The 143,395-nt window shown below is 32.5% G+C and overlaps 13 protein-coding genes, 1 long non-coding RNA gene and 3 other non-coding genes across 21 annotated transcripts; 15 read left to right on the forward strand and 2 right to left on the reverse strand.

Moving 5' to 3' along the window:
• Positions 1-7,969: 7,969 nt before the first annotated feature.
• On the forward strand, positions 7,970-8,850 carry LOC115714469 (uncharacterized). Of its 2 annotated transcripts, none has more exons than XM_061114569.1 (3): positions 7,970-8,216; positions 8,293-8,420; positions 8,550-8,850. In XM_061114569.1, exons 1-3 carry the CDS (start codon positions 8,008-8,010, stop codon positions 8,555-8,557), a joined length of 345 nt encoding a protein of 114 aa, XP_060970552.1. In that variant the 5' UTR covers positions 7,970-8,007; the 3' UTR covers positions 8,558-8,850. The 2 variants fall into 2 exon arrangements, with proteins under 2 accessions (XP_060970552.1, XP_030499052.2); XM_030643192.2 differs by having other exon boundaries at positions 7,973-8,216; positions 8,533-8,850.
• Positions 8,851-16,096: 7,246 nt separating this feature from the next.
• On the forward strand, positions 16,097-17,002 carry LOC133037169 (uncharacterized). The gene has a single exon (XM_061114015.1). The coding sequence runs from the start codon at positions 16,097-16,099 to the stop codon at positions 17,000-17,002; it is 906 nt and encodes a 301-aa protein (XP_060969998.1).
• A 3,789-nt stretch (positions 17,003-20,791) lies between these two features.
• Positions 20,792-23,253, forward strand: LOC115714479 (uncharacterized). 2 transcript variants are annotated; one of them, XR_004011052.2, is made up of 4 exons: positions 20,792-21,175; positions 21,297-21,401; positions 21,487-22,050; positions 22,235-23,253. It is a non-coding gene; the product is annotated as an uncharacterized LOC115714479 (long non-coding RNA). The 2 variants fall into 2 exon arrangements; XR_004011051.2 differs by having other exon boundaries at positions 20,798-21,175; positions 21,487-23,253.
• Positions 23,254-36,690: 13,437 nt separating this feature from the next.
• On the forward strand, positions 36,691-39,929 carry LOC133037170 (uncharacterized). The gene is made up of 6 exons (XM_061114017.1): positions 36,691-38,404; positions 38,564-38,915; positions 39,012-39,102; positions 39,178-39,396; positions 39,563-39,685; positions 39,765-39,929. Exons 1-6 carry the CDS (start codon positions 36,691-36,693, stop codon positions 39,927-39,929), a joined length of 2,664 nt encoding a protein of 887 aa, XP_060970000.1.
• A 152-nt stretch (positions 39,930-40,081) lies between these two features.
• LOC115714485 (uncharacterized) lies at positions 40,082-41,685 on the forward strand. The gene is made up of 5 exons (XM_061114018.1): positions 40,082-40,172; positions 40,267-40,511; positions 40,599-40,919; positions 41,026-41,124; positions 41,203-41,685. Exons 1-5 carry the CDS (start codon positions 40,082-40,084, stop codon positions 41,683-41,685), a joined length of 1,239 nt encoding a protein of 412 aa, XP_060970001.1.
• Positions 41,686-50,287: 8,602 nt separating this feature from the next.
• On the forward strand, positions 50,288-53,127 carry LOC115714446 (uncharacterized). Its single transcript, XM_030643159.2, has 6 exons — positions 50,288-50,540; positions 51,639-51,727; positions 51,815-51,991; positions 52,087-52,185; positions 52,289-52,534; positions 52,619-53,127. Exons 2-6 carry the CDS (start codon positions 51,662-51,664, stop codon positions 52,925-52,927), a joined length of 897 nt encoding a protein of 298 aa, XP_030499019.2. The 5' UTR covers positions 50,288-50,540; positions 51,639-51,661; the 3' UTR covers positions 52,928-53,127.
• Positions 53,128-53,348: 221 nt separating this feature from the next.
• LOC115714468 (protein AE7-like 1) lies at positions 53,349-55,430 on the reverse strand. The gene is made up of 5 exons (XM_061114570.1): positions 55,105-55,430; positions 54,867-54,970; positions 54,659-54,758; positions 53,767-53,812; positions 53,349-53,651 (listed from the first exon to the last, which is right to left on the reverse strand). Exons 1-5 carry the CDS (start codon positions 55,219-55,221, stop codon positions 53,551-53,553), a joined length of 468 nt encoding a protein of 155 aa, XP_060970553.1. The 5' UTR covers positions 55,222-55,430; the 3' UTR covers positions 53,349-53,550.
• A 137-nt stretch (positions 55,431-55,567) lies between these two features.
• Positions 55,568-55,641, forward strand: TRNAI-UAU (transfer RNA isoleucine (anticodon UAU)). The gene has a single exon. It is a non-coding gene; the product is annotated as a tRNA-Ile (tRNA).
• Positions 55,642-56,924: 1,283 nt separating this feature from the next.
• LOC115714395 (vacuolar sorting protein 39) lies at positions 56,925-68,960 on the forward strand. Of its 2 annotated transcripts, XM_030643082.2 has the most exons (13): positions 56,925-57,361; positions 63,363-63,862; positions 63,946-64,157; positions 64,524-64,655; positions 64,738-64,881; positions 64,970-65,082; positions 65,321-65,753; positions 66,358-66,687; positions 66,833-67,054; positions 67,165-67,407; positions 67,591-68,040; positions 68,182-68,280; positions 68,445-68,960. In XM_030643082.2, the coding sequence occupies exons 2-13, from the start codon at positions 63,421-63,423 to the stop codon at positions 68,643-68,645; spliced, it is 3,021 nt and encodes a 1,006-aa protein (XP_030498942.2). In that variant the 5' UTR covers positions 56,925-57,361; positions 63,363-63,420; the 3' UTR covers positions 68,646-68,960. The 2 variants fall into 2 exon arrangements, with proteins under 2 accessions (XP_030498942.2, XP_030498943.2); XM_030643083.2 differs by lacking the exon at positions 56,925-57,361 and having other exon boundaries at positions 63,699-63,840.
• A 301-nt stretch (positions 68,961-69,261) lies between these two features.
• LOC115714467 (AP-3 complex subunit sigma) lies at positions 69,262-73,050 on the forward strand. The gene is made up of 7 exons (XM_030643190.2): positions 69,262-69,420; positions 69,502-69,544; positions 69,619-69,680; positions 69,831-69,927; positions 70,524-70,594; positions 71,004-71,095; positions 71,173-73,050. Exons 1-7 carry the CDS (start codon positions 69,352-69,354, stop codon positions 71,237-71,239), a joined length of 501 nt encoding a protein of 166 aa, XP_030499050.1. The 5' UTR covers positions 69,262-69,351; the 3' UTR covers positions 71,240-73,050.
• Positions 71,969-73,010, reverse strand: LOC115714448 (uncharacterized). Its single transcript, XM_030643163.2, has one exon. The coding sequence runs from the start codon at positions 73,008-73,010 to the stop codon at positions 72,147-72,149; it is 864 nt and encodes a 287-aa protein (XP_030499023.2). The 3' UTR covers positions 71,969-72,146.
• Positions 73,051-77,385: 4,335 nt separating the features above from the next.
• On the forward strand, positions 77,386-77,457 carry TRNAQ-CUG (transfer RNA glutamine (anticodon CUG)). Its single transcript has one exon. It is a non-coding gene; the product is annotated as a tRNA-Gln (tRNA).
• Positions 77,458-91,908: 14,451 nt separating this feature from the next.
• On the forward strand, positions 91,909-93,085 carry LOC115714472 (protein RADIALIS-like 4). Its single transcript, XM_030643197.2, has 2 exons — positions 91,909-92,394; positions 92,800-93,085. The coding sequence occupies exons 1-2, from the start codon at positions 92,102-92,104 to the stop codon at positions 92,819-92,821; spliced, it is 315 nt and encodes a 104-aa protein (XP_030499057.2). The 5' UTR covers positions 91,909-92,101; the 3' UTR covers positions 92,822-93,085.
• Positions 93,086-94,124: 1,039 nt separating this feature from the next.
• On the forward strand, positions 94,125-100,460 carry LOC115714458 (uncharacterized). Of its 2 annotated transcripts, XM_030643178.2 has the most exons (10): positions 94,125-94,267; positions 94,403-94,474; positions 94,608-94,682; positions 94,879-94,962; positions 95,437-95,506; positions 95,587-95,678; positions 96,326-96,367; positions 96,453-96,533; positions 96,626-96,708; positions 99,982-100,460. In XM_030643178.2, exons 1-9 carry the CDS (start codon positions 94,256-94,258, stop codon positions 96,695-96,697), a joined length of 600 nt encoding a protein of 199 aa, XP_030499038.1. In that variant the 5' UTR covers positions 94,125-94,255; the 3' UTR covers positions 96,698-96,708; positions 99,982-100,460. The 2 variants fall into 2 exon arrangements, with proteins under 2 accessions (XP_030499038.1, XP_030499039.1); XM_030643179.2 differs by lacking the exon at positions 99,982-100,460 and having other exon boundaries at positions 96,608-96,885.
• An 8,452-nt stretch (positions 100,461-108,912) lies between these two features.
• LOC115714445 (GATA transcription factor 18) lies at positions 108,913-110,604 on the forward strand. The gene is made up of 2 exons (XM_030643158.2): positions 108,913-109,822; positions 109,909-110,604. The coding sequence occupies exons 1-2, from the start codon at positions 109,268-109,270 to the stop codon at positions 110,263-110,265; spliced, it is 912 nt and encodes a 303-aa protein (XP_030499018.2). The 5' UTR covers positions 108,913-109,267; the 3' UTR covers positions 110,266-110,604.
• Positions 110,605-124,229: 13,625 nt separating this feature from the next.
• LOC115711879 (small nucleolar RNA R71) lies at positions 124,230-124,336 on the forward strand. The gene has a single exon (XR_004010747.2). It is a non-coding gene; the product is annotated as a small nucleolar RNA R71 (small nucleolar RNA).
• A 7,454-nt stretch (positions 124,337-131,790) lies between these two features.
• On the forward strand, positions 131,791-135,945 carry LOC115714442 (uncharacterized). The gene is made up of 4 exons (XM_030643156.2): positions 131,791-132,542; positions 135,269-135,358; positions 135,455-135,522; positions 135,671-135,945. The coding sequence occupies exons 1-4, from the start codon at positions 131,886-131,888 to the stop codon at positions 135,804-135,806; spliced, it is 951 nt and encodes a 316-aa protein (XP_030499016.2). The 5' UTR covers positions 131,791-131,885; the 3' UTR covers positions 135,807-135,945.
• Positions 135,946-143,395: the final 7,450 nt, after the last annotated feature.

The raw sequence follows: 143,395 nt of genomic DNA on the forward strand, positions 1-143,395 counted from the left end.
ATAAATATAGAGAATGAGTAAAATAATTTAAGGGATCTCTAAAATAATTATAGAGTTTAAAAAAGCAATTAAAGGGATTAAAATGTTTGATTCTATAAAATTTAAAAGAAAATGAGTGCAAGAGCATAAAAGAAGAGAGTGCTCTTAAACCTTTGGTATCACAATTTATCATATGTAATTTTACATACCAATTTAAGAGAGTGTTTGATAGGGAGGAGAGAGATGGGTGGATAGAGAAAGGTGAAAGGAGATGTGAAGTTCATTGCTTTGGTAAGAAATGGAAAGAGAAAGAGAGAGGAGAGTTGGAAGGAGACCTTCCCTTTAAATTTCAAAAATCTAAGCTCTCCACATTCTAAAAAAATTAAGAAAAAAACTACATATATTTATACTAAGGGCTCGTTACACTAAGTTGTATTATATTATATGGAATTGTGTTGGATCGTATTATATTGTAAAATTATACTATCTATATCATAAACTGGACTCCAATCCTGACTCCGACCCTGGCCCAGGTGCCCGTTTCAGAGGCCAGGGCCAGATCTAAGTCTAGGTTCGTAACTAAGTTTGGGGGCATACTGGGGGGTCTGGGTTAAGGACAATGGTCGATCCGAGGTTTGGGTCTAGGTCTAGGTCCGTGTCCAAATTTGAGGTTTGGATTCAGGTCTGAGTCCAAGTTTGAGTTTCTGGTGTAGGTCCTAGGTTTGGGTCTTGAGTCCAGATCCCAATCTGGGTCCCGAGATTGGGTTTGAGCTCAGGTCCTAAGTCTGGGTCCAAGGTTGGGATTAGTATTGTAAGTTTGTGCGTGTTGTGATGGCCCGACCTATATTAAACTATGCTTTTCAAAAAAACGGGTCGTGTCGTGTTATACTACAGAAAAATATGAGTCATGTAATGTTGTGCCAATATTTTTAAAGGGTATGTCCAACACGGCCCGTAGGTCCGTTATTTTCGTGTTGTACTCGAATTCGTATCGTGCTTTACTTGTGCCAGCCCATATTTTTTAAATAGGCCAGCCTATTTTGATATCTAGGCTTATATTCGTGCTTTACTTTTTCATATTTTTTTTTTACAATTACTAAAGTATATTATATTTTATAGCTTTAGTTATTTTTATATAATTTTTCAATAATATTTTATAAATAATCATATAAAAAAATTATTAGCATCATTAGAACTTGAATATTTACTTATAAATTATACTCAAAATTCAAATTGTTATATCCCATCCTATAAATAAAGTAATATGTAACCTTAATATTTTTTATTTTAATACTTTTCATTATATAATTATAATATTGAGTATTATATTTAAAATTTATTATTATTTTATCTAAATTGAAAAATTTATATATTATTATTAATAATAATAATTATAAGGTTTTTTAATATGTCGTGTCGTATTTTTTGGATTTATCACGTGTCGTGCTGTTGTGGTATTTTTAACACGCAAGTATATGTATCGTTAGTAAGTTATGGACTCACAAAGAGTAAGGTCAATCCCATAAAGATTGTAGTTAAGTACTTTAAAATTAAATCTTTTCTTCTATTTGGCTATATAAAATTTAAGAAAACATTAAAATTTGAAAACAATAAAAACAGTGAAAATAAGAAGCATGTGAATTAATAAAAAAATTAACGATGAATAAAGTTAGGGATTTAGATTTCAATTGCATCTATTGATTATGGTTTAACATGATTCTATTCCTATTACCAAATTCTATGCAATAGCAGGTTTACTAAGGTAATTTATAGTCTTCTCAAATATCTAAACCTCAAATACATGTAAATTTTCTACTCTCGTGATAAATTAAACATGTAAAAGGCATTAAAAATAGAAACCCTATAAGTTATCCAAACCATGTAGGTACTCTCGTCTTATATAAAAATTTTGTTTTATTTCACTATAGCATAATCGACACTCACTTCTCAAATTTCGCATCAATATCATAAACATTTAATTGGTGATCAGGCAAGTAAAAGTAATTAAGTACGAATGAAATAGAATATATAGAAATTGAGGGAAAATTGAATCATATTAAAACCAAATATCAATTTCAAACAATATCCATCTAGACCCTAATGAATTGTTTAACTACTCATGTTCATCATAGCAAATTCACACATATTAATCTAAGAATAGAGAAGAAAAGAATGTTAAAAATCCTCTTGAAAACGCCTCTAATATTGAATTTGATTTCCAAAATTCGTACTCCCTTCAGTGCTTTTGGTTTCCTTCTAAATTGCTTGATGAAAACCAGTGAAGTCCACTTCTTTTATAGCCAATAAGGGATTAAAAAGATAGAAAAGATGTTGTGAAAATTTATATTGATTTATAATTGCGCAAGTGTACACAATCACAAACAAGTAATACAATGATAAGTAATCAAAGTTCGTCTCCACATGGACTTTTTACTAAATAATACAAAATCAACTAAGAGCAATTCCAATAATTTCAAATAAAAAATAAAACAAAGTAACAAATTAATTCAAGAGCAAAATTCTTAAACTTAATTCTAAACTTGAGAAATAATTTTTTAAACTCAATAAACTAAAAATAAGAAGCTAAAAGTGATTAAAGTGGTGATAATTTCAGATTTGGAAAATAGACTTGGGTGATTGATTTCCACTTGTATGTCCCAGTTGATACAGCAATGACCCAGCAATCCTGGCAGAGTTAACAAATTTCAAAAAAAAACCAGCAAGCTTTTTCCAAAACTTGCAATAAACCATTCATAATCTCACAATGCATTCCTACATCATTTTAGATCACAAATAGCCCAATAAAGCATCAAATCTTTAGTTATGCATGATAGCAAAATATTCATATTTCACTACTAATTAATACCTAAAAGAGAAGGTAAAAATCATGCATCAATTAGAGGGGTTCAACTAGGTCTTACTTTTCCAAGTAAGATCTAGCTTGCTAAATGTTAAAGATGGCCAAAAATTAACATTCATTCAACATTTCATCACAACTAATTGAACTAAGTCAAGATTACTTAATCATTACAAAATCAAAACACTAGTCCATACAAGGGTTCATAACCACCCAAATCTCAAAGAGTTTAGTTCATAGTTGAAATTAAAAACATCAAACCAGAAAATGAAATGTTCATGGAGTTAAAGAGAAAACTAGAGAGTAGAAAATGATACAAAATGAAGAGAAGAGCAAGATAAATGAGTTTGAAGCTCAAATCCTCTCTTTGTAGGTTGTCTTCTTCTCCTTCTTCTCAATTTTCTTCTTCTCTTCTTTGTACTCTCTTCTTTTTTCCTTTCTTTTCTTTGTACTTCTCTTTTTTCTGCTGTAATTTTCGTACCCTATATTCAAAGTGCAGCCACCATATCTATTTTATCCTCCTTCTCTCTTTGCTCCCCAATTAGGGTACTAAAGTTTACCCTAATTGGAAATCCAAGTCATGGTCCACTTGTCCTTCATTTTCCACCTATTTGTTGGGTCATTAGCCACATTTCGCCACCTCAGCTCGTTTTTCTCTTCATTAATGCCAGCTGGACGTTCTGCCAAAATACACTTACTGGGCTGACAAATTGCTACGCGATGATTATAGCAATGCTAGTCAGCAATTAGCATTTTTCTGCTCCTTTTCTTCCTTGTCCCAAACATTTCCAAATACCTATTCTTGTATTTTTTTCTGCTTAATACATTAAAAAAAAAAAAAACAACAACAACAACAACATAAGTTTATTTAACACTTACTAACACACACAGACTTCCATTTATTACAAAGACACAACAAACTAAACACAATTACATAATATAGACATTAATTGCTCCACAATTCAACTTAAAACTCAAGCTTAAAGATATAAAAATAACTCTAAATCTTAGAGTTATCAATAACCCCACGTTGAAAACTCTTATTCAGCTTCGAATTAGATGGGTGAGCTGCGGTATGCCCTTCCTATGTCGCGGCCCGTGTGTGAAATTTCTCACGTCTCCAGGCTTCCATTTGACACGTGCCGCGACATGAGGTTTCCATGCCTAGGTATGACCCCCATTTTGATACAGTTATTTTTTATGTGATCTTTTTTATCTTTTTTTTATCTTATTCCTTCGATATTTTCTAATCTTCTTCTGTTTTAAATTTGTAAAAATAAAAGATAAAAAATGTAAAATTGCTCAAAACAAGAGTAAAAGTAAATTAAAAACACATTAAAATTATCCTAAAAATAGTACTAAGAACATCCTAACACGTGCTTTTCGAGCTAGTCTATTTGTGCTTACGTGTCGTGCCTTTCGTGCTTCTTGTGTCATGTCGTGCTTAAAAATATATTTTTCGTGTCGTGTCGTGTCGTGTCGTGCTAATTTGTAGCATCGTATCGTGTTGTGTCCAAGCCTATATTTTTTCGTGCCTAGTTGTGCTCATGCCTTTTGGACTTGTGCCGGTTTCGTGTCATGTCAAAAAGCATGACCCGTATTTACAGCACTAGCTGGGGTTCACCTTGGACCCTTTGTAAATATTATAATACAAGCTAATACGGATTATTTGTTATGTATTAAATTATATGATTCACATTGTATTAAAATTTATGGCCGTAATAATTAATATAATACAATATTTTATTCAAATATAATATTACTTATTATTTAATACAATACAATTCTTATACCATCTACCAAATAAACTCTAATAATAATATTATAATAATTTTAATAATAAATTTCATCTCCATCTTTTCAATATTATTCTCCATCTTTTTTTAAACTCTCTCTTCATTCATCCTATTCTCCCTTAAATAGGACCATAATAGTATATTGCCCTAGTTGTAACAATTATATGTGAATCATCTCAATATAGTGAGCCATTGTAAACTGGTCCCTTAAGAATAGAAACTCTAATTGTGAGTCATTGCAAACTGGTCCTTTAAGAATAGTTCCAACTGAACTAGGTATATTCCTAGTCGGCCAGAAGAAGGGGCCAACCATTTTGTTGCGACTGAATCATTTTTTATAATGTCATAAGGAGCTATGGCTCTAAAAGAGATGTAGTCAGGATATTAGGTGCCTTTGATTTGAGATAATAAAATAAAAATAATTTTTATTTTATTTTTTTGTTTGACTTCATTTTTAAGTATTAAAATATCATTTTTATTCTAATTATGTTTTGATTTTTTTCAATCAAATTACATCATCTTGTTATGTGAGTTTGAGTTTAAAAAAGTTTGAAAAGAATAGACTTAGAAGGAATATAAATCTCAGTATTAGAAAAGATTAACATTCTACTATTTTAATTTAAAAAGTGGAATCTAATTAAAAATACAAATTCTTTCGTTATTAAAATTTAATTTAATTTATGGTAAATAGCGGCATAAATACTCGAAGTTTTAAGTTTGTAAGCGGCATAAGTACCCAATGTTTGTAAAACTGTAATTTTCCTCTAATTTTATTAGTACAGACTCTATTTTAAATATATTAAAGGAACATTTGGAAGTAACTGATACTACATGTTTATGTCTAGACCCAATGATCAAGAATCTGGACCTTATATGTGACCTGTTTAAGAAAATAATAGAACTTGTACTGACAAAATTAGAGAAAATTTACAGTTTTACAAATATTAGGTACTTATGCCGCTAAAAATAAACATTGGGATTATGCCACTTACAAACTTAACACTTTGGGTACTTATGTCACTATTTACCCTTTAATTTACTATTCTCATTACTCTAAATCTCATACCAAACACCTATTGGTAAGGAGTACGGGTAATACTTAATACTAATTTATTAAATGAAGGGTAAATATCGACACAAGTACCCAAAGTTTTAAGTTTGTAAGTGGCATAAATCCAATGTTTAATTTTAGCAGCATAAGTACCCAATGTTTGTAATTTTTCTCTAGTTTTGTCAGTACATACTCCGTTTTGAATTTATTAAATGAACATTTGGAAGTAGATGATAGGGGTGTTCACAAAGTATCCGATCCAATCCAATCCGCACGATCCAATCCAATCCAACCCGCAAAATGCAGATATACGCACTTGTGCGGATTGGATTGGATTGAGAAATCCAAAATCCGCACTTGTGCGGATTGGATGTTGTTTGACCTCAAAAAGTAACCGATCCAATCTAATCCGCACTTAATTATATATATTTTTAAAAAATTATAATATATAATATATATTAATCAAAACAAGACACAAACTTCTAATTTCTTAATCTTTTTTAGTAATATATTGAGTTGGTACATTTTATTTATTTTATAATAAAAAATACAAGAAAAATAATTCTTATTCACATGGACACATACACATAAATTTAAATATATGTATACTAGCTTATTATTTTAGTAAGAGATACATATATATTTTAGTGTAAATCTAAAGATAAGTACATATATATTGATATATAAATATATATATATGTATATTGATTTGATTTGTTTATAAATAGAGATAGAAATAGATTATTATTGGAGATTAAGAAACAATAGTCTTTTTTTAATTTTTTTTCTATGAAATATTAAATAATTTATTATTAAAAAAATAACCGATCCAAAATAACCGATCCAATCCGTACTGTTGCGGATTGGATTGGATTGGATTTAAACTCTTATGCGGATCGGATTGGATCCAAAATATAAAATCCGCACTTAGTGCGGATTGGATGTTGTTTGACCAAAAAAGTGCGGATTGGATCGGATGAACACTCCTAGTAGATGATACTACATATTTCTGTCTAGACCCAATGATCAAGAATCTGGACCTTATATATGTGGTCTGTTCAAGAAAATAACAGAATTTGTAATAACGAAATTAAAGAAAAATTACAGTTTTTACAAATATTGGGTACTTATGCCGCTAAATATAAACATTAGGTTTATACCGCTTATAAAACTTTAGGTACTTATGCCCCTATTTACACTTAAATGAATAACAAAGTTGTTATGGTGTTAGAGATTAACAAAGACAAAGTTGTATAAGCCTATGACTACAAGTTTTTATTTTTTATGCGAAGCCTTATGATTACGGTTGTGAATAAATTTTTCTTTTTTTTCCTTTTTTGCAAAACAAATAATTAGTAATATAAATATTGTTGAACTATTTTATTCAAACTTTTTAATTATAATTATACTAAAAAAACCTTTTGACTTATAATCAATAGGATTGACTGAGTATATAATTTTGTTGTGAAATGTGACTCAAATCATTTATTAATTTATTTATTAGTATTTGTAAAATTATAATTTTTTTAGTTAATTATTAATTGTGTGAAAAGAAATATTTTGGTAGTCAAGTTTTGAAGTCTTTTTTAGAGAAAGTTTTGGAATGTTTTGGTACCCAAATTTATTATTTTTATAAATATGTTTTTTGTGTCGGGGTGAGGTGTGTGTGAGAAAAAGAGTAAATTGTGAAAATAAAAGTGAATGTGAGAAAATGAGTAAGAAACAAAAGGTGTTTTGAGATTCGAGATAGTGAGTGTATGTAATTTTAAAATTATAAGTGAATATATTTTTCTTTGCAGGTTTAATGACTTTACCAAACCAAGTAATTTTTTCTTACTTCGTTTCTTTATTATTTTGTTGCGTTAGAAGTTTATTATTTTTCTGAATAAATGATATCAAGAGCAAAGGTTTATAGATCAACTCCAAAAATATCAAAGATAGTAATCTTCTACAAAATTTGAGAATGTATTTTTTTCGGTTAATAAAAAATTAGAATTACTCAATTTTTTTAATTTATAGTTATTGGAAGTTGTTTTTTTTTTTTTTGGTCAGGTCCGATCTTCCTTAAACTTAAATGCAATTTGATCTTGTATTTTGCTACTGCAATTCAATAAACGGTGCAAAAGTGACAAAGCATAGGGTATACGTATAATGCATGTAGAAAGTCATATAACAAAGACACGTTGCCATTTATTACTACGTGTCATCACAATAAGACCTAAGTAGAAACGGCCTCGATCGAAGAAATGCTATATTGGCCTTTTTTTTTTTTTTCAATCAATACACGTAGTAGATAATTTTATAAATACTATAACTCTAAATTGATGATTAAGATGATAAGGCAAAGGATCATGATCAACACTACACTACTAAGAAACATAACTTCAACACCACCAGTACCTATATTTGGTCAAAAATCCTCTGGGATCGGATTCACACAAGCAACTCACTCTGTTTCTACTTCTACCCAACCAAACAATAAAGATATGGACAAAGGAAAGGAAGAGATCAACACTAGTAATCAAGAAACTGGGTCAGTCTGTGTACTACTTTTTATTTAAATTAATTAGTGATCTATGTCGTTTTGATGTTTATATATATAATCTCAGAGACGTGATGTCTTCCTTTGGAGAAGGGTATTCTACAAGGTGTGATGAAGAAGGATTTGGTGGAATCTATGGGGGAAAGCAGTCTCTCAAGCCCCAAAATGATCCTGTTATTGATCCCAACCATTCTGGTATATGTATTTAGTTTTTTGTGGGTTAATCATGAATTTTTTAAATTTAATTTAATTGATTCAAATTCTAAGATTGGCATCTGATTATTGTGCTTTTTTTTTTTTATTGAAGAGTATGACAAAACGCAGGGGAGTGAAGTGAAGGAGAAAGAGAAATCACGACACCAGACTGGCCCCAATCGTCAATAGTGGATTACTCCTTAATTACACTTTAATTAATCTTGCATTATCTTTTTTTTTTTGGAAGAAATTCTGTGTTTTCAACTGGGGATTATTTTCAGTTTCAGTTTAATTATATGTTTTTAAGTTTTTATATCTATAAGGTAGATGGAGAAGAGTGTGTTATAGAATATAGATATCTTGTATGAGAGTTCATGTAAGCTAATAAATTAATAAATGTAATATGTACTTTATTTAGTATATTCCCTTACCAGCTGCCTTACTTATTATATCAACAATAAAATTGGAGTCGTTATACCATTCAAATTATGATAATTTTGCTTTCAGACTTTTTACTTGCTGCTACTTTTTTTTTTTTTTTTTGAGAGGTAAAATATAATAGTGGTCAATCATATATTCAAAAGATTTAAGGAAAATATTTATCATTGCTAACAATTTAGTATTACAATCTTAAATAATAAGGTTGAATAAAGAGAAATAATACTAAGTGCATTTTAATATGGGGTTTCATATATCTAAACAATTACATATAAATATATAATATAATTCAGCAGTTCTAATAGCTGGAAAAGAAAGTGAAGTGAGTAGTTATGGTACAAATAAACATTTTAAGTTGTAATTTGCGATCCCATATCTGCAAAATTTAAGAGTTGAAATTTGAAACCCACCTAATACTCATATTAATAATTTATACATTCAAATTGGTGAGGATTACTTTGGAGCCAACTTTTGCATAATTTCCATGTCTTGACACGTGGTAATGGAAAAAATTCGGATTTTCTGATGGCCGAGGAGGCGGGCCGAATCATGCCCCCCAAATTCCCATGAAGCTCCTCTCATGGAATTGCCGAGGGCTTGGCAACCCTCTGGCAAAGAAGGCTCTCAGGGCCTTGGTGCTAAGGGAGGATCCTAATGTTCTATTTTTAATGGAAACTAAGCTCGATTATCATAGGATGGATTTGGTTTGGCGTCGGATTGGCTTTGCCGGTGCTACTGTGGTTGGATCAACTGGTGCTGCGGGTGGTCTATGTTTATGTTGGAAAGCGGGGATTAATGTTCAAGTGATTCTAGCAACCTCGTATGTGATTACTGTGTCCTTTAGTGGCATCCTCAATGTCCCTAGGTGGACAGGTTTTTTTGTCTATGGCCCCCCTGTTCGGGCAGAGAGAAATGAGTTTTGGAATTCCTTCGCTCTTGAAGTTGCTGCGGTTAGTGAACCATGGGCGGTTATGGGGGATCTTAATCTGATTTTGGAACAAATTGAAAAATTCGGGGGAACGACCTTCGAGTATGCGGATGGCGCCTTGTTAAGAGAGTTTCTTGATGTTACTGGGGGGTGGATATCGGTAGTATGGGTAATTTTTTCACTTGGTCCAATGGGAGGCAATTCCAACACTTGGTTCGTGAAAGGCTTGATAGAGTGGTGGGGGATCCCAATTGGGTTGTATCCTTTCCAAAAGCGGGTGTTCGTGCCTTGGCGGTGAAGGATTCTGATCATGCTCCTCTTATGTTGGATCTCCTTTTTAATAGGGACCGGTTCAAAACTCCGTTCCGCTATCTGGACGCTTGGTCTAGGGACCCGAGTTGCAAAGAATTGGTGAAGGAAGCCTGGCGTATTGAAATCCAGGGTGTTAAAAGTTTTCAGCTTATGAGCAGGATTGCTCATACCAGGAAATGTCTTTCTAAGTGGAATAAACTCCACTTTGGTTATTGCTCTGATAAGTTAAACATGCTTAATCGGCTCTTGGTTGAGGTTCAAGGCCGTGAGCCCACCCAGCAGTCTCTTCAGCTCGAGGCCGATATAATTCTTGAAATAGAAGAAATCGAAGCTCGACAATGTGAGATTTGGAAACAAAAATCCAGGGAATTGTGGTATAGGGACGAAGATCGTAATACCAAGTTCTTTCATGCGGCCACTGTCATCAAACGGAGAATGAACTTTGTGAATGAGGTGTCTGATAATGGTGTTGACTGGGTTGAGGGTAGACAGGCAGTTGGGAATTACTTCTGTTCTAACTTCAAACGGTTGTTTGATTCTACTCACCCAAGGGATCCGGAACTGGAAAACATTATCCAACCTCAGATTGATACGGAAACCAATGACAGCCTGGTTAGAATACCATCTGCTTCAGAGATTAAAGAGGTGGTGTGGTCTCTACACCCTCTTAAAGCCCCTGGACCGGATGGTATGCCCGGAAAATTTTACCGAGACCATTGGGATACTGTTGGCGGTGATGTGATTGGTACAGTGACCCAGTTTTTTAAAACGGGGAAATTTGTGAGGACCCTGAACCAGACCTTTCTAGTGCTTATCCCTAAGAAAGATGGAGCTTGTAACTTTGATAGTTTCAGACCAATTAGCTTGTGCAACTTTGTATACAAAGTTATTTCTAAATTGATTGCCAATCGATTGAGGCCAATTTTGAGCAAGATCATATCTCCATTTCAATATGCTTTCATCCCGGGTAGGTGGATTGCAGAGAATAGTATTATTGCCCAGGAGATCATGCATTCTTTCAAGAATTGTAAGGGTAAAACTGGGTTTGCGGGCCTCAAACTCGATATGTCCAAAGCTTATGACCGCCTGGAATGGAGCTTCATTGAGAAAATTCTGAGAGCCTTCGAATTTGGAGAAAAGTTCATCAAGCTAATCTCGGGTTGTATATCCACAGTCTCCTTTTCAGTTTTGCTCAACGGGGGCCCTTTGAAGCAATTCAACCCGAAAAGATGAATACGCCAAGGTGATCCTTTATCACCGTACTTATTTATTTTATGTGGTGAAGTTCTATTCCGCCTTCTTGCAAGTTGCGAGGAAAGAGGTCTTATCCACGACTTCAAAGTGACCAGAAACAGCCCCTCGGTTTCTCATCTAATGTATGCTGACGATACCTTCATCTTTTGTCGAGCTGACTCTGGGGAAATTGAACATGTCCAACAATGCTTAAACAAATACTGTCAATGGTCTGGCCAAAGCATCAATGTGAACAAATCGGCTGTTACTTTCTCAAGAAATATAATCGCTGGGGTGGCTCAATCTATTCAGAATCAATTGGGTTTCCGCCTCTTGAACTCCAGTGATAAATTTCTGGGAAAATCCGATCATCTTGTCAAACAACAAATCCAAAGATTTTCACTTTATTTGTGAAAAGTTGAATGGTCGTCTGGAGGGATGGAGAAGCAAACTTTTGTCTCAAGCAGGGAGAACTACCCTCATCCGCTCGGTAGCTTCGAGTGTGCCAATTTATACTATGTCTACTTTCTTGCTCCCTACGGGTCTCTGTGAAGTTCTTGATCGGGCTGTAAGGAAATTTTGGTGGCTTGGTTCATCTGATAAGCAACATTTTTTGGCTCTCACAAATTGGGATTCTATTTGTTTGCCGAAGGACTGGGGGGGCTTGGGTTTAAAGAAATTTCAGGAGCTTAATCTGGCTTTGGTTACTAAGTTGGGCTGGCAACTTGCTGCTGGTAGTGAGTCCATCTGGGGAAGAATCTTTTTGGCCAAATATTGTCGTGGGAATCAGTCTTTTTGGTCTCTTCAGTTACCTAAGTCCGCATCTTGGGGGCTAGGAGTATTATGGCTGCTCGTGATATCCTTAGGAATGAAGCTTGTTACCTTATTGGTAACGGTAACTCAGTTGATGTTTGGAACTCCCCCTGGGTTCCGTGGATTAATTGGCAGCAATCCCGAGCTACCTTCAATCCATTGATCCAACAAAGGTCTGTCTATGCATCTAGTTTGATTCGAGATGATGGTGAATGGAACCTTGACCTCGTTCGTCGGTGGTTTGTCCCAACCCTTGCTAGCTCTATAAACTTGATCACTAGGCTTCCTGGTGGTTATGTGGATCGTTTGATTTGGAAAGATTCCACTGCTGGTCTCTTTAGCACCAAAGAGGCATATAAAGCTATTATCAGGAGAAGGTTGGGAGTTAAAGACAAGACTTGGTCTGATCTCTGGAAGTCCCCGCAACAGGAACGACTCAAACTCTTTTTATAGAGACTTGGTAGAGATATTCTCCCGTTTGGTAACCGTCTCAAGATGATATTCGACAACTCGGAAACTTGTTACATTTGCAAAGCTGATGACGATTCCTTCATCCATCTCTTTTGTAAGTGTCCCCTTGCTAAAGCCTTATGGTTTGATAGCGTTTGGTCTGTTCGTAGTGAGAATCTCTGGTTTGATACGCCTTTGGAATTGCTCAAGTGGATTCTGAATCCTGATTTTTTGAGCCAAAACCCAGTGGAAGATCAAAGGCAGTTCACTTTGTTTGCTAGCTGCCTCTGTTTTGTGTTGTGGCAGACCCGCAATTCCGCTTACCATGAGCAAACGGTGCCTACCTTTGCTGCTATACGCAGTGAAATATGGAGCAGAATTCGAGATACAAACCATGCTTTCAGTGTGGAAATCCCACAGCCTGTGGAGAGTGGAAGTGGTACGCTGCCACATGATATTTACTTGGATAGAATTATGTTCTTCACAGATGCTGCTTGTCGCGGACTAGTTGGTGCTGGGGGGTATTGTTGTTAAAAGCCCAAATGGATCGGTCTTGGAAGCTTTTACTGTCAAGCTGAAATTCTCTAACATCATTGAGGCGGAAGCTCGTACCCTTTTACATGCTTGCAATTGGTGTTCTACAAGAGGGTGGGTGAATCCTATTTTCTTCACTGATTGCAAGGTCTTGGCTGAATCGTTGTCGAGCAAGATTATCCCCTCTTGGAAGGACAACTCTTTGTTCATCCATCTCTTCGAAGCCTTCAACGTGATACCAGGTGCGCAGGTGGTTTGGATTAAGAGAGATTCTAACGAACTGGCTCATCGTCTTGCTGATTGGGCTTTCAAATATTCAGCCTTTGGTTTGGTTTGTAAGAATGTTGTGGAGTCCTTTTTGATTTCTTTGTAATCCTTTAGTTTTCTGCACTGGTTGTATGGGTTTGTGCTGGTTTTTTTTTCTGATTTTCCTTTGTTTTTTACTGGTTTACTGGTTTTTTTACTGGTTTCTCCTCTGTGGAGATTTGGGTGTTGTAGCCGCTTCCCTGTTTTTGGGGTTCTTTTCATGAAGTTTATCATAAAAAAAAAAGTTTTCCAATTATTAAAGATAGACTTTCCAACACAAGCAATTCGAAACTTGGCTAGTAAATCGTAAAATTTTATGTGGTAGGGACAATATTTTCAAGGTTTTATTTTGGGTTTGAATTTATGCCCTTTTTACATCTCTCTCTCACCATTGAGCTAACATTGGTGGTTTCTAATTTTTTTATACAATGTATATTGTTCATTAAAATTGGGTATGCTTTAATGAAAGTAGATTGCTATTTAATTACCAATCAACAATTTTTCTAATTTTGTTTGGGAAGCAAATTTTTGATTGATAAACTAAATGAATAATAAAAAAATGCAAATAAACTGAAGTTAAAGAAGAATTATATAAATGGATTAAATTTAGGACATTTAATTTTATCTACGCTTTATTATATGTTATCAACACAATTCTTACTATTCTTATCCTAAGCAAGTTTAATCCAACAATTTATATTCATATTCAAATACATTTTGCCTATGTTTGAATTTCTACCTAAATTTGGGTGTCAATTTAGTTCCAAGCTTGATCACTAAAGCTCATCCTCTGTGTTTTCCTTGAGCTTTTAGTGTTGATTGGGTTGGGTCTCTATTATGATTACTTGGCCCCAAAGCATTAAAAATAACCCTAATTAATTCTAAAGATCGTAATTAAAAGGCCTAGCCTACTTCCAGCTGCACTTGAGTGTAAAATACATGTGCATGCAGATTCACTGATGTCAGATATTTTTTTGCTTCGACATCTCTTAATAAATGTGCATAATTTTTACATATAAATTTTAAATGAGCTAATTCAAGATGCTTAAAAAAACTGAGAAAGATATATAAAACTTCTATGTTGTAACATTTTTCTAAAATCTATTCGGAAAAGGTTGAATTCATATTTAAAGTTTTAGCTTTTATTTTTCTTTGTGAAGTTTATATATATATAAAAATACCAAAATAACAAATTTAGTAGTAAAACTAAAAAAAAAATTAAACAAACAAAACATAAGAAAATAAACTTAAAATACTCTAAACTATTTGTAAAATAAAATATTATTCTATTATTATATTTTATGTGCTTATAAAATAAAGTAGGCATGCGTGCAAGAAATTATTTGAACATTATTTTCCACGTGTTAAATTTTATAAGATATCTTAAATAACTACAACATACAGAATTATGAAAATAATAGACTAAAATCTCATTTGAATGCTCATGTTACAGAGACAAAACTAATTGCATTAGCAAAAATCAAATTACAATAGCAAAAATCAAATTACAATAAAAAATTTAACCCCGACCAAGTTGCACCTATGTTTAGGAAAGGTCGACGAGTTACTAAATTATGCCTCTTAAATTTTTCTGGCTGTTAAAAATTATCACTGAACTATTGAGATTGTTAGATTTAAGAACTTTTGTACAATTTTAAGAAAAAAAATTTAGGGCCAGTATAAAAACTGTGATAAAAATATATTTGATAAGCACTTAAAAAATAAAAATTTATGAAGAAGTTAAAAGTTAAAACTTGTACAACCTAATTTTTAGAAAAATTTGTTTTAATAATATATTACAAAAAATAAAAATAAATTTTTTGAAGAAAAAATATTTAAAATAAATAATATTTAAATATCTTATTTTTTTATTTTATTTTAAAAAGTATTTCATATTTATAATTTTATTTTTATTATTAACAAATCACATCAACTTAAAGTTTCTTATAAATATATTGTTAACACTACCCAATCCGAAGCCTGCAACTCTGCCTTTGCCATCCTTGCCATCTATTGTTAACACTACCCAATCCTCTAATCACACTTCCAACAATTTTCCTCAACATCACTCACCATCTGTTTCACAAATCAACCACCCGAGCCCAATAATACACAATTCCACTACCTCTCACAACCAACACATCCTAAACAACCTTTCTCCCAATCATCCACACCACCACCTGCCACCATTTACTAATACCCAAAAAAATAAGACAATCACCAATTACTCTCCTACCGAGTCTTCACCATCTCCTACACTTTCACTTGTCAATACTTCTACTACCACTGATTTATCCCACATATATATGCCAGACTTGCAAAATGGTACCTTTGCTACTTATCCACCCGTCCTCAATCCATTATCTCCCAACACCACCCTTGCATCCTCAACCATATCTCCACCAATCACTCATCTTCCTACCTACTGCCCAGTCACCATTTCTGCTACAAAAGAGAATCTGCCACCAGGTGTGACTTTTAAAAGACAAAATGACAGCTTGTCTATGAGAAAGTTTCTGAAACGATGCCGTAATACTCAAGGTTCATCATCTTCTCCATTGTCAAGGGTGGATGATATTGAGACGTTGGTTTCCGATTTTGAGGATTCTAGCTTCTCCAATGACTCTAGTGCGGAGGTTGCTAGGCAACCCCGCAATTCATCATGAAAATCTTGAGCTGGAATGCACGGGGTTTGGGGAACCCGAGTGCGTTCAGACATCTTAGGTTGCTTGTTCAACAGCAATCTCCCCATGTTTTGTTTCTTATGGAAACAAAACTCGGTGCTAACTCCATTACGCGTCTCCGTCAATCTTTACATTATCCTAATGGCCTTGAATCTCCAAGAGTGGGGCTTAGCGGTGGACTCATGCTCTTGTGGTCTGAAGATGTTGATGTTAATTTGCTGAACTTTGGTCCTACTTTTTTTGATTGCTATATGGTGTTCAAAGGCTGTCCAAGTTTTCATTTTACGGGTTTTTACGGGGCTCCAGATGTTGCTAATCGGTCTACTTCTTGGACTCTTTTTAAAAGATTTGGAGATGTTGCTCCACTTCAACCTTGGCTTGCTATTGGCGACTTCAACGAAATTCTCTCAAACAATGACAAGTTCGGTGGTGCTCTTCGACCAGAATCTCAAATGGAAGCATTCCGAACAACTTTGGATAAATGTTCTTTGCATGAGGTTCCTTATATAGGTGATCATTACACTTGGATTAAGAACCGTAGGGCCTTAGACACAATCAAAGAGCGTTTGGACTGGTGTTTTATTAATAATCATTGGGAGTCTTTTTTCCACTCGTCTACGGTTGAACATCTCGATTATTACCACTCGGACCACCGTGCGATTGTTGCATCCTTTTCTTTTGGCCCCACTGCTGATAATACTGCTAGAAGTAAGAGCCGATTCCGCTTTGAGAAATTATGGTTAGGCGATCCCGAAAGCGCCGAAATCATTTCTCAAAACCGGTTAGATTCCCTCTCTATTGACCCGATTCCGCTTGTCATTACCAACCCGGATTCGTGTGCTAAAAACCGCAATCATGGCATATCAACAAGTATGGGAAAATGAAGAAGAACATCAAAACCATGCAAGCGCAAGTGGCTGATTTGAACAATGCCGTAGTTCGCACCAGCAGTCAGCTCACTGAATTGCAATCGGCTGAGCAAATATTGGAAGATCTATTAGAGCAAGAAGAAGTTTATTGGCAACAACGTTCTAGAGTTGATTGGCTTGCCTCCGGGGACCGAAATACGAAATTTTTTCATGCCAAAGCATCATCGAGGAAGTCCAACAATAAAATAAAATTTCTTTACAATGATATGGGTCAAAAAGTGGATTCTCCATCTGATATTGCGGCTGTTGTGCAGGATTATTTTGCTGAAATTTTTTCCACTTCACACATTGACAGTGATGCTCTTACTTCCACCTTGGACTGCATTCCTACCATGGTTACCGATGGCCATAATGACTCTTTGGTAAGACCTTTCACTAGTGTTTGAAGTTTACAACGCTTTACAAGCTATGGGGCCGGATAAAAGCCCAGGAATTGATGGCATGTCAGCCATGTTTTACCAAAAAAACTGGTCCATTGTTGGTGATCTTGTCACGAAAGCTGTCTTGAGTATTCTTAATGATGGTGCCGATTCCACAGCTTTGAATAGAACGATCAGTACACTGATTCCTAAAGTCAAAAAGCCTCAACGTGTGAAGGATTTCAGGCCAATTAGTTTATGCAACGTCATCTCCAAGCTTGTCACTAAAGTTCTTGTTTCAAGATTCAAGCTTGTCCTTCCTTTAGTGATTTCAGAAGAACAGAGCGCTTTCTTCTTAGGGAATCGCCTTATTACGATAATATCCTTGTAGCCTTTGGTGGTACACGCCATCAAAAATAAAACGGCTGGTCGGAATGGTATTGCCACTTTCAAACTTGATATGAGCAAAGCGTTCGATCGGGTGGAGTGGTGTTTTATTGAAGCTGTTATGAGGAAAATGGGTTTTGCCGAGCGATGGATATCCTTAATAATGGGCTGCCTCACAACAAATACTTTCTCTTTTTTAATTAATGGAGAAGTCACTGGGACTCTAGCTCCTACTCGGGGGCTCAGACAAGGTTGCCCGCTCTCGCCATATTTATTTTTGGTTTGTTCTGAGGGGCTTTCACGATTACTTCATCATGAACAACTTACCGGTCATTTGAAAGGGTTCAAGTTAACAAGGAATGCTCCTCCAGTCTCTCATTTATTCTTTGCGGATGATAGTTTGTTGTTTTGCCAAGCTGATGAAGGTTCTTGTTTAGCCATTAAAAGAGTGTTGGATCTCTATCATAAAGCCTCGGGCCAATCATTGAATTTGGATAAATCTGTGATGTCCTTTTCTCCCAACACAACTTTAGCTGCTCAGGTGTTCTTTCATCGTCAACTCTCCATGCCTATTTGCGAATGTCATGAAAAATATCTTGGGTTGCCATCCTACTCTGGGCGAGATAAGAAGGAATTATTCAGTAATATCAAGGAGAAGATTTGGAAACTAATGAATTCATGGAATGAGAAAATTTTTTCAGCTGGTGGTCGTGAAGTTCTCCTCAAAGCGGTAGTTCAATCAATTCCGACATATGCTATGAGCTGTTTCCGCCTTCCTGTTTATTTTTGCAATCAAGTTGAGTCCATGATGGCCAATTTCTGGTGGGGTTCAAATGCAAATGGTTCAAAGATACATTGGCGTTCTTGGAATCTTCTTTGTAAGTCAAAATCGGATGGTGGCATGGGATTCCGGTCTTTCGTTCATTTCAACCAAGCTTTATTGGCCAAACAAGCTTGGAGACTCCTTGAACAACCTGACTCACTTCTTGGTAGGCTTCTCAAAAGTAGATATTTCTCTCAAAATGGTTTCCTTGATGCAACATTGGGTCACTCACCTTCGTACACTTGGCAAGGAATCCATTGGGGTCGAGAGCTTCTTTTGAAAGGGCTTCGTTGGAAGATTGGTGATGGTAGAACAGTACGCTCGGGATTTGATCCATGGATACCAGGACATAACTCTTTCCTACCTAGTCACTACTCCGGTCCCTCTAATGGTGTTGTTGCCAATCTAATAACTGATGAGAGGCAATGGAATGTCCCCGTTTTGCAGCAGTTTTTTTCTACTCTTGATGTGGATAAAATATTGACTATTCCTCTCAGTTTCTTCAACAGCAGGGATCTACTCATATGGCACCACCACCTTTCAGGCAACTACACTGTGAGTACAGGGTATCACCTAGCAGCGGCCTTTGAAGATAAAGACCAAGCTTCCACTTCAACAAATGCTTCATCTTGGTGGAAGTTTTTCTGGTCTATGCAACTCCCTCCAAAAGTTAAGATTTTTGCATGGAAAGTGATACACGATGCACTACCAGTTGCCACATCTTTGGTTAAAAGAAAGGTCATTACAGATGCAACCTGCTCGGTTTGCAAACAAGTGTGGGAATCGGTTGGACATGCTCTTTTCGGTTGTCGGTATGCTCGTGCAGTTTGGCGGTACTCTGGAATGTCATTTGATTGGCGTCTCTCTTCTGCAATGTCCAAAGGTGATTACTTATGCCATCTTTCTACCATTTACTCTAAACATGAAATGGAACAAATTATGTGCACTCTTTGGGCTATTTGGAATGAGCGGAATCAAGTGGTTCATAATCACAAAGCCAAACCAGCACAGGTCACAGCTAGCTTCGCCAATACATATTTGACCAACTTCAAATCTGCCCAGCCTAAATATCACACGGCTGCAACATCTGAAGCTCCAAACCAGCAGCCTCGGCAGCAACATCAGACCTCTCTGCCTCCACCTGCTGCTCCACCGTGGCTGCCTCCTCTTGCTGGTGCCTTCAAGCTTAATGTTGACGCAGCTGTCGACTGCTCAAATAACTTCACGGGGGTAGGGGCTGTCATTCGAACTTCTACTGGTTCGGTTGTGGCTGCACTTTCCAAGCGTTTAGTGGGCAATTTCAAGTCATATGAAATGGAAGCTTTGGCCATTTTCCATAGTCTCAACTGGGCCATACAACAGCAACTACCATTGTCCAACGTTGAAACTGATGCTCTTATGGTGGCTACAGCTTTGCAAGCTCCCTTCAATTCAAAGTCTGCTTTTAATGATATACTTGTAGACATCTCTTGTCTTTTATCCTTTTTCCCAAATGTAACTGTATCACATGTCAAACGCTCTGCTAATCAGGCGGCTCATGGTTTGGCAAAGTTTGCATTAGGGGTGGATGAGACTTGTTTTTGGTTTGAGGATATCCCTCAACCTATTTACTCTGTTATTGTAGATGAACTCTCTGTTTAATTTATAATAACAAGTATTTTCACTCAAAAAAAAAAAAAAAGTTTCTTATAAACTATAAGTTACAAAAAAAAAAAAATATAATTTATATTATTTTAAATGATTTTTATATATAAATTTATAAAAAAAATAATTAAAAATATATAAAAATAAAAATTTTATATAACATAATTTTTTATATTAATTTATGATTATAATAAACTAAATTATATCATTCTCATTATTAAATCTTAAAAATTAAAGTTTAGAAAAAAAATACCTTACTTATCCTTTTTTTTTTAATTTTTTTTGAGAAAAATATCTTACTTATCCTTAAATTAATATTATTATAAAATAAATAAATTACCGGTCCAATTAATTAAATATCATGATACTTATTATTCATCGAATAATCTAGAACCCGATTCGCACGGGAAACCTATTCCAGGCTAAGGAAATACGAATACGCGTAACCAAACACATATTGGGCCCACCGCCAAACAATGGCACAGCTGTCGTGTTTGACAAAGTCCTCGCATCCAACGTGCTTCACGATTTTGCCACCGCCTTAATATTCTCAACTAACTACCAAAACAAATCGTAGCCGTTCATCTCACAAAAATCATTAATCGTGACCACCCGATTCTCAAAGCCCATTATAAAAGAAGACGAGGGCTCTGAAAAGATAATCATTCATTCTTAGCCTCTTCTTTATATATTTCTTCTCATCGCTTTCTTTCTCTTCAAATCTCAGATCTGTTAAGCATGGCTGGCCTTTCTTGCTTTTCTTCGTCTAATTCGATCGGATCTCGTTTCGATCTACGTTTTGGATGTTGTTTCTTATCGAATCAAAGATCTCACGACGTTGGATAGATTTGATTTGAGGTTATGAAGATTTGCACGAGGTCTCTACTTGATTCGATTTCAAGGCTTCCTTTTCTTGTAAGATTCTTGTTTAGATTATTAGCCGATCTTTGTATATTATATATAGATCTGCTTTCGTATTTGTTGTTTGTTCTATTTTTCTTTTATTGTTGTAAATAGTTTTCTATGTATCTTCTAGATCTGGAGGCTTGCTTATTGATTACGACGGTTTAATTCTTCAAATCGTTGATATTATTGGTCATGCACACCTAAAGCAGATCTTGCTGTGTATCCTTCCATGGAGGTAATATTTTTTCCTTATCATTCCTTTTTACGTTTCATAGCTATTAAATTTGAGTATTGATTTTTCGTTTTTTCTATGGGCTCAGATACGTGGTTGAGTCACCTGTTTTACAGCAGACGATTTTTCGATCAAAAGTCTTGCTGTTCTTCGTCTTACGACGTTCACGGAGCTGATCAGATTCGGATTTACTTACCAGGAATGGTGGTTTATCATATTTAGAGAGTTGTATCATCTTATTTTGATGGCGATACTGTACGGCATGTATTGGTGTTTTAGCAACAATATATTGAGATGTGCAGGGGGTTTGGGGTGATTTGGGATCTGGGTTTTTAGAAGGATGTATAAGATATCGGCACGGAAGGTTCCATGCGAGTCCTGAGTTCCGATTCATCTTTGTCATCCGACCTTTGCCATGACAGGTGCGCTTGCATGGCAGGTCAAAAATCTTAATAAAAAAGAAATAATTTTTTGGTTTGGGGAGAAGATCGCACGGGGTATTTGCCCGGGGTCTTCTCTCTGGTGTGTGTGCTCTGTGTCCTGCTCTTTTTTTCTTTCTTATTTTTGTTTACTCGCACTATGATTGCCCCACTTTACTACGCATCGAGACGAATAGGATTGAAGCTCGCATCCACAGAAACGCCAAGCAAAGGTATAATTTGCCCAATTTAATCTTATTCATTTACTTATTTTGCGCAAGAAAAAACAACGACAAATCAGTATGATTAGGATCCCCTCGTAGTAAGTACTCATGCATATTTGACTCTATCGAATCAGGCCAGATTTTCATAAAATTGCTTAGTTTATTGATTGGTATTTTTAACAATTGCTTGTAGTTATGCCAATTGCTTTATCTGGAGATTGCTGAAAACAGTTCTTTCTGAAAGGTAAATAAGATACTATTAAAATAAGTAGAAAATAGAAATTCATGATTTAGCTAACATTATTTTGCCGATTTCATACGATTTTAAAACACGGCTACGTTATAAAAATAATTTACATCATAGGTCTCCCGCACAGGTAAATTTTTGCAAACCTTTATGCCTATAATTACTGTCTTTAATCTAATAATCATATCGAGCCTGCAACTGACCTATAACTATGTATCAAATACTTTAAATTAACTGTAAACCATATTTTTAAGTGTTCATAATTATCAGTCTTGAATTCAATACAAGTTTGTATCAACGTTTTTGTGTTGCGTTGAAGGTTTTGTAAGTTATTTTGTAATATTTTGGCAACATGTAGTTGTACATGCTGGTCTCTTGTAAATTTTTAGATCCATCTATGGCTGCAAAGTCGAAGTTGTTCGATATGAAGCGGTCTCTACCCTATCCTTGTTTCAGCGAAGTTTGTTCAGAGTAATGAAGTTTATTTCCAGTTCTCCAATTGAGGTGATAAACGAATTGATTTAAGTGGACAAGATTATTATCCCAACCACCTATATATTTATAATCGTTATTACTAAAAGTAGTTTATTGGTTTATATTTTCATTATTAATATCGAGGGAGGTTTACAGCTGCACTGTTACTTCCATATTCAGTATATATTCCATATTCAGTATATATTAATACAGTATAGTCTAGTTATTCATATAATTATAATAAAGTCTTACATATAACAGAAGTTGAAGTTATACAAATATATATCATTCATTTTTTTTTCAGTATAGCTTTATATTTTAATTTGTTGCTTTCTATTTTACCGTATGTTGTTATTATAATGTTTGCAGATCTTGTTAGTGCTATAATTTCAATTTCTACTGTATTGGCTTGAATGTATCGAATGCTTGGCTGTATGAAGAAGTTTACTGTGCTTATGAATTTTAATTAATGAATTATATTTAATTTATTATTTTCTTTTGTTTCTATATTTCATTTTTTTGCTTTTCAATTTATTTTTTAAAATTCACATGTGTGATAATGATGAGGTTTTTTAGAAATTTTTTGTAAGTGTGGAGATCTCTAATCTAATTTCCGTGGTACTTCCGTTATCACATTTAGAAAAAGTTCTTTTAGCTTAAATTTTTGAAAATGAAAAAAATTGAAATAGTATGTGACGGAGATAACGAGACAGAAACGTCTAAAAAAATGTATTTTTATTGATCATGTTTATTAAACTTTTTCTAAGATACTATATTAAATAAGGTCTAATTTTATACGTAAATTTTTTGGTTTTTAAAATTGTTCTTAAACAAAAAAGTATATATTATACTTATCGAAGAAAATGTATTTCTAAAATAATCAAGTGTTCTAATTTATTTCGTTTTTGGTTGTGTGAAACTTTTTCTTCCAATCATCACCTGCCAAGAAACATTATGGTGTTTTAGTTTCTCTAATATAATACTGTTTTCACCTGGTTGGCCCTGCTAATGATAGATCTGTTAGCTCAAACGGTTAGAGCACTCGAAGCCTTCTTATTGGGTTTCGAGAGGATGGTGGTTCGAGTCCACCCTGATCTCTATTTTGTTTCCGCCTAATAAATGAAAATATCAAATTTTCCTAATAAAATTTTGTCGTGTAGAATCCAAATGTGAACAGCTCATATGAGAGTGGGTGCGTGGGCCCAAGTTGAAGTTTTTATGTGGCGGATATCTCATACTTTAAGAAAAGCATTTGTTGGTTCTTCACGTAACTCAATTTCTATTGGCTCAACAATCGGCCTTTCGAGTTGAGTAAAAGTCCTATCAGTGGTCCCTCCTTCCTTCCAATAAGATGTACTTTTGTTTTTTTGCTCACCTAAATTATTTCCCAAATTTTGGTTTCTAATCTTTTTTTATTTTATTATTGTAATTTTTTTTATTGTTATTACTTAATATTAATAATATTATAAATCTTAGCCTTCCTTGTGTTGTAAGTTGTTTTATCATTTTTAATCACATGTGCTATAACTAAGCTTTTGGTAAAGTAGAAATAAATAATTTCTTTTATACAAATAAAATACTTTTTTTCAATCAAATTCTTATTATCATCTTATTTTGAGAATATTTCCATTTTGACTATCTTTCTCAAAAAAAAAAAAAAACAAAAACAAAAACAAAAAAAAACTACTTTGAGAATCCTTTTCAAAAAAAAAAAAAAAAACTACTTTCAGAATAACTTAAGGCTCTCAATTCACAATTTTTTTTTAAAAAAACTATTCCTCTTTCAGCCTACTTTTGTTACTATATTATTATTATTATTAAATTTAATATTTAATTTTTTTTTAAATATTAAATTTAATTTTTATTGAAGCATATAATTAATCTCAAATATATATTTATGAAATGTATGAAAAACAATATATTGCTTATAAAAAAAATAAAAAGATTATAACAATATATTTTTAATACGAATGGATACAGAAAATGTAAATAATTTTTTCATAATTCATTTAGGTCAGATTATTATTAAATTTTATTTTGAATTCATAGTCCTATTTGCAAAACATATGGTCTTATTTATCTTTATCATTATTATATTTTATTAACTTTGGTTGATTAATGGCAGTGAAAGGTTAACATGGGTTTGATTGATTTTTTATAGAATAAATTGAGAAATATTTCTTTGTATCTATTTATTAAAAATACTTTTAATTTATGTTTTAATAAAATATACTTATTTTTGTAAGTAGATTGTTCGTGTATAAAATTAACATATAATTTATATTAATTTAAAAAATATAATAAAAACATTTTTGTAAATCGTAAAAATATATAAAAATAAAGATTAAAGTTAAAATAAATAAAGTAAAGTTCACTGTAATGTCCTCTTTTTCATGCAGGTTTACAAGCATGGGTCTTCACGTGGGCTGGGCTGCAATTGGAGAAAAGAGATGAGGGCAGAACAGCCAATCCAGAACTGCCATGTGTTAGTGTGGCTCTGGAGAACAAACAAGCGCCAAGTTGGCACTGTCAGCAAATAGAAAGGAGCCGTGTGGCGCTGACGGGGCAGGCAAGTCCCACTGGACCTGGGCTTGAAGGAGGCGGGTTGGGCCTGACTTGGCTTGGGCTCTTCTTGGGCTGCTCCTTTATTATGCTTAATTTTCTTTATTTTCAGATTTGCTACTTCTTTTCTTTCTCATTTTGCTTTTAGTTCTTTTCTCAGAAACAACACACCCTAATTCTTATATATTAACTAAATAGAATGAAAATCAAATATTTTTATAAAAATATTAATTAAAACTAAACTTATTTTATTATTTATAATAAATAAAAGTATATTTTTAACCGTAATTAAGATTTTATTTGATGAATAAATTTGAATGAAGATTAAATTTTATAAGAAAATGCTCACTAATCGTAAGACACCACCATAAAGTACCTAATAAAAATGCTCTTACTGTAATCATATATTAGCAAGATGAGTTGAGTCCATCCTTCAAAAAGAAATAATAGTCTTTCATTTATTACATTTTAAATACCTCTTTAAACTAACGACAACGTGGCTATAATAATATAGGATAATGCTTAGGTAGAGTCATGAAAAATGTATGTACTTACATTTTTTTCATTATGTGTCATTGTTTTATACCAATAATTACTCAATTCCTTTTATATTAATTTTTTTTTTTTAATAATTTCATGACCCTTAATAAAGAAAGTTACTATATTCAACAAATAATACCCGTAATAATTTATCTTTATCTTTTATTTTTATTTAGAAAATATACTATAATTTTGAGGATATGGGGAGACGAACTCTAGACATCTGACTAAGTATGGGAGCATATTCCTAATGTGCTAAATGCTTTTTAGTCTGATTTTGTTACTTAAATTGTATCTGAATATGTTCTGCTAGACCTTACCAAAAAAAAAAAAACAAAGAATATGCATGCTAAAAATATTTTCTAGGTCCGCCCATGCTGCCTGTCCTACATACAAAGAGATCCCTTAAGTTGTATGTTTCAATATATGAATAATAAGAGATTCCATATTAAGCTACATTATCAAAACTACCTAATTTAATTGTTGTCATATTCTCACTAACATGTAGTACATACATTGATATTATATATAGAATATATATGTAAATCAAACAATTGGTAGATACAATTTTACCTCTTCAACCATATTCACAAGAAACTTATGTGAAAATATTAAATTCTTGTAAATCATTTATGTTATTTGTTTTATCATCTAATTTGTATACTATTTTTTTTTTTTTTAAAAAAGTAAATTAAATCGCATATGTCTTTTTGAGCATGAAGATAAAATATCTGATTCCCAAGCAATTAAAGATAACATGAAAGGAGTCTGTGCAAGAGCTTCTATATTTTTTCCTGGTTGTACTTTCGATATGGAGTCTGTTCCATTCGACTTGCTACCATCTTTGTTAGCGAATTTTGATGGTTAATAAAGATGCATTTTCCATTAAAAAAAAAAAAAGATAACATGAAAGGATATTTATAATATTTTTTTTTTGGAGTTATCAGGGGTACTATTTGTTGAATATAGTAACTTTCTTCATTAGGAGTCACAAAATTATAAAAAAAAGAAATAAAAATATTATAAAAAGAATTAATTTATTATTTGTATAAAACAATAGAGTGACACATAAAAATGTCTGTATGTACAGATGTTTTTCGTGACTCTACCTAAGCATTATCCAATAACATATACATATTTTTTTTTAAAAGATATATATTATTATTATTTTTAAAAGATATAAATTATATGGTGATTCTATAATGTACCCCCTTAAAAGGGATGTACAGATACACCCTTGACTTGTTTCGGCATCTAGAAAAAAAATTTAGTCTAATTTTTTTCATATTCATGTACGTTATAGCTATTTAAGATAACCTACAAAATTTGAAAAATTCCGAATAATTTATAATATAGAAAACGATGTTCAAACAGTCTCTTTTACACACGTATAAAATAAAATAGTCACGCGTGCAAGACACTGTTTGAACGTAGTTTTCGGCGTGTTAAACTTTTCTAAATTTCTTAAAATTTTGCAGGATGTCTTAAATAACTATAACGTACATGACCATGAGAAAAAAATTGACTAAAAAATTATTTCGAGTGCTAAAACAGATAAGGGTGCATCAATGTATCCATTTTAAGGGGGTGTATTGTAGAATTTCCCTAAATAATATTATTATTAGAATTTGAAATCATACCATTCATTTTTTTTTTGTTAAAAAAAGAAAAAAAATTCTTTTACTTATTATTGATATATGTTATTGGGTAATTCTACAATGGATACTCCAAAATCAGATATATCAATGCACTCCTTAAACTCTTAATAATTATTTGGTCTAATATCAAGTCCACACACTATTTAGTGGGGTGCAGTACAGGAAATATTATTTGTTTTTCAAACACACACACGTTCTACAAACCCTAGAATTATGTGTTCTGTTATATTTTTAAACACATTCTATTATATTAAGCCCACTCACCCACCCCTCTCTATTAAAAAAAAGAGTTGAATCTTCTTAAAAAAAAAAAAAAAAGAGTTGAATCTCATATAAAACAATATTGGAGAACATTGTCCACATAGATTAAATGTAAAAGTATTGAGCCATATATAAGAACATAGGCTACTCCACTCATTGCCAATTAGTTTTGAGATGGAACCCCATGATTCTCAACATAGTATCAGAGCCATATCCCTAGCGGGCTTTCGATCCCTACCTATCCAGATGGTTAGCCAGCCGCACGAGATCCAGATGGTGCAAAGACGCCTGAGATCCGAACAAAAATAAGCGAGCAAATGGCATGGCTTGTGATAAGGTGATTCAAGATTGGTGAGCGAAAATAGCCACCATCTTGAGGGGGGATATTGGAGAACATTGTCCACATGGATTAAATGTAAAAGTATTGAGCCATATATAAGAACATATGCTACTCCACTCATTGCCAATTGGTTTTGAGATGGAACCCCATGATTCTCAACAAATAAGGGAGAGAGATTTTGAAGGCAAGGAATTAGCATTGATGTTATATAAGACTTGAAATTCCGTATTTTAATATTCCCAGTTTGATTATTTAATTAAGTGATTAATTAAATGCGGAATAATAAAACTGGTACTGAAAACAGTTTTCTGTAGTTACAGAATACAACTCTGTAACTCCAGAGAAACCCAGAAAAACAAACAGTGCATAAAAGTAAAAACACACAAGATTTTTGTACGTGGTTTCAACAATCCTTTCAGATTGTTACTAGTCCACGGGGCCACGCCCAGAGATAAGATTCATTAGATCGGTATCAAAAATACAAAGTAATTGACTTATGCATAAATAGACTCCCTCTTATTGTATGCCGCAAGCTTGATGTATTCCACCTACTAACTGAATCTTGATAAAACTCCAAGAGCTCGAACTCCCTTCGATCACCTTGAAGAGTGCTTGAATCCTCCCGATTCAAGGCTTAAAGGCTATCTCCCGAAAGCCTATACAACCATCTCCCGAAGGTTGTGTGCTTGTATCCTCCCAATGCAAGACTTCAAAAGCAATCTCCCGAAAGCTTGTAAATACCCTTCTCCCGAAGGTGCACTGATGTTCTTCTTCGTTGTAGACTTGAATACAGACTCAAGACAATACAACAACAAATAAACGGAGTAAGAGTAGAACAACTCTTCTCTACAAAACAAAGACACTCTTTCCTTAAGATATGAATACAATTCTAAGTGTATGAAAGAGATGCAAAACCTAGCAGCTATAAGATGTATTTATAATGAATATACATCTCATAGACAGCTTACATTCGGTCTGAACAAGACCTCAACCCACTAGAAACTTCCCTAAAATAATTTTTCAATCAGTTCAGGAATTTCCGTTTCTGTACCTACAGAATCGTGGGCAGTAACTACAACTTTCCTTTTATAGAAAAGGAAAGTTTAGCTCCGGTTTTCTCTTCAAGAAACCTGATCTAAGAAAATGGGAAACTCAACACAAGATCAGATTACACAGTTGGTTAGATAAAAATGAAATGGGTAACCAAACTTACCATTTTTACCTTTTTTCCAAAAATAGGAAAGCTAGACAACTTTCCTTCCAAGTTTGAATACACCAAATAGGAAACCATATTAAAGTATACCAGCCGAAATTATACAAAAAATAATAAAATATTTTTGTCAATTAAATATGCCAAAAATGGAATTAACAAGACTGATTACACCAATGATTATTTTTATATTGCAGTTGCAGGTAATTACAACTCCATTGTACACTCCCTTTTTTTTTTTCTTGTTTCATTGTTGTATGCACATTTTTTTTTATTTAATTCTCTCCTAAAAAGTTCAGTTTTGTTTCATCTTTACATCTGTCATCTCTTGGTCTTTGTCACTAATGTAGTAAAGTTTGATTTTTTTTTTAAAATAAGATTCACTGTTGTATAATGCAGTGTCTCTATTATTTGTATTCGTATATCAATACTCTAATCTATAACATTATTAAAGAGACGGACATAATTGAATTGGATCAGACATATTATTTGCTAGAAACGCAAGAGCAAAATAACGTAAGTATTTTAATAATCAATTCTACCAAAAGAGGTCACATCTTCTTTTCATTATAAACTTGAGCATTATTAATCTATTATTATATGTAAATAAGTGGATAGATACGGCCACTCATTTTTTTGTATAGATATATTGTAATTGGTGTAATTTATATATTTTATCTTTAACTTAAAATATATAAAGCTCTATGTTAAATTTATCCAACACATGTTGATTCATGTGGTGCTCTGCACCATACAAGAAAAAGAATAAAATAAAAATAATTACCCACTTACAAATGCAGACAACTCAAACCGAGTAATATCATATAAGTTTAAATCAAATCCAGAACCACCATAAATAGCTACTAACTCTTTCTCTTCCTTAATATATGGATTTAAACATCCATATCCTTGTGCAAATCTCGTTTAATTTGATATCGACTCCTTATCTTTTGTTGATACTAACACCTTAGATTTGAACAACCCCCTTCCATATAGTCTCCATCATTCGTCTCGAAACAATTCCATTCATCCAACATTGATGATTCATTTTCAAATGACACTTCTTTATTCTTCCCACTGTCTTCAAATTGAACATTGTCATAACCAATGCAATGCTTTTTACCACAACTAACATTCAAACTATTTTCATCTACCTTATTTACCAATATTTTTTTTATCTTTCACATTAGGTATAATCGAAATATCAAGATCACTACTGCTAAATCCTACAATATCTTCTACCAATTTCAAAAATTTACCATTTTCCGTAGAAGGGTCCATATGACTACATAATTTCGAGTTCACCGAATCTTCAAATAATGGAGCTGATGTTCTCAATAACACATCATCAGACTTGCAACAATCTTCATGAAAACGATAAAGATCATAGGCACAACACATCTTTGACCTTATAAGTGACACCTTCTGACGTAACTTTTCAACTTTGCGACTCTACTCAGAAAAACCTTTTATCAAATCTAACAATTTCTTATTATCCATCTCGACCTACACACAATTGTGACACCAAACAATAATTTTTAAAAACAACACGACAACCAAAAAAATTATTAGTCAACACAACCAAAGAAGAATTAACATAAAAATGTCCATTATATAGTTAAATAATTTCTTATTGGAATATAGATTGTTTTTTTTCTTTTTTTTTTTTTTTTTGAAACGGGATTGTTTTTTTTTCTCTTGATCATAACTTTATTAAATTTTAAGTTCTAATAGAAATGTCCCCAAAACAAAAAAAATAAAAAAAAAATCAAAGTGTTATATGGTTTAATATGCAATATATAAATTTCTATAAATATCATTGTGGAGCAAAAGTATTTCCTTGCCTCACACTTAACTTCAATATATTGAATTTTTACATTAGTCTAGTAGATGTTATGTTAGTTGGTTCCTAAAGCTTATGTCAATAAAGTTAGTTGTTATGTTCAACATATTCTCAATTATTGTAAGTATTAAAAATAAAGTTTAAAATAGTATAATGTACACACAAATAAACAATATGTATGTAAATGACTGTTTGAAGTACTATAAATTATTTTAAAATTTCTCATTGAAAAAGAAAAGAAAGAAAGCAATTTAAAATATACCAAAATTAGATATGACCGTAGGAGTTTAATTATAATTGTTTTTATAATTGATTAAGATTTTTAAGGGAAAACAAAAAAATTGAAACTTTAAGAATAAAATATAGAAACTTTTATTAAAGTTTTTAGGAAAATGACACAAAATATAAGATAACAACACATAAGTCACTCTTATCTCAAAAAAGAAAAAAAAAAACCACATAAGTGAGCATAGTGAGCATAGTAAGCTGAAGAATAGCAACACTGCTCCGCCTTTGCATTTTTGCTTGATTGAAGCCTATAAATGTAGCAGTCATTTTTAGTGTTGAAAAAGTTGAAGGCAGTAAAAAATTTAGACAGTAAAATCAAGCAGTTTAAAGAAAATAATAAGTACCTCTTTTCATGCTTTTGAACCTCTGATGCTAGGGCTATTAACGAATCATGTACATTATCGTGATTAAGTGAAACCCACTGCTGCATTTGCGCTAACCCAGCAAATGTGTTTTTTTTAGAAACTTTAAGAATAAAATATAGAAACTTCTATTAAAGTTTTTAGGAAAATGACACAAAATATCAGATAACAACACATAAGTCGCTCATCCCCTGTTGATCGTCATCATCACGAACTGCTCCGAATTCGAGTACTTCCACCGATACGGTGTCGTTTCAGTTGCTGCTTTCCGAGTCGCCTCTGAGTTGAATATGTAGCTCAGCCGCGTTGATTTCTGACTCGGAGAAAAGTGACGTAGAAGAGAGCAACAACGAGGAGGAAGAAGAAGAGGAGGACGAGTACTCTCCGCAGGGAACTCAATCTTTTGGCTCAGAAATTTGGGTTTTATGTTTCTTATCTTTTAGTTTTTGTTTCTTTTTTTTTTTCAGGTTCTTCAAATCTGGATTTTAAAATTTCTTTTTGTTTTTTCGAAATATTTTTTAAGAGATTAATGTGTTCTGCAATGATATTATGCCAAGTTATATAAATGTAGTAAACTTTGAATAAATTGAAATAAGAATGAATCAAAATAAAATTACAAAAAAAAATAAAATAAAACAAAATGCACTAACCTTCACCTTCACCGGAGAAGACGGTCTGGGCGGAACTGAAGAGAATGACTTCTCGTTTTCTTTTCCCTAAACTAATTTTACATTTTAATCCTTTTTAATACTTTATGTTTAGTTAAGTGGACCAATGAATTAATAATTAAGGGTATATATGAATGCTTTTATATTGACCAAATCAACTAAATAATAATAATAAAGTGTCTATCATTATATCCTACTTTGACTAATTCAAATCCAATTTTAATTCAATAGACTACAATCTACAATAACTTTCTAAAATTTACTTATGTGGACAAATTATACTACATGATAGTGAAACTATTAATGAGTCTCTTTTATGGGTGTTTTTATGGGTGTCTATTAAAGAATTTTCCTATATTATTTATTAGGCACTATGGTTACATTTAAGAAACAAAAAATATCTTCGGAATTTGAAAACCTTATACTACATACAATTTAAATATATTTTTTAAAATTTTATTTATTATTAATGTTTGAAAAAAAAAATTGTTTTATTTATTATTAATATATATTATAGGGTGATTCTACAATGCACCCATTTAAAAGGGATGTATGATGCACTCTCTTCGGCATCTAAAAAATTTTTTTAGTCTGCTTTTTTTTTCATATTCATGTACGTTATAACTATTTAAGATATCCTAGAAAATTTTGATAAATTCGGAATAATTTACAACATAGAAAACAGTGTTCAAACAATCTATTTTACACGCGTATAAAATAAAATAGTCACGCGTACAACACACTGTTTGAACGTAATTTTCGGCACGTTAAACTTTTCCAAATTTTTTAAAATTTTGCAGGATGTCTTAAATAAGTATAATTTACATGACCATAAGAAAAAATTTGACTAAAAAATTATATCGGATACTAAAATAAATAGAGATGTATCAGTGTATCCCTTATAAGGAGTGCATTATAAAATTTCCCTATATTATATATATTATACACTATATTTTAGAATTTGAGATTTTTTTTTTATAAATGGTTGAATGTGACAATTACAAGTAAGGTACATAGATAATAGTGATTTTGAATATAGTGGTCACTATAAGTATAAGTGAAATACATCAATTTTGAATATAGTGCGAATACAATGAGATGCAGTAATAACAATAATTTTAAATATAGTGTTTTTTTAAGAAACACTTATGCAATATTTTTGTTTGATGTATAGTGAAACTTAGAGATTGAAGTTGAGAAATTGCTTATCGTTAAAGATCATCATTTGATATATTATAGTAGTTTGTTTTAGGGGATTTTCCATCGTGGTGTGCCAATGGATTTTGACTTGCACTACAAGAAATCCCATCATTAGCGGCGGGGGTATTAGCGGCGGAGCTCCTCCGCCGCTAATAATGGGGGTATTAGCGGCGGAGGCCCTCCCCCGCCGCTATTAGTGGGCTGAGTTTATTTTTTTTTAAAAATATTAATAGCGGCGAAATTTGTCCGCCGCTAATGCCCGCCGCTATTACTATTAGCGGCGGGGTCCGCCGCTAATACCCCGCCGCTAATAGGTGGGCGGGAAAAATCCCGCCCATATTGATTCAAACTATTAGCGGCGGGGTATTAGCGGCGGACCCCGCCGCTAATAGTATTTTATTTTAAAAAAAAAATAAATAAATAAATTAATGAAATGTTATTAGCGGCGGGGTCCGCCGCTATTGCCCCGCCGCTAATAACACTATATATACCCCATCAGACCCCTCTTCCCCATTTTTGCATTTTCTCTCAAAAAATTCCCAAACCGCCTCCTCCTTTCCCCTTCTCCATTTCTGAAATTTCCACCGCCTCCATCTCCGACGCACCACCACCCCGACGCACCACCACCCCGACGCACCACCACCCCGACGTACCACCACCCCGACGCACCACCGGTTATTTAAGGTAAGTATTGTATTTTTTTTTATTATTTTAGATTTGTTATTATATAGTTTTAGGTTTTAGATTTGTTTATATAATGTATAGAAAAATCTATGTATATAGAAAAATGTAGGTTTTTATAATCTGTGTAAGTTTTTATATTGAAAAATCTGTGTATATAGAAAAATGTAGGTTTTTATAATCTGTGTAGGTTTTTATAAATGTAGGTTTTTATATAGAAAAATCTGTGTATATATATATTTTTGTATATAAAATTAGTTATATTTACATATAAATATATGTTTATCTGTGTTTGTGTATATATAATTGGGTATATATATAAGTTTTGATTTTTTTTATGTATTATACTTTATAAAAACTGTACATATATTGTAGTGTAGTATATATATTATATATTTTGTAAAGTATATTATATATATAATCTGGGTATATTATATATATATTTGTATATAACAGTTTATATATATATGTATATCGTAGTGTAGTATATATATTGTATTGTATTATTATGTAAAGTATAAAAACTATACATTATATATATATATATTATATATTTTGTATATATTATTTTTGTAATATAATAGTGTATATATTTGTGTATATACACTATTATATTATTTTTATTATTGTATATTGTATATTTTGTATATTGTAATATAATAGTGTATATATTGTGTATTGTATATTTTGTATATATTATTTTTTTTATTTATATATTTGTGTATATAAAATATATAGTATTGTGTTTTTTTTTAAGAAAATATAGATTATATGTTAATGTATATATAATTTATATATTGTAACAATATTGTATATTGTATTGTTGTTATTTGTAGGTTTTTTAATTAATTTTAGTAATTAGTAATTTGTATTTGTTTGTATTTGTTTATTTTATGTTAGATTTTATTGATATTAAATTAATTTGTTGTTAAGTTTGCTAAAATTTGAGAAGTAAATTTAGCAAATTTAGAATATTGAAAAAAATTTAAAAAATTAGAAAAAAAAAATATTAGTTTGTAGCTTAATATATACATAAAAAGATTTTTTAAAATAATAATAATTAGTTTTTTAGTAACTTAATAAATAATATAAATATTAAAAGTTAAAAAGATTAATTAGAAGATTTGATTTATTTTTTTAATTTTTATTAAAATTTAAATTAAATGGATTAACTTTTATTTGAATTTTAAAAAATAAATTTTTTTGTATTTTTATGGTGGTAAAAATTAATTATTTTATATTTATTTTAATTTAGAAAATAATTTTTTTTTTATATAAATGATAAATAATTCAAAAATTTAAAATTTAGTAATTTAATGAATTTTTATAGTGTAATATGTAAAATGAATTTTTTTATAATATAATTAGTTTAACTTTTGATAACTAATTTTAAGTTTCAAAAAATAATAATTCATTTAAAATTTAATTATTTGATATTTATTTAAATTTTGAAAATAAATTTATTTTCTTATAAATAATAAAAATAACACAAAAAATTAAAAACTAATAATAAAGAACAATAATAATTCATATTTATAAATAAATTAAAAATATATCATAACTTTTGTACTCATAAAATTTCATAAGACTTTACAAAAATTTAAAATTTAAAAATTAATAATAAATAACAATAATAATTCATATTTATAATTATATTTAAAAATATATCATAAAATTTATATTCATAAAATTTCATAATACTTTACAAAATTCATATTTATAATTATATTTAAAAATATATATCATAACTTTTGTACTCATAAAATTTCATAAGACTTTACAAAAAATTAAAAATCAATAATAAAGTACAATAATAATTCATATTTATAATTATATTTAAAAATATATCATAACTTTTGTACTTATAAAATTTCATAAAACTTTACAAAAATTTAAAAATTAACAATAAAGAACAATAATAATTATATTTAAAAATATATCATAAAATTCGTACTCATAAAATTTCATAAGACTTTACAAAAATTTAAATATTTAATACTTCATTTGTCGTCTAAATTGTAGATGGCGACAATCGATAAGTCTTGGACCAAAATCAGAAATCGTGGTTGCCATGAATTTTGGAATGGTCTACAAGCCTTTTTAGCAATGGCATCAGAACATAAGGATTGTGATGGACGAATACGATGTCCTTGTGTGAGATGTATAAATAGTAGGTTTGAAAAAATAGATAGGGTTAGAGCACACGTATTTGATCGAGGTTTTATGCAAGGATATGACAAGTGGATTTATCACGGGGAGCCTGAGGATGCCGTCGTTGATGTAGCGATTGCTTAGATGTTGAATCAGAGGATGAAATGATTCCTATTTTGGAAGATTTCTTTCCCTCGACAACTGAGGCACAAGGAGAAGATGAACAACCAACCACAAACCCACAATTTGATGACTTATTTGAGGAAATTGAAGCTGAATTGTATCCCGGTTGTGATTGGATTTCATCTCTTAACTTTTTAGCAAAGCTATTGCATTTAAAAGTTAGGGGAAAAATTCCTAATAACATCTTTGAAGAATTATTGAAGCTTTTAAAGTTTGCGTTTCCGAAGGAAAATAATATTCCATCAACTTACTACGAGGCAAAAAAGAGATTGAAGAAATTAGGCTTGGGTTATGATAATATCGATGTCTGTTTGTATAATTGTTGCTTATTTTATAAGGAGAATGCATCCAAGGAGGCTTGTCCAGTTTGCGGAACTAGTCGTTGGGTTACTTCCGAGAACGGGAAAGGAAAAAAAGTTCCTTGCAAAGTCATGCGATACTTTCCGTTGACACCTCGACTTAAAAGATTATATAGTTCGAGGATTACAGCGAAAAGCATGATATGGCATCATACTGGAAAATCAAAAGATGATGGGGTGTTGCGACACCCGGTCGATGGTTTAGCTTGGAAAGACTTTGATGCAAAACATCCCGATTTTGCAAGGGACCCAAGAAATGTTCGACTTGGGTTAGCTGCTGATGGATTTAATCCATTTGGCAACATGAGTCTTGCATACAGCATGTGGCCAGTGGTGTTGGCTAACTATAATCTACCACCTTGGTTATGTATGAAAGATAATTATTTCTTGCTATCTACCCTAATTCTTGGTGCAAAATCTCCAGGTAAAGACATGAATATATTTTTAAGACCTTTGGTGGATGAATTAAAGGAGTTGTGGAATAATGGGGTAGCAACGAGAGATAGTTCGACCAACTCAATGTTCACCATGCGTGCTGCGCTTTTGTGGACAGTGAATGATTTTCCTGCTCGTAGTAGCTTGTCTGGGTGGAGTGGTCAAGGTTATAAAGCTTGCCCTACTTGTAATGAAGACACGACGTCCATTCGAGTGATCGGGAAGACATCATATGTTGGTCATCGAAGGTTCTTGCCAAGTAACCATGCAATGAGAAGGGATACTCGATTTGATGGTAAAGTTGAAAGAAGACCTCCTCCAAGACGATTTACTTGTGAAGAAATATTATCACAAGTTAATGCTCTCGAACCCCAAATTCCCGGACATCATGAAAATTTTGGGGGCGTGAAACGTAGAAGAGTTGCAGAAAATTATAATTGGAGGAAAAAAAGTATTTTCTACGAGTTGGAGTATTGGAGCACGAATATTTTAAAACACAACATTGATGTCATGCATGTTGAGAAAAATGTGTGTGATAGTCTCCTAGGAACCATCTTGGATAATGATAAATCAAAGGACACAACCAATGCGCGCCATGATTTAAAGAAGATGGGTATTAGGGAATCGTTGTGGATTTATGAAGATGTAAATGGGAGGCAAATGAAACCGCATGCTCCTTATGTTTTGACTCGTGAGAAAAGACAACTTTTTTGTCAGTTTGTTAAAGGAATAAAGTTTCCCGATGGCTTCTGTTCAAATTTAAAGAGCAAAGTTTCTCCAGATGAGTCTAACATTATTGGGTTAAAATCCCACGATTGTCATGTCATTATGCAGCGAGTATTAGCGGTTGGTGTCCGTAAATTTCTGCCTCGCGACACTGCAACAACTATTACTCAGCTGTGTAATTTTTTTCGACAGTTATGCTCTAGAACTCTAAATGTAAAAGATATGGAGGATGCTCAAAATAATTTAATTCTGTTATTGTGCAAGATGGAATTGATTTTTCCTCCGGCTTTTTTTGACATAATGATACACTTGGTATTGCATTTGCACGAAGAAGCGATATTGGGTGGCCCGGTCTTTATGAGATGGATGTATCCTTTTGAAAGGTACATGAAAAAATTGAAAAATTATGTGGGAAATAAGGCACGTCCTGAAGGGTCAATTGCAGAAGGTTATGTTGCTGATGAGGCAGTAACCTTTTGTTCAATGTACTTTAAAGGGTGTGAAACAAGATTTAATCGGCTTGATCGAAATGAAGATGCGCCTTCTGTTTGTCGCTATCTCTCAGTTTTTAATTCTCAATCTTGTCCTTTAACTAGCGGACTTATCAAGCCTCTTGATCATACCAGTCGTGAAAAAGCTGAGTGGTACATTCTTCAAAATTCTCCTGAAATCCAAGCTTACTTAGAGTAAGTTTGTTACATTTTTATAAATTATTTTATTAAATTTTTAGTTTTTATTTTCTATCTCCTTCTATCGTATCTTGACATTATCATACTTCACAGTGAACATTTGGACAAGATCAAGCATGAAAATCCTAATGGTAATCACGATGCCTTGCATAGGCAAACTTTCCGTCCGTGGTTTCACAAGAAGGTATAACGACAAAATTGTTAAGTTTTAATTCAATCATTTATATTCCTCTCATATTAATACATTTTATGTATTTAGATATATGAGTTGCACAAGCTTGGAACTTTACAAAATGGTGATGAGTTACTCGCTCTCGCTTCCGGGTCCGATTACTTAGCAACATTTTATGAAGGTTGTGTAGTGAATGGTGTTCGGTTTATTGCATCAAAGCGAGACCAAAAGCGGAAGACACAAAATAGTGGTGTTACTGTTGTTCTTTGGAACGAAGGGTTTAATTATTACGGCACACTTGAAGATGTAATCACTATATCTTATCTTTGGTGCATTTACGGTGTCATTGTTTGAATGTAAATGGTATAACACTAATCCATTAAGAAAGAAGACAATCACTGAAAATAATATAACTAGTATAAATACTCGTGGACATTGGTATCAAGATGAACCGTACATCCTTGCCAACCAGGCAAAGCAAGTTTTCTATCTTGAAGATCCACTCAGAGGTCGCGATTGGAAGGTTGTTGAAGATATTAGCCATCGACAAATTTGGGACATTACTGACAACGAAGATGAGACTGATGTAGATGTTGTTAGTGATTCTAACTACGCCAATTTTGTGTTGACGAGTTGATCTTGGAGAGTTGATTATGCAATCGAATGAACCTCAGGTAATTGTTGAATCGTCCGATCGGTTAGTGGATTACGAGATAGAGAATAATGAACTGGATGAGAATTATGTTGCTGAAGAAGTAGATGATTTACTAGTTGAACATGTAGAGGATGAAAATGTAAACTTAGTGAATGATGGAAATGATAGTGATTCTTCAGTGTAACTTTTATTTTGTAAACATTTGTTACTAAAATTTTTTACAATTAAAGGAATATTTAATTTCTTTCGTATTAACATTTTAAATACTTATATTTCAATTATGTGTTTCACATTTGTGAATTCTTACGTTTTTTTCCGTCTTCAAAGTAAAGTAAAATGTCAGCTACGTTAGCGACATACCACGGTGGGGATGGTGATGGCAGGGATCCCCCTGATCCTTCTAGGGTACCGTCGTCTTGCGAAGCAGGTTTTCATATTTTTTCAAATCTACAATTGTTCTGAATATAAATAGTGAATGTATGATTTACTAATAAAATAATTTTTCCCTCGAATATTTATAGTTCCACCTCCGGTCAGAAAGGGTCGTGGGGTTGCCGCAAACGCTAATCTCGAAAAAAAAAGGAGAGAAGCTGGTAAGCCCTTACCGGTGGAGGTAGATCTTGAAACCGGCAAAGTAGTTGGCACTGAAGCCAGCAATTATGTTCGATTTCTTGGCCAACAAGTGAGCATGTTGTGCCCGGGTGGTCATCTAAATTTTTCCGATGTACCCCAACAATACAAGGATCAAGTGCTCAATCGAATCAGAGTGAGTGATTTTTAATTATTAAAGGTTGTAATAATTTTATGTCCTCATTTACAAATTAACATAATTTTAAATTATTTTATTACATAGTACTACTTTGATATCGATGGGAATCCCCACCGAGACCTACTTATGGGGACTTTATATTCGGTGATGGCGGAGCGGTATAGTGAGCGAAAGACGCTCAGACACAAGCATTTCAAACAACATTACAAAAAACCAGAAGATTGGGACACAGTTCTCAAATTCCCCCCTGACTACTTGAATACCGAGACTTGGAAACCGGTTTGCGAATTGTTCGTTAGCGAGGCATTTTTGAATCGTTCAACTAAAAATAAATCGAATCGGCAACTAATGAAATATCCAACAACGCAAGGCACAAAATCGTTGGCGTCCATACGCCACGGAATGGTATGTATTAATTCTTTAATTGTTAAATGTTTCATAAAAAATTCTTTAATAGTTAATAATATTTTTTTCTTATAATAAACTAATTTAATTGTTTATATTTGTATAGGGGGGTACTCCTGGAGAGCATGTAGTTGACGCATGGAAGGAGATCCATGTGAAAAAACCGTCTGGAACTTTCGTTAATGAATTAGCTGCAAAAGATTATGTAAGTGATTAAAATGATTTATTATTAAAATTTATATTTTATATTAATTACATATTCTAATAATTTTGATTTAAATAGGAGGAACTGATCAAGGAGCTTGATAGGAAGCGACTTGAACGACAATCCCAGAGCGATGCGAGTGCCGAATCCGAATACCGATGCGGTTATCAGTTTGACGTAATGGAAACAGTTCTAGGCCAAAGATCTGACTATCAAAGAGGCGTGGGTAAAAGGCTCAAGGGCAAAGGAAAGAAACCAATCCCTCAAACTCAATCAACGGTGCCTCCCCAACCAACTACTGAGATGATGAGCACCATGGCAGATATATTCTCAGCTATGCGTGCCACTTGGGGGGGTAATTTAACGCCTGAACAACGTGCCCTAATATTTAACCCACGCTTTGACAATTTCGTTCAAACGTATAGTCAATCGCAGTCGCCTGGTGGTTCGTCTTCTCAGAGTCATGCCGCTCCTCCGGAACAGCAACAACAACCTCCTACGCAACCACAATTTCAGCCTTCCTCGCAACAACAATTCCAAAATTTGTCACGCAGAATTTGAAAATTTTTTGCGGCGGAACCCCAATCTTTTCCTCGGCAATTTCCTCGGCGGCAACAACGGTACGCTCCGCCAATGGGAAATCAGTTCTTATACCGAACACCGTCAGAGTCTCCTCCGCTCGGCTCAAACTTTGCTGATTTTGGATTATTTGGGAGTTCATCGCAGGAGAACCAATTTTTTTCAACTCCCATTTTCAACCAAGCTGAGCTCGGTAATTTGACGCTGGGTTTATCATCAGACCAAGCGTATGTGCCTTCTCCGCCACGGGCTTCGGGGACTCGTACCGAAAATAATCCAGATCAAGACTTCATAATTAGAGACTTGAATGAAGATGTTAATGAATAATTTATTTATGTTTTGTAATAATTTAGTTTAATTTTGAGACAATATTTTATTAGGATTAATATGTTAAAGTTAATTACTTTGGAGACAATTTTAAATTATTAATAAATTTTATTAAATTGTTTTAATTATATTAATTTGATTTATTCATTAAATATTTAATTAAATTGTTTTAATTATATTAATTAGATTTATTTATTAAATATTTAATTATTTATTTATATATAATATAAATAAATTTTTAAAAATAATTAATATTTTTTTTATTATTCGGTGTTGTAGCGGCGGAGCAATAGCGGCGGGACCCGCCGCTATTGCCCCGTGTCGATCTCGAAACACGAAACTGACACAAAGCAATAGCGGCGGGGTCCCGCCGCTATTGCTCCGCCGCTATTAATAGTATTAGCGGCGGAACCACTTTTTGGCCGCTAATACTGTTAATAGCGGCCAAGCAATAGCGGCGGACCAATAGCGGCCGAGGTCCGCCGCTATTGCCCTTTAGCGGCCAAAAACTGGAGCAATAGCGGCCGAGGGGCCCGCCGCTATTGCTCCTGAATGTTGTAGTGTTGCTACATTAGAGAGTGGAGGAGTGTTTTCTTGAGCACAACCGACTTTTGATCTAGGAGCAAATACTTAATGAAGGTTGTCGTGGTGTGGTTCAGGTGCGCTGGGGCCTTCCTAGACCTAGTAGAGCGAGGGGTTTTGTAGATTTTGCTCTGGTTGATGACGTTGGGGTGTGGCGGCTGTGTTTTTTTTTTTTTGATAACTAAGGTTCGGTCTTGGCCTTTAGCGCGAAGAAGGTTGAGGTTCAAGGCGTTTTTCACGGTGAACTGGAGGCTCTGTGTTTTGGTGCTGGCTTGGCCTTGGAAATGTAGTTTGGAGGTGTTGATTTCTTTTCGGATAATGTTCAGCTGGTCAAAGCTCTGATCGCCGGAAAATCTCTGTTCTGGAGCCTTCACTTTTCTTTCTCTAAACTTTGTGTTTCTTTGGTGAGTGGTGATTGTATTGTGAGTTAGATTTATCGTGTTTTCAATAAGACTGCACATGCTCTAGTTAGGTAGGGTTGTCCCATTTTTGTAATGATTTGTTGCGTCTTTGGGAGGTGAGTCCCCATGTACTCACCAAACTTTGTGTGTTGGGTTAATGAATTTCAATTTCTTAGCAAAGAAAAATAAAATAAATTAAATAGTACACACAATAAACATCAATTCTTAGAATCCTATTATAGATTTCATGGACCATTTTTTTGAAGTAATATTATTGGAAATCAACAGCAATATTTTAAACCACTACAAGAGCTTAAATAATAAATAATAATAATAATTAAAAAAATCAAATTACCCAAGAATAGAAGTAAATATTTTTTATAATTTATTTTTCTGAAAAGAAGAAGCAAATCCTTTTTATAGAAAAATGGGATTAGCCTTAATAACAATTATTATTATTTGAAAAGAAACAATTACCCTTTTCAAATAAATAAATAAATTAATAACATTGTATTACTCTCAAAAGACATCTGAATTGGTCATTGCTTTTACTCTACCACAATCAAGGTACGTGTGAGGTTTATATAATAGCCACGTAATACAAAATATATTTATGTATTAGTTTTTTTTTTTTTTTTGCTACGAAGTATTTATGTATTAGTTTTTTTTTTTTTGTTTTTGAAAAAGAATTTATGTATTAGTTGATATGCTATGATTGCTATCTATTTTTATGTTAAGTGAATATTATTGCTAAAATTCATTTAAGAAATTTGATTATTACATTAGATATGTAGAATACATTTTTTTTTTTTTGAAAGGGATTAGTAAAAGAGAATCCTTTGTGCTTGGTCTGGTCTGGTCATATGACTCATATTGAAAATGAATGATTTGACTTTAATTAATAATGGTTCATCGCTTATATATAAGAGTGCAAAACTAGATTATTTAGTCATAATTGGATGCTCTCCCTTCTCAAAAATTTCAAAAAAAGTACAATAAATTGATAGGATAATGATTTCATTATTAATTTTTTAATAAAAATACAATTTGTGAGAGCAGAAAGAAAATTAAGCTTCAAAAAATCATATTTGAAAAGATTTTCTAGATGTCCATATATTTTTTTAATAAGATATCATTTTTTAAGTTGCAGGAAATAATATATCAATTGATGATGATGATATGATGGAGATAATAAAAGATAGAAAAAATGATTTGGTAATATATTCTTGTCTATTATTTAATCTCTATCATAGCTTCTTTGATCATATACAATAAAATTTAGGGTGGTTTTACAATGTATCCCCTTAAAAGGAATGTATTAAAATTTAGGGTGGTTTTGCAATGCATCCCCTTAAAAGGAATGTATTAATGCACCCCTACTTGTTTCGGCATCTAGAAAAAAAAAATTAGTCTAATTTTTTTTTTCATATTTATGTATGTTATAGCTATTTAAGATATCTTACAAAATTTTAAAAAATTTGGAATAATTTACAATATAGTATACAATGTTCAAACAGTCTATTTTACACGCGTATAAAATAAAATAGTTACATGTGCAACACACTGCTTGAACACAATTTTCTGCGTGTTACTTTTCTGAAATTTCTTAAAATTTTGCAGGATGTCTTAAATAACTATAATTTACATGACCATGAGAAAAAAATTGACTAAAAAATTATTTTGGATACTAAAACAAAAAAAAATGTATCAATATATCTCTTTTAAAAAGGTGCATTATAGAATTTTCCTAAAATTTATATACATGCATATGCATTTTAGTTGATAAATTATAATTAAATAGTAATATAGGTAAAAATCAAATAACCATCTAAATATTTATGAGGAGACTCAATGAGACTTTGACACATGTCATCTTAATTACTACTTCCATATAACATTAAAAAAATAGGATATTAGAAGCAAAATTATTTGAATTATACCATTTGTGACACTTAACTACATAAATTGATTTTTGACAGTAAAATTACTTAAATTGTACTTTTATTTTGGTTTTTACCCTTTTGTCCAAAAAAGTCTCCATTAAGTGCCACGGTGTACTAATGATATGTACATAAATGTACACGTGACAAAATTTAAATAGTCAACATCATTTTCATATTATTTTAATATATAAAAATAAATAAATAATAGAATTATAAAAACGATAAATGTTTATAATTCAAAAAACCCTATTCTCTCTCTCTCTCTTTTTCTCTCTATCTCTCTCTCTCTCTTTTTCTCTCTCTCTCTCTCTCTCTCTCTCTCTCTCTCTCTCTCTCTCTCTCTCTCTCTCTCTCTCTCTCTCTCTCTCTCTCTCCCTTTGTCGATATTCCTCTGTTGATATCTCTTTCTCTCTCTGGTTTTCACTCTCCCTGCGTCGGAACCACACTCGAGCCACCATCTCCGACTCCCCTCTAACCTCAGGCGAACCTCGCTCTCCCTTTCTCTCTTTCGCTTGGCTTTTCCTAAGATAGGTCATCTCTGACGCAGTGACGAGACACCAACAAAGTACTCACCTGTTGGAAATTATTTTACTAGAATCTAGATTTACTAATATGTATATTTGATTAACACCCTAAATATGAATTCTCTAAAACAATGAAATAAACACATATAAAGTTTAGAAAACCTTACATTGATGGCAGTTGAATAATATGACTCCTTTTGCTAAGATCTCTAACACTTGTTCCTTTCTGTCGCAGAGTAATAACAAGATCTGAGCTTGGATCTCTTTTTCTCCTTCGGTTTGGTTAACCATCGTCTTTCGCACTGTGATTGAGTACTTGACTTGTTATGTGTGGGCATGGTACTCTATCTCTATAGGCTCAAATTTGATGAAGAACAACAAGAAGGGTCGAAATCACTATGAAAGGACTCTCATCTACTAGTTGTCTGACAGAGTTCGAAAACTAGGTTTAGATATGTTGAAGGGTTGGTTGGATGAGAATGAGAGTATCATGTTCCTTTTATAGCATTTCAACTAGGGTTTAGGATTTAATTTATGGATTAAAAAATAAATAAAATAATGGATAAAAATCCCTTCTAGTGGCTGACCACTTAATGAGCCTCACTAGTTGTAATTTTTCCACTTTATTTCAACCATTTATCTTTTCTTTAAATAATGTCATATTTTCTAATTTTAATCCTATAAATGTCAGAACTATTTATTAAATAATTATAATTAATTATTAACTATAATTATCATTTATTTGATTTATTAATTAGACTTAACAAAGTCTTTTAATTAACAAATAAATCCCAAAATCTCTTTTCTTCACAATTAAGCCCTTGCTTAGTGAAAATTCATAAATAAGACATAGTCTAGTTTTAGAATTATAATTGATTAATTAAAACCAATTAACTAAGTCTCCAAGCAGTATTATCTCAACTAGTGTGAGGACCATGGGCCTATATAATCAAGTTTCCAATAAGTAGAACTGGAATTTACCAAGTAAATTCTCTAACTTATTAATTCCTCCTCGCGCCACTATAGATTAAGAATTACACTCTTAATTATGTAGAACGCTCTATATGTACCAAGATATATATACACTATAAATTATCCATCGTTCTAATCCAAATAGTCAAAGATCCTCTATAGATGATCTACATCGAATAGGAATAAATTTACTGTCATACCCTTCAATGTATTTTATCCTTAAACACTTAGCTACCTATAAATAATATTTTAATAAACTAATATAATTATTGAAATGAGATCTCAATCATTTATCTCTATTAAGCCAAGCTCGAAGAAAATCATCGTTTCACTTCTAAATACTTATAGAAGCTATAGATTCCATATCTATGATTAGCGCTTCCACTCAATTATACTATCATGTTCCCAAGATGTAAGTATTCGCCCAAACCATTGGTTAGCTTTCACAAACAACTCTAAGAACATAAATAATACAATTGAGATCGAATCTAACCATCTCAGGATTAAGATCTATTGACTTAAGATCAACCAGTGATATTGACTTAGAAAGATATAACTGTAAGTTTATGATATCTTATTCAAGTTCAATATCGGTCCAATATGATGTATACTCTATACATCCAATATATACTAGCATACTTCCAATATAAATAAATATGTGTGCATTAAATTTGATCAATTAATTTTTCAAGTCAATTAACATCCAATCCGTACATATGCGGATTTTAAATTTTCAAATCTGTACAAGTGTGGATGTCTACACTTTATGAATTAGATTAAATTGAATCATGCAAATTAGATTGGATTGACTATTTTATGAACACCATATATATAAGAAATAATGATTAGTGATGGAAATTTGACCTGCAGGGACGGGTACCCGCAAGTACCCACCCCGAATGGGGTAGGTATTACCCGCCTTACTGGGTAATGGGGCGGGGGCATGATGCAATTTTGTATACCCGAAACGGGTTTGGAGCGAGGGCAGGGGTTATACTATTCACCCCATATTCGACCTAGATATATATATATTTTGAATGGAAATTTAAACTTTATTAAACCTTAAGTTCCGCCATCAAAGAAGGTAGCAAATTAATTGTAACAGACTCCAAACTTAAATGACGATCAGGATATAATCTAGCAGCTCTAGTAAACGTGTGAGCCACTACATTAGCAGATCGCTCAATAAAAGAGACAACAATATTAGTTAAAGATGCAAGCAAAACTTTACATATAGTTTCTAAACATTCTATATAGTTTATAATTATTACGTATTAAAGTTATTGACTATACTACAAAATTTAGTATTAATCTTTTCTAATTTACAATGTAAAATAGATTTTAACAAGTAGAATGTTTATTTATTTTAAAGTCAAGATCTTATTTTTTATTTTTATTTTGAATTATATTACATTATTCTCTTCTTATTATTGTTGTTTTAATTTTAAACCTAATTGGGATTCTCCTACCCTAAAACCCATCCAAAATTAAGCGAGAGCAGGAATGGGGGATAAATGGGAAACAAGGACATGATTGAGAGGTACATTACTCTCTTTATTACCTACCAAATTTCCATTCCTAGTAATGATAGATATACTTCCAAAATATAATAACTTTATTTAAGTATTATATAGTGGATAATAATAACTCATCATCTGAAAAAAAAAAAAATAGTATGCAGTTTTAATAGTGTGCATCAATACTCATTATTATTATTATTATTATTATTATTTGTAATTACTAATTTGGCACACCGAATTTGATGGGCGATACACATCAAATTCAATTCACAATCACACCCATTAAAAACGAGTTCTATTTTTTTTGTTATGAGAATTGTTAAAAGCTACTAATGTTTAATATATTTTTTAGTATTATACTACAATTAGTGTAATTAAATATTAAATTTTAAATAATTTTTATGAAATATCGTTAATCAATTATAAGACACTACTTATCAAAAGTGCTAACACTACATCCAATAACAATGCTATTATTTTATATACTAAAAATTTAAAAAAATTTATTTATTATTCAAATGTATCAAATTTCCATCTTAAAAAACATTAATGGTATGTAGCCCCGGGAAGAAAAAACAAAACTTTAATGAAAAAAAACATTAATGCCTGTTTGGCTTTTGATGAAAAAAAAAGTTTATAGTAATGGCTATATATTGTCTAGGCTCTTTAGGGATTAACTTGGTTTAAATTTTATTTTTTTTTAAACCAAATCATTATTTATAGTTTCTTAAAAATTTAAAATAAAATCAATCCACTAAAAAATATAGATTGATTTGGTTTAAATTTATAATTTGTATTTCCTAGTTGCTCCTTTTTTTTTAAGGTAATTGTTTATTTTTCGATAATTTCTTTTTTTTTTCTTTTAATTAGTTTATTATATAAATAATAATAAAAAAATCTCGAAATTAAACCAATTTCAATATTCTATGATCTAAAATTATTCTCAAATATCACTATTCTATCTAAAAAATTATGTATTAAGTAAATATAAAAGAATTATGCGGATTAGTTTAGTTTGCATTATTAGCGAAAAGTTTAAAATCGTGATAGAATAGAAAATTGTAAACTGTTCGAATTGATCAAACTATTCACACTGATTCATTTTGTTCGGTCCTAAATGGTTTGGTCTGAATTGATTAGGGTTTGAAACTAATTTTTTTAATTATATGAACAACTCTACTATATCTCTCTTATATTAAATGAGGTTATTTAATAAAAATTATTAGTTTAACGATTTTTTTCGTTAAAGTTAACAGTTAAAACTAGCACCATTAAATCAATTAATTAATTAATTATTTTTTTTTAAAAAAAATAGTTTTAAATATCTAAAAATTTAATTCACATAATTATTTAACAATGTCAACAAAGTCAGATAATTATTTTTATATATATCTTAATTTAAATTTAAATAGACATTAATTCAATTAATTAATCATATTTTATAATAAATTTATTACTTATATTATTTAAAATTTATTTTATTATTTTATTGTTTAATAAATTTAATTAGATAGCTTTCTTATAAATAAATTTAAAACTAGATTAAATTTTATATATTTAAAAACTATAATTAAATTGTATTAAATTTAATTTTATTATTATTTAAATTAATAATTAAATAATAATAACTCTTATACAATTCTACTTTACTATTATAAAAACAATTGGTTTAAAATTAAATTGCTTATTTTTTTTAAAAAAAATAATTTTGTTCTGATTAATAATTTTAGGCCAATTGTTTAGGTTGTATTTTGACCCCTATTTATTTAGGTTGTATTGTGTATAGTTTAATAATTTCAAACCAATTATTTTGTTTTTTAAAAAATAAGCAATTTAATTATATAATACATTGTTAAGCCTAATTTTATTATTATATAAATTAATAATTAAGTAATAACAATTCTTATATCTAGTACTATTAGATTTGTTTTTTTTTTTTTCTTACAATTGGTTTAAAATTACATTAAACTATACAAAATACAACCTAAATAAATAGGGGTCAAAATACAACCTAAACAATTAGTTTAAAATTATTAAACAGTACAAAATTATTTTTTTTTTCCACATTTAATCTAGAAAAGATAAAAAAATCTAATTAGCTTTTTTTTATCTTAAATAAAAAAATAAAAATCCTAGAATATAACAATAATGATAATAATAATAATAATGTATACAGTGGAGCCCAGTGCATACAAAATTTCGGACGAAGCGACTTTAAGCACTCAACTCTTCCTTTCCTTCTCATTCCTATTCCTATTACAATTTAGACATTTCCTAATTTATATATATATATGATCTCAAATTCCCCTCAAACCAACTTTACCATACAATCCAATCTATCTATATATATATATATGAGAGCTAACTGAGAAGGACCTCCACTCTCATCAACCTAAAACCCATTTATATCTCATCTCTTCTCTCTCTTTTTCCATCCCAATATATATATATATATATATATATATATATAAATAAATATCAGAATCAGATACCTCTGATTTTTTTTTGTTGGCTTACAGTTACACCACTTCTCTTCTTCCGGATTTTTCTCTCTGCTAAATCTCCCAGGTAATGTTAATATTCATCACTTTCATATCACTATATAAATATATTGGTTTACTTTCTCTGAATTTGTAATGTATTAAGTCATCAGATTAACTTGGTTTTGATTAAAATAGATCCGTCTCACTCGATTATAGCTTTTATTTTTCTTCATCTTCTCTGTATTTGATTTCTTCTTTTTAATTTTAGATCATGGTTGGATTAATTTTATTACTGTAATATGATTAATAGTTAGGTACAGATGAACTTGGATCATGTTTTAGGGGTTCGGAGAATCCCAAGGGATCACAAATAATATTCCATAACTTTTACTCTATTTTTTTATTAATTTCGTCCATGAATTATGATAATGGTACAGTTCATCATTATTAACCTATTTGATTTAATCAACCTCTGATAATATTTGTTTAACAACAGGTTGAGATAATATACAAAAAAAAATTAATATTATCATTATTATTTATTATTATTTTGCTTTGTTGTGATCTCCCTTTCAACACTTTCCATTTTTTAATACTAAAACAATAACGATGAAAAGAAGTTTTTCTGTGATTATTTATTATAAAACAATGCATTCAAAATTGAACCAAAACGACATCAAAAGTTGCGTTTCAGTCTTTGATATTTTCCCTATAAAAAGATTACTGAAAGTAAAGTAAACGCTTTGAACTTTTGAATAGATTTTTTTTTTTGGTAATGGAGAGACTGGACTTTTCTTCCAGCATTGGCTGGTCAAGAGGGGTGGCTGGGACCCAGCCTGCCTTATCTCAACCGTTAGATTTTTTTTTTGGTTGTGAAAATATTTTATTTTGTTAAATGAATAATTTCATATAAATGTATGTACTGTAGTCTGTACTCTGTACATTTTTTTATATAATTATTTGGACCACGGTTATGTATGATTATGAACAAAGGGAATATAGTATAGACTCGTAGAGTCAACTCGTAGAGTCAATGGGAATGGGACACCCCATTGTTTAGAAATTGTATTTGGTATTATCAAATAAGATATAGGAAAAAAGAACAATAATGTAATAGCATATGATATATGTATAAGTTTATGCATTTGTCTAACTTAGGCTTAATTAATTCATATTCATTCAGGTTAAGCTGTAGTTCTTGTGAACATGTTTCTTATAAAAAGAAATAATCAGAATCATCATGTGGATGAGGTTGCAGAAAAGGAGGAAAAGGTAATGCATCTTCAGTACTTATTATTACTTATTTTTTAGTATGTTATGGCTCAATTTATTCTCATCGATTTCAATTTCTACTTTCAGGTCAAGCAACTCAGGGAGGCTCTTGGCTCATTAAGTGGACGAAGTTTAAAGTACTGTACAGATGGATGCCTTAGGAGATATTTGGATGCTAGGAACTGGAATGTTGACAAGTCAAAGAAAATGTTGGAAGAGTCACTTAAGTGGAGGGCTACTTATAAACCTGAGGAAATTCGTTGGGTAAGAAATTTTTACTACTTTGATAGTTTATATCATTATAGAGAAGAGAATATGTGTTTGTTAACTTTTGTGTTCTTATGTTGTATTCCATTTAGAGTGAAGTAGCTCATGAAGGTGAGACTGGCAAAGTGTCCAAGGCAAACTTTCATGATCGACTTGGGAGACCTGTGCTTATAATGAGACCAGGAATGCAGGTTTGTATTAGTACTTTTTACAACACCCTTTTCGGAAAAAATAGTGTAGACACATAAAAAATTGGTCTTTTGAATATTTTGTAATCTATTTTTATTACTACAGAACACAAATTCACCAGAAGGCAATATTCGCCACTTAGTCTATCTCATTGAAAATGGTATCCTCAACTTGCCAGAGGATCAAGAGCAAATGTCATGGTTGGTTGATTTCACTGGTTTTACAATGAACACAAGCATTTCTGTTAAGACAACTCGTGATATTATCAACATTCTTCAAAATCACTACCCTGAGAGGCTAGCTGTTGTTTTTCTTTATAACCCACCAAGGATTTTCCAAGCTTTTTATAAGGTTTGATTTGATGAAAGATCATTCATACTTAACAAAATGTATTTATGTATTTTTACTAATTACCCCTTTTGTTAATCTGTATAGGCTGTGAAATACTTCCTTGATCAAAAGACAGCTCAGAAGGTGAAATTCGCTTACCCAAAAAGCAAAGACAGTGTAGAGCTAATGAAGTCATATTTTGACATTGATAATCTTCCTATTGAGTTTGGTGGTAAAGCCACAGCCACTTTAAAATACGACCATGAAGAATTTTCAAGGATGATGGCCCTGGACGATATCAAAACTGCCAAATTTTGGGGTTTTGATGACAAGCCATCTCTAAAGACAAATGGTCAGTTTGGGCCAGAGGTGGTGGCACCGAATCCCATTCCCTTGGCTCCACCTGCTAGCTGAGACTCAAGAGAAATGACTCTTCCCAAAAATCTTAACCCAGTTGATAAATCTCTTTAGCTTTTTATTTTGGTGATGGGAACATGAACATTTGTCTTGTTTAGTTCTTTTACTGTTGAGGCTGTTCACATTTATAGAGGTTGATAAAACATTTGTCTTCTATTCTCATTACTAAATAATATGAGCTAAGAGACTTGACTAAATCTCACAACTTTACTCTTTCATTTACTGTAATGCTTTGTGCTTCTTATTAATGCTATTAGTGTTGATTTTGGCTTCAAATTTGTTCGAGTTAACAGAATCATTTATTGTAAAAAGATAAAGACACTTCACCAAGTATTCACTTGGGGAATTCTAATACATTCAATAAAATACATAAACATAGAGATTACTAAGTCATACCTTACTATTTAATTAAAGAACCTTTCAGCAAATTGTTGCGTATATATTGAGAAAATTTATGTGGAGCAATATTCAGTAAGGCTACTCATAAAAAAAGGAAAAAAAAAGTCAAATATATCTAAGGAACAAAAAGCCAAAATTATATAATTATAAGATAACAAAGGTGGTTTCTTATTGATGGCCACTAATGTTCTCATGTACAGGAGTAACAGATGGTTACTTGATCAGAGTTCATTGGAATAAAGGCACTCATCCACAAGTTGGCAAATATTAGGATTCTCCAGAGCTGCAGCTACTCTTTCTTTATCATTTAACTGCTTATTTACTACAAAATATCAATTTGTAATAATATATCAACATTAGTTTCCAAGACATTCAAAAGTTAATCTTATGAAGAAATCAATGTTAGTTTTCTACATGACTTGAAAAAAATTTCTTACCTGAGTCTTCATTTGCATGAGATCCTGGAGACACCTTAATGTCAACCTGTTGAATTCATTAATAAGCAATTTATCCAGGTTTCAATGGCAATAATGAAGTTGGTGATTATGAAGATTATTTGTTACTATTACTATAATTAATTTTTCAGGTCTAACAAATTCATCATCACTAACAAATATTTATGCTGCAATTCCCATAATCACAAATTCTTATTGATAAGGTTGTTTTAAGCTAAGCTAACATTGGTGATGACAGAATTAGCCTTATTCCTAACCCAAATTCACTTTCAATATTAAGGGTTAAGATTATAATGCCCAATTCATGTAAACTGAAAGATTAGGCCTTCACTGAACCAAAGGCTCAAAAGGGTACTGAATTATCAACTCAACAGTTACATACAAAAACTTTCATCACTAATAAATACTTGTATTGAAGCAACGATTTTTTGAGTCTTTCTAAGATATCATAAAAATAAATTTAATTATGATTTTTTTCCCCAAACTTTCATAGATATTAAATCGTACTTCCTAAACTTTTCAGGATGTTAAAAATTCTTCTGAATCATTGAGATCGTTAAATTAAGGATTTTCGTGCAATTTCGTTTAATTTTAAACGTCTATTGTGACAATTGTCCATATACCTATCATGCGCCAAACATTTACTTGTACCAAATTGAGCCCTCGATCATGCTAGCTGCTCATTAGTAATATTAAACGGAATAGAATGAAAGTCCTTTGCTCAAACAATCTCAATAGTTTAGAATAAAGTTTTAACAACATCAAAGGTTTAGAAAACACGATTTAATACTGTGAAAACTAGGAAAAAAATCTAAATTAGCCTAAAAATAAAAAGGAGTATGAAACTACATCTTAAAGCAAAATTTAAGTGTACCTTATAATGTGGTGGAAAATAATGCTTTAGTTTAACTCGAAGGCACAAACCAATCACTGTTGCCATACTACAATGTTGAATGGTTGGCGTAAAAGTTATCCTGTAATTAATGAAAAACAAAAATTATGTATTTATTATTTATTTTGAAGAAATTTAAACTAAAAAGAAAGAAATTGAAACGGAGACTTGTTCAATCAACATAACTCACAGAATTCGACCGAGTTTATCATCAACGGTAATCGATTCCTCTGAAAGCACACTAAGCTGTTCCAACGAATATGGATGCTCCGGATCTCTAATATCTCTCACGAAATGTATTATCAATCACAAGTCAAAGGCACACAATTGGTACAGTGTGGTTCTCACTACACAATCACACAACAGAAACTAAAGAAAAACAATGATCAAAACTCGAAATTTAAAAGAACTTTTAAGTAAAAAAGGATATCATAGATTTCGAGGGGATCAACTGCATCATCATCGGCATGGGGATCTTCAGTTCGAGCTACTCTTTCCTTCTTGGCGTGAACAACTGGGTTCGCATTGATCAGACCCAGCGTCATCTCTCTCTCTCTTCACGGGGCTTGGGTTTGAGCCTGGCGAGGTTTCGTCTCTGAGTATTAATTTATTTAATTTAGTGCTAATCACTTTTATAATAACCAATGAGAGAAAACCACGTATTGAGCAAGTTTGGAATTTTGCTAAAAAAGGTCTGATGATGAAGTGTTAGTAATTAAATAATAAAGTGGTGGTGGTGTCTGTATTTGAAGCACTTGGTTTGGAGGATGTTTCTGTGTGCTTGTCAGGAAACTCTGCTAAATTCTATATTGCTAGTGTTCTTGCTTGCCACGTGGAAAAGTATCTTGCTTTATGTTATTTGTATATTATTTCTAATTTTCTAAGCACTCAGGTCCCGTAGCTCAGTTGGTTAGAGCGTTGGTCTTATGAGCCGAAGGTCGCGGGTTCGAGCCCCGCCGGGACCACAATTAATAATTCATTTTAGTTTTTATTTTTTATTTTCTTAAAAAAAAAGAATGGAATACTTCATTGTTTTCATGTTTTGTTCATTCTTTCAAATTATTATATTTTCATTTATCACAAATTCATTTTTTTAACAATATCTTCACACCAATAAAATGCCATTATGTTTTTTTTTTTTGAATGAAAATATTCATTTTTTTTAAATAATGAAAATATTCATTAATGAAGGCATTTAGAGTACAATAGTGTTTGAAGCTCAACTAGAGCAACATAAACGTAAATGCTACGATTTGAAAAGAGTGGAGAACTTCTAGTCACGTAGTGAGCTATTTGATTATCAAATTGTTTGCTAAACAGTAACTAAACATTACATAAAATAGAAAGTAAAACAATCTTTAATCAAAAGACTAAATGCTGAGAACATTTGAGTATTGATACGAATAGCTTGAATAGTGACTAAGCTATCAGTTTCAATGACCATATAATGTCAATCAGAGGATATTATCCAAGAGAGAGCTTCCTTCACTCCAATTGCTTCTTTTACTATTTCAGTGATTGTTTATGTACTAAACTATGTTCCTCATACTTTGATATCCAGCAAATCATACTCCTCAAACTTTAATATGTACTAAAAATGCCCCCGAACTTTCATCCATGTAAGAATTTTTTTACTAAAATTAGACAAAAGTCCTTAAATCTAACAATCTTAATAGTTCAAGGGGGAATTTTTAACAACCAAAAAAGTTCAAACGCACAATTTTGTACATGTCAAATTTTGGAAGAAAAAATGCTAATTAGCCTAAATATTTAAACTAAAAAATATGTAACCTTTTTATTTATCATTTTTTTTTTAAAAATTTTTACGAAGATGGATGTCTTTTGAAGACACACACCCAAACTCAACCCAAGTAGGAAGTGGGTGTCTTAAAAAATTAAAATATAAATAAAAGAAGAGTGTTAATTATAATTTTTTAGAAATTTTTATGTTTGAAATCATAGATTAATTAAAATAATTTTTTTATTTATTTTATAGTGGTATTCACTATAGTAATAGCATTATTTTTGTAAATTTTTAATAAATTTCGAATAATTTACCATATCAGCAATAGAGTTTTTGATATTTCAGTTCACCGCACATATTCAAAAAAATTTAAACATATTTTCAAGATTGTAAATTATTCAGGATGATATTATAAGCATAATAAATGTCATTGATTTTTTTTTTTCTTAAAAAAAATATTTTGATATGTATTTTTGAGAAAAATAAACTAAAAAATTATAATATAAGATTGTCTCCTCAAAATAAAAATAAATATCATGACAAGGAGGAAATGAAAATCCAACATTCCAACTCGAAATCACTGTGATGTATAATATTATCAATTAACCCAATTTGGAATTTCAGAGTGTTTGTGAATGTGAAGGTGTAGTTTAATTTAATTATTAAAAAAATAATAAAAATATTGGGAAAAGATTCAATTGGATTGGACGAACTTGAGTTTTATAAGAAGATCGATCATCAAAGGCCATCAACGTGAGTGAAGCCATTGCTTTCGATCAAGGCCGTACAGCTTTCTACAACACAACAACTGCAAACCCCAACTACTTTCCTTTCCGACCACCTCCGTTATCCGCCGGAATCTCTATCTCCGGCGCCATGATCGTCTCTTTTCTCAGTCATTAAGCTGTATGCCACAACACAGCCATTGGTTCATTCCTCAGGTTTGTGCCTTCTCTTTTGTCTTTCTTTGAATTGAGCTGATTCGATTTTGCTAGTTTTGTTCATTTTTAGGGTTTGATTTCCATTTTATCATTTTATTATTGATAAGATATTCGAGTGGCTAATGGATAATTTTGTAGACTATGCATTGAATAATTTTGAGCAATGTATAATTTGGTGGAAAAATCCTTAGGATTATATCAATAATTTGATATTTTTGGATGCAATGCATAATTGATAAATAGATAAGGAGTTCCTTAATTAAAGCTTACCATGACCGGCCTTATGTAATCAACTCAATCCCTATCAATGAACTTTGATCAAGAGAGGGATCAACTCCATTAAGGACGTATATCGTTAAATTAGTTCTGTTCGAACTCAAATTAAATAAGAGAGTACATGAAAACAATGGATGAAGAATATGCTTTTTTTTTTCTTTCCCTTTTTTCCCTAAATTATTTGTTTTATATATTGTTCTCTGTTTGATAAGGTTTTTGTACTTACATATTGTTAGAAAAATAATTACAATAATAAAAATGATAACACCTGAGGCGTGCAAACAAAACACTGTCCTTAAGGATTTACAAAGTAATCCCCCAGGATTCAACAGGCCTTTTGAATTTCAAAGAGAAATACAAGAGCAGAAAACAACAAAATAAAGATATATATATATATTAACCCAGCCAGTAAGAATTGTTGTGTATATGTATATATCTATATATGATGGAATCGTATATTTCTTGTCTCAGTATATATGTATATATATATAGAAAAGATGAGTACACTAACATGAATACACTAACGTTAGTGTTAACGTTATAGTGGAGAGAAAAAAGGAAATAGTGGCCAAAGCATAAAAATAGGATCACAAATATATATGCTATATACTACCAAGTCAATAAAACTAAATAGGCCACGTTTTCCTTTTGAAATATATTTATAATTAGTTATTTTATTTACAACAATCCCCCACATATTTCAAAAGGAATTTTAGTAAAATAAATAAATTTTGCTGGGTATATATATATATATATATGTGAGTGTAAGATGCTTCGAATTGGTGTCTTTTGGACTATGAACCAGTTCTAGAAAGATAAGACATAATAAATAGAATATTGGTGAAACTTGTAGCTTCTATGAACCAATACTCTTTGGTATAAATTATAATCTTATCAGTCACATTACACCCCCACAATTTTTGCTGTTTGACGCGGTGTTGCGCAAATAGGCCGTGCGCGTGCCTGGTTATTCATGAGTGCTCTAGAAATTATGCCACAATTTCATAGGAGCGGCCCCACTCCACACTCATATAGGTGATTTCATCAAGTATATACTGCATTTAATACACCACCCATAATGGATATGAAATTCATTAAGAGCACAGTAGCTCATCCTCACAATTATCGATCTAGCACTTCCCACACATAGGAAGGGACAAAATTAGTGCTAGCAGTATTAGCAAGCAACTTGTTGTTACCCATATGAACCTTATTCATGGGATCTCCAATAGAAAAGGTTGGGTTACTATCACTGCTAATATCTTAAATAGGCTTAAGTCCCATTCCCCTCGATGTTTCATTAATTAATTTTCTACCCAATGGTTTAGTCGGAAGGATCGGCCAAATTCACTTCGACTTCACATAATCAATGGATACGTATCCATCTTTTAGCGATTTGCTTGATCACTTCATGTCTTAGACGAATATGTCTATTCTTACCATTGAAGGTTTTATTCTTTGCGATAGCAATAGGCTTGGCAATCACAATGCAAAGACACGAAGGTGTTGGTTTTATACCCCGAATGGAATATTGGCTAAGAAGTTTCTCACCCACTCAGCCTCATTTCCACGGTGACTCTGCAGCTACAAATTCGGACTCCATGGTGGATTTTGCAATAATAGTTTGCTTGGTTGATTTCCAAGAAACGCACCTCCACCTAGAGTGAATATGTAACCTTTAGTGGATTTTATCTCATACGAATCGAGATCCGAGTTAGCATCACCGTAGCCTTCTAATACGGCGGGAAATCCACTATACGAGATACCATAATTCATGGTTCCTCTCAAATATTTCATCGATCGACTATTGCGGCCAATGATCACGATTGGGATTGTGTGCATATCTACTTTCAATCGCATCTTGCATAAGCTATGTCAGGTCGAGAGAAATTCATTAAATGCATCAAACTCCCAATAATTTGTGCATATTCAGATTGAGCAATGGGCTCTCCCAAGTTTTTCTTTAATTGAGTATTAGCATCATAAGGGGTACTCACAGGTGTGACATCAAAATGTCCAAACTTCTTAAGAAGTTTCTCAACGTAATGTTCTTGTGATAGCATTATACTATCACCCTTCCTTATGATTTTGACACCCAATATCACACTTGCTTCACCCATATCTTTCATATCAAATTTAGAAGCAAGGAAAGCTTTGGTATTAAGTATAATGTCAATATTAGTACCAAAAATAAGCATATCATCCACATAAAGGCTAATTATTACACACTCGTTATCAACAACTTTAGTATATATGCATTTATCAACCTCTAAAGAAGAAAATCCATCACATATTAACACATGATCCAACTTCTCATACCATTGTTTAGGAGCTTGTTTTAGGCCATAAAGAGATTTTAATAATTTGCACACTTTATTCTCTTCACCATAAACAACACATCCTTCAGGTTGTACCATATAAATTTCTTCTTCTAAATCACCATTCAAGAAAGCAGTTTTAACATCCATTTGATGAATCAAAAGTTTATGGATAGAAGCTAAAGCAATTAAAACTCGAATTGAAGCAATTCTAGCAACAGGCAAAAAGTGTCAAAATAATCAACATTTTCTTTTTGAGTAAAACCTTTTGCAACCAATCTAGCTTTAAATTTATCAATAGATCCATACGGATTATATTTTTTACGAAAATCCACTTACAACCAATAGGTTTAACTCCGTGAGGTAAGTCAACCAAAATCCAAGTTTTATTTTTAATAAGGGAATCAATTTCGGTATTAATTCTTGCATTCCAAAATGATGAATCGATGAAGAAATAGCTTCAAGAAAGGTTAAATGATCACTTTCAATAAGATATGTATAAAGATCATTTCCAAAAGAAGTTTCTTTCCTTTGCCTTTTACTTTTTCTAAGCTCTTCAGAAGAATTTTCAAAATTATTTTCAAAGCACATGAGAAATTGACTCATTTTTCAAAGGAAAAATATTTTCAAAAAAATTCAGCATTCTTTGTTTCAATAATAGTATTACAATCAAGCACATCACTTTTCACAACAAGAAATCTATAAGCAACGCTATGATTAGCATAACCAATGAACATGCAATCAGAAGTTTTAGAGCCTAATTTTCTTTTCTTAGGATCAGGTAACAAGACCTTTGCAAGACACCCCCACACTTTTAAATATTTTAAGTTAGGCTTGTATCCTTCCATAGCTCATAAGGAGACTTGTTTTCTTATAGGGGATTCTATTTTGTAGATGACAAGCGACAAAATAGCTTCACCCCAAAGATTATTAGGTGCACTGAGAACTAATAAGCATTGCATTCATCATTTCTTTTAAGGTTCTATTTTTCCGTTCTGCAAACTCCATTGGATTCGGGGAGAATACGGAGGTTACTTCATGAATTATGCCTTCTTTTTCACACAAATCATTTATTGAAAGATATTCACCTCCACGATCAGATCTAACTCTCTTAATCTTTTTATTTAATTGATTTTCTACTTCAGCTTTATAAGATAAAAACATATTAAATGCTTCATCTTTATTTCTAAGTAAATATACCTTAGCATATCTAGAAAAGTCATCTATAAAAGTCACATAATATTTTTTACCACCTCTTGTCATAGTTTGTTTTAAATCTCCCAAGTCAGTGTGAATTAAACTTAACAATTCAGATTCTCTTTGAACAGATTTACAAGATTTCTTAGTTAATTTAGCTTCAACACAAATTTCACATTTATTTAGACTAGAATTATTAACTCCGAAATTAGACCAAGAGATTGCATTTTATTTATATAACTAACACTAACATGTCCTAATCTAGCATGCCATAAATCAATAGAATCAACCAAGTAAGCAGAAGAAGATGCATTCTTATTAATAACATCAGAAACATTCAATACAAAAAGACCCTGATTACAATAGCCTTTCCCCACAAATATATTATTTTTGGTCATTACAATCTTGTCAGATTCAAATGACACCTTAACTCCAACCTTTCCTAATAGAGCCACAGAAATTAAATTTGCTCTTATATTAGGAACATGAAGTACATCATTTAGAGCCAAAGTCTTGCCAGATGTGAGTTTAAGAACAACTTTTCCTTTACCGAAGAACAGCAGTTCGAGAATCACCAAGATAAACATGTTCTTCACCATCCCCTACGGGTTTGTAGGAGGAAAAGACATCTTTGTTAGCACGGAAATATGTACATGCATTAGCACCCGAGTCTACCACCCATTCTTTCACATTGGCCACAAGATAAGCTTGAGAAATGGCCCAGCGACAATAATATCATCTCCTTTACCAAATTTGCATTTGGTTTAGGAGGATTGTCATTTCTCACCCTTTTTCTACAACTGAGGTGCATGATGACTGGCTTTCCATAGACAAAACAACTCCACTTTTTCTTAAAGGTAGTGGTGTTATTAGCTTTAGGCTTGTAAACAGAGTTATTTGAATGATTGGGTTTGTTGGCATACCTTTTATTTTTGTTTTGTGTTTGTACCAAATTCGCCTTTGCTGCCATTTCTCTCGCTTTGGTAGCTTGGAGTTCCTTGCGGTTAGTATCTTCAATAATGATGTGGGTAATCAGATCTGCAAGGGACAACTGCTTATGCTTGTGCTTTAGGTGACTCTTATATTCGTTCCACGATTCAGGAAGCCTTTCAACTAATAATCCAGTCAAAAAAATTTTACGGTAGGATAATGCTCTACTGCCTTGAGATCTTCATTGAGTTTGTGATACTCATTAATCGAGCCTTGATGTCTTTGTTATCCTCCATCCTCCAACGATCGAAGATTATGACCACGAACTTTTGTTTTCCGGCATCTTCGACGGTGTACTTTGCAATCATAGAGTTCCATATCTCTTTGGCTTCCTTATAAGAGCAGTAGACATCAAACAAATCATTAGAAAGTGTACTCAAAATTGTGTGTCTACATACCTTATTGGCATGAGTCCAAGCATCAGCATTAGTGTTTGTTTTCTCTTCAGAAAGCTCCCATGCAACAGCATGTATATCAAGGAGTGAGAAGACTCTTTCTTGCCATCTTTTGAAAAATTGACCATCAAACATTTCTATTTTCGAAATGTCAGGAAATGGCTTGGAGTATGGAACAACAGCAGCAGATGAAGAAGGAGCAGAAAGATTGATTGCTCCAATGCCAGATGATATATCTCCATTAATGGCAGCGGTGACAGAGGGAGTACCACCAATGGGAAGAGAACCTGAGGTATTATCAACAGCAGCAGCAGTAGTAGCATTGGGATCCATAAATCCTTAAGATTGTTAGAAAAATAATTACAATAATAAAAATGATAACACCTGAGGCGTGCAAACAAAACACTGTCCTTAAGGATTTACAAAGTAATCCCCCAGGATTCAACAGGCCTTTTGAATTTCAAAGAGAAATACAAGAGCAGAAAACAACAAAATAAAGATATATATATATATTAACCCAGCCAGTAAGAATTGTTGTGTATATGTATATATCTATATATGATGGAATCGTATATTTCTTGTCTCAGTATATATGTATATATATATAGAAAAGATGAGTACACTAACATGAATACACTAACGTTAGTGTTAACGTTATAGTGGAGAGAAAAAAGGAAATAGTGGCCAAAGCATAAAAATAGGATCACAAATATATATGCTATATACTACCAAGTCAATAAAACTAAATAGGCCACGTTTTCCTTTTGAAATATATTTATAATTAGTTATTTTATTTACAACACATATTCCTATAACTTTGATCAGCTTTGAGGCGTAGCCGTGTCTAAAACAAAGTTGTTTAGTGAAGAACGATAACGGAAAAATGGTTCACAGTGCCTACGATTCATTTCAGCTTGTTACTAATTGTCCAACAAAGATCGAATCCATCGAATCATATGGTTCGAAGCTCCTTCTCGGGTGCTCAGATGGATCACTTCGAATCTATGCTCCTGAATCTTCCGGTTCAGATCGTTCTCCAACATCTGATTACCATACTCAGGTCTTAGAGCTGAGAAAGGAGCCATACGTACTAGAGAGAAATGTGGTAGGTTTCTCTAAGAAACCTTTGGTATCAATGGAGGTCTTGGAATCAAAGGAGCTCCTTTTGTCCCTCTCAGAGTCGATTGCATTTCACAGGCTTCAAAATTTGGAGACTGTTGTTGTACTAACCAAGGCTAAGGGTGCAAATGTGTATTCATGGGATGATCGCAGAGGTTTCTTGTGCTTTGCCAGGCAAAAGAGGGTCTGTATTTTCAGACATGACGGTAATTCAATAAATGAGTTTTTTTATTTTTATTATTATTATATTGCAGACAAATTGAAGATAAATTTTGATGGGCTTTTTCAGGGGGACGAGGTTTTGTGGAGGTGAAGGAATTTGGAGTTCCGGACACGGTGAAATCGATGTCCTGGTGTGGTGAAAATATATGTTTGGGGATTAGAAGAGAATACATGATACTCAATTCTACCAATGGGGCATTGTCTGAGATTTTTCCTTCGGGCAGGCTAGCTCCACCTTTGGTGGTCTCCTTGCCTTCTGGGCAACTCCTTCTTGGGAAGGTATGTTTTATATATATTGATTCTTGCTTATTTTTATTCATATGCATTATTTTGTAAAGAAAATGGTAGACCCTAAGTAATGAGAAAATGACTTGTAACTGTAAAGCTGTAAGATTCATTGTGTGGTACAAGAGTTTTTCCTTTTATGTTCCCTACTTTTTTTATGGTGCTTGTGTTTGATGAAACAATATATCTCGTAAGGTTGCAATGAAACCTTTCCCAAAACAATTTATTTTTTGGTAGCAATCAGGGCTTGTAAGATTATTGTTTTTCAATTGCCTTGCTCGGTTCCTCTTAATCCTATTTCAGCAGAAAGAACAAGTTTTGTTTTTTGGTTAACGGTAGTTTGTTTCTTCACTGTCTTAGGATAACATTGGAGTACTTGTGGACCAAAATGGGAAGCTTCTTCAAGAAGGCAGGGTTTGTTGGTCAGAGGCTCCCTCAGTTGTCATCATTCAGAAGCCATATGCTATAGCTTTGTTACCAAGATTTGTTGAGGTAGCCTTATAATGTCCCCAGCTGCTTCTCTTTCTTATTTGTACAACAAATTTAATTCTTTTATGCCATGTACACTTTGCAGGTTCGATCTCTTCGGCCTCCATACCCATTGATACAGACTGTTGTGCTTAGAAATGTCCGTCGTCTTCTCCGAAGCAACAATTCTGCAGTTGTTGCATTAGACAATTCTGTTTATGGTCTCTTCCCGGTTCCTCTTGGTGCACAGGTATTTCCAAATTTTTAAAAATTAAAATACTACCAGGAGCTTTCTATTTTCTAAGGGGAGTGGTTAAAGGTTTTGTATTTTCATACAGATTGTACAATTAACTGCTTCTGGTAATTTTGAGGAAGCTTTGGCATTGTGTAAGCTACTTCCACCAGAAGATGCAAGCCTAAGAGCTGCTAAAGAAGGATCAATTCATATAAGGTGAATAAGTGGGCTAGTGATTTTTGTTAAAGTTTACTGTGTGTTTTCCTGTTCTTATATAATTATTCACAAGGTAATGTACTTGTTTCTGTCATCAATTCATATTTGGTTTTGTAACATATATTCCAATAGCCCCTTAGTAATTGGGGAAAATGAAAAGGAAAAAGGAGAGATAAAATATGCTCCTCATCTGTTTAATTATTTGTTTGAGGATTTCTTTTTTTTACTGATATTGCAGATATGCTCATTATCTTTTTGATAATGGGAATTATGAGGAGGCCATGGAGCATTTTCTAGCTTCTCAAGTAGATATAACGTATGTTCTTTCATTATATTCATCGATTGTTCTTCCAAAGACATCTTCTGTTCCCGAGCCAGAGAAGTTGATGGACATGTCTTTGGATTCCTCACATCTGTCAAGGGCTTCATCAGATATGTCGGATGACATGGAACCTTATCATGCACCCCATCTTTCAGATGATGAGAGTGTGGCACTCGAGTCCAAAAAAATGAGCCATAATACTCTCATGGCACTGGTGAAGTTTTTGCAAAAGAAGAGATATAGCATAATTGAGAAGGCCACTGCTGAGGGAACAGAAGAGGTTGTTTTAGATGCTGTTGGAGACAATTTTGCTTCTTATGATTCTAGTCGGTATAAGAAACTAAACAAGGTAAGCCAATATATTTGTTGTGATCAATTTCTCATTTTGGTATGTGATGATACAATTAGATTTCAGATAACATTCTCTTGTGCTTGGTTTCCACACTTTGATAGAGATACAATCACAAGTTTGAGAAAGCCTTGTGTTTCTCTCTTGTGATTGTAGTATTTTATTGATTTAAAAGGAAACTTACATTTTTTCTCTTTTCATTATATTATGTATTCATGTATTTTAATGGTTTGGTGAAAGTGGATTCAACACAGGTCTCCAAACTACTTGTCTTTACTATTTATTAAAATTCACCGTCTCACATATTTATTATCCAATTTTCCGTAATGATGATTTTGGCAAATTTTAAGTGGTGGGACTAGGAGGAGATGTGTAATTTGGGAACAAAAGATTTCTATTCATTGGGAGGAAGCTTGATCACCACGAAGTTTTGTCTCCAAAATCTTCTCTTCTTCTAATTCTAATATAAATTATTTTGCTTAGTATTTGAGTATCACTGTTTGCTATATATATTGGTATTCACTGTTTTTTTTTTGTCTACAGAAAAAGTTGACATATAAATTGATTTTTTTTATGGCTAATGTACTATTCTTCTGTTCCTTAGGGGCGTGGTAACATTCCCTTTAGCTCTGGTGCTCGAGAGATGGCAGCAGTACTTGATACAGCGTTACTCCAAGCTCTGCTTCTTACTGGACAATCTCTTGCAGCTTTGGAGTTATTGAAAGGTGTTAATTACTGTGATGTAAAAATATGTGAGGAGATTCTCCAAAAATGTAAAAACTATACTGCTTTATTGGAGCTTTACAAGAGCAATTCAATGCACCATGAAGCTCTGAAACTCTTGCATCAATTAATAGAAGATTCAAAATCTAATGAAAGCCCAGCTGAATTAACCCAAAATTTCAAGCCTGAATCTATTATTGAATATCTCAAGGTAAGTCTTCTCTTTGGTTTCATGCCTTGTATGTAATCAGGAGCTCTGATCTATTAGTATAAACTTATCTATGCAAAGGATATGAATTACTAAGTATTTATGTATATATATTTTAAGAAATTTCATTGTTGGTTGCCTTTTGCAGCCTCTCTGTGGGACTGATCCCATGCTTGTCCTAGAATTTTCAATGCTTGTTCTAGAAAGTTGTCCAACACAGACGATTGAGCTCTTCTTATCAGGCAACATTCCAGCAGACTTGGTAAACTCTTATTTGAAGCAGCATGCTCCAAACATGCAGGGCACATATTTGGAGCTTATGCTTTCAATGAATGAAAATGGGATCTCTGGCAACCTGCAAAATGAAATGGTGAACATTACTTCGTTAATTATGAAGAAATTTCATTAGCTGTTAGTTAAGAGCCATAAGAGTTGCAATGCTCACAACCTCACACTATTACCAATCAAAACTTATGGCAGGTACACATTTATCTCTCAGAAGTCCTTGAATGGTATTCAGATTTAAAAACTCAACAAATTTGGGACGAGAAAACTTACTCCCCAACTCGAAAGAAATTACTGTCTGCATTGGAGAGTATCTCAGGATATAACCCAGAGTATTTGTTGAAACGTCTCCCTGTTAATGCTTTGTATGAAGAACGTGCTATTTTGTTAGGAAAAATGAATCAGCATGAGCTGGCCTTGTCTCTGTATGTGCACAAGGTAGTTCCTCCTTTTATTTGTTGTTCATGCTGTAACCTAATTACTTGACCTAGTATTCTAATTTGTCTTTTCCCTATTGATTCTAAATTTTTGATGGGGCTTTGTGGCCTCTTTTCATAACATCTTATTATATTGCATGCAGGTTAAGATCATTTTATACTAACTTCTGTTCATATTTCGTAGCTTCATGTCCCTGAGTTGGCTTTATCCTACTGTGATCGCGTCTATGAGTCAGCACTTCATCTACCATCTGCAAAGTCATCTGGCAATATATACCTCACTCTTCTGCAAATTTATCTTAATCCTAAGAGAACAACCAAAAACTTTGAAAGTCGTATAACAAATTTTGTATCGCCTCAGACTACAAGTATTCCTAAGGTTGGTTCTGCTCCTTCATTTAAAGGCAGAGGTCGTGCAGGTAAGAAAATTGCTGAGATTGAGGGGGCAGAGGACATTCGAGTCAATCATAGTAGCACTGACAGTAGCAAGAGTGATGGAGATACAGATGAATTTAACGAGGAAGGAAGTTCTACTATCATGCTTGATGAGGTCCTTGATTTGTTGAGCAAGAGATGGGATAGAATCAATGGAGCTCAGGCCCTCAGACTCTTACCTAGAGAAACTAAATTGCAGGTATCAGTCATATGATCACAGCACAATACAAGCTCATAGATATGAAGAAGATGCATTCTCTGTTATTAGTATTATAGTTCTCTTTAGGTCTTCCTTTTGTTTAAACGCTTACCCTGAAGGAAAATGTACTATTTTATGCAGAATTTACTTCCATTCCTTGGACCCCTACTCAGGAAATCCAGCGAAGCTCATCGAAACTTCTCTGTGATCAAAAGTTTGCGACAAAGCGAAAGCCTGCAGGTGAGTTTTTTCTTTTGTGGGATCTCGGTTTGGGAAATGAGTTTGTATAGGTGTCTTAATGCTTACTGCCAAGTACATGGAATGTCCTCACTCACATCTAAATTGCTAGAAGAATCTGTTATTCCCTCCATCTCTAAAATCGATTATTTCCACGTGCAAAATAGGTTAAAGACGAGCTCTACAACCAGAGGAAAGCAGTTGTAAAGATTACCAGCGATAGCATGTGCTCACTCTGCAACAAGAAAATAGGGACGAGTGTTTTTGCCGTCTACCCCAATGGTAAAACACTAGTACACTTCGTTTGCTTCAGGGACTCACAGAGCATGAAAGCCGTGGGCAAAGGATTGCCACTGAGAAAGAGATAAGTGACCGAAACCCGTTAAAACAGAACCCATAGTATTCTCTTCTCTTTGGTTTTACCCAAGTTTTGCTTTGCACTCTTCTGTTCTGCCTGGATAGAGGCCGGTTTGCACATTGTTTGGGATTGAGGCTTTTGAGTGATTTTTTCTTCCTCACATAATTTTTCTGTAAAGTTTGTAATATTATTAATTTATTGATTGAGACTCAAAAAAGAGCAAATATTTTGTATTTATTTTAACAGAGTTTGGGCAAGCTTGAGCATGAGCTGTGTTGTATTGTGTAATGATTTTTTCTTTTATTGGAATTCATATTTGGTAGGAGCTTTTTCTTTTGTCAAGTTCTGAAAAATTATTAATCATGAGAGACTAATCTTAAATCTTAAAAAACTTGTAAATATAACAGTGACTCTCATGTATTAACACTTACAAATTATTATTATTTTCTTAAAAAAAAAAAAGTGTAATAGTTAAATGTTAAATCTGATTATTTTTATTTTGAACTTGTACGAACCTAATTTTCTTTCAAAGGTTAAACGACACTCCCAACTTTCGAATTATTTTCCTAGTAAAAGTATAAACGACAGTCTTTCATTACACAAGAGTCTATTTTTGTAAATTTACTTAACTACCCCTATAACATATATAGTAGACTAAGGTAGCTAGATTGAGCTGAGCGATGAGACAGAGGTGTTTTTAGATTTGGAGAGAGAAGATGATACGAGCGGTAATGGTGATAAACACGCAGGGCAAGCCTCGCCTTGCTAAATTCTACGATGATCAGGTCGATTTCGATTTCGATCCACACTCTCTGATTTTTGTAATTTCTTTTACAATATCCACTCATTAATTTTTTGGAATTCAGCCTCTGGAGAAACAGCAGGAGCTTATCCGCAACATCTATGGAGGTTTTTCTCTCTGCTGTAAATTGATTTTTTATTTTCTTTCGGCGTATAATTTTTCTCCATTGATTTTGCTACAGTTCTGTGCAGCAGGGCTGAAAATGTAAGCAATTTCATGGAGGCTGGATCATTTTTCGGTCCGGTAAGTCATTCCGATCTTCGAATTTATGTTGAAATTAGGGTTGCATGCAGATATAATTTTGACGGTGTTGACTATGATGCGATCAATTTATTCTTTTAGTGGTTGGATTTTATTTATAGTATTTATTGGTTTCTTTGTATACATGTTTAGGATACTCGCCTTGTATACAAGCACTTTGCCACTCTGTACTTTGTGTTTATATTTGATCGGTCTGAAAATGAGCTTGCCATGCTTGATTTGATACAAGGTGCGTCTCTGAGCCTCTTCTTCCTCATATTAACATGATATTTTGACACTGTTATTTGTGGAGCTGTATGCTAGTAAAGTTCTGAAGTTTGAAGATTTACTAATTAATACATACCTGCTCTTAATTGGTTGCAATTCTGCCAAAACAATATGATTAAGCAGGTACGCATAAACAAAATTTTAAGGATAAATGTTAAGCCTAATACATCAAAAAAGCAAGGCTTTCTTGATTATTTTAAGACATGATTTCCAAAATGTCTCACCTAAGACAATTAACTGACAATACTGTGCCTCAGAAAAATTCTGAAAAACAACAACATTGTTGAAACTCTCTTATTTGAGCTATGCTGTTAAACATGTTGGAGACTTAGTTTCATTTTTAGAGATCATGGGACATAGAGCTAGTGAACATTGCAAGATTTGGTAGACTAGTTTATTTTCTGTTTATCTGAGCAATCGCGCAATTTTCAGTAGCCAGTAGAGTTGGTTTATCAAACACTGTTTTCTTTTTAATGTTTAATTAGCCGAAACTGATATATCATTTTATTCTCGATCTTGTGTTCTTGTTTCTATAATTTCTGACTTTCATAACTTCAGTATTTGTGGAAACTTTGGACAAATGCTTCAGAAATGTTTGTGAGCTTGACATAGTGTTGAACTACAGCAAGGTTATAACTCTCTTTTTTTTTGTCTTTTCTTCTATTCTTAAGCACAATAATTTTGTTTAATAGGTGTACTCCCTTTTTAACTGAAACTAACATGTGATTAATACATGAAAAGAAAAGAAGAAGAAAAATAAGAAATACTTAATAATTGCCCAGCTGAGATTAGATTTGAACCCCAGAGAAATACATCACACCCAACCATTTGAGCCAGATCCTATTTTTAATGTATGACCACTTATAACTCAAACTTGTTAGCTTTTTCAAACAAATAAAGACCAAATTCCACATTGTGAACATTATTCTTAGTTGATCTGTGATGGGATATTATAAGAGAAAGGGTTTAATCTGAGGAAAGTGATATCCTTTTAACTAAATTATGAGGAACTTGATTATAATTGTTATTATGTTTCAGATGCACACTATATTAGATGAGATTGTATTTGGAGGTCAAGTGTTGGAGACAAGTTCTGCAGAAGTTATGAAGGCCGTCGAAGAGATATCCAAGTACTTTCTCTCTCTCATATCTTGCTCTGCCTTGTTTATGTAATTTCTATTTCTTAATTGCTACATGCATAATGCAGGCTAGAAGCGGCCTCAAATTCCATATCTCTTGTCCCGAAATCTGTTTCTAGTTGGCGGAGTCGGTAGCCCTAACATAAGCGTTTCAGTGATCCAAGAGAGATTATCTTCACCAAATGTAACACTGACCGACCAATACTGTTTCCTGGTTTTGAGTCACAGGTGCAGCAGAGTGTTCCTCCTTAACAAGTGTTGCACAATCTTCAAATTTTTTTATTTGATGCAACAACGGGTTCATATTTTGTGTACATCATTATAAAGTTTGTGTTTCACATTCAAAGCTCAATGTTGCCCTTTATGTGAATAGCTCACGAGTATTTTGATTCATGGGAATTTTTTTAATTAAAAAAGGGAGATTTGCTTTTATGAATTGAAAAAATCAGCCAATTTGATTTAGTGCTTCAGCAAAGTGATCTTTATTTATATAATAAATACTCTTTTTATCAAATTATGAACGTAATATATATAAATAAACTATATGACCATATCTGTTGCAAACATCTAATTGAAGAGTTTCCTCTTTTAGTAATTAATAACCGTCACTTCCTTTTCAAACCACCATAAATTCTATTCTTATAAACTTACATATATTCATACAGAAGAATTCTTTTAACAATCACCTAAATGGACAATCACCAGAAATTCCATTTCTACAAACTTACATATTGATTCGGGAGAAAAAATAAACTTCAAAGATAGTGATAAGTGACAATATTTATGAGGCCATATTAAGAAATTTTAAGTGGTCTATTAGTCGTTTTCACTTCATTACTCAAAAAAAGAAGAAGGCTATTAGAGTGAATCAAAAAGTTGGAAATTTTCTTGTATTTAATTGGAGCTTTTGGGCAACTTAAGCCGAGTTTAAACAGTTACGTAAATTCATTTTTTCTTTCTTTTAATTTCGAATTAAGACAAAGAAACTGAGTCGAAAGATTGTCACATTTTTCTTTCTCTTTCTTTCAGTTTAAACCAAAAATCAACCTGCTTTGTTAGTAGCCGAAACGACATTCAAATTCCATTTTTCCTTCCCTGTAAAACGATAAACGACAACTCCAAGCCTTGACCCATTACAAGGAGTATCCTCATACAAAACCTCCATATCAAAAACCTTCTTAGCCTTCTTGAAAAAAGAAGACTCCTTCTTCCACCTCCTTAAGTGAGCCATAACAAACGACGTCGTTTTCCCCCGACCACCCAAAAGGAAGTAAAGTGTTTGTAACAAAGGTTCATACAGGTGATCATGATACACTACATCCGATCCTATAATAACATCAAACTCTCGCCCAATCAGCTCCACGTCACCAGCCTCACCCCAACTCAACGACGCAACCTTAACGGTCCCACCGTTAACGGCCAAAGCTTCTGCGTTTGCGTCTACATTGAATTGAAGATTGGGGATAACGTGTGGGAGGTCAGTCACCGTTACATTAGCACCGAGCGTCACAGCCGCGGCGATCCCCAACAAACCGGTTCCCGAACCGAGCTCGAGGATTGTGAGAGGGGGGAGATCTGGGCCGTCGGATGAGCGCGATCGTAGGGCTGGGGAGAGTGGGCTCTTGTTAGGGTTACGGCGGTGGTCGTCGAGGAGTGTGACAAGCGTTGTGGCTGCTGGCCAGAGCTGGAAGGACAAGCCCTGAGATGGGAGTTGTCTGGTGAGCAAGGTTGTGTTAATGGAGGTGATGTAGTGGTGGTCCAGCTTAGGCTGTCCTGGAGTAGAGTGACCCACCTTTGTCTTGGTATCGCCATTTTCGTCTCCTGAATCTGATAAAAGCATTGTGAATAATTGGCTTATGTCTTCTTCTTCTTCGTCATTATCATTATTATCGTTTTGTTCCAACATGTTTTATTTCAGCCGCAATTGAAAATGACGCCTTTTGAAATTTGAATCGTGTTATTGGTTAGGGTTTGTTTCGGAAATATAGACAAAATTAGGGGTCAACGTCGGTCTGATTTTCATACGAAAATATCTCATACCCGCCCAGATTTGAGTTCGGGTCGGTTCTTTTCATGGGCTTTGATTGATGGGCTTGGCTTAGCTTTCGGGGAAACGGTGTCGTTTTCTGAGAACGGTTTGGACTGTCTGAGTTGGGCTTTGCTGATTGTAAGTACTAAGTAGGGGTATTTACAAAAATATGGGAAAATGAATATATGTTTTGATATATATGGCATAAAAATTTAATTACCTTAAATATGACATTTTTTAGAAAAAACTTATAAATATGGGAAAAAGTCATGAGGAATGCTATAAAAAATATTAAATTTGTGTTTCTTTTTATTATTTTTTCTTTTTTTAAAAAATAAAACACTAAAATAAATAAAAGATGATCTCAACTGTAGATGTTTTTTTTTACAGAAATTAAACTTGTTTTTTTATTTAAACTACTGTTTGTTTTTTTTTTCTTTGTTTTTTTGTTAAAAACTAATTATTTCATTAAAAGCGGCAGAAAAAAAAAAAACAGTTTCATCAACATCATCCTGAAAAAAAATAATATAAAAAAATATAATCTAAAAAATATTGTGTTTTTAAAAAACACCAGTAAAACACAAAGCAGAACAACTCAAAACAACAGTAGAATAATTAAAAAACATTAGTAGAACATCAGTGAAAACTTAACACAGTATACTGTAGTATGAAACTTATAAAAAATACAGTAAAAAAGTAAAAAATACCGTCTGACAGTATTTTTGTAAAAAAATAGCAAAAATTAGTATACCATGTAAATTTTTCAAATAGAAAGAAACCCTAAATGTAAATGTAAAATAAACTAAAAAAAAAAATAAAACTATTTAAGTTAGAAATAAAAACATGAAATATGGGTTTGGATAATAGGTTTACAAAAATATGGCATATCAAATACCATAAAAAGTCTTAAATGTGAAGAAATGCCATAGAAGAGTGGCAAACCTATAAATGCCATATTTTTGTAACTTTTTTACAAAATCCCATATTTCATGTAATTTTCACTACTAAGTAAGTAGTGCTCTAAATATAGGTTAGGCTTTTTATACGGGAAATTTATACGGTATACTAATTTTTGTCATTTTTTTTTTTATAAAAATACTATCAAGCGGTATTTTTTATATTTTTACTGTATTTTTTATAAGTTTCATATTGCAGTATACTGTGTTAAGTTTTCACTAGTTATTCTTCTGGTGTTTTTTAGTTGTTCTACTGTTGTTTTGAGTTATATTGTTTTGTGTTCTATTAGTATTTTATAAAAACACAGTATTCTTGAAAAGATTTTCGTGTGAGTATTTTTGTAAAAACTAACTCAAATTCCAGTATTTTTGTAAGTTTCCCTTCTATACCGAGTATGATCAGACATGAAATGATATTAGTTTAGGTATGATACCGTATGAAAATATAAGTTTAAGTACGACATAGATGACATAAATAATTTATTTTAAAATGCAACATAGTAAAAATTTTATATTTGATAATGGTAATAATAATAATTTAAGTATTTAATAATAAATATTTAAATTTTAATAGTTTTAGTGAATTCTTTACATGATTTTATGTGAAAAAATGTTAAAAAATAATTAAAACTATGAAAAACAGATACACATAACTTAGTAATTATCTTATAAATTATAAAAATAGAATATAAAAAAATAGAGTACGAATTTGAGTCTGTATAAGAATGGGTCAACATGAATCTAAGCATAAAATAATACAACTTATATTTTTTTATGGCACAATATGACATTGCCCGTATTTTTATGGCAAGACACATATTTACAGCACTAAGTGTAAGAATGTGGATTGGGTACATAGATCATCTCTAATGCTAATACAATAAACGTAGTATATTATTATCAGTGCTCATCAAACTGCTTACATTGTATAAACCGGTCACACCACACTGTACCAAAATGTACAGTTTGAATCGAACACATCGCACCGCACTAACCGTATTTTTGTAGTGTGATGCAGTCATAAAATTTTACAATGCGATCATAATTTAGAAAATTACATAAAACTAGCTACCATAAAATAGTCAAAAACTACACCGTCGTCCCACTGCGGAAACCCTTATATTATTTAGCTCATCTCTTAAAATTAAACTTTAATACATAAATTTAGTACATGTTAAAAATACTTTAATCTAAAATGTAGCATAAAATATAATTTTTAACTTTTATTGTTTTAGGGTTCGTTTGGAACGTCGTATTAGGTTGTATTGTATTGTATTGTATTATATTGAATTGGATTATACATCATATTTTTATATAATACTATATTAAATATTAATTTATACTAAAATATTATATATTTAGGTGTCCATAAAAGTAAATATTACATATAATTTTACATAAAATATAATTCAATATAATATTGTACAATACAATACAATACGGTGTAATACGACGTACCAAACAAACTCTTAATGTAAAAAAAAAAAAGGATGAGGTGTACGTTGATCAATATTTTATTTTATCTTAGAGCATCTAAATGTTTAAATTTTGGGGATGCTTGCTTATGTGAAATATTTATTTGGTTAAATATACTAGGATATTATACTGTTAGAGATAAAATGGTGCTATCATAAAAAATTGTATTGATGTCACTGTACGACATTGATGCTATCTCTTTTTTTTAAAAAAAAAAAATTAAGAAAAATAAATAATGTGATAATATCTATAATTAAAATAAATAATATATTAAATAATAATGTGTGAGATTATAATTATAGTATTTTTAATGGATGTTATACTGTAAGAGTGTTTTTAAAAGTAAGAGTATAAAAAATAATGTGAAAAAAAAAATACTATATTTTTGAATGATATAAAAAATTTTAGTACTTTAAAAAATGTTATAGAGGGTGCCACATAAGTAAGTATCCTCCAAAAATAATTGTAGTATTCTTGAAGGGTGGTAATTATTGGAGTATTTTTAAAGTAAGAGTGCCAAAAATAATATAGAAAAAAGATAAAATAAAAAATTATATTTTTAAATGTAAATTTTTTTAGCCCTTTTAAAGAATATTACCATTAGAGATAATCGTAGATAGTTTTTGTTTTTATTTTTTTTTATATGAACTTAGTAGTAGATAGTTCTTAGACCCACTAGTGTTCAAGGAATTACCCATAATTAAGCTGTGATGATTGGAGTTATATTTGTACATAATAGTTATTACCATTATTTGATTTCCAACTTCCTAATATTCACAAAATATTTGGGATTTGTATTTTTATTATTATTATTATTATTATTATTATTATTTGTAAATTTTTGATATCGTGAAGAACAGCTAATGCAGCCTTCCTACCAGGGGCCAGGATGTGATCCACTACCCATATATACATTATATTATACAACTCTTGTCCTATAATTTGACCTGTGTATAGTATCAAAGATTACAAGTCATATAAATCTTTATGCATTTAAGAGTGAAAAAAAAAGGACATAAAATATTTTGGAATCACCATGATTTAACAAACAGGTCTCAGCAGGAAAATAGATTCCAAACTCATAGCACCATGAGAAATATTTCCTCCTGTTAATAATTGCAATGTTAAAGAGTCAACATCTCAAATCTCAATCAAGAAACTCTTTGTTTTTCTTTAACTAACTCCACCACTTTATGTGCGTATGATTCTTGAAGAAAGAGCAAGCAGTACTGAGTTAAGGACTGAAATAATTAAGATGTGTACACTGAATGAATCTGTTACAGATTTTATACATAATAATACAAAGAGAATTGAATAAATGTTACAATATTAATACTTTTACATTACATATGTATATTCACTCACAATTTTTTAGTAGAGACCAGTGGAGACCAGTGGAGATCACTATAACTTAAATAAGGTGTAAAAGTTTATTTTTTTTTATCTCTCAACACTAAAAGAACTCTCATATAGTTGGGGCTTTGTGCAAAATGGTGTAAGCTGTATACAATGTTTGGAATGAGCTCCTTAGTTACAGCGGCTTTGCCGATGAGATGACGACTCTCGAGGAGGGCGATGTGACCTCCGCCGACGACAATGGCGTCCAGTTTCTTGTGCGTGAGCGCACGTGCAGTAGTGAAACCGGCCTCTTCTTCTTCTCCACATGGACACGGTTCACTCCTTTGACTCGTTTGACTATTTTCAGCTCACCTCAGGTGCTGAAATACCAGTCGGCCTTTACTGTTTAATATGTCGTGGCTCGTTTTCTAGTCTACTTTTATTGGGTTAAATTTATAAAATAATTTAATTTTGACGTAAATGGTTCCATGGTCTAGCGGTTAGGACATTGGACTCTGAATCCAGTAACCCGAGTTCAAGTCTCGGTGGAACCTTATTTCTGATAATTTTTTATTTTATTTTAATAGATTAACTCTTTTTAGTAATTTTCTTTTTTTTGACTTCATTTATATCTATTCTATATAAAGTGTGTTTATATAACTAAATTCTTAGTTTATGAGAAATTCATGGGTGTGACTTTTTATTTATATTTAATAAAATAATAAAATATTATTTATATATAATAAAATAATAAAATAAAAATAAAACAAATTCCATTTAAACTGATATTTGATATTTGAACTGATATTATTTATATATACAATATTATATATTGTTGTCATGTGATATTATTTAAACCATAAATTTACTATCCTATTTTGAATTTAATTAAAACCAATACAATATATATACCTAATCTTGTACGTTCTCATTTTTTCTAATTTTTTTATTAAAGTTAATTATTTTAAATAAATAAAAATTCATAATAAAAATCTAATTTCTAAATTTTTTCTATTGCTATACTATTTTTAATTTAATTAACAACAAATATATGTACATATATTTTTCATTTTTTTAATATAAATTTTCTATATACATATATATTTATACAAAAAAAAAAAATAGAGATAAAAAATAGTAGTGAAGAGATCCAAAAAATTTCACATAAGCTTCAAACACACTCTAAAAAAAGTATCATTTATAATTCTATGTGTAACTAATTTATTTGTTTATTTGGATGATTTTAGTTTATATATCTCAAATTATACTTTTTAATTTTTATAATTCGGTTATAGCGAGTAAGAATATTTGAGTTGATGTAATCATAACAGTATATATATATAGCTTTATTAGTTGAGCATGAATTGTCCATTTAATTTTGTTTTAAGTTTAGATTTTACAATTGTATTTGAATACTTAGCTATATATATATGTGGATCTTGAGTTTATCGGGTTAATTTGTTGAAAATATATGTTTACTGATTTGCTCAAAACAAATATACATAAACACATATATTTTGTTGAATCTATTATGGAGTGCTATGAGATTGATGAGAGGCTTCAAGAGAAGAATGATATTAAGATAAATTTGGAGTGCATTGCTTTGTTATAATATTATTTGGAAGCTATCATATTTCTTGTTTTTTATATTCTTTCTTTCATATGTCCAGTTATATGCCTGCTACCCTTATTCTTTATAATTTTATTATTACCGGCTCGAGTTAAGTGTCCATAGTAAGTGTGTAGCATTATTATTTTTTAAATATATTGCATGCTAATCTCCATTCTCCTCTTCTCTTTCTGCAAATTTTAAATTTGACTTTTCACTATTGATTTTCAAATAACCCCACACACTAATTAAAATTAGTTTTTAAATCATTTTAAATTATATGATTATTTATTGAATCTTTCTCAATTAAATTATAGAACACCTAACATAAAACTAAATATACGTGCCTTGCACGTAACTTTCTTCTAGTATATATATATATCAATAATTTTTTGGTTAGTTGTTAGTTATAATTACTTTTTTTTAGTTAGATTAGTTTCTTTTAGCCTTGTTATGTTAAGAGAGTATTAATTCAAGAAGTCAATTTAAGAAAAAAAACAACAAAAACCTAGATAACATGTTTGGATCAAAATTACAGTTCGAAATTTTCGGATCAAAAACCCGAATAACATGTCTACAATGGAGAGCCTAGACCTTGAGGATATCATGTATACAGTGGATCTCATGGCCCAATTAGGTACAAAAAGAGAATAGGCGAAGGGTGAAAAAGCCAGATCTTGCGAAAATGACCTAAGAAGTAGCATCAATGACAGAATTTGAGGGCGCGAGCTCTCAGATGACCATACAAGACGGCTGTAAGATCAAATAGTTGTTGAGTTTTATGCCCTAAATAAAACTCATTTCAATATAATCAGATTTACTTATTAATATAGATTAGAAATAACATTTAATGTTGCATGGTTCACATGATTTATTTCATGATTATATGTACATAATGTATAAATTCATCTGAAACCCTTTTCACATACTTGATCCTGTTTATTGTGCCGTCAACACATTGGAAAGTAAACATGACTATGTGAATAAAGTTTCCTAGATTTATCAGACACAGGGCTTTACTGATATGATAATCTACAACAGAGTTTACTTGCATTTGGAGAAGTGCTATGTTCTTTCTAGAGCATTGGTTAAAGTAAAGCTCAGGTTGGATGCATGGAGTATGCATCGGAAGGGACCGATATTGAACTTTGACTTAGATTTATTAAACTTACCGTAATATCTATTCAAGTCAATATCGCCTAGTTGATCCTATATCAAATGTTCTTAATCCTGTTATGATTAGGCTCAATCTTGAAAGGCTATTTGTGTTCTTTGATTTGTTAGTTAAGCTTACTTTTAGGTCAGGGTGATACGTACATTTTGGGAACACGGTAGTGCAATTGAGTGGGAGCGCTAGCATAAACATGGAATCTATAGCTTCTATCTGGCGAATAGTAAGCAAAGGATGATCTCCTTCGAGCTTGACCAAACGAACATAAATGGTGGAGTACTCATTTCACATAAGCTGAAATATCATTTATACGGGGTCAAGTGTTTTAAGGAATAAATACATTGTAGGGTGTAACGGTAATTTAATCCCTTTTACAGTGTAGATCATTCATATAGATGATCAGTGATCACATTAGGATTATAACAATGGATAACTAATGATGTGTCTATATGGTGGAACATATAGAGCATTCTATATACTGAGAGTGCAATTCTAAGTTCTATGCGTGGATTCAACGAAGAATTAATAAGTTAGTGAATTTTAGTGCTAAATTCTTGATCTACTTATTGGAAGCTCGGTTATATAGACCCATGGTCCCCGCACTAGTTGAGATAATATTGCTTGTAAGACTCATATAATTGGTTTTGATTAATCAATTATAATTCTCAAATTAGACTATGTCTATTTGTGAATTTTTCACTAAGTAAGGGCGAAATTGTAAAGAAAGAGTTTATAGGGGCATATTTGTTAATTATGATACTTAGTATGGTTCAATTAATAAATATGATAAATGACAATATTATTTAATAATTATTTATAGTTATTAAATAGTTAGAATTGGCATTTAAATGGTTGAATTTGAAAATTAGCGTTTTTGAGAAAATCAGATGCAGAAAAGATAAAACTACAAAATTGCAAAAAGTGAGGCCCAAATCCACATGTATAGGGCCGGCCACTTTTGTAGGGTTTTTCCCTCTGATATTTTCATTATTTTAATGCCAAATAATTCAAACCTAACCCTAGTGGAATGCTATAAATAGATAGTGAAGGCTTCAGGAAAAATACACTTTCTTCTGACACTTTCTGAATCAGAAAAACCTGAGCCTTCTCTCTCCCTATCTTTGGCCGAACACACTCCCTCTCTCTTCCTCTTGAATTTCCAAATCCTTAGTGTATGAGTAGTGCCCACACACAGCAAGTGATACCTCAATCATAGTGAGGAAGATCGTGAAGAAAGACATTCAGCAAAAGGAGTTTCAGCATCAAAGATTCAGAGAAAGAGATCCAGGTTCAGATATTGATAATGCTCTGCTACAGAAAGGAATCAAGGGCTAGATATCTGAACGGAAGGAGTCATATTATTCCGCTGCACCCAATGTAAGGTTTCTTTAACTTTATATGTGTTTATTTCATCGTTTTAGAAAGTTCATATTTAGGGTGTTAATCAACATACTTGTGAGTAGATCTAAGATCCTGGTAAAATAATTTCCAACAATAGTCACATTGACAAAACTCACGCACTGTTTGGTTCGGAAGCAAAACAGAGCCACATCTAATTCAAAGGATGAGGTCATCGAGGCACAATTGTCGAGAACTTCCGGATGCCTCAAATAGAATTGTATGAGGGTAAAACAAATCCTATGTCCTATTTTTTGAAATACAACAGGTTGATGCAAGTAGCACAGTGAAGATGCAAAATATTTATATTTTTTTTTAACATTATTCAAGTCCGCCGAAGATTGGTGGAAGAGATTACTATCCAACTCTGTCCAAAATTAGAAAGACTTAGAATCCTTATTCTGAAAACATTTTGTTACTGCAAAAGACTTTGATATGGAAGTCAGCTCACTGACCAAAATCAAACAATAATGTAATATTTGCTTATTCAAAAGGGTAGTTTGGTAATGTTAGTACTGGTGATATGTTTGTCATTAAGCAATTCATCTACTAAGATAAATGTCTAGTCCCTTTACTATACTAAACTGGAGGTCTCTTTACCTCATTTTCCAATACTTTAGGTCAACAACCAAAGTGCAACAACACTCAAATCTAATGTTTTATGCTCTCTCAAAGTATATTAAATTCAACCTATATTAAAGATCACATCATGGCAAAATATATAAGTACAACAAAAATAACAAAATAAAAATATAAAACAACTTGACATCACCTCATCTTTAACCCTATAATTGGTATAAAGGAAAGAAAAATAAAAACATAGAATATGTAAAGAAGATAAAAAATTATGATGATAGAAAGAGAATGTATTTTTATTTTATCTTATTTGGAAAGGGAGAAGAAAAAAATATAAATGTGTAATAATAATTTAATAATTTTATATAAATTATTTTTAATGAAATAATTTTAATTAATTTTGAATGAGTTAAAATGAAATTAATTAATATTATTTTAAAAAAAATAGTACTAGAGTAATTATAGAAAAAAAGAATTGCTAGAGTGAGAAAGATAGATAAGAGTGTTAAAATTTTAAAAAATGGTAAAAATATGAGAAATAAAGCATGTGAAAGAGAAAGAGTGGGTGAGTAGAAAAGGGTAAAGAAAAAAAAAAGAGAAAGAAGCTAACAGAGAGAGAAGGTAAGCAAAGAGAGGAAAAAAAGAAGAAAGTATTAAAAAAAAGCTAACAAAGAGAAGAAAATAATAATAAAAAAAGTATAAAAAAAAGGAAATTATCTTGTATATTATTTTTTTAACTATTTTTTTTAAAAAAAATTATGGTATGAGTTTCTCAGGTGGTTTCTCTAATAGTTTTTATAAAAGTTGTTATACGAATTTTGGTTGCGATTTAGGTTGCTCTGTTAGTTGCAATAAGAGTTTCTATGTAAAATTTGGTAAAAATACCAAAAAAAAAAAAAAAACAGTTTTAAAGTGTAAAATAAAAAAACTCCTAAAAAAGAGAAAAGAGAAATAATAAAAAAGTACAAACGAAACAAATTATAATATAGAAAGTATAAATGTTAAAAATATACTATCAATGTAAAAAAAATTTTAAAAAAAATTTTGTGTAAAAATTCTTATTTTGTAAGAGTGTGAGGTAATATAAAAAATAAGGTTTTGAAGAATTATTTTTTTTTTAAAAAAAAAAGTATAGAAAGTAATGAGAGTGCTTTTCCTAAAAAAAACTAATGGGAGTGCTCTTATACTGAGTCCCATATTGAATATAGCCACACACATGTAATTAAAATCTTGATATATATTAGATATATTTAAGAGTTATTGGGTAGTTAAATAGAAACTATAATTATTTAATTTATTTTTCGATTTCTTCTTTGTAAGGCAAAAAAAGAGAAAAATTATTTAAAAATAAGTATAGAAAGTAATAGGAGTGCTTTTTCTAAAAAAAAAAACTAATGGGAGTGTTCTTATACTTAGTCCCATATTGAATATAGCAACACACATGGTATTGAAATCTTGATATATATTAGATATAGGGTATTTTACATAAATGTATATATTTTTTTTAAATAATTATAAAAAATATGCAAAAAAACACAATTTTAAAAATGCACATATTTGAAAACATATTTACAAAATTTCATACAAATTCTTAATTAAATTATAATAGATATATTAATGATTCAACTTTCTATATTTGGATTTGTATAACTATTTTCTTATTATGTTTTGTTGTGTATGGTATTGTAATATTTTTTTAATATTGCTTATATGTTTTTAGTGTTTTTTTAAAAATTTATATATATTTTTGTTAAACTTGATGGGTTGTTTTTGTTTATTTTTTTAATGTATTTTTTTGGTGGAAGAATTATTCATGCTCCATCTATAAAGGTCCTTTTTTTTGGTATTTTTATCTTTGTTAGTTGTTTTTTTTTTTGTGGTGTTTCCTATTATGTTTTGTTGTGTATCGCATTGTAATATTTTTTTAATATTATTTATTTGTTTTTAGTGTTTTTTTTTTAAAAAAAAATTATATATGTTTTTGTTAATCTTGATGGGTTGTTTTTGTTTATTTTTTAATGTATTTTTTCGGTGGAAGAATTATTCATGCTCCATCTATAAATGTCCTTTCTTTGGTATTTTTCTCTTTGTTAGTTGTTTTTTTTCTTTTGTTGTTTTGTGGTTTTTTTATTATGTTTTGTTGTGTATCGTGTTGTAATATTTTTTTAATATTGTTTATTTGTTTTTAGTATTTTTTTTTAATTTATATATGTTTTTGTTAAACTTGATATGTTGTTTTTGTTTATTTTTTTAATGTATTTTTTTCACTTTTTATTATTAATTTAAAACTGTTTATTATTTTTAATCGTTAATTATTTTTTTATTTTATATTTAAAATATTAAATCTGTATATTTTAAATATTATTGTTTATAATTAGAATCTTATTATGTTTTTTAATTATTAATATATAAATTTTGTTAATTAGTAGGCTTACTCATTAATATCATATCAATTAGTCATAAAAAATAGTTATACAAATCTAAATATAGAAAGTTGAATCATTAATATTTCTATTATAATTTAATTAAAAATATGTATGAATTTTTGTAAATATATTTTCAAATGTGTACATTTTTAAAATTGTGTTTTTTTTTTTTGCACATTTTTTATAATATAATTGTTTTTGTTGTACACTAATGAAAAAACCCCTTAGATATATTTAAGAGTTATTGGGTAGCTAATCAATATTATCAATTAATTATTCTATTTTAATTAGAGTTAATAAACTTCTTTGGAATATTGACAAATAGAAGTATTTCATGCTCTTCATATATACTAGCAAAAACTACGTGCGAGACACGTATACTAAATTTTATGCTAGTTTTTTTCTATGTTATTTGAAAGTGATACAATAAAAAATTAAAGAAAAAACATTATTAGTTATTAGGTGAGATTATTTGAATAAAGAACAATAAATAATCACGTAAAAATAAAAAAAAAAAATTATTTGAATAAAGAATTCAATATATACATTTGATGAGCATATTACTTTTTTTTTCTTTTTTTAATTGAGAGTCTCAGAGTATCAAATCCCGAGTTATTTTTTTTTTTAAATGTGTTGTGATTCTCGAATATTTAGCATCAAATATCAGTTCAAATATTAATGGAATTTGTTTTATTATTATTTTATTATATATAAATAATATTTTATTATTTTATTAAATAAAAATTAAAAGTCACTCAAATATCAGTTCAAATATTAATGGGATTTGTTTTATTATTATTTTATTATATATAAATAATATTTTATTATTTTATTAAATAAAAATTAAAAGTCACCCATAAATTTCTCAAAAACCAAGAATTTTAGTTATATAGGCACACTTTATATAGAATAGATATATTTGAAGTGGATAACTCTAAAACCTATTCTATATAAATTACTAGGTAACGTGACTGCGACTCGCGCAGTCGTTATAACTTATAATATAATTTAAATAATATTTTGAAATACTTCTTTGTAAATAATATTTTTTATGAAGGTTTTATCTTCCATCTCATCATCATCGTGTAGTATGATCAATCTTTCTCTTGTAGTGACTCGAGAGACAACAACATATAATTGACCATGGGTAAATCTTAGGGAGATATAATCCAACATGTTTAAGAGATTGTCCTTGACTTTTATTTATTGTCATAGCAAAATATGGTGCTAAAGGAAGTTGTCGTCTATTAAGCTTGAATGGCTATTTCGATTCGTTGGGAGACATGATAATTCTTGGGATTGTGACGTTTTCACCGATATTTGTTCCAAAAATAATGTTAGCTCTAATGGACCATTTCCCAAGATGTGTAACAATCAATCTAGTGCCATTGCATAAGCCTTCTATTTGATTTAGATTTCTAAGGAGCATTACTGGAACACCTTCCTTAAGTCGAATGTCGTGATTTGGTATGCCATTAAATTTCAAACTCTGCAAAAATTTCGGTGGATACAAAAGATCATCATCACTTGTCCTTACACTTGCTTTGCATACAGTGTCTGAGCTATAATATATTCTCCCTTCTCCTGGTATAATATTCATAATCATTTCATTCAATTCATGGACCATTTCATTTTTTTGGTGTTAATATTGCTCTTTCTTTCAAATATGTAGGATCGTTGTAGTTTTGTAAAAGCAATGGGTAGATAGCTTCAGTTATGCTCCTACCATTAACTCTCTGTCAATGTCATCATATAATGAACCATCTCCTATCTGCAACAACCATTTATCAAAAGTAGCTATTTTAGCAACCTCAGATCCACTTAAACTTCTATTATATAGTCTCATATTTTGGTTGAGCTCATATATTTTAAAAAATGGCCACAAGTATGATGAGTTGAGAGAAGTACCAACGATGTCAGCTCTTGTACTTTTTGGAACAGCTGGTAATATTTGTCGAAAATCACCACCACATACTATTGTAAGTCCTCCAAAAGGTTTTTTAGAGCTACTTTCAAACCTTATTTTTAGAATATCTCTTAAGGTCTTATCTAAAGCTTCAAAAACAGAATTTACTTGCCATAGGCGCTTCATCCCAAATGATCAATGAAGTTTTCATAAGAAGTCCAACTAATAGGGTACCTTGACGAATTTCACAAGTTGACTCTGCTGTAACATCTAAAGGAATATGAAATCTTGAATGTGTTGTCCTACCATTAGGCAATAACAAAGCAACTATTCTTGAAGTTTCTACAGGCAAGACTATTTTGGATTGAGACCTAAGCTTTGCAATAATTGTATTCCATAAAAATGTTTTACCAGTGCCACCATGTCCATTGATAAAAAATAAATTTCCTTGTTCATTTTCTACAGAATGCATTATTGCGTTATAAGCTGACTTTTGGCAAGGATTTAGAGAAGCAAATGATTTCTCATGCAATATATTTAATTGTTCTCTGTCATAATCAAGTTTTTCGTTGATTAGTCTATTACCTAAATCTCTTATTAATGAAGAATTAGGAAGGGACATTCCATCTATGTCTTTCAAACTTTTTCCCATCTTCAACATAATCATTTCAATTTTGTATAGAGTGTATGATTCAACTTGTTGTTCAGTTAATTGAAGATCTTTGATTCTAAATCTTTTCCTTTGCAATAAAGTTATATCTTCTGACAATGTAATATAGTTAGATTTCCAAACTTGTAACGCATCTGAAACTTGGCAATGAATGAGTATTGTGACAAAAAGGTGTCTTAATTCCTTTCCTGTTGCCCATAGTGCAGCTTCAGTCAAACAGTCAATCCATTCCTTATCATCATCTAATAATCCTAAAGCATATCACGCGACTTTAAAAGTGGGATATTTGATCCCATTTACTGTTCTAATATTTTTTGTACAAAGTGCATCCTTTGACAAAATTAAGCAACATTCTCATATAGAAGCGTTCACCAGTTGAAGGATGTGCGAAGTAAATTCTTTCAATAGCCACACCATTTTTTCTCTTAGTCCATATTTTTTCTTTTGAATTCCAAACCTAGTATGAAGGAAAATCAGAGTAAGTTAGTTCTTGTGCATCATCATTTTTCTTATTTGTCTCCAACCATTCAGTGAACTTTTGTCTTATTCCAAGCTTGGAAAGAACATCGTCAACATAATCTTTTTCTCTGAATATTACTGTATGCTCTCCAAGCAAATGGAATGTTAATCTTTCAACTGATGGTTGTCTATAATGTATGTCAAATTGAAAGATTCTCCAGCAAGCTTTAGTTGCTGATATATACCTACAGTCTAAATATGTTTTGATTTCATCTACTTCTTCGGAAGTATCAATAGATTCTATTCTTACAGTTGCTCTATCAGAACCATTATGAACATATTTAAATAGATATTTGACTAATCTAGAGTAATTACAAATCTCGATATTGATATGTGCATCAAACTTGACAATCAAATTTTTATTATAAGGGACAACATATCGATTATCTAAAATGACACTTTTTTTTTAATGTGTATACCTTTATTTCTTCTTTTGTAGATTGGAAAGCCATCTGCGTCTATTGTCGTCAGATTATTAAATTTTTTTGGGAAATATTTTGTACACCTACCTTGCATCATACATGGAGAGTTTGAATTGAGTTTTCCACAAGGTCCATGAATCATAAATTTGTTAACGACATTATAACCATCAGGATCAATATTTGAGTCTGGAATTTCTACACTTATTATTTTGTCTATATACTGAAGGATTTTTCAATGTCGAATGCAAGAAAAGTTATATGTGTGCATGAGACAATCCTCTTTTTTGGAACTCAGTTCTAGATGTGCCCGTACTCTCTCGATCTGTACTGCAAAGGGTTCTATCCCCTCCTCGCGTGGACTAACTACGAGTCCTCGTACGTCCAAAACTAGAATTGGCCTCGTCACGTACTGGCCTTCTCTTTTGAGAACGAGTTGATACATGCCTCCTGCTGGGGTTTGTATGTGCCCCTTCCCCATCAGTGCGAGAAGGACGTGGACGATGTCTTGGGGGCAACCCACCTGCCCTAGGTTGATGTAAAAAAATAAAAAAGTTGATGTATGTTGTAATGTAAGAGTGTGAGGTAATATGAAAAATAAGATTTTGATAAATTATTTTAAAAAAATAAAGTATAGAAAGTAATGGGAGTGCTTTTCCTAAAAAAAACTAATGGGAGTGCTCCACACATGGTATTGAAATCTTAATATATATTAGAGGGAAATTTGCGGCATAAATACTCATTTTGTTCATTTTGTTGCTAATAAGTACTCAATTTTTAAAAATTGCGGCATTAATACTCAAAATCTCTTTTTTTTTTTTTTAATCTGCCGTTAGTACCCACTTAACAGAGTTAATATAAGGACACATGTACTATCCTCATAATTCCTCTTTTTTTTTCTTCACCTAATTAATTAAGAAAATACATAAAACTAATTAAAAAAATTAAAAAAAAAACAAATCAATAATCGTATGATAAAAAAAACATAAATCTATTCACACTTGACCTAGCCACCCACCCACACACTCCTCCACCATCACACCACCACATGAGAATCGAATGGCTGAGTACACCACTACTCACTTTCTTCATCATCATCTTCTTCTTCTTCCTTATCTCATATAAATTTGTCAAACAAAAAAAAACCCAAAAAAAAGAATATGAACCCATTAATCTTGATCATATTCATCATCATCACTTGATCCTCATCAAAACCTCTTTTATTTTTTTTTTCTATTATAAAACCTTATCTATATATTATTGATCAAGAGATCATGAACTACCACTACTACAAAATTGGGCTTTAGAGGCGGTTTTTAAGGGGTTTTGGCGTCGGTTTTGGCGAAATTCGCTACCGACGCTGTTCCAGGTGACGCTATAGGGTTTAAAACAACCGACGCCATATGGTCCCTATGGCGTCGGTTTTTTCATAACAACCGACGCCAAAGGGTCCCTATGGCGTCGGTTATTAATTATTATGCTGAAAAAAGCGACTCTAAAGGCTTATTTTGTAGTAGTATACCTAGAAGACTCCCTAAGATCTCTATCATTAGATTACTCGAAGTTGTTAATCAATGGCTTCCAGTGACATTACCTTCAGCGTTGAGGCCCTTGAGGGTCGATTACTCCACGCAGAGGTGTCTTCTCGCCGCACGAAGTTTCTTCCAGAAATTCTTTTGTGGGCCGGACCCTCAACGCAGATGTGATGGTGGAGGAGCGTACTAGCGGATGTTTTTTTTTTGATCATACCATTATTGATTTGTATATTTTTATTTTAATTAGTTTTATGTATTTTTTTTTTAATTAATTAGGTGAAGAAAAAAAAGAGAAATTATGAGGACAGAACACGTGTCCTTATATTAACTCTGTTGAGTGGGTACTAACGGCAGAGTTTAAAAAGTGAAATTTTGAGTATTAATGCCGCAATTTTTAAAAGTTGAGTACTTATTAGCAATAAAATGAACAAAATGAGCATTTATGCCGCAAATTTCCTTATATTAGATATATTTAAGAGTTATTGGGTAGCTAATCAATATTATCAATTAATTATGCTATTTTAATTTCTTTGAAATATTGACAAAAGTATTTCATACTCATCATATATATGTTTGAAGTGGACAACTCTAAAACCTATCTTATATATAATATTGTAAATTTATAATATTTTATGATTTATCATTTTTAATAATATAAAAATGTTTTTGTGTATCTTCCGGTTTTAATAGTTGGAAGAGAAAATTTATAAGATGCTAAAACTACATTACTATTATATTACTTGTGTTGATGTGTTGCAATGCATAACATTTATTAATTGATATGTTTGTAGGTTAAAAAGGCAATGAAGATTTTAGTGTGAGTTTTGGGGGTGGCGGTGCCTAAAACTATCTTGTTTGATAATCTTTCATTTTCAAAAACACCTATAAATTTTGCCAAACATGGTGACTCTGCCTCTACGGTGTGATTAAAGTTAAAGCTACCTCCCTCACCCTAAATATATTCATTGTCTTTGCCCTCAACATGTTTTCTTTTCTACACCAAATATTGTAAAACCTATCTTAGAAAATATGCTTTGTCTTATCAAATCACATGTTTATTATTATTATTATTAATAATACACTTTTTCATTGAGCAACATCTCAAGAAAAGCACAAACAAAAACACCACTCACAAATCACATTTCTTATTTCAGCTTTCTCTTTTTCAAACAATGACTACCATTTTTTAATTTTATTTATAATAAAAAACTAAAGAGTAGTAAATTTTCCATAAACGAAGAAAAGTATTTGTAATGTAATAATAGTAGTATTTTCCTCACCTAATTTATTTGATCGTTCACAAAGTTGGACCAATAAGAGCAAATATTGTATTAAGGAAACAAAAAAGAAAAGAAATGTAATTTGGGGGTTCACATTGGTCAACTCAAAAAGGAAAAAGTATAAAAAAAAAAAGTGTATAGCCGCTACAAAAAGAAAAATTTCATTTAAGTAATATTACATTTGAAGAAATAACATCTTTTTAGAAAGGGTTATATATATGCTAAGTTAATACATTGCTGTCATCAAATTCAAATATAAACATAGTCAATTCTTTTCTTTTTTCAAATGAAATTTGCCAATTCACATAGATAAGTTATCACTTAAAGTTGAATGTTAAACACTTAAGACCATATTAAAAACCATATAGTTATACAAGTATGCATACTCTTACAAATGTTAGAAACAATACTATATAAAGTCCCCAGTAAAAAAAAATTATTAATTAGGATAACAAATATTCAAGTTGAACCCAGTTTTAATATTGAAGCTTTCAACTAACAATACTATTTATTTTCTTATAATGTATTACACCAAAAAATCTCAAATTTCAACTCTAAATTTTATCTATACCATGATAATATATTTCTTTAGCCTTGTCCCTTACCATAATTGTCCAATAAGGTAATATATTATAGTATCAACTAAGAAAAAAGAATAGTAATTTAATATCAAATTCTAGTAAACATCCATAATTGCATTGTAATCTATACTTATTAAAAGGGACTCTTGAAACTAGCGATTTATTAGGTACTAATAATAATAATTGGTATTTTTTTTAAGCACTGACAACTGCCATAAAACAAGGGAGAGAGTAGTTTATTAGATGAACTAGAGTTTGTGTAAGTTAACAAAAAGAATTCTCCTAAATTTTGAGTTAAACAACAATACAATATAGACACGTATATTATATTATATTATAAGTTATCAAAGCATATGATATTCTTTAGTTGAATTTTTCTATTATATCTTTAAAACTAGAGACTTCTTGGTTTGGAAGATAGTACCTGGATTTGATATTTGGATTAACAATTTTTGCACTGATTTCTAGATAAAAGCAATGTAGAACACGTAGTTAACCTGCTAATTAGGTAAATGTAGATTCTCAAGAACTAGGATTATCCTGCAAACAAAGCTATATACAGTAATAAAAATAAATAAAATTAAGACTATAAATTAATTCACGGGTGTTTTGTTTAGTATCATCATTAATTTCGAGAATGTTAAGAATTCTTTAACTAATCAAAATGCACATGCTTATAACATTATATTAAACATCATAGTACTTCTAGTTGATGTTTAATAAGAACAACAACAACAACAATTACAACAACAAAAGAAAAATCTTCAAAAGCAAGCAACTGACTGACTTGTCTCTCTCTCTTTCACATTTCATGTTACTGTTACTGATAAGAGTACGAACATCTTATAATATTTTATCTCCAAAATATTGTCTGCCAATTTGCATAAAACCCCTTTTCCCTGTATAACTCATTTTGGACTATATTATATAAATTCTATTTGACTTTTATTCAATTTGTTTTCTATTGCTTCTTCTTTCAGTTTAAGATTTCATTATCCCTTCCCTTCAGCTAAAAATACTTTCTTTCTTTCTTTTTTCTCAACTAACAACACAATTGTGTTACTTCTTCCAAATCTTGATAAGGAAAAAGTTTTATAGTCAGTCAAGAATGGCATCTACCAAGAAGTTTTCTTCTTCTTCTTCTTCTTCTTCTTCTTGTTCATCGAATTGGACAGCTGAGAAGAACAAGTTGTTTGAAAATGCTCTGGCAATTTATGATAGGGAAACACCTGATCGTTGGAATAAGATAGCTAAGATTGTTGGAGGGACAACTGAAGAGGAAGTAAAGAGACAATATGAGATCCTTAAAGAAGACATAAACCGCATTGAGTCAGGCAAATTTCCCATACCTCAGTATAGGAAATGTAGAAGAAGTAGCAACATTAGCAATGAAGAACAAAGGTTAGTATTATTATTATATCTTCATCTCATCTTCAAATGTATATATATATAACTTACACTTCACTTCATTTTGTTTTAAACCATCTAATCACCTAAGACAAACTAAGAAAATCATACTATAAAAAGCTGTAATCACAATGCCATATGGCCAACACCCAGATAAACCTTTTAACTTTGCTCAGTTCAGTCCCTGAACCAAACCAGTAGAATCTAAAAACACTGGCAGGCAATTTTGTTCTACATGGTCTAGAATGTGTAAAAGATTGCTTATCTCATCTTTATATCTTTCTCTTTCAACATAGTTCTCAGATTCATTCAGATCATTCCAAAAATTAGATGAACACTCAATTTAACAATGCATATATGTGTGTATACTGACTTTTCAAATGGTGTTCTACTCTACAGGCTGAAGAACTTAAAGCTCTAAATCCCAATGAAGAATGGCATTCACTAAGCCAGTAGAGACAACTCAAGAACCCAACACTTTCTCTGAAAGTAGCAGATCTAGCAATTAACAACTGAACCAGTAACTGTCAACGATTCACTTTTGTATTCCTCCATATATTTATCTATTTCTTAATTCAACAAACTCTCTTCAGTAATTGCACAAATATGAAGCAAGAAAAATAATCATCTAGTGTTCTTTCTTTCTTTCTCTTTTCTTTTTTAATTTCCTTGTCATATTGTATGTCATATTCACTCTGTTACTTCTTAATCTATTAAAACTAAGACCATGATACCATAAAGACCTCCCCAAAAGATATTTTTAAGAAAAAAGGTGAAACCTTCAAAATTGATAGAAAATGGTCATCTTCCATCTGTGTAATGCATAATAACTTTATATGACAATTTATTGTGTTATCTTATCATGGTCCCTACAGTCTTATGAGACAGAAAACTCAGTTAAATCGAATATCTGACCTCATTGTAATAGTTACCTAAAAGTTTACAAACAGAACAACATTGCTACAAGACACAAGATTTTTATGTTAATTTTTTTTTTGTCAAGTGCTGGAAATTACCCTTTAGCATTTTCCATTTTCAGATATAGTTTAATAGATGATTTTTAAAGTAAAATCTCAAATGGTAATAATAGAAAAGATATAAAAAGAGTACATGAAAAAAGTTTGGTGTTTTTTTCTGCTTTAAGAATCTAAATTTGATCTCTGTCCAAAAAAAAGAGAAAAAAAAGGACTAAATTTGATCACATGAATACCTAATCCTCAACCAAGGTTGTCTGAAGAGGCAGTGAAACTTCACCTTCTTCAATCCGACCACCATTGTTGTTTCCTTTCACAACCTTTGAAGTTTTAAACAACTGTTTTTCCATGTGTAAAGTAACAGAATCAATTCCAAGAATACAAAACCCACAAAAAATGATTACTGATAAAGATTCCAGTGGCACTACTACTAACCTTCCGAATCGTGTCTTTGAAGCAAGTTCTGTGTTCATTAGCCGAAGCTTGAATAAACTCATGAAAATGATCCCTTAAATCAGAAACAAAGCTTCCACTTCCGAAATTCTTCTTCCTTCGACAAGAACTATGTTCACCATCGTCCTTTTGAGACGCCATTTTCGTTAAACTTCAAATTCAGAAAAGGGACAAAGGCAAAGGAGGCAGTGATAAGAACCCTAAAAACGTCGTCGTTTTTAGGTAATTACATAATTCATTTATTATTTATTAATTTACTTTAAAGGGTCGACATTTAAATACCTCTCTGGCCAAAAGATTTGATTTTTTTTCCCTTCTTCCTGTTATTTGGGCAATAACGAAAGGTGGTCCAAAATCGAAAGCTTTCATATCTTTATCTTCTTATCTCTGAGAAAGAATAGAATAACGTGAAACGACGGTGAAGAAAGATGTCGTTCCAGGTTCGTTGCATAATACTATTATAACAACTCTCTCTGAAGCTGCATTACCCATTTAAGCTCTATTTTGTAAAAGCCCAGATCGTAATTCTAAAAAAAATGGTGCCCCAGTTTTAAAGTTTTGATTTTTGGTGATAGATAATACTGGGTTCGGCTTCAATGGCTCGGCGACGACTTCTTACTGAAATGGGATATGAGTTTACTATACTGGTACAGTGTTTGTATAGAATAGTAATTGTATAATGATTTCTTTTTCTTGTTTGGTGTGTTAGATTGAATTCATGGCTATATTTATATATATCTGTATATATATATAAATGTATTTGGTTTTGTTGTGGTTTAGACTGCAGACATAGATGAGAGGAGTATAAGGAAAGAAACGCCAGAAGAATTGGTAGTGGCTTTGGCTGAGGCAAAAGTAGGTCTTGTTCTTTGTTCTGTTGTTCTTCAAAGCTATATATTTTGTACAACTTTCTTGGATTAGAGAAATGCATTGTGAATTAGTGGTTGGTTCAATTGGTCATTAGTTTTGTTCATTATTATTTTCTCTAGTTAAAGTATTGTGAAACCTATAAACTTCATTCATTCATGGCTACTTGTTTTATTTTTCTCAGGCAGATGCCATAATATCAAGACTCAAAAGTACAGGTCAATTGGAAGAAGTTTCTCAGGAAAGACTCTTAATTACTGCAGACACAGTATGCATCAATTCATGTTTGCCCTTAGCTTTCCTTTTAGCTATTCTTAACTCCCTAATTTTAACATTTTAGTGAGCTACTGTGTCCCTAAGCATGAAAATCATGTTTTAATTTAAGAATAAAATAGCATACGAGTGCCATAATTTCTACTACATTATCCTCATACGACTCTGCTCTTAGACAAAGTATTCTTGGATATAAAAGTTGTCAATAGAGCACTCCTAGCCCCAGTTTTTATTAATAGAAATAGTTATCAATCCAACCTCTTTTTGTCCTCTCAGTTATCACTTACTGTATTTAGCCTAATCCATCAAGTTTGGCATGCTTGTCACTTCTTAAATGTATTAGTGTTAAAATGCCGTCAATGGTGAAAAGTTACCAATGCCTGTTGTTTTCTAGTGATATGTTTCTTGTTTCACTTGTAGATCTTTTTAAAAGATGTGTTTCTTACTGCATCGTCTAATTGATTTTGAGGTGGTGGTATCTTATGGACAAATTAGAGAAAAACCGTCCAGCAAGGAAGAAGCACGGAGCTTCATCAAAGGTTTTTTTTTTTACCAAAATTCTTACCTTTCTTTTGCAAGAATTAGCTTATGTAGCGAGTGAATCCATCTGAAATTGCAGGCTATTCTGGTAGTCAAGCAGCAGTTGTAGGATCTGTTCTTGTAACCAACCTTAAAACTGGAAAAAGAAGAGGAGGATGGGAGCGAGCAGAGGTACTGCTTTTATTACTCTCTCGCTAACTCGTAGTTTTAGCCTTGCCAAAAAGTGAGAGCAATGGCTAAATTGAGTATTTGCAACAGGTCAAAATCATGTATGTTGTCTTACTCTGCATACTAACTTGTCTGATGCAATCTAAATCGTTTTTATAGTATAGAAATATTTGACATGAAAGATAATTGATTAGGATTATAGTTATAGAGATTGAGTATTCAAATTCTTAACGGCTGAAATGGACTGTTTTAAGTGAGCTATGCTAATAGTCCTAAGGTGTTAGTTAAAGAAAGAGTTTAGGGGTGAGTTAGTTTAAATGTCTAGTTAATTGTAAGGGATAGGAATTAATTTGTACTGGTTAGTGTTAAATTTACTCAGGGAGATATCAAAGTATCACGAAAAGCTTAGAAAATAAGTAATTTCTTTCTTTGTTATCAATAAATACCTATTCTTTAATTCTTTCAACAACTAAATTGGATCAATAGTGTATCAATCTACTAACATATTACTTATTAGTTTAATGCCTGATTAGACTAAAGATTGTGCTAAGCTTAATTCTTGTCAAGCTCAAAAATACCTTATCTTGCTTTCTTGGTTGATTCTTAGTGTAAATGGGAGAAATTATACAAGTTGATGTATGTATACACAGGTTTATTTCCATGACATACCAGAGGACATTATTGACAGCCTGGTAAATTTCCTAAACATTACAATCTCTTGAGATGTTCTTTCTCTTTTCTTCTCAAAAAGCGGTTTGTTTTTGAGTTGTTGGTCAGGTTGAAGAGGCAGTCACACTCAATGTTGCTGGGGGCTTGACACTGGAAAATCCCCTGATACTGCGTTTTGTAGATGCAGTGGTTAGCTCGCCATCACTTTCCGTGCTCGCTATGAGAGTTTAGTCTTTCAACTTAGTAATTAATCTTATAAACAGTGATTTTATCTGTAACAGGTTGGAACAAGTGATGCAGTTATGGGACTACCTAAAGCTCTTACAGAAAAGCTCATTCACGAAGCACTCTAGTGTGGTTACAGGTACGAGTTACGGAATTCGTATTAGAACTGAACTTAAATTGGATTATTGTTTCGACTGAAGGTTATATGATAATGTGAAGTTGTACTTGAAAGTTTGGACATTGGCTAACTTGTTACTGTTACCCCCAACAATGTCATCATATTTTTTTTTGACAATTATAATGATTGTGATTGTGATTGTTTGGCTAACTTCAAAGAACGTGATTACAACTATACACACACCAAATCATACCTAATGTCCTTAAAAATGAAAAACTTTCCAAATTATCAACAACCTTAAAGAAGCTGAAAGCAACTGGTGATCTCTTCTAACTCTAAGTCTCAATGGTAAAAGTGTAACTAAATTATCAGTATCGAATTTTTTGACCATCCATTTAATAGTGTTACCTTATCATTTATTAGTTGCTCGACCAACTTGGTAAACTTTCCGTGATACTTTCTACTGAGTGTTTTTTTTTTTTGCGGTGGTGTTCAGTTCATCAATTCTTGGAAGATTATTATGAACAAAAGAACATATTTTGCTGTGAAGATTATCTTATTAATATGTATGAGTGTTCCCACTTTTATTAGAATTCCAACATAAAACTTATGGCAGTAAGAGAGTAAAAAATGTGTTAAAAGTACTGAAAGTGTAACATTTTTATTCAACCGTCTTTTAGTATTAATATTTAGCGGCTTGTTTGGTATATAAGAGTCGTATTTTATCAAATAATAAAAAATATTATGTTTGGATAAAATTTTGTATTGTATTAATTATTACGACTATAAATTTTAATACAATGAGAATATATTATTTAATACATAACAAATTATTAGTATTAGTTTGTATTATAATATTTAGAAAGCGTTTGGGGTTGGAGATCGAAATTCCTTACCCAAACCCTAGACCCAGATTCTGGACGCGGACTTGCACTGAAATTGGACTCGAACCCCAACCATAAACCTGGACTTTGGACCCAGACCAGGCCTTAGACCTAGATTTCGGACTCGCACTCACACTCGGGCATTGGAACCGGCCTGGCTGTTGACACAATCATGTACCTGGACTTCAGTCCTGGTCCCAAACCACGACTCAGACACCAACCCTGAACCTCAGCCTTGACCCTAGACCACAGACCCGACCTTAGGGTTCGAGGTCAGAATCTGGGAATGGGATCCGGGTCTAGGATCAAGATTGATGTTTGGGTTGAGTTTATAGATTGTATAATTTTACATAAATTATTAATACATGTACCAAACATATTATTGTGGTAAACAATACTCATACAATTCAATATAATACTATGCAATACAATACAACAAAGTGTACCAAAAGAGTACAGTAATTTTAGATTTCTTTTCATAAATAGCAGGTCCCAAGTTCGAATCCTTTAGAAGCATTAAAATCCAAGTAGGCTTTGTTGGCAACCTATTTCTTCATTAGAAATCAATTAAAGAAGAGGTGAGATTTGATTGTCTTGGTTTTCAAATCTCATAGAACATCCAAGAGAAGCTGATTGGTACTTCTATAACATTTCAAAGGAAGAGCATATTCAAAATAGGTAGGAGTACGTCCACAACAATGACCACTAGTCTCTACCCAAAATATTAAACTCCAATCACAATCTTTATTCTTAACCCAAATGTCAAAAAGACAAGGAAGTTACCAAGCTTTGATGAGTACACGACTAACCACATAAACACTGGACAGCCTTGGAATTCCACATCCACAGGTCGAAACACATAAGTTGTTAGTTGTGTCCTCAAATGGCAAAGCAGAAGTGTGTTTTTCTGTCTGAAGATCATAACAGAAAATAAAGCTTTTATGGCGATGAATAAGGTCCAATCTTGGGCTTACTTTCCAAATTTCCAATACAAACGATTCTCAACAAAGACATGTCCTACAACATAAAGAACATGTCATGTCAATCTCATCACGAATCTTTATTGTGTAAGTTAATAGCATATAGTCATCTGTTAGAGGATCCTAACCAAATCCAATGACAGTTTGGTGTTGATTTATTATAAGATAATTTGGTGTATTTTTTGGTACATGGGTTCCAAATTGAAGGACCATTATTATTAGTTACAATGAGGCATATTACAACAACCCAACATTTGTGAGCCAACAATAGAGAGATTAGTTAAGTGATTCGAGATTGAGCCAGAACAAGTGTTTTTGGTTATTAATGAAGAGTCCTTGCTTATTTGACTTGAGTTGCATCTTATCTTGATGAAATATGGACCGTCGGTTTGTTTGGGCCATTAACGGAGCAAGTCAATAACAGTTAGGGTAGACTCGCCAATGGTGGTCTTGTTATCTTCATTGATTCATTTATACATGTTCTCGGGTTAGAAATTATAATTATTATTATTAGGAAAATTTTATGTTGCACACCAAAAAAAATAGAGTATAGAATTTTTTTTTAGTAAGATGTTCTATCAAATTTTGAGAAATTTAAAAGATTTTTTTTTAAAAAAAAGATTTGAACATGCTTCTCTTTTATATGTGTGAAATAATCTTTGAACATTGCCTTATAATAAATTATTTCGAATTTGTCGAAAAAAATAGAATATCTTAAATAATTAAAGGATATATATACAAAAATTAAACTATTTTTTTAATACCAAAATAGTATAGATTATTACTGAATTTTATTCCTCTGTTATATTTAGAGTGTTTTTTCTCATGGTAACATTTATATATAGAATAGGAATATCCTAATTTATAGTGTTTTTGAATTTAAATTTTTATTTTTCAAGAGAAAGATTTTATAAAAAAAAGGAAAGATTTTATCTTTTTCTATTATTATTACTTTTTTTTAACATAGGACGGCTTCGTTAGTACTCCTATTTAAATGGTAAAAATATCTATTGATTTAATTAAACAGATTCTTTATACATTTATAAGAAATATATTAATTTTTTTTTTTTTAAAAAAAAAGATATATGATTCAATATTCTATTATCTTTTTCACTATACTATATATATACGATCATACCTATTGAACTCCCATCATTCCTTATATTCGTATACAGACTTATATTCTTATAGGCTTCTTCTAGTATTTCAAAAATATATTCCCCAACCTACCTATAATATAATCTTGGTTTAATAATAATAATAATCATGTCTAAGGCTACAATACTCAACTCTTTTATTCTTTTGAGGTTAGTTTCTTTTTTTCTTTTGCAAGTTCGTAATTACATGACAATTTTATAAATAATATTTATAGATTAAATAAAAAATATTACTTAATTTAACATATAAGTTTTTTTTTTTTGGTAATGTAGGCGATGTTATTCGGTTGTAGTAGGGAATGTTGTGAGAGGGGAAATAACAACAATGAGAAAGGGTGAGATGAGGATGGAGAGTAGTAGTTGTAATGTTGGGAATGAGACTAATAATAAGAAGGGATTTTTTTGGATGAGAGACCCAAAAACAGGATATTGGATTCCAGAGAATCATATTGGTGAAATTGATGTAGCTGACCTAAGAAACAACCTTCTTTCCAAGAAGAATTAATTGTCATCAAACTTTACAAATATATATTTACTACCATTTTTTTCCCATTAGTATTAGATTAACTATTATTATGGGCTGGCCAGGCCCAACTAGAAGTACCTTAATAGTAAATGTATTATGTAGTATGAGCATTCCTATATTTCGAATGAGTAATATTCTAAAAAGTTATTGCATATTAAACATATTAAGTGATCCGATATTTAATTTTACTAGTAGGGATATTTATAAATAAGAGGGTGTTTGGTGTCTTTTAGCAAGTATTATATAGATATATATCATTTATTCTATTTTATTTGCAATTTTTATTAGATAGTTTGTTAATAGGAAATTTTACATAAATACGAAATTTGTAATTTATTTATTTGCATTGTAATTATTTATTTATTATTATTGTTCCAATATTCATTTTTATATATATAATAATAATTGGTTACTAGTATCCAATTAAATATTTTATACATTAATGTGTTAGTAATTCGTTGGTTACCACTATCAATTTATTTTTGACTTAGTGATATGATGGTAATATATCTATTCTATATAAAGTGTACATATATAACTGAATTCTTTGTTTATGAGAAATTCATGGTGACTTCTTATTTATATTAAAAATAAAATGTTTTATTATTAAAAATAAAATGGTTTATGAAAAATTCATGGATCACTTTTTATTTATATATAATAAAATAAATCTCATTAAATAAAAAAAAATAATAAACATCATTAATAAAAATAAAAAAATGACTCAACATCAAATCTTCAATTACACGATACATGTAATTACTCAAACATCACATCTTTCAATTAAATTAAAAAAAAAAAAAAAAGACTTTTTACGAGGGAAAATATGATTGTCTAATAGAGCTAAAACAATATGTTTTCAGTGTGATGAAAAATTAAAGCAACAATTTTGTTAATATCAAAAAGTTTAATTCAATTAATCTTATAATCTTAATTTTACTCTTTCTAGAATCAATATATGAACAATAATTTGAATTAATCTTATAATCTTAATTTTTTAATTCAATTAATAATTATTTGTCATGTAATTATTAAGTCTTTTCCCTTTAATTTTCCTTTTGTTGATGATGCTAATTTATTCATATTTTGATTTCTACAATTTTTGTGTTCAGACCATTAAGGTAGTGTTCTACTAGGGGATCTAACGAGTTTTGCCTCTTCGCTAATGGCATCTAAGAGTTCAAATTAGTATTGTATAAATCTTCAATTTGTTCTATTTCTTATATTAATTTTGCTACTTTTTTTTTTTAATTTACAACTTTATTGTTTATATCTTATTAGGGACATTCATGGAAATTAGAGTTTCTTTGAAATATACAATTAATGAGCATTACTTTTTGATCATAGTGTGTTTTCCATGGCTGAAAACCTCAATAATCTCTATCATTTGATATCAAATAAAATAAAATTATCATGATGTATACATTAGTGTGTTAAAATTGTTAAGCTGATATTTAGAATTGTTTATAATTAAATTGTTTCTTTGTCAAAATTAATATTAAGTATATTTATATGTTTATAGGTTTATCTATTTTCTCTTAGATCAATCATGCTCATATAGTAAAAAAATCATACTCATATAAACATGTTATTTTCATTTTGTAATTTAGATCTTCTTAGTCATTATTTAGTTCACTTAAACCTTTTCCGATTATGGTAACTGAAGTTTTGTTTCTTTTAGGTACTCCATTACAAAGATCTGTATTACATGTATTATTTATTTTTGACTATGAGGAGGTGGATTTTTTTATTGGGAAACATATAGCGTGACAAATTATTGTTCATATATTGAATAATTATTTTTGAATAATGAGATTCATATATATAACTGTGTATATTGAATTCTTTATTCAAATAATTATTTTTGATTTTTACGTGATTATTTATTGTTCATATATCTAGAACCTTATTTGATTAAAGTTAAGATTATAAGATTAATTAATTTGTGATTTCTTCCTATACACATAATAATAATCTCACCTAATAACTAATAATATTTTTTTCTTTAATTTTTAATTATATAACTTTCAAATAACATAGAAAAAAATTAGCATAAAATTTAATATACGTGCCTCGGACGTAGTTTTTTGCTAGTATATATATATATGACTACTACATAATTTTAAAACAATTAATTCGATAATAACAGTTGATTATTTGAAAAATTGATGTGATAGTACTCTATTACTTAAAAAATATATGTACGAAAAAAATCCCAAAATTTGTAGGGATAATTATGTCAAACACTATATTATGTATTGTGTTAAAGTTTCATTATTGTTGTAGGGTTGTTTTTAGTTATTTCACTGTTGTTTTGAGTTGTTCTGTTTTGTATTCTAATATTATTTTTTAAAAACACAGTATTTTTTAAAATGTTTTAGTGTTGTAAAAATTAACTAAAATTCTAGTATTTTTTATAAATTTTTCTTCCAAAAATGCAATAGAAATCTCAAAGGAACTCTCATTGCTGTAAACACACAATTTATAACCGCATAAAATCGTAATGTTTTATCTTATTTAATATCTTTAAATATCTCTCTTTTTTTTTTGTTCTGTTACTGAAAATCTTGGTCAATAACTTTAAATTTAAAATAGAAATGTGAAATTTTGTAATTAATCAAATATGCCGCTATATGTATATTACTAAATCATTTTTGCCAAATCATATTGAAAAATAAAATTTCACATACGTACTGAGTTTTTAATATGGTAAGAATAAGATAATAAGTTTGGTAACATAAATTTTTGACAATGTATATTCACAATCCTTATAGTTAAAAAATTGTTACTAATTTTTTTCTTATGCAAAAGAATGCACTAGTTTTTTTTGGTAAGGAAGAATATCACTAATTTAAACACAGCACAAGCATTCTTTCAAAAAAAAAATAAAAAATTAAACACAAGCATAGAAAGAGAAAGATCAAAGATTTGAATATATTTATACTACCATATATATGCAGATCCAGGTTGCTAAATATATATAGTATATATGGTGTATGTAATATGTATAGATATATACACTGTTTTCGGGCAAGATATATTCGTGGTGCATAGAGGGAATCAGGCCGGGCTAAGAAAGGGCATGCAATAAATACTGTAGCTATATATATATAATCATTTCCGTGCAGTTATGATTGCATAATATTAATATATTCCATTTCAAATAATAATCGATGTACGTACGTAGGGAATATTAATATTAACAATGTTAGTAAGTAGTCTCTAGCTTGACGATATATTCTTAGTGCAAAGAATTCAAAAGAGATTCAAAGTGCAGAAGATAAAGATATATCATGCATCATACGAAGAACAAAGAAGAAAAAAGTGATAAGGGTCTTACATATATATATGGATTCAACAAGACTAGATCTGACCCAATAATAACAATCCCTAATTTCTGGCACATAATAGAAAGTGTCGGTGGTTTTTTTTTTCTTTAGAAGATTCATCTTTTTTTCGATCCTTAGACTATATACTGCCTGCCTTACAAGCTATCTATATATATTTATATATTTATAAATATATATTTTGAATATTGGAGTAACTGATTATACTTTATAATTTATATATTGAATGACTCAAAACTATTTTACGTACCCATAATATATAATATTTAACATGATATTGAATACTGCCGTTCACCAATTCATATATATATACATTTGATAAAATTAAATAGTAAATGTTATATTTTTGTAAATAATTATTTCTTTTAGAGAATTTTCTTAAAACACTTAATAAGTTATTTTATAACCCTTTCGTAATACACTCAACAGATTCGGTTCATGATTGATCAACTTTGAGATCTAATTAATATACGATCAAACACCCTGGTTCAGTTTTTTATATTTAAAGAGAGATTATATGAAATATAATATTACTATATATGTTTAGTGAATATAATAATAAGATTACATATATAGATATAAATAAGTTTTATAATTAACTAGCTAATTACATCTCTATAAATTTAAGATATAACATTAACATGCATATATGCTCCACCATTTGTGGCATCATCTTAATATTTTTAATTAAAATATTTACAGTCTAATTATTTTTATATATTTAACAAATTATTATACTCTCTAGTACTTAGGATTGATAATTTTTTTTTTTTTGTAAAGATTGTATTAATATATATATATAATGTGCACATCTTATAATTATGTGGCACGAAGCCATAAGTCATTAATCAATTTCACATAATTAAGTATAATTATAGGGAAAATAATATAAGCAATATATATAGCTAGAGAGAGAAGATTTTTTCATTTTTCATTTCTTTTTTAAATGGATAAATAGAGAGAAGATCATGAAAGAAGAATTCTATCATGTTTTGTTCCAAGAATTGAAATTTAAATAAAAGAAAAGAGAATCGAAAAAAAAAAGAAACATAGGAAGAGTAGTAAGAACTTTATTGGGTATATAAGAGGGGCTTTAGTTTTATATATAAATATATGGTTAATTGGTTAGAGTAGTTGGACTTCCTTAGAGGAGACAATAAGAGGTTACAGTGTATGTTGTTCTTAGATTTTTAGAGATGTGATGATACTGACAAGTATATAACTTTCATAGGACGGCTAGCTTATTAGGGATTTTTCCTTTTTCCAAATACTGGTCCACTTTCATTCCAATTTTTCATTATTTCTTCTCTCAAATCCAAAATCCAATATAACCATTTTGCTTTGCTTTATTATATTTTACTTTTCTTTTCATTAATTCTCTCCCGTTTTTATATCATTACTTTAGTCTTACCTGGCAAAGAGAGAAAAAGATCCTGTCAAACCCAACAAAATCACTAGACCAATCCCAAACATAAACCCAAAAAGAACAAAACTATTATTTATATATATAAATTTAAAATAAATAAAAATTATTAATCCAAATAACAAAATACTAATATATTTATATATATAGGGGTCGCGATGAGAAAGGGAAGGACAGACATTCCAGTTGTATCTTGTTGCTTTTGAGGAATGTATATGTATTTTTAATGGGGTTCTCCTTCAAAGCTCGTAATTTCATAAAAATTAAAAATTAAAAAAAAAAATAATGCTTTAATAATGAATAATTATTATTATTATTTAACAAAGAGCTTCCCCAAGTTATTAACATTTGCATGCATGCATGCAAATAGGCGCCCACGTGGCACCTTGATTAGCTGATAGTGTTGATTATTATTATTATTATTTATGAGAGAGAGAGAGAGTGAGAGAGACGCATATATACGATCTGGCTCTCTCTCTCTAGCTCGTGCCTTGGAAAAGAGGAACCGAGCCCAAATGGGTCCCACCAAATCCAACGAGCCACATAACACCATGATTAAACACCGTGTGAATTGATATTATTCTTATTAATTTTTATTTATGTATTTTGAGTTATGATTAAGCAAATCCCAGAGTTCCATTAAAAAGGAGAATAAACGGGATCCTCATTATTAATTGTGACTCTAATTTAAATATGCATTAGACCGAGGTACTCCAACCAATGGAGCGTGAACTTCAAACTCTATGTATTAAAGAGGAAAGTGAAAAACACATATTATGAAAGCGCGTGTAGTATATGGGGATTATAACCCTATTGCATGTGGTAAAATATTAAATAAAATTTAATTTAATTAGTGTATTGTTTGTTTGTTGGGCTAATCTCTAAAATTTTCTCTCTCGTAGTTTACAAAACAAAGAGAGAGAGCATCTTTTGGAAAGCGGTGGTCGTCCCATTTGTCGAACAGTGTGGTCTCATCAATCTCTAGACGATCCGATTCTCTTCACTGTTTTTTTTTTTTTATTTATTTGAATCTTTGATCAAATGGGGTCGAGTTTGTTTTGGCTTGAGCCATGATGATGTGGGTCACACACACTAAGTTTTATTCATTTAATACCAACACTTTTCTTTATTTTTATTTTTTCTCTCTTTGACTAACTTCTTATTCTTCTCATTTTCTCTCTCTTATTTTTTATGAGCACACAAAAATAAACAAGTGTTGGTTGCTTTGATGATTGCATACTATACCTTTATCAAGTTAACTCACAAAACAAACACTATTCACTACGCACACATACAAATACGTATCTCTCTTTAGCTTTTTCTCTCTGTCTGATCAAAATCTCAGGATCTTCTATTATTACCAATGACTATTATTACACGTCCTTCTCTCTCTTTGAAAACACAACAAAATCAAAAAAAGCTACTATTGTGTGTTGATGGATTCGGAAGAGAGGGTTGAGGTGTTTATGATGACGAAATTGGCTTTTGTTATTGGGTTCACGTGATACCATTGTACGGTACACACTCACACACACTTTTATATATACTAAGCTCAAAATCATAAAAACTGACTGTAGAGTGTTTTGTTTGTTGTTTGTTCCCGGAGATTTTGACGGATTTGACTATCTTTTACAACAACTAATAACGGAGGTAATAATAACTAGTATAGACTATGTAGAGAGATAAGAGATAGAAGATGATTTAAAGAGCTAGTACATAAACCCAATCTCTCACATTGTGCGCGTGACCAAAATATGCATAATAGTGACAATAATATGGGTAGCTAGCTATATAGATATAGCTAGCTATAGCTGGTAATGTATATAATAGAGAATTCAATCCAAGTAGTATATCATGATATAGACTTATAGTAGTGTTATTGTGTGTACGTAACTATGTTCATGTGTTATGTTTTTTAAAAGTAAGTACGAGTTTGATGTTTCATTTAAAAGAACGGGATATATATGATATAGTAACCTGAGAATATTCGATCAAGAATTAATCCACATTCAAATAGTTTGGTAGGTAGAATAGAAGTGTATTTGAAAATAATAATAGTACATACTAGGTATACTTATAAATTAATTTACAAAAACATGTATTTAATTAATAATTAGTAATATTGCATTATTACTTTCTAAATAATAATCATACGTACTACAAAATTTTTTACTTTTAGTCACAATAAAACTTGTGACTAATTATAAAATTATTATTCCTATATTGTGACTAAATGATCTGTAGCTAAAAGTATTAGTCAATAAAATTACAATTTGTTGTGACTAGATATATTTTTAGTCACAATACTTGTTATGACTAAAACTAAATAGTGACAACTTGTGTTTAAATATTATTTTTAGTCACAAATAATTTTTTGTTTTCACTAAAAATTATATTTAGTCACAAAAAATTTATGTTGTGACTAAAAAATTGTTACTTAAAGTAGTAATTTTTTGTAGTGATGTCTGGTTTTTTAAAAAATTAAATTAAATAATAAATTATGTGGGAATCATTTTTTTTAATATATGTGGGAATCATTTTAATTAATATTCTTAATTAGGCATCTCTTCTCTTCCCATCTCACTTAATTAATTATTAATAATTACAATGAACAAATAATAAAATTGGATATTAAACCACTATTTAAATTTAAATCATATTTATAACTCTAAAATTATTTATATTATTTATATGAATAATAATTAAGAATAAAATAAATGGGGTCCATGCATGCATCTTTTGAATCTAAAATAAAACAATTTATAATGAATTGATTTAATATGAAGAGAATATACTAAAGAAGAAGAGTAGTAAAAGTAAAGAGAAATGATAAGTAGAACCATTGGGTGCTGTAGTATTATACCGTGTGTAATAAAGTATGGAGTCTCATTGTTACGCACCAATAAATGCTTAGCAAAATTAGTTATTTAATTAAATAATTTAATATTTAATTATATTAATAATATGACACTACAACTTTAAGTGTTTTTTTAGTATTTTTTGTAATTTAATTTAGAGCACTACTTACTATGAAATACTAAAATCATGAGATAACGTTCTATAATTACTTATAATATTTTTTTTAAAAGTGTTTATTAAAGTAAAAAATAAGTGAAAATTGATATAAATTTATGGGTGTCTGTTTTAGATTTTTTTTTAATTTAAGAATTAATTAAGTTGTTAATTAGTGAGTGTAATGTAATAGGGAATGTTTATTAAAAGTAAAGAAGGATGGTTGATATAGTTTATAGGAAGGTGAGAAGGACGCAGAGGGAGAAGGGAGTGGGAGTTGAAGGGGGTGTGGGGGGACTATTCCATTTTCCTTGGGAGGGTGGCAGTGACAGAACAGAGGGGGGGCAGAGATACGGATACGGACAGAGGTTTTGATGTTTTGTATTGGGTTTGAGACTAAAATAGGCCTCGTGATCGGAGAAGGCAGATCCATGGAAGACTGTTCCCCCTAGTCACGTGGGCTCTTTTGACCCAAATCCCCCAATGACCAAACCATATTTCACATCTCCAAACAACACTATCATATCCTTCCCTTTCCTAATTAATTTCTCTTTTTTATTTATTTATTATTTGTTTTTCCTAATATAATTTTCATTATTAATTAATTCTTTAATAACGGCACTCAACCCAATTAATTAACCCAATTCAAAAACAAAACATATTCCTAATTGAATCGTGTGGATATAGGACTTAACATATTTTTATTCTTACACTTGTTTATACCTTATACCACTTCATAAATCCCCAACACACACACACACACTCAGCACTGATTAATATTACTCCTCCTGACTAGAGATGACTCAGTCTTCTATCCCTATCTCTATATCCAACACTTTCTCTCTCTGTAACATGTAAATAATTGGGTCCCCCCAACCCCCTTTTCTCTCTCTCTTCTCTTTATAATTATTTATTAAATAAATAAAACACTTGTTCTCTTACTATATACGTATCATTGTATCAATATCAATAATATATATTATATCCCTTTCTCTTTGCTATTCACGACAACGTGGACTGCAGGTGCTGACTGGTATTTCAACATTTTACTAGCTTATAAAGCTAACGGACAACAACACCCACACCTCATATCTCTCACTTCATCACTCTTCTCTCACTTATTCTCATTTCTCTCTCTCTCTCAAAACCCAAGTGTGTTTTTTTCATTTTACCTTCCAATTTACCAGAGAAATCCCATTTGTTAATTTTCAAATAGCAAAGTGTAGAAAATTAGAGAAGAAGAAGATCAAAATGATGCATAGATGCTGTAGCTCACAGGGGAATATGGCGGGACCATGTTCATGTGGTGTATACCATCACCACAACCAAAACAATAACAACTCTTTCTCTATGCTATTCTCCATGCCTAATCCCAAGCCGTACGATCATTATAGTAACGATCATACATCTTATCATAATAATAACCAAGATATGTATTCCTTCGCATCTCCTTCTTCTTCTGTTGATTGTACACTTTCACTGGGTACACCATCGACTCGTCTCTCAACTACACCAGATCATGATTATTACGACGACAATAATAACAAACACCAGCAAAGAATGCGCCACGCCGAACGACGAAACGATTCTTGCGTTTCCAATTTCTGTTGGGATTTGTTACAGCCGAATCATAACAAACACCAAACGACTACTACGTCATCATCTTCTCACAAACACGCTGCTCGTAACGGCTCGAACAGTAACAGCAGCTCAGCCGCCGCCAGTGATCCTCTTTTGGCTCGGCGCTGCGCCAACTGTGACACTACCTCTACTCCTCTCTGGAGAAACGGCCCAAGAGGCCCAAAGGTAATTAATTAATTAATCAATTAATTTAATTATTAATTAGTTATGTTTTTATTTAATTATTAATTCTCTTTTGGTCATTTCAACAGTCACTTTGTAATGCTTGTGGGATTCGATTCAAAAAAGAAGAGAGAAGAGCAGCCGCCACGTCGACAGCTAACGTCGGCGCAGCTTCGGGAATGGTAATAGAGCCGAGCCACATGTTCAGCCATCATCACAACAACAATAATCCATGGAGCAATCATCATCATCATCAATACCAACAACACTCTCAAGCTCAGAAAATGGCTTGTCTTTCTCCTGCAGCCGCGGCTATGGGAAACGAGTTTCGGTTCATGGACGATGAAAATCATGAACCCGTTAACGATTCTAACGGCATTTCTTTCCTCTCTTGGCGACTCAACGTTACGGATCGGCCTAGCCTAGTCCACGATTTCACAAGATGATCATGATCACCAAAAAAAAAAAAAAACTTAATCAACGGTCAAGATCGATCGATGGTAGTATTAGTAGTAGTAGTTTAATTTTTTGAATCGAGAAAAAAAAACGTTATATGGCAATGATGACGTTACAAATTTCAACATGGTCGTCTTTGCCTAAGCTCTCAGTCAACAAAAAAAAAAAATATATATTTTTCTTCTTTTTGGTAAGTTCCTTTTTCTCCTTCTTACATAGATGGAGTGAAAATGGGATAATTCTATGTTCTTATAATTAGTTTTGCTTTTTCTTTTGAGTTCTTTTATATTTCTTTTTCAGTTACATATAAAAAAACTTTTTGTTTGTTCTTCGCTTTTTCTCATCACTTCTTTCTTTTAAGACTGCCAGTTATAGTTAATATAATATTATTATTTAATAATTAATGATATAATGAAATATTATTATTATTATTATTATAATTTATAACGTAATAGTAGTAGTAGCAATAGCTATGATGATGATGAGTCTATTTTTTTTTAAGTTTGTTCGTGTGTTAAATATATGGTACGAAATCTCATGTTATATGAAACTGCAAGTTTATGTTACCACCTGAGTCTCTGAAGTTGTTTCTATTTTTCTTGAATTTCACAATAAGTGAATTCATGAGTTTCAATTATTTTTATTTTCTGGGGATATATGCATTTTTCTGATTGTCCAATGCACATGTTGGATCACTGTTGTTCGTCTGAACCGGACACTGTTTACGTTTCAGAACAATAGAAAAGCTTTTGTCTTTTTCCGGCGCTAAATCAAATCTCACCGTCCAATTCGTCTAAGATCAGTCCTTTTTACATTCAAAATTATTAAATCCCAACCTCTCGAATCTTTTTCTTTTTTCATCATAACATTTATAATAATTAATTATAATTAATATTATACATAATCATACTTAATTATACTAGTAGTTATATTTTTCTTCGAAACTAGTTTTTGCATACTAGAAAAGTCAACACCAGTAGCACATAAAATTTTAGTATATATTGATAATTAATTAAGTTTAAAATGAAGATTATTATTCATTAATTTATGTGTTTGAAAAAGAAATATTGTAACATTATTTAATTTTAGTACTAGTTGGTCTTCTCGTCAGAGATATTATTTTCAGTCGGTCAAACTATATATAATAAAAACAATTTTTGGAATACATGCTATTTAAAATAGGGAAGGGTATATTTGGACGTACGTGTACTACGTACGTAGTTCAAATAAATTTAATTTGTTTTGGCAGTTATGTTTCTTAACTTTTCCTCTATCCTGATTTGGACTGTTATTTTTCAATTTTCAAATGGAAAAAGATAAAGTTAAAAGAACAGAAATAAAAAAAAATTATTTAATTTATAATAAGATCTGAGTGTAATGCTAAGTTTAATTCTCTATTATTTATTAGCACTTTTATCAATGACATTATTCTCTTTGTTTATTATTATATCTGTCATTTGTTGATTGTGTTTTTAATTATTTGTCAGTATTATTATTATGATTTAATATTATATAATTACTTACAGCTATTTTAGCTTTACAAACTACGTTCTCAAAAACCGTTTTCTTTTTCTGCCCTACCATAATTTTTAGGTGCATAACCTTAATTTAATAACAATAAGCTGAATTAACATGTTAATAGCTGGCTATATATATAGGTAACTTTAATTAATTTGTGTATTAAACACGCATGCACTACGTGTGCTGCTCAAGTATTTTATAATCATCATATCAGTAATTTTTGCCAAAGTAATTTGCACAATTACAAAATATTAACATAGATAACTGATATTTTAAATAATAAAAATAGTAAAGTTGGGATTTGAAAAGTTAATTGTTACGTGAACCAATAAGTTTTTGAATTATATAAATGTATAGCATCACGGATTCAAGATAAGCATTTTTGAAGTTTTAGGTAGGTTTGTACTTTGTGACATTAATTAGAAAAATGTTCAATATAACAAAATTATTATTATTATTGAGGGGTACAATAAATAACAAGTTTACACGAGCAAAGTTCATGTGTGTGTATAATTGAATATATATATATATATATATATATATATATATTATACTACAGGGCATCTTTTGTACTTGCTTGTGAAGCTAATAAAAACAAAAACATTCCGACCAGTATGTGAGTTTCTTTGGGATTTGGGGGGAAACGAAAAGTTTCGGCGGAATTGACCTTTGACCACCAGATTTCCATAGGGCTTTTTCGTAATTTTACTACATTGATGGGACTCACGTTAGACTATACTCCCTTTTCATTAGGCCGGTCCGGCCCACAACGTGTTTGATAGCTTAAACGGGCCAGGCCCAATATATATCATTGCCTTTTCAAAGAATAGTACAATTGGCAAGTAAAAAGTTTGATTGGAGAAAAAAAGTAAGCAAATATTTTCAATAAAATTTGATATATGTTTCTTTTAATATGTATATTTTTCTTTAATATATTGGTGATTGCACAATATCATGTAAATATACTCTACACTTAAGTTTTAATTTAAATTTCTACAAATAAATCCTTTGTTCAAACATTTGTGGTGTAATTGTATAAATTTAACTCCTGAATACATATAAATATTTAAATTTAATTTTTTACGGAAATAATACTTAAGTTATATTTTTGGAACATTCGTAGGTACCAGACCATAAGTATCAAGTTAATGGCGACATGAGAGTTCTTAATTGGTTCAGGTCATTAAATTTGTATTTTTATTTAAAATCATTTAGATATACTAATAAGAAAATGACACGTGGATATTAACTTGAAACTTAACTGTCATGTACTTATAAAAGTTCAAAATTATAACTTAAATATTATTACCGTTAAAAATTTAGGTGGCGTTTGGTTGGAGGTAATGAAATGGAATGGAATGGAAAAGAAACAATTTTTATTCCATTCCTTTGTTTGGTTGCATTTTAAAGTATTGGAATAGTATTCCAATGGAATGCTCTTTCCACCATTTTGGTGGAATGGCTATTCCATTTTAAAAAGAAAGGAATGACTATTCCAATGTAACAAGAAAAAAAATTTAATGATTTTTTTATTAATTTTTTTTATGTATTTTAAATTTTATTCCATTCCTATTCCTATTCTATATTTCCATTCCCATTCCCATTCCTATATTTTCATTCCTCCCAACCAAACGCCTCCTTAAAAGTACTTAAAACTTAAGTACACATACTCTGCAAATTAAAAATGATCAGGTACTACTAAGCAGGTCCCATAATTAAACGCATATTATTCTTCTTTTATATATTTCCTTTTCTTTTCTTTTTCTTGCTTTCTTTTTCATTTTACTCTTTTGATCACTGATGGGGTTGGCGTATTGGGCTCAAATTGTGATGATTTTAGGTCTTCAATCACTTTCTTCAGTCTTTAAAGATAAGTAGGAAGAGTATGATATACTTTACATATATATATATATATGTATATGTTTTGAATCTTGATCATCCTTGGACGACAGCTAGCTCACCATGCATCTTTAATATGTTGTGAGAAGAATATTAGAGAAAAAGATGAGCAATCATAGAATACAGATTATAATTATATATATTCTTTTCTCATTTATCACGTAATCATGCATGCAGGTCTTAATTTGTATTTTCTGATCATGCATCATTTTATTCCATCTGCGAATCAATTTTCCCACGTCCATGTGACCAAATTTTTTAAATAGATAAATATATATATAGCCAAAATTATATATTAATTTGTTTGCCAAATATATTTATAGTCGTTATGTTTTGTCATGTCTTATGTGTGTGTAAAGTTTCGTTTAGCATAGCACATCTATTTTTCTTTTTAATATTTGAATCAGAGATGTGTAATATTACTCTTAAGAATTTAATTACCTTAATTAGCATAGCACTTTTTAAGAGAGTGTTTAAAACTAGTCATTATGAGAATTTTCAATAGTAAATAACTTTTTTTAAACAATTATTGGATTAGTTAGAAAATTTAAAATCTACATTTAACTGATCAAATTCAATTAACATAATTATATATATTTTTTTAAAAAAAATTATATATACAATTAATATTTTAATGTAGAAAATAGAAATTTAAAAATATAATATGTATGATACAAATATATTTTAAAACATAGATCAAATATATTTGATTTTTATTTATAAAAAAACATATAATCTAAATCAAAATTTAATATTTCTTTATACATATAATTTTTGTTTCATTTTCCTTTGAGTTTGTTATTGTTGAAAATTTGCAGTTTTCCAACACCTCAAAGAGACACAATTAATACAGATGCAAAAGTGGTATTTTTTAAATTCTTCACTATTCTATGCGTCCATGAAAAAAAAGCATTTTTGAAAACACACACAACAATTCGGCCCAACAATTCAGCCCAACAACACTTGATTGAGCCCAACAAGAGTCAAAGCACAAGACTCACTTAAATAAACCAAATTGGTTCAATCCAAAACAAAAAGAGATCAACCCAACTAAAGTGTAACCCTGAACTACTAACCTTAATATAAAAGGGAAAGTATACACGTTAAGACCCAACCCTAACACCTCTTTCTCCTTTCTTTTATCTAAGGATTTTTAAGTGTCTAGGATTCCTTCTTCTTCAAACAAAACCACACCAAACTAGGGTTAGGGTTCCAACTCTTCTTCTTCCTCTCTCAAATGTAGCTAGGGTTTCCAAAGGGTCTAGGGTTCCTTTCTTCTCTCTTTCTTACCGTCGCACTCAAGCTTAGTGTTACGAAAATTATGTTTATTACGCAAGTGTACGTATCAAGTAGTATCTCACGCAAGTGAGGTCGAACCACAGGGAATTGGATTAAGTACTACTAAACTATACTTATGACTCTATTTGGTAAAATAATAAGTTTGCAATTTGAAAGTAAATAACTCAGAAAATTAAAGAGAAAATAGACGACGATTAATCAAGATGAGAGATTAGGGAGGTGAATCATGTTGATAAGCTACCTATATGTTAATACCTAATTGCTATCCTTATCTCAATGTGAATGACAGATTATAAATTAACCTAACTCTTTTCAGATCTTTTAGGTTCTAAATAATATGTTCTCTAATTAACTTCTTAATTAAATCAACACAAAATCAGCATTAAGCAATAATCTTTTCGTCACTGAGGCTATGTAAATACTTTCGTTTCACATCAAAACCTAGACTATCCAAATTTTAGCATTCTCAATTCTCACTTTTCAGATTTCGAATTGAGATCATTAAACATGTAAAAGGTGATCAAGCTTGCACATGGAATTAAACACAAATCTAGATAGTATTCACACATAAGATGAATGAATGGCAATTATTTATTAACTAGGCATAAACTTAAACAACATTCATCATCCTCCCTTATTGGGAAATTTAGTTCATAATAACTCTAAAAACATCCATGATTAATTCAGAAATAAAAACAAACATAAAGAAGAATTAAAAGGGTAAAAGAAAGAAACTAGAAGGTGGTATCGCTCCGTGTCTTCAAGATAGCTTCCTCTCCACTTGCCTCCGTTATTAGGTCTGTTTTTGCTTGCCTCTGACCTTCAATGTCGTAAACCTTATATAGGGATGAGTGGTGTGCCTCCAATTGAGAGAAAAATCAAAATTAGGTCAAATCTGCGATTTCCGTACCTAGTCGCGACTAGCATTTAAGCTGGTCGCGACTACAGGCAAAACTCGAAAAACCGAGTTTCTGCCAATTCTCGAAGTCGCGACCAGGGTCGCGACCAGGAAAAAGGGTCGCGACCTGGCTCTCTGGAGGTCGCGACTACTGATGCGTCTGGAGCCGAATTTTTCAATTTTTTCCAAGTTTGTCCCAGTTTTTCGCCATTTGACTGAATTCGAACTTTAACACCCCGGGAACCTGAAATAATGAAAATCAAGCGTAAAACTGCTCCAAAAGACACCAATAGACGAGATATTGCTAACTTTAAAGACCCGAAACATAGGTTAATTATAACCTAACAAAATCCCCCAAACTAGATTCTTACTCGCCCCCGAGTAAGATAAAAAAAACTAACTACGCTATCAGATAACTACTACGCTGCTGACTCATGCTCTGTTTTCTTCCTTGCATAAACTAGAATTTTGATCCTACTAACTCTAACAATTAACTCGGATGCTCAATTAATAACACTATGTACATCTGCAACAATCTACTCAAATGTGAAACATTGTTATAAGAGTTTTACTCTTTCCAACAGCTCCACAGCCCGATAACTCATAAGCTTGCATGCTTACCTTTTTCCACTAATGTTAACAGTGTTCTTCGGAATCATTAGGTCTTTTCAAGGCTTAGGTAGTATGGCTCAGATATTCAGGGATAGGCAAAAGACAATTCTGGCTCAAGATATCATAAGCACACAAACAGAACCCACAAGCTTCTTACTTTTTCTTTTTCAATACCCCATAGTGTTCCCACATTTACCAAGATTGAGAGAAGATAAATTTATTATTTTCCAACATCACTGAAATCATATACTTTACTTTTTTTTTTTTGAACACATATTTTTACTTTTTCATTGTGTTTTTTTTTTTCATATTTTCTCTCTTTTTTTTTTTCAGTGACATTGGATTACACAATTTTTTCTCCCTCTCACTATTTCCTCACACTAAATATTTCTCTCCCCCAAACTAATTATTTAGCTTATGATATCATGCATATAATGGTGAAGAAAAATCAATAGTATGGTTAAAATTTTTCAGATCAATGTGTGAAAAACATAACAGGTTTAGGCTCAAAAGGGTAACTAGGGATACACATTATTACGGTAGGCTTGAAAGGCTCAAACTATCCAACAAATGCCTAAGTCATATTCCAATTGAACACTATCAAGGATTTCGCCTCAAAAGAATAAACATGCAAGTTCTAAGCTATCCTGTCAATCTTACCACAAACCGTAATAAAACAATTATAACAATTTTCACAAATTGAGTATTTGCAGAAAAACACGGGTTTCTAAGCATCCAAACTAATCCAAAGAGTTAACAAAATCAAGCACACAGTTATTTTACAATTTCAGATCACATCACACTAATCAGCAGTGTACAACTATTGTCAAGCTTATTGCCATTCCTTAACTAAAACAAAAACTAAAACAGAAAATTAAAATGCAGAAATTAAAGTGCAGAATTTAAAATTTTTAAGTCTCTCCCCCCAAACTAAATATTACATTGTCCCCAATGTATACAGTAATATGCAGAGAGAAGAAACTTACCTGAGACCCTTTCAGAAAGGGTTGGGTGGTGGCGGCTGGTCATAGGGATAGAACCGAGGAGGTTGTGCGAAATAGTTCGGGTCATCAATCCCAATATTCATTCTGTTGATAAGAGAGTTGAGTTGCTGAACTTGTCCCTCATCATAAATACTCCTTTGCACCATGTATTGTTGCATGTGGTTGTTCTGCTGAATTATATAACTCAGCTGTGCATGAGTGTATTGTGTTGTAGGATCGATGGGCCCAGGCAATTGTAGTGGTTGCTCCTCTTCTTCTTCAACACTAGGCTCACGTTGCCGCCTACGCCCTTGCGGTGCATCAGGTGGTGGCTGGCCATAGGGGTGTGGCTCTTTCAGCCTGTTGACAAAGGCGATGTCCATCTTGCGAAGTGGTAACACCGTGTTGTCATACTCTAACTGGGGAACTTCATATGCCCCGCAGAGTTCTGTGATAACTCCTGCCAAACCAAAACCACCTCTTGTGGCTCCTTGCACGATCTGCTCAATGCTTTGCCTTATGACTTGTCCAATATTAATGTTGTACCCCTTCATTATGGCGTACACATACTTCAGGTGATCCATCTGGACATCGGAAAAATGCTTGTTGGGCACTAACCGAGCACTCACAAAGTACAGCCATGTTTTTGCCACCGGGTTCAGCTCACACCGGTATAGAATATTTGGCGACCCCTCGGTGCCATCATTGTCATGGAACCTCAACCCAGAAAATCCCACTGTCTCTGCCACATCCACCATATCAAACTGCTCTTCCTCCTCAATAATTCGGAGGCGTTGTTCCTCCCTAGTGTAATCTGGGACAGAGAACATCACATTGAATGCATCAGCAGTGGCGGGAACTTTCTTTCCACGCACCTTCACTTCCCCATTCCGGCGGTCAGGCCAATTCGCAAGGAATTCATAGGCCATAGTAACATTAGCCCGACCCCGAGTATCTACAAAGCTTCCCCACTTCATTCTTTCAATTTGAGCTCTGATTGTTTCAAACCGAGGTTGGCGCCTTAAGGGATTTTCCGGGAATTCAATACCCCGATCTTCAATATAAGCCCTATTCTTTAACCTCACGAAGCGATTGTGGGCCTCGATATATCCAAAGCGGGTTCTATCAAAACCCGTTGGTGGAGGGTTTGAAGACGAACCTTCCTCAACATTCCTAGTCCTCTTTGGTGCCATTTTTTTTCCTTTTTCTTTTTCGAACTTTTTTTTTTTTTCTAAAAAAAAAAATTGGGCAGCACATCCCCTTAAATTTTCTCTATCCCAAAAATAAAAATTCACTCAAACAATATTTCCAAACACTCAATACCACAATACAATAATAACAAACCCAATATCATCAATATTTTTGCACAACACACATTTATATCACTCAAAATCTAAAAAAACTTAATCAGATTTTTTTAAAGAATGAAGAAAGTGATACTTACAAACCCGAAAAAGCTTTACTCCACCTCCATTGTTGAATGTTCTTGAAAACTTGAGGTTGAAGTTGAAAACAATGGTGATTTTTGGATTTGGGCTATTATGGGTTATTTTTGGTGTGGGTTTTGATGATATGTGTAGATTGTTGAGTGAAATTGGGTTTTTGAATAGATTGGGTTTAAGAAATTTGAGAAAAGATGAAAAGATTGAAGATTGGAGATGAAAAATTGAATTTTTGAGATGGAAAGAGGGTAGGGTCGGCTGAGAGGATTTGAAATTTGAAATTTGTTGGTGTAGGGTTGAATGAGGGGGAAAGTGTGAATTTATAGAAATTTTCGTGAGAAAGTCGCGACTTGGCCTAAGGCTAGTCGCGACTAGCTTACGATCAAATTTCCTGCCTCTCTGGAAAATCAGGAAGTCGCGACCTGGAAAATAGGTCGCGACTAGGCCAAAGGCTAGTCGCGACTATTGGGCTCCAGGTGGAGAATTTTTTTTTTTTCACGCTTTTCACGATTCAGTTAAAAAGAAATAATGTCTGGTACTAATCTAAAAATTGAAAATACTAACAATACTAAAGCATACTAAAACATAATCAAAAGTCTAACGAAAAATACTTGGGTTGCCTCCCAGAAGCGCTGTCTTTATCGTCATACAGCTGGACGCTGAGCTTTGCACTTCAAAGTGGCGCCAAGATCATGGCGGACTTGGCTTGGTCAAACTGACCGCCCAAGTAGAGCTTTAAACGTTGTCCATTAACTTTGAAAGTTGTTGGACTTTCACCTTTTAACTCCACCGCTCCATAAGGAAACACCTTGACCACCGTGAATGGTCCCGACCACCTTGATTTCAACTTTCTAGGAAACAGTTTCAGCCTTGAATTAAAGAGTAACACTTGCTGCCCTGGTTGAAACTCTTTCCGTACTAGACCTTGATCGTGCCACTTTTTAGTTCTCTCCTTGTATATCTTTGCGTTTTCATAGGCTTCGTTCCGAAACTCATCTAGCTCATTCAGCTGTAACAGTCTTTTCTCCCCTACAGCTTTTAGTTCCATGTTAAGAGTCTTCATGGCCCAAAAAGCTCTATGCTCTAACTCCACCGGTAAATGACAAGCCTTTCCAAACACCAACCGATATGGGGACATGTCAATCGGTGTTTTGAAAGCAATTCTGTATGCCCACAATGCGTCATCTAATTTTCTTAACCAATCTTTCCTTGATCTTTGCACTGTTTTCTCTAGAATCATCTTAATCTCCCGATTAGAAATTTCAGCTTGGCCATTACTTTGGGGATGGTATGGTAAAGCAGTTCGATGTCGGACACCATATCTTGAAAGAAGTGCTTCAAACTGCTTGTTACAGAAGTGACTCCCTTCATTGTTTACTATTGCTCGAGGAGTACCAAACCGAGTAAAAATGTTCTTTTGTAAGAAGCGGATAACTGTCTTTCCATCATTTTGAGGTGTAGCTGAAGCTTCGACCCATTTAGACACATAATCGACAGCCAAAAGAATGTACTGATTGCTAAAGGATGAAGGAAAAGGACCCATAAAGTCTATTCCCCACACATCAAACAATTCAACTTCTAAAATTCCTGTTAACGGCATCTCGTTTCTTCTTGAGATATTACCTGTTCGTTGACAACGATCACATGCCTTTACAAAGGTAGTAGCATCCTTGAATAGCGTTGGCCAAAAGAATCCACTTTGCAACACCTTTGCAGCTGTTCTATTTCCACTAAAATGTCCTCCACATGGTAAAGCATGACAGTGATTTAGGATAGAATACATCTCCTCTTCAGGCACACATCTCCTTATTATCTGATCAGCGCAGTGCTTGTAGAGGATTGGTTCTTTCCAATAGTAATGTTTCACCTCAGAAAAGAATTTCTTCAATTGTTGACGCGAAAGCTCGGGCGGAGTTATTTTTGCAGCCAAGAAATTAACATAGTCAGCGTACCACGGTACCATCAGGTTTTCCCTCACACTAAAGAGTTGTTCATCAGGAAATTGCTCATTTATTTGTACCTCCTTTGTATTCTGACTCTCTTCCAGCTCTAATCTTGACAAGTGGTCTGCTACCAGGTTTTCGGTGCCCTTTTTATCTTTTATCTCTAAGTCAAACTCTTGAAGTAGAAGTACCCACCGAATCAGTCTTGGTTTTGCATCCTTCTTGGTCATAAGGTATTTGATTGCTGAATGATCTGTGTAGACAATTACCTTATTTCCAATCAGGTAGGGTCGAAATTTGTCACAAGCAAACACTATTGCCAACATTTCTTTCTCTGTAGTGGCGTAATTTAATTGAGCATCATTCAGAGTTCTACTTGCATAGTAGATTGTGTGGAATACTCTGTCAACTCTCTGACCCAAAACTGCTCCAATGGCATAGTCACTTGCGTCACACATCAATTCAAACGGCAATTCCCAATTTGGTGAAGTTACTATCGGTGCTGTAATCAATCTCTCCTTTAAAATCTTGAAAGCTTTTAAACAATCTTCTCCAAACTCAAATGGAACACCATTTACAAGTAAGCTAGATAAAGGTTTTGAGATTTTGGAGAAGTCCTTGATAAATCTGCGGTAGAAGCCAGCATGTCCTAGGAAACTCCTCACTCCTTTTACAGAAACTGGAGGTGGCAAATTTTCTATTGTTGAAACCTTTGCCTTATCCACCTCAATTCCTGCCTTTGAAATTTTGTGCCTAAGAACAATTCCTTCTGTTACCATAAAGTGGCACTTCTCCCAGTTTAACACCAAGTTAGACTTCTCGCACCTTGTTAGCACTTTTTCCAGATTTTCCAAACAATGATCAAAGGAAGAACCAAACACTGAGAAGTCATCCATAAAAATTTCAATACAAGATTCAATCAAATCTGAAAAAATAGCCATCATACACCTTTGAAAAGTAGCAGGGGCGTTGCACAAGCCGAAGGGCATTCTTCTGAAAGCAAAGGTACCGTAGGGACATGTGAAAGTAGTTTTCTCCTGATCTTCAGGTGTTATAGCTATCTGGTGGTATCCAGAATATCCATCAAGAAAACAGTAATATTCTTGCCCCGCCAATCTGTCTAGCCTTTGATCAATGAAGGGCAAAGGGAAGTGATATTTTGTTGAGTTTCCTGTAATCGATGCAGATCCTCCAACCAGTGACTGTTCTTGTAGGAATCAACTCATTCTTTTCATTCTTGATCACCGTCATTCCACCTTTCTTCGGGACCACTTGCACCGGGCTAACCCACTTACTATCTGAAATAGGATAAGCAACTCCAGCATCCAACCACTTAACTACTTCTTTTCTGACAACTTCTTTCATGGGTGGATTAAGTCTTCGTTGAGCATCAATTGTTGGTTTGGCATTGTCTTCCATGAGAATTCGATGCATCACTGTTGAAGGACTGATTCCCTTGACATCACCTAGTGTCCAAGCGATGGCCTTATTATGAGCTCGGAGTACCCTCAGAAGTCTATCAGTTTCCACGCCAGAGAGAGAAGCTGAAACAATAACTGGCAGCTTTTTATCTTGACCCAAAAAATTATACCTCAAGTGACTAGAAAGCACCTTCAATTCAAGTACTGGAGGCTTTTCAGTAGAAGGCTTTAGCTCTTTTGGAACTGCTCCCAATTCCTCAAAATATCTTCTGTTCAAGGGCCCATAGGAATCAAGCCACTTCACATAACCCATGACCTCTTGTCCTTCTTGCTCCGTCAATTCATCTTCAGTTAGACTTAGTTCAAGAGGATCATCTAGCAGCTTTTTCTCACTCACCATTTCATCAATCAAGTCAATGAAGAAACAGTTATCACTTGCCTTTGGGTACGTCATAGCCTTTAGCACATTAAAGACCACTTCTTCTCCTTGGACTCTCAGCTTTAATTCACCCTTCTGAACATCGATCAAGGCTTGGCCAGTCGCCAAGAATGGTCTCCCAAGAATAATTGGGACATTGCTATCTTCTTCCATATCCAAAACGATGAAATCAGCTGGGAAGATGAACTTGTCAACCTTAACTAACACATCCTCAATGACTCCTCTAGGATGGGCTAGTGATCGGTCCGCCAATTGGAGAGTTACTGTTGTTGGCTTTGCTACACCCAGCTGCAATCTTTTAAACACCGACAGAGGCATCAAGTTAATGCTGGCTCCCAAGTCACAAAGTGCATTTATTCCCTCAATTTTCCTAATAGTACAAGGAATAGTGAAACTCCCTGGATCTCTGAGTTTAGGAGGGAGTTTCTTCTATAGGATGGCGCTGCACTCTTCAGTTAGAGCCACTGTCTCATAATCCTCCATCTTTCTCTTCTTTGACAGGATTTCCTTCATAAACTTCACATAACTTGGCATCTGCTCTAAAGCTTCAGCAAAGGGAATGTTAATGTGAAGTCTTTTGAAAACTTCCAGGAATTTGGTGAACTGCTTGTCTAAGCTTGACTTTCTAAGCCTTTGAGGGTATGGTATTTTTACATGGTGATCACTATTAGTTGGTGGAGACTACTGTGGTTGTGTTTGACTATCAGTAGCCTTCGTTGAAGTGGGTGTTGGGGTTGACATTTGTTGCTCTTCATTCTCCTATTCTCCATTCACTAGTTGTGGCATTTCAGGACCATCATAATTTTTACCGCTTCTCAGGGTAATTGCTTTGCAGTTTTCCTTGGGGTTTACTTCAGTTGTGCTAGGCAAATTCCCTTGAGGACGGGTTGCTACTTGAGTTGCTAGTTGACCCATCTGTGTCTGCAGGTCTTTGATTGAAGATCTAGTTTCAGTCATGAATTGAAGCAATAAATCTGTCTGCAAACTAGAATTTCCACCAGATGTTTGTTGCTGATTAAACTGTTGATTCTGATTTTGGTTCTGATTTCGTTGCTGATAGAACCCACTGTTTCTTCGGTTATTACCCTGGTTGAACCCATAGTTGTTGTTGTTATTCTGTGAATAGTTTCCAATGGCTTTAGCTTCATCCATTGGCAAATCATCCACATCTGCTTGACATTCTGAAAAGTGATGGCTTCCCCCACATAACTCACACACAACTTGGGCTTGTTTAGCTTGCCTGCAATTATCTTTGTCAATGCCTCAACCTGTGCTGTCAACTTTGTGATGGCATCAACCTCTAACATACCAGCTACCTTCTTTGATTGACTCCTTTCAGTTGGCCACTGCTGATTGTTTAGAGCCATCTCCTCCAATAGATCATAAGCCTCATTAGCACTCTTTCTCATAAAGGCTCCACCAGCTGCTGCATCTATTAAGGTTCTAGTGTTTCCTACCAACCCATTGTAGAAGTTGTGGACCAGCATCCACTTCTCTATACCATGATGAGGGCACTTTCTGATCAGATCTTTAAACCTCTCCCAAGCCTCATGGAGAGATTCATTATCTTGTTGGCAGAAGTTATTGATTTCTCCTCTCAACTTTGCAGACTTGGCTGGAGGAAAGAACTTTGACAAGAATTTCGTTGCCAGATCATTCCAGGTGACAATAGAGTTGGGTGGTAAGGAGTTTAGCCAACTCTTGGCTCGTTCTCTAAGAGAGAATGGGAACAGTCTCAGTCGAATAGCATCATCACTAACTCCATTAACTTTAAAAGTTTCACAAAGTTCCATGAAGTTAGAGAGATGCAGGTTAGGATCTTCAGAAGGGAGGCCACCAAACTGAACTGAAGACTGCACCATTTGAAGTATGGCAGGTTTGATCTCAAAGTTATTTGCATCCACTGCCGGTGGCCTGATACACGACTGCACTCCCGTCAGAGTGGGGAGAATGTAATCTCTCAAGCTGCGGCCATTAGCTTGATCTTCTACTGCGCCACCGTTATTACAATTATTGCCTCCATTGTTTGCAGCATTAGCAGCCATGATTTCTGAAGTTTCAGAAATTGCTGAAACTCCCTCTTGCCTCTTGTTCTTTCGGTTTCTCCTACAAGTTTTCTCGATTTCGGGATCAACTGGTAATATCACAGCTTGTCCTTGACGGCGCATACACTTATGATTCCTGAAATAGATGACGAAAATATTGCAAGAAAAAAGTTAGAAAAATCAGCAAGAGAAAATATACCAAAGTAGAAGTTAGTATAATTTTGTGTAATATTAATCTTTAAACAATTCCTCGGCAACGGCGCCAAAAACTTGTTACGAAAATTATGTTTATTACGCAAGTGTACGTATCAAGTAGTATCTCACGCAAGTGAGGTCGAACCACAGGGAATTGGATTAAGTACTACTAAACTATACTTATGATTCTATTTGGTAAAATAATAAGTTTACAATTTGAAAGTAAATAACTCAGAAAATTAAAGAGAAAATAGACGACGATTAATCAAGATGAGAGATTAGGGAGGTGAATCCTGTTGATAAGCTACCTATGTTAATACCTAATTGCTATCCTTATCTCAATGTGAATGACAGATTATAAATTAACCTAACTCTTTTCAGATCTTTTAGGTTCTAAATAATATGTTCTCTAATTAACTTCTTAATTAAATCAACACAAAATCAGCATTAAGCAATAATCTTTTCGTCACTGAGGCTATGTAAATACTTTCGTTTCACATCAAAACCTAGACTATCCAAATTTTAGCATTCTCAATTCTCACTTTTCAGATTTCGAATTGAGATCATTAAACATGTAAAAGGTGATCAAGCTTGCACATGGAATTAAACACAAATCTAGATAGTATTCACACATAAGATGAATGAATGGCAATTATTTATTAACTAGGCATAAACTTAAACAACATTCATCATCCTCCCTTATTGGGAAATTTAGTTCATAATAACTCTAAAAACATCCATGATTAATTCAGAAATAAAAACAAACATAAAGAAGAATTAAAAGGGTAAAAGAAAGAAACTAGAAGGTGGTATCGCTCCAGGTCTTCAAGATAGCTTCCTCTCCACTTGCCTCCACTATTAGGTCTGTTTTTGCTTGCCTCTGACCTTCAATGTCGTATTCCTTATATAGGGATGAGTGGTGTGCCTCCAATTGAGAGAAAAATCAAAATTTGGTCAAATCTGCGATTTCTGTACCTAGTCGCGACTAGCATTTAAGCTGGTCGCGACTACAGGCAAAACTCGAAAAACCGAGTTTCTGCCAATTCTCGAAGTCGCGACCAGGAAAAAGGGTCGCGACCTGGCTCTCTGGAGGTCGCGACTACTGATGCGTCTGGAGCCGAATTTTTCAATTTTTTTCAAGTTTGTCCCAGTTTTTCGCCATTTGACTGAATTCGAACTTTAACACCCCGGGAACCTGAAATAATGAAAATCAAGCGTAAAACTGCTCCAAAAGACACCAATAGACGAGATATTGCTAACTTTAAAGACCCAAAACATAGGTTAATTATAACCTAACACTTAGCAAGCTTGCACTCACTCACGGCCTAACCCAAAAAACAGAGATCCAAAACCAAAATAAACCAAGAAAATCGAACCACTCAAACTCTCGACCAAACCCATGAAAAATACTTACTCAAGAACACAAACATTCAAAACTAAAACTCAATTTCAAAACCAAGAAAAAACACAAAATGAGTTAGGGTATAAGAAATACAAAAAGTGAGAATATTAAAGAAGGAGTCACCAAAGTTTGATCTCGGAGTTAACCCAATGTTACCAGCTACTTCTTCGTCAAGCTACCTCAAAGCTTGATTTTCATTCATCATCAACAATTTACAAACTTTGATTTACAACTTTGATTTCTCTCTTAGTTTCTCTCTTTTGTTTTCTTTACATGAACAACAAAACTGAGCTACAAGGGCTCTCTCTTTCTCTCTTCAAATCTCTTGCGGAGGGATTTTCTCACTACAAGGCTGATCTAAAAACTATAACTTTGAAAAAAGAAGCTTGTGTTATGATCTATCTGAGCTTTGTTCCTTTTATAACATTTTATTTTTGATCTGTGATGTCCCTTTGTGACTTGAAAAGAAGTCCAACCCGCAAATAAGAAGGCTTTTACTACTTCTACCAATTCAGCCTATACATATATAGAAAATATTACCGAGAGTAAATGTAACCTTTACCATCAAGAGTACTTCTATACTCATGTTCTTCCATCGAGACACATAACCTTCCAAAAATTTGGCCCTTTCAAAAGATTTTCTCCTCTAATTGACATGAAGAGAAGAGCTAATGCCATGATGTTTGAGATTGATGCATGGGAGAGAAATGGGTAATCTCTGTTAAGTACTCAAAATCTTCAGAAGGTTGGATTGATTATGTCTTGCCAACGAGTGTATGCGGACACTGACATCGCTAATGAATCTTGGACAATGTCACTCGAGCCATATGATGAGGATGCTTGATGTGCAACTGCCATCTTCTCTCAGACTGTGTCAGAAGAAGTGACCTTAGTTTCAAGTAACACACAGTATTCAGGAAGAATATTTATGTTCTTAAATCAAGAGGATGGAGAAGTTACCTCCACTCAAACTGCTCTAGAGAAGGAAGGGGAATCAACAGGTGGTTGATGCTCCATGATATGCAGTTAGCTTTGCTGTTTCATTTCTCTTTTATCGTACTAACCTCCTATCTTTTTTTCTTTGTAGATAATATGAGCTTCCTGGCTTCTATGACATCTTGTTCTAACTTGAAGAGGAAAGTTTTGGTGCTGAAGGAAACTGAACCTCTAGTCATGGAAGTGGTTCAGGGCATCCCTGTTATTTCTGCTGTTTTGAAGAAGAAGGTCAGGAAGAGGGGTAAAACTGTTGATCCCCCTCTTCTTGGTCAAGACTCTAAAAGGAAAAGGTGTTGCTGAGAGATCTCTGATCGACCTCTCTCCAGATGAAGCTGAGCATGGTGCTCCAAACTCAGATTCACGCTTGATGGAGCAGCTGCATGAGCAGGGCTCCTGACTTCTCACTGATATCTTCAGGATAATTTTTTTGTCTTGTCTCCTTATAACTTAACTTTCTTTTGTTTATCATCACTTAATATTGTTCTCTTGTCTTTAGGATTGTGTTGGTTATGCTTACACCGTGGATAATGAACACAAGAAGGTGGTTGAGCTTGCTAAGAAGCTCGAGACTACAAAAGATCGTGTTGTTGCTGCAGAAGATCATGTGACTACTTTGAAGGGGAAGATCGATTCTCTAGAGAGTGAGCTGACTAGTCTTCGAGAATGGCTAGTGTTGGCAAGGCTCGAGAGAGTAGCCTAAAGAAGAACTTGGCAGCTGCTCAAAAGAAGACTTTGGATCTTGAAGAGTCTTCTCGTCTTGCACTGGATGAACAAACTTCAGTAGCTGCTGATCTTAGAGACCAAGTCAAAGTCTTGAAGGAGATTGTGACTGCTCTTGAGGATCATGCTCTTTTTGATGTCACTTTGTATGATGGCTTATGTTCTTATGCCATCTGTAGAGCTTGGTCTGCCAATAGAGGAGCAAAGTCATTCAGTTGAAAGGGCTTCCCAGACTTAGAGGTGCCCAAGTTTATAAAGCAATGTGATATAAAAATAAATGAAAGTTTGTAAATGGTTATGAAATAAAAATTATTTATGTTCCATTCAAAAAAAATTATATATGTTTGATAAAGGTGCTTAAAATTATAAATATTAGATATTAATAGTTTTTAATGTTGTTAATGTCATTGTAGAAATGGATTAGTTAGGATTTTTTTAATTATTGAATGTAATTAATATATTCGAAGTGTTATTAAGAAAATGTGGAGCAATTAATTAAAAGAAATCATAAATATTGACAGGTGGTTGAAAAAAAATCACTAACAAACAAAACCACAAACAAACAAAATAATTTAACCAAATTTTAAACCAAAACCTACTCTTTTATAGATAGTAATAGATGCTTAAAAGTATTATTGTTACTAAGCACCCAATTTAACGTATAATTAAGTATTTATTTTTATATAATTTAAAAAAAAAAAAATTTAAAAAATATCGCTATATTTCATATAATAAATATAAAAAAAATGTATAAGTTTTTTTTTTAACAAATTCATTAATTAACTACTCAAGTAATTGACAAATTTGAATTCTCTCTTAATCAAATATCGTACGAGGTCTTAGTCAAGAAGTTGATTGTAAATTGTAATAATTTTTGTCAATGAGAGGGTCAATTAAGCTTAGGACAATATTAATTAAAATGAAAATTAATTAGAAACTTGGTCATTTTGTTAAAAATGTAGTGGTCCACTGGAATGGATAGTAGCTGTGAGTTGAGATTTGAGAATAGTAGGCCATGTAGTTGATCCAAAACCAAACTACCTTGTATATATTTAGGACTTTGATTATTAAACTAGGTTTAGTCAAATTATAAGATCCAGCTGAGATTTCGTGCAAGAAATTTACAAATTTTATTACTTATTTAAATATATATATATATATATATTTGTATATTATTATTAGGTTTGGTTCAAGATAATGATTTTTTTTGGATTGTAGGGTCGAAAAAGATGTCACCTATTATATATCTAAGGACCAATTATAGTATGAGTGTCATTTTTGCTTTCTAGATTATCTAAGTATCTTTTGTTTTTGCTAATATTTGAAAAAAGTAATTTTAAGTTAATTTTTTAAATGATTATGTGCATTTTTATGATATTAAAATGATCTAAATAATATAGTTAAGTACCTATTTAAATAAAATAAGCACACATACTAAAGGCATTGTTTGGGAACCATTTTGTTTTTTGTTTTATTAAATTTTACTTAATAAAATCTTGTAGTTTTTTCATAATTTTTGATTAATTAATTAAAAAATTAATTTTTTAATGGTTATCGAACAATATCTAAATGTTTGAATCTTAGCATTATTGTTTATTATTAAAAAAAAATAAAAATTGATAGACTTTTAAAATGATATAGAGTGGAGCGTAATAATTCATGAAAATATTTGGTAAAAGGAGTAAATTCAATGATAGATATTAATAACTGTAATAATTTATAATTTGTTAAGAAAATGTACTGTTATTTATAATTAAAAGTATTATGATTTTGTTTAATAAATTCTCGGTAATATTTTTATTATAATGCACTAATATACCTAATTTAAAATGAGAACTAAAAATAATAATTAAGAAGTGTTACAATATTTACAAAAAAAAATTGAAGTTCTTGTGTATGTGGTTATAAACATAATTTTTAAGTAGTACTTATTCTCTCCAGACCATAATGTAAATAAAATAATAAAATTCATTTATGTAAACCAAAAGATAAAGATAATAAAATTGATCTCTAATTGGTACATCTATGAGTAATTTTATTAGGCAATAATATTATTTATATATGAACTCCACGAGATATTTATTATGTAACTAATAATTCTTCTGATATAATAATTATTAAATTAAAATACTTCAAAATTGATAAATATGAAATTATACCAATACACTCTTTGAAAAAAAAAAATTATACCAATAATAATTATCATTTTATAATGGTGTGAACTGTGAACACCACTACCTTTTATCAATTCTGTAAATTTAAAGTACCTAAATTTTTTACCATTAATTGATGTATACCATTACTTATTACCATTTATTTATTGTAATAAGGTATGTAATTTTCATAAGAAATAATATGTGCCAGTTACAATTATCATTTTGCCACTCAATACCTATGAATTCTCTAAATTTAAGGTACCTAAATTGGTTGTCAATATTATTAACCTAAACCCATTTATATTAAGGTACATAATTCATAGGAAATTCATTAGCATTAGCAAGATATTGTATATAGTATATACTACACCATGTTCTTTATATAGGTACGTTGGGTTCATTTTGACTGTAACTTTTTTTTTTCTCATAGTTAAATTCCAGTTGTATATCAAACTTTTTGTGTGTTTTTTTTTTCAAAAAAAAAAATTAGTAATAAAAAGTAATTCAAAATGTTCATTACACAAGTAAATTAATACGTACGCATGTAAATGCAGCTTTTTTTTAGAATTTTGTTTACAGTATTATAAATATTTTGAAATTTTTGAGACACTTCATTAATTTTTTATGAGAAAAGAACCATGTACATTTTAGAAGAATTTTAAATGGTTTACCGTGTCTAAATTAAATTACAAATAATTTATTTCATGCCATTTTATTTATTTTTGTGGAAGGCTTGTGATGACTACAATAAATAGTTCTTTCTAAAAAAATGAAAATAAAATTATTTAGGTGCTTTAATAAAGAAACGTATATATCCAATAATCAGTATAAATTATTTTAGTATTCCTTACCAAAGAATCCTATACAAATATTCAAGATGAAAACATTTCAAAAAATGCCTTGTATATTTATTTTATTACTTTATTTTTTTTTAGAAATTACTTTACATATTATTTTTTTAATTTTTAAATTTATAGTTTAAATTGTTTCTGTGTATTTTGGCTGTAATTTAAGTTGTTGTGTAAATTTTAATTGTGATTTAAATTATTCCATTAATTATTATGTAAGTTGTTACGTGAATTTTTATAAAAATATAAAAAAAATAATAATTTAAAGTGTAAAAATAAAAAATAAAAAAAAAAACCATTTTTTTCTAATATTTTCCCTTAAAAAAAATTACTCTTAATTATTCTCTCCCTAAAATAATAGAAATTCAGCGTGAGAGAGGGAGGAAAAGTCTTACAAGAAATCGGTGACCATCTTCAACCAGAATTCTTAATTAATTTGTCTAAATTAAATGTAAATCCAATTCTAAATTTCTCTTTTCCCATATGATCACTATCAACTCATCAATTATATTATATATCTTCTCTATTAATAAATTCAACACAGCTTATTTAGCTTAACAACTATTGTAACTAATTTTTTCTTTTTCAATATAATAATAATAATAATAATAATAATAATAGTAATACCAGATATGGATTGTGATGTGACCACCATTACAATTTATTATAATATCAACTTACAACAACCAACCGATCATTCCCACACTTTAAAACCCTTCAAATTTCACTCTTCATAAACTTACTAAGAGAGAGAAAGTTGAAGAGAGAGAAGAAGAAGAGCTATTATAACAATGGTGAACTTAGTAGCTGCACAAAAACCATTACTCCATGGGCTCATGAAGCTAGCCGGAGTGGCCCCACACGCGGTGGAGATAGAGCCCGGAACAGTAATGAACTTCTGGGTCCCAACCGAGACATTTCCCAAGCCCAAGCCCAAAAAAGGAGAAAAGCCCAAGCCCAATAGCAAACCCAATAAGCCCGTAGTAGTTTTAGTACACGGTTTCGCGGCCGAGGGAATCGTGACGTGGCAGTTTCAGGTTGGTGCTTTGACTAAGAAGTATTCTGTGTACGTACCCGATCTTCTCTTCTTTGGTGGGTCCGTGTCCGATAAGAGTGACCGGTCTCCGAATTTCCAGGCGGAGTGTTTGGCAACGGGGTTAAGGAAGCTTGGGGTGGATAAATGTGTTCTGGTTGGGTTTAGTTATGGAGGGATGGTGTGTTTTAAATTGGCTGAGCTTTATCCTGAGTTGGTTGAGGCTATGGTTATTTCTGGGTCTATATTGGCTATGACTTGTTCAGTGAGCCAAACGACAATGGAAAGGCTTGGGTTTACATCGTCGTCTGAGCTTTTGTTGCCCACTTCTGTTAAGGGTCTTAAATCTCTTTTGTCTGTTGCTGCTTATAAAAAGCTTTGGTTTCCTGATCGTCTTCATAAGGATTATCTTGAGGTTAGTTACTACTAATTAAATTTACTATTATTACTCATCCTTTTTTGAAAGACATTTTATAAAATTTTAACAAGTCAAAAATATGTTCAATTCAATGTGAGATAAGCAGTTCAAATTTATTATTTTTAATATTATAAATTTATTTACAAAATATGTCTTAAATATAAATGTGTTGGAAAAAAATTTATATTATAGTGTAAAATCACCCAATATGCTCTGTCAGAAATATTTTCATAGTGATTCCATTATCGGAAAACATTTATGGTATGTTTCCTTTTGTTAGTTTCATTTTTTTCTTAAAAAAAAATCTGAATTATTTTTTACACAAAATAAATTGTTCAAATTAACAAGTATATATATAAAGTATAAAACAATTTGTTTGATACTTAGCTTTGGATAAAATAAATTATGTAGAACTATAGGTATTAAAATTTTATAAAATGTGATAAATAATTAAATACAATTTAAAGTATCGAATATATATTTTTTGTTAATTAGTGCTATTTAAACGTGCATGAATTTTTGTAGAGATCGATATTTAATTTAAGAAAATAGCTATGAAAAGTATTAGGTTTTTGAATCATATTTTAAAAGGGTTGTGTAATGATCAAATTAATTAGTGTCCATATTCAAAAAGACTATGAGAAACCATTATGAATAAATAGACATACTAACTATTACATACTGTAGTGATAAAAAGGCTACAAAAATAAGTAAAACAAATAATCTATGATATAGAGAAAAATATTGTGATAGTGACATATATATACTGTTTTTTTTTTTTTAATAAAGACATATATATACTGTAGTGATAATATTATAGATACAATATTAATTAGGCTAATTAGGATTTTTGCCCCTTAAACTTTGACATGTACCAAATCATGTCCTTTGAACTTTTAAGGTCATTGAAAATGCCCATGAACTATTGAGATTGTTGGATTTAAGGACTTTTTTCTAATTTTAGTAAAAAAGTCTAACATGGATGAAAGTTTGGGGGCATAATTTAGTGCATGTCAAAGTTCGAAGGACATGATTTGGTAGATATCAAAGTCTGGGGAACATGGTTTAGTACATAAACAATTATTGAAATAGTAAAATTGAATAAAATTAGACAAAAGTCCTTAAATCCAACAATCTCAATAGTTCAGGGGCATTTTCAATGACCTTAAAGGTTCAAGGGGCATAATTTGGTACATGTCAAAGTTCAGGGGACAAAAATCCTAATTAGTCTATTAATTATATAGTTCAAGAGAGAGAAGTAGTGATGGTGTTGAGTTATGCACTATTTATGTTTCGTAATTGGTAATTAATTGGTTATAACTTATTGTATATACTTTACTACAACGCATACATACACACTTCAAATCAAAACTATATATATTTCCTTTTAAGAAATAAAAATTTTATTCTTAAAAAATAAAAATGCGTTCTATAATTATTTTTGTATATAAAATTTAAAAAATAAAAAACAAAAATGTTGTGTAAATTCTAAATTTTATTTTTTGTTATTAATTTAAGTCGAGTCTAAAGTATGGGGTCCTGGTCTAGGGTCGGGGTTCGCGTTTGGGTCCAAGATTAGGGACATGGTTTGAATTTGGGGCCGGGGACGGGAGCTGGGATAGGGTCTGGTCCAATGTTTTTGGGGTCAAGGCTCGAATCTAGGACCAGGTCGATAAGACCTGATATGGGTTCGGGTTTGAGGCTATGGTTGGGGTCCGGGGCTAGGGCTAGGGTCCGGATTTGAGGTCAAGGTCCGAGGCTGAGGCTAGTTCGGAGTCCTAGTTTGAGTCCAATCCAAGGTCCGAGAGACTGGGTCTCAAGTTCGATACCTAGTCCAGGTTCAAGTTTGGACCTTGGGACCGGAGTCTAAGGTCAGGTACGGTCTAAATTTAAAATATTAATAAAAGAAAATATAATATATTATAATTGAAAAAAAAATGTTTAAATTTTTTGTTTAAAAGATACTTTTTTTTGTTTTTAAAATTTTAATTCTTATTTTTAAGTTAAAAAGTGAAATTAACAATATATTTACTTTTTCAATTAATAAAAAAATAAAAAAATGTTACAAAACAAGTATATCATAAACAAAAATTGTATGATATATATTTAAAAAATAAATAAAAAAGAACTTTGAAAATTTAAATTAAAGGAATAATTACTGTTTATTTTTTTATTCTTTTTTTATAGATTTTTAACAAATAAAATAATGATAATATTAAGAGATTAATAAATAAGAATACAATAGGAGAGAGTGATGAGTTGATGAAATGTGGCATGTAAAATGACATCATATTCAACCAACTTCACTTAAACTAGCATATATTTTACATAAGAGCATTGTTATTGGGTACCAGTGGTGCCTAGCACCTTCTAGATGTGTCGCCTTGCAATTGGTTAGCGATACTTCATAAAAATTATTATATTAAACTATATGGGACCCGATACTTAATTGCACCAATAACGATATTGACACGTAGGAGGGTGCTAGGCACCAGTAGTACCCTTTAGCATTTCTCTTTGCATAAATGAGTGGCAACAATTGCTACTTTTAGAAAAGTGTGCCAAAAAAAATACACTATAACAATTAATAAGTCAAAATGCACTATTGCTATTTACACAACTTATTTAACCTTTTTTTTTTCAATTTCATTCCAAAAATATATATTGGAGTAATTTTTCTGTTTTCATCATTTTTTTCTACAACGATTTGTGTATATATATAGGTTATGTTCACCAATAGAAAGGAGAGATGTGAACTTCTTGAAGCTCTAGAAGTCAACAGCAAAGACCCTACCATCCCCAATTTTCCACAGGTACCTATATATGAATACATATGTTCTATTAGTCAAAATTTCTCTCCCAAAATTTTGCCCATTAATTGTGATTGCCTTCTATGGCTGTATGTGCAGAGAATTCATCTTTTGTGGGGAGAAAATGATGAGATTTTCAAGCAAGAACTTGCCCAAAACATGAAACAGTATGTCAAACAACACACATATATAGTATATATAAACACAATAAATACTATCTGTAGCATTTCTGTTCCAATTAAGTGCTAATATAGTGTTATATTTTGGGTATGTTTTGAAGTGTGATATTAATTGGTTGTGTATATATTTATACAGGCAACTTGGAGAAAGGTCAACATTTGAAGGAATAAAGAAATCAGGGCACTTGGTTCACTTGGAAAGACCATGTGTGTACAATAAATGTATCAAAAAATTTCTTATTTCTGTCTACAATAAGGATAAGGAGACCTGATCTGATCATCTATCATAAATATCTATTTATTACATGGACATGTATGTAATCATTTTCTACTTTAATTAAATGTCGGATTTAAATAACTTTTCAATATGAAGAAGATTTTATTAATACTAAGTATTTGTAACATTCATTACAGTTGCATTACTTATTTATTAATTTAAATAATAATAAAATTAAATTTAATGTAAAATAATTATATTTTTTAAATATATAAAATTTAATTTAATTTTAAATTCATTTCTTTATATATTAAAAGTGCCTATCTAACGATGTTGCTCCTCAATTCGCCCAATATACGTGGACCAGTCAGGAAGGGACACGTGGATCAAATTACTTGAGAAGAACTGCTAAGTCTTTGTATGACACCAGGAAGCATTATTCGCATGGGTCCCGGAAGATGTACCCGGAGTACAAGGTACTCCCGGAAGCGAGCATAGCTTGAAGGCACTCCGGGATGTGTCAGGTCTCTCCCGAGAAATCAAGTCGCATTTAATGCTGCATGGGAGGAAGCGTGTTGGGACTGTAACACGCAATAAAGTCCGACTCAAGACAACCCCCAAACAAGAATAGCCGCCACAAGAATGATCATTTAAGTCTAGCGACGGCTACTCTGCGAAGCGTCACGTCAATCATAAGACAAAAAGGACATTCTCCATAAAAACCCTACAGCACCTAGGGATTTGACCATGCATCACCCATGGTATATTCATCGGAAATGCCCAACTTTATGGATACTTACAGACACATATGTAAGAACAATTCTAGGGATTACCCCACCAAAACACTATAAATACCCCCTCAAAGCTCATTTAATGGGGTCGAAGAATCTTGGCTGCTTAAGAGCAAGAAGAGAAAAAACTCACCAAGAACATTCTTTGTATTAAAGAGAGAAACATTCTCCCAAGTGTTGAATCTGTATCAAAGATATCCATAAATAACAGTGGCTCGTGGACTAAGGCTCATTAACGCCCCAACCACGTAAAAAGTCTTCATCTCGCTTTCTTACAGCTCATTATTATAATCCTATTTTATTAGTTGCCGAAAACCTCGGTCAACATTTTGGTGCTTTCATTGAGAGCTGAGGAAAGCTGCTTCACAACAAGCATTTAACTTCACAACAATGGTGGAGACAAGAGCTACACGACACCCTCGCCCTCTAGAAGATGCTCAAGATCCCAATGAAGAGGATGTAGCCTCAAGGGCAGCAGAGGAGTCCGAAGAAGAAGTTCCAGATGAAAACCACGAGGAACACCTCGACGAGTACGCTTACGATGATGGAAGCTACCAAGAGCTGGAGCTCCTCAGACAAAAAGCTATCGATCACGAAGCTGAGATCGAAGCTCAGAAAGTGCAAAATCAAAAGATGCATGAGGTGATGCTAGCCATGCAGAAAGCCATGGAGGCAGCTGGCATTCACGTGCATCCCAAGGCAATGGCCGCTGGACTCGACGGAGAGCCAGCTACGTCTTCGCCTAATTCCCAGCAGCAAAGGCCTAGGGAACCTAGCCCTATAAGGCACCCTGCTGAGGAAAACCAAGCAAAAAACCCTACTTCTGCCCCTGGTCGAAAGAAAAAGGCGCAGGATCCGCGTAAGGTCCGCTCAGATTTCCCTAAGGGGAAAGGTCCGCAGAGGGGCAAGCCCCAAAGAGGGAGTCTTGGCCCTCAGGATCGAGGGGACCGGAAAAGCGTTTCCGTGCACCAGGAACCGGGGGGTAGAGGAAGAGGAGGACAGAGATGTCCACCCATTGATCTGAGAAATCAAATCAATGGGAATCAAGGTGACCTCCGGGATCACCTTGATCAAAAAAGATACAGACCCGAAGTCTCCTCGGGTACTGTAAACGAAGGGATTATGGCAGAGCTTGCCCTCCTTCGAAAAGATATTGCCCGAGTCTCCCGGAGGCAGAAGGGAGATGACTCCGACTCGGACAGTGAGGACCGGGAGCCCTGTGCCAAGCATATCCTGGAGGCGGAGCTCCCTAAAAACTTCAAAATGCCCGAAATGGCGGCATATACTGGGAACTCCGACCCCAGTGATCATTTGTCACGATTCAACCGAGTCATGACAGTCATGCGGGTCAGCAATGACACCAAATGCCTATGCTTCCCCCTCACTCTGAGCGGTTCGGCGGAGGAATGGTTCAAGAAACTAGAACCAGGATCGGTGGGGTGTTGGAACAAACTCCAAACCAACTTCCGGAGACAATTTTTCGCCGCCAGGAAGGTCAATATGGAGGTTAGTGCCTTGACCAACATCAAGCAACTACCCACCGAGACCTTGAAGAATTACATCAAGAGGTTCCGAGAGGAAGCCTCGAAGACCAAGAAGGTCGACGACGGACAACAGCTTGCGCTTCTCCAAGCAGGAATCCGCACTGGGACTCCCTTCTGGAACGAACTACAGCAAGAAGGCGCTGCTAGCCTTCAGGACTTCCAGAAGCGAGTCCAAAAATATATTAACCTCGAAGAAGCCCAGATCGTGGCTTACGGAGGCTATTATCCCACCGGGATAGCAGGATACATGCCAGGAGTATCGCCCTCGGGTACTGTCCCGACCGCGACCCCTCCGATTAGTGGCATACAGTTTTCCGCTACTCCCGGATACAGCCAGGGCCAAGCTCTGCCCCCGGCATCTTCCCATTACGGCAATCCGTCCGGGGTGAATGGACGGGCTCCTTCACAGGCTGCCCCAACCGCTAGCTTAACAGGCCCTACCCAAGGGTCTAGAAGCAAGAGGTCTTCCAAGGGCAGCACCCGAACGGGAGAGAAGCGCCAAAAGAAGGGGTACACACCCCAATACACCCAGTACACAGAGCTCACGGACTCTCAGGAACGTGTCTATTTTGCCACAAGGCAGAATACGCATTACCGGAGACCCCAGCCATTGTACAGGGACAGCTCCCGGAGAGATCCGAGCAAAAGGTACGAATATCACAACGACATTGGCCACAGCACCAACGAGTGTAAAAATCTCAAAGATGAGATTGAGAATCTGATCCGGTTGGGCCACCTCTACGAGTGGATCAAGAATAGGTTACCCCACCTTAACCCGGGGCAGGTGGCAGGGGGCATGCCTTCGGGAACACCAGGGGGTACAGCAGGAGCATTGCCTCCAGCTGCTCCCGCAGGTGACGCCCAGCATATACCCGGACTACCGCCCCGGCCTAATGGACGGGTAGCCATGATCTCCGGAGGTCCCCATATCGGAGGAAACACTCAAAAGGAGCGAAAGAGATATGCCGAGGCCGCAAGGCACAGTGAGGTGTGGGAGGTCACTCAACTCCCAGCTCAAAGGCCTCGGCTAATGGACCAGCCCATAACGTTCACGGAAGAAGACGCCAAGACGGTGCGCTTTCCTCATCACGACCCGTTGGTCATAGAGACCCCCATTGCAAACAAAGTAGTGGCCAGGGTCCTGATTGATAATGGAAGTTCCGTGAACTTGCTCTTCAAAGAGGCCTTCACTGCGATAGGGTTGACCGACCGGGACCTCTCTCCTAGCGGATCGCAGCTCACAGGGTTTAACGGGACAACTCTAATCCCGATGGGAAAAGTTAGGCTCCCAGTTACCCTGTGCCCGGACACTCCCCAGAGCACGTTTAAGTATTGCACCTTCGTGGTGGTAGACTGTCCAACAGCCTACAACGCAATCTTAGGCCGACCGGCCCTCGTCGACTTTGGTGCAATAACTTCTATCCGACACCTATGCCTAAAATTTCCTACCCAGGAAGCCGAGCTCGGAACGGTGAGGGGAAATCAAGGAGAGGCTGTGCAATGTTACAACGTTGCCACCCACTTGCCGAGTGCTCATGGTCCGGGGCCCCCGGCGCAGAAGGCTGAAGAAGACGAGTTGGATCCTCGTATAGGATCCGAAAGGGTCGTAGAACCAATGGAGGACGTCGAAGAGGTACCAGTGTGCGACGACGACTCCACCAAAGTACTCCGGATAGGGAGAGGCCTAGATCCGGAGGAAAAGGATAAAATAATAAAAACACTGAAGGGCGCCATTGACATTTTTGCATGGCGCCAAGAGGACATGACCGGCATCAGCCCTCATGTCATCACCCATGTCCTCAACGTCAACCCGGATATGCCTCCTATACAGCAAAAGAGACGCTCGCTCGACTCGGCGAAAGCCGAGGCCTTAGAGAAAGAGGTGGATAAACTTTTGTCCAATAGCATGATCCGCGACGTATACTATCCGGAATGGCTGGCCAATCCGGTCCTGGTGCCCAAGCCAAACGGGACTTGGCGGGTTTGCATAGATTTCACAGATCTAAACAAAGCCTGCCCAAAGGACTGCTTCCCGCTGCCCAGGATTGACCAGATGGTGGACGCCACCTCCGGATTTAAACTGCTATCTTTCATGGACGCCTATGTTGGGTACAATCAAATAAAGATGCATACGGCAGACCAGGAGTGCACTAGCTTCAGGACCGATAAGGGGGTATACTGTTACCTAGTCATGCCTTTCGGACTGAAAAACGCCGGAGCAACCTATCAAAGAATGGTTAACCGGATGTTTAAAAGCCTCCTGGGAAGAAACATGGAAGTATATGTAGACGACATGCTCGTCAAATCCAAAGCATGCAATAGCCATGCAAACGACTTAGAAGAATGTTTCGAAGTCGTCCGGAGATACGGCATGAAGCTCAATCCGAAGAAGTGTACCTTCGGGGTCAAGTCGGGAAAATTCCTGGGCTTCATAGTCAGCCAGAGGGGGATCGAGGCAAACCCGGAGAAAATCCAAGCTCTCTTGGACATGCCATCCCCCAAGAAACATAAGGACGTGCAAAGTTTGACCGGAAAGGTGGCCGCATTGAGCCGTTTTATCTCACGATCCACGGACAAGTGCATACCCTTCTTCAACATACTGAAGAAATGCCAAAAGTTCGAATGGACGGATGAATGCGAGGAGGCATTCAAAAGGTTAAAAGACCATATGGCCAAACCTCCTATCCTATCAAAGCCCGTCCTTGGAGAAGACTTGTTCCTTTACTTGGCCGTCTCCGAACATGCGGTCAGTGCTGCATTGGTCCGGGAGGTAGAAAAGATTCAGCACCCCGTGTACTATGTTAGTAAACGCATGATAGGGGCCGAGACAAGGTACTCGGTCATTGAAAAGCTAGTATTCTGCCTCCTGATGGCATCACGGAAGTTGAGACCATACTTCCAAGCCCATCCGATCAGAATTTTGACCAATCATCCGCTCCGGCAAGTCCTCCAGAAACCTGAAGCCTCCGGAAGACTCCTCAAATGGGCAATGGAACTGAGTCAGTTTGACTTGCATTACGTGCCCCGGATTTCCATAAAAGGCCAAGCCTTGGCGGACTTCATCACCGAATGTAATGAAGCCGAGGCAACAGCCAATACTCCGGAGCCACCCATCCCCACTTGGAGAGTATTTGTGGATGGAGCTTCAAATGAAAACGGTTCAGGAGCCGGAGTGGCTATGATATCGCCTACCGGGTTGCGGCTCCAGGCAGCACTCTGATTCAACTTCACAGCTTCGAATAATGAAGCCGAATATGAGGCCCTGATAGCAGGGCTAAGGTTGGCTAAAGCTGTAGGAGCCAAGAGGGTGGAAGTCTACAGCGATTCTCAGCTGGTCGTAAACCAAGTATCCGGAGAATACCAAACCCGCGGCGAAAGGATGGCCGCGTACGTAAAAGTAGTCCGAGAACTGCTCCACGAGTTCACCGACTACAAAGTAGAAAGAATCCCCCGAGAAAAGAACGCTCACGCGGACTGTCTGGCTAAGTTAGCCTCGGACAGTGAGATCGAAGAGCTGGGGTAGTACCAGTGGAACGCTTGGCAGAGCCAAGCATCAAAATAAGAGAGACCACACAAACGGTTGGGCAAGAACCCAGCTGGATGGTCCCCATCATAAAATACATAACCACAGGTGAGTTGCCCCAAGAGAGGGCACTGTCTCGAAAGATTCAGTATCAGGCTCATCGTTATGTAATGATGGATCAAATTCTCTACCGAAGAGGACTCAGCATGCCTTATTTAAGGTGTGTATCGGACCCTGAAGCTAGACAAATCATGCTGGAGGTCCACGAAGGGTTCTGTGGAGATCATACGGGAGGACCCAGCCTCTCAAAGAAAATATTGAGGCAGGGATACTTCTGGCCAACAATGAAAAAAGATTGTATAGACTATGTCCAAAAGTGTGACTCGTGCCAAAGGTACGCGAACATACCGAGAGCTCCTCCAAATGAGATCACGCTGATGACAAGCCCCTGGCCCTTCGCGGTCTGGGGCATAGATCTCATCGGGTCTCTACCTACGGGAAAAGGAGGAGTAAAGTATGCAATAGTAGCAGTAGACTACTTCACCAAGTGGACAGAGGCTGAGCCTATGAAGACAATAACCGCTAAGAAGGCGTTGGACTTTGTTATCAAAAACATAGTGTGTTGATATGGCTTACCTCACAAAATAGTCTCAGACAATGGAAAGCAATTTGATTGCGAGGAATTTACTGACTTCTGCAACCAACACTGATTAGTGGTTAAAAATACACTTTTATTTATTTTAAATGATAAAATAAATTGAGTTTTAATTGATATTTTCATAAAATTATTGTAATATATTTTATAAATGAAAATATTTGATTTTGATTCAATTTATGTCTTTCTTGTAGGAATTAAAGTGTATTTTTGTTGAAAGAAAGAGGAAGGAGCAAAGTTGAAAAGAAATGAAGAAAAAAATGGCATTTTTGTTGAAGTCCAAAGCAACCCAACCCAAAAAGGTTAAGCCTAGCCCATGAAGCTCATCATCAATTTTGTCTATTCCAAAGCATGTGATGCAATGATGATAAGTCTAGGTCATCATCAACCCTATTTTCCTCTTCCACACTCAACCTTCATCCAAAGAGTAGAAGTCAAAATCACAATGATAACAAAAATAATATTAATTTTATTTTTGATTTGAAATGTCAAATTTAATCTTAATATTTATTTTATAATCCCAAATTTTTATTTATTTATTTTTAGTCCTTTTGTGGCTCTATAAATAGGAGCTCATTTTAGTAATTTTTGGAGTGTAATTTTTAGTGTAGAAAAACTATAGCAAAATTCTCTCAACTTTTCTTCTCATCTTTTCTCTTTAGAAATTTTATGAGAATGATTAGCATAATGGCCTAATCTTCCTTGGAAGGTTAGGGATGATTCCATATGCAAAGTGAGGTTATTTTGTATCTTTGATTCACTTTTTGTTGTAATATTTATTTGAGTAATGCAAGTTCATATTCCACTTTTATTTTTATGTTCTTCTTCCATCTATACTATCTATGCTATTATATACCAAATATATATATAGACTTAGTCATGCTCTTTCTATATATTTTTATTTAGTGATTATAGTAATGGTAGTATTGCTCATTTCTATCTTTTATGTTCATTTTTATTTACTTTTTGTTAAATGATATATAGGTTTAGTCATGCTCTCCCTATGTGTCTAAAAATTAATAAAAGTAATATTAATGTTCATTTCCTTCACTATCACCTCCATCTCCATCTCTTTGTCATTATTTTTACTAAAGATATATAGGATTAGTCATGCTCTTTCTATGTGTTACT

Source organism: Cannabis sativa, chromosome 4 (genome assembly GCF_029168945.1).
Source record: "Cannabis sativa cultivar Pink pepper isolate KNU-18-1 chromosome 4, ASM2916894v1, whole genome shotgun sequence".
NCBI classification, from domain to species: domain Eukaryota; kingdom Viridiplantae; phylum Streptophyta; class Magnoliopsida; order Rosales; family Cannabaceae; genus Cannabis; species Cannabis sativa.

What these genes read in the sequence shown, in the direction of transcription:
- LOC115714446 (XM_030643159.2), top strand. Translation starts at nt 51,662, where the DNA reads ATGTTTCTTATAAAAAGAAATAATCAGAATCATCATGTGGATGAGGTT. An exon ending in TTGCAGAAAAGGAGGAAAAG is followed by an intron (nt 51,728 to 51,814) that starts GTAATGCATCTT and finishes TTCTACTTTCAG; the next exon opens with GTCAAGCAACTCAGGGAGGC. An exon ending in TAATGAGACCAGGAATGCAG is followed by an intron (nt 52,186 to 52,288) that starts GTTTGTATTAGT and finishes TTATTACTACAG; the next exon opens with AACACAAATTCACCAGAAGG.
- LOC115714468 (XM_061114570.1), bottom strand. Translation starts at nt 55,221, where the DNA reads ATGACGCTGGGTCTGATCAATGCGAACCCAGTTGTTCACGCCAAGAAG. An exon ending in ATTTTCCACCACATTATAAG is followed by an intron (nt 53,813 to 54,658) that starts GTACACTTAAAT and finishes TGAATTCAACAG; the next exon opens with GTTGACATTAAGGTGTCTCC. An exon ending in TCATGCAAATGAAGACTCAG is followed by an intron (nt 53,652 to 53,766) that starts GTAAGAAATTTT and finishes GATATTTTGTAG; the next exon opens with TAAATAAGCAGTTAAATGAT.
- LOC133037170 (XM_061114017.1), top strand. Translation starts at nt 36,691, where the DNA reads ATGATTCCTATTTTGGAAGATTTCTTTCCCTCGACAACTGAGGCACAA. An exon ending in AACAACTATTACTCAGCTGT is followed by an intron (nt 38,405 to 38,563) that starts GTAATTTTTTTC and finishes TGCACGAAGAAG; the next exon opens with CGATATTGGGTGGCCCGGTC. An exon ending in ATGAGACTGATGTAGATGTT is followed by an intron (nt 39,686 to 39,764) that starts GTTAGTGATTCT and finishes AATGAACCTCAG; the next exon opens with GTAATTGTTGAATCGTCCGA.
- LOC115714448 (XM_030643163.2), bottom strand. Translation starts at nt 73,010, where the DNA reads ATGTTGGAACAAAACGATAATAATGATAATGACGAAGAAGAAGAAGAC.
- LOC115714395 (XM_030643082.2), top strand. Translation starts at nt 63,421, where the DNA reads ATGGTTCACAGTGCCTACGATTCATTTCAGCTTGTTACTAATTGTCCA. An exon ending in CTGTATTTTCAGACATGACG is followed by an intron (nt 63,863 to 63,945) that starts GTAATTCAATAA and finishes GGGCTTTTTCAG; the next exon opens with GGGGACGAGGTTTTGTGGAG. An exon ending in GCAACCTGCAAAATGAAATG is followed by an intron (nt 67,055 to 67,164) that starts GTGAACATTACT and finishes AACTTATGGCAG; the next exon opens with GTACACATTTATCTCTCAGA.
- LOC115714458 (XM_030643178.2), top strand. An exon ending in TCTTAATTACTGCAGACACA is followed by an intron (nt 94,963 to 95,436) that starts GTATGCATCAAT and finishes ATTGATTTTGAG; the next exon opens with GTGGTGGTATCTTATGGACA. An exon ending in AGGACATTATTGACAGCCTG is followed by an intron (nt 96,368 to 96,452) that starts GTAAATTTCCTA and finishes GTTGTTGGTCAG; the next exon opens with GTTGAAGAGGCAGTCACACT.
- LOC115714472 (XM_030643197.2), top strand. Translation starts at nt 92,102, where the DNA reads ATGGCATCTACCAAGAAGTTTTCTTCTTCTTCTTCTTCTTCTTCTTCT. An exon ending in ATTAGCAATGAAGAACAAAG is followed by an intron (nt 92,395 to 92,799) that starts GTTAGTATTATT and finishes TCTACTCTACAG; the next exon opens with GCTGAAGAACTTAAAGCTCT.
- LOC115714445 (XM_030643158.2), top strand. Translation starts at nt 109,268, where the DNA reads ATGATGCATAGATGCTGTAGCTCACAGGGGAATATGGCGGGACCATGT. An exon ending in ACGGCCCAAGAGGCCCAAAG is followed by an intron (nt 109,823 to 109,908) that starts GTAATTAATTAA and finishes TCATTTCAACAG; the next exon opens with TCACTTTGTAATGCTTGTGG.
- LOC115714485 (XM_061114018.1), top strand. Translation starts at nt 40,082, where the DNA reads ATGTCAGCTACGTTAGCGACATACCACGGTGGGGATGGTGATGGCAGG. An exon ending in CGTCCATACGCCACGGAATG is followed by an intron (nt 40,920 to 41,025) that starts GTATGTATTAAT and finishes ATATTTGTATAG; the next exon opens with GGGGGTACTCCTGGAGAGCA. An exon ending in AATTAGCTGCAAAAGATTAT is followed by an intron (nt 41,125 to 41,202) that starts GTAAGTGATTAA and finishes TGATTTAAATAG; the next exon opens with GAGGAACTGATCAAGGAGCT.
- LOC115714467 (XM_030643190.2), top strand. Translation starts at nt 69,352, where the DNA reads ATGATACGAGCGGTAATGGTGATAAACACGCAGGGCAAGCCTCGCCTT. An exon ending in CTAAATTCTACGATGATCAG is followed by an intron (nt 69,421 to 69,501) that starts GTCGATTTCGAT and finishes TTTGGAATTCAG; the next exon opens with CCTCTGGAGAAACAGCAGGA. An exon ending in CATGCTTGATTTGATACAAG is followed by an intron (nt 69,928 to 70,523) that starts GTGCGTCTCTGA and finishes TCATAACTTCAG; the next exon opens with TATTTGTGGAAACTTTGGAC.
- LOC133037169 (XM_061114015.1), top strand. Translation starts at nt 16,097, where the DNA reads ATGAAAATCTTGAGCTGGAATGCACGGGGTTTGGGGAACCCGAGTGCG.
- LOC115714469 (XM_030643192.2), top strand. Translation starts at nt 8,008, where the DNA reads ATGATTAAGATGATAAGGCAAAGGATCATGATCAACACTACACTACTA. An exon ending in ACTAGTAATCAAGAAACTGG is followed by an intron (nt 8,217 to 8,292) that starts GTCAGTCTGTGT and finishes ATATAATCTCAG; the next exon opens with AGACGTGATGTCTTCCTTTG. An exon ending in TATTGATCCCAACCATTCTG is followed by an intron (nt 8,421 to 8,532) that starts GTATATGTATTT and finishes TTTTTATTGAAG; the next exon opens with AGTATGACAAAACGCAGGGG.
- LOC115714442 (XM_030643156.2), top strand. Translation starts at nt 131,886, where the DNA reads ATGGTGAACTTAGTAGCTGCACAAAAACCATTACTCCATGGGCTCATG. An exon ending in TTCATAAGGATTATCTTGAG is followed by an intron (nt 132,543 to 135,268) that starts GTTAGTTACTAC and finishes GTATATATATAG; the next exon opens with GTTATGTTCACCAATAGAAA. An exon ending in CTTGCCCAAAACATGAAACA is followed by an intron (nt 135,523 to 135,670) that starts GTATGTCAAACA and finishes ATATTTATACAG; the next exon opens with GCAACTTGGAGAAAGGTCAA.